We start from the raw sequence: 144,179 nt of genomic DNA on the forward strand, positions 1-144,179 counted from the left end.
AGGATGTGCCTGGTTGTTCATAATGGATAACATTTTGTTTGGTGACTTCCTCTCCACCACAAACTCAAAACAGTCTGGGTTGTAGCCAAGGGAAAAAATGTAGTGGTAAATGTGATGGCTATAGACGATGTCTTCTTGATGGTTGGCAGGAACAGGGCCCAAAGGACCTATTTCTGTGCCAAGTTCAAATTGAGCATATAAACTTAACAAAATAGTTCTTACTTAATACACATTTATGCTTCAGGCTGATAATTAGTTTGAATGAAATGTCAGGGTGTTAGTCGTAGTCTACAGAAAGATATTGGCCCTCTGGTAAACCGGGCTGAGCAATGGCAGATGGAACTTAAATCTGATAATTGTCAGGTGATGCATTTTTGGAAGTGAGATAAAGGTAGGACATGCAGAATGAATGGTAAGGTCTTATTGAGGAGCAGGGTCCTTGGAGTACATCCAAAAATTCCTGAAGCTAGCACAGGTAGGTAATAGTTATAGAAAGCAAATATGATGCTGGGTTTGTTTTCCACGGAGTGGAGAAGGCTAAGGGGGTTAAGAAGTGTACAAAATTATAAAAGGCAATAGATAGCGTAGGTAGCAGTAAACATTTCCCCCCGAACAGAGGTACCCTTAACCAACAGATATAGGTAAGGTTGGTAAGTTTTGAAGGGATTTAGGGAATAATTTGTTCATCCACAAGAGAGGTTGAAGCAAACACCCTCACAACATTTAGGTAGTATATGGATCAGCTTGTCAATTGACAAGAAAAAAAGTAGTGGTAAATGTGATGACTTTTTGGAACCTTGTCAAAGGCCTTATTGAAATCCATACAGACAACATCCACTTCCCAACCTTCACCTATCCCCTTAGATAAACACCAAAAGGTTCGTCAGACATGTCCTCCCACACACAAACCATGCTGACTATTTCTGATCTGGCCTTAACTATCCAAGTGAAGGTTGATCATGCTCCTCAGAACTCCCTCCAGTAAATTCACAGTCTTAATTCTGTAGATTCAGTTCATCATTTAAGTCTTTATCAATCTCATTTATATATTAACATTCTCAGATATGTCTGAACACCCAATTATGTACTCTTCTGTGAATGTGCCAGAATTAATTTACTTACTTCCAAATTTGGAGTATCTGCAAAAATAAGTTATCTGTACTATCAGATACCAACTTTATTTGTATTTGTTTTATGGTTCTAATAGGTGATAGTGGAGAAAGTGTCTGGCTCACAGATAGTGGATATCGACAAAAGGAAGTACCTGGTGCCCTCTGATATTACAGTGGCGCAGTTCATGTGGATCATTAGGAAGCGGATCCAGCTGCCGTCTGAGAAAGCCATCTTCCTTTTTGTAGATAAGACAGTGCCTCAGTCCAGGTGAGTGGTTTAATTACTTTCACTAATAGCCAACTGTGAGAAATCTGAACCATCTTTTTCATTGCATGTAAAAAAAAACCTAAGAATTCAATTTATCAAAATGGGAAGTTGAATATTTTAAATGGGACATGTTTACGCTGAATCAGGAATCAGATGTCTTAATTTTTTTAACATTATTTATGCAGCAGTGAAAATAGGTTTATACCTAAAGCTCCAGTTATAGATAATGAGAATTACGTCTATTTTTAATGGGATAAAAAACATGTCATGCACAATAGTTAAAAATGCAGCTAATAAGGGTAATCATAATTCATTTGTAGTATTACTCAAGCCCTGTCTAAATTCTCCTTTTACCATTGTATCTCCATGTAGTAATATTCAGTTCAATTCTCCTTTGTATGCTAGCTGTTTATACAGAATCTCTGAAAGCACAGAGTGTATTTTATGTGTTGGGTTGTGAATACTTGCAATATGAGGCTAATACACAGAAGTCTTACACACAGCTCATGGTTCTGAATTCTAACACAGCATTTTCTGAAATTGAATTCAGCTCTTCACTTGTGGGCCAGCATAAGAGAGAAAGAAAAAAACTGCTCAATTCGGTTTGTTCACTCATGTTCTTGAGAAAACACGTTTGTGCTTGGTGTCAGTCCCTTGCTATGTGTTGCTCTCATCCGCTGTAATCATGCAGTTGAATCTACCACCATTGTATGATTTGGATTTAGGAGTTAATAGTCATTTTTCACAGTAAAGCTCAATTGATTATATTATTTTAAAAGTATAAGAATGAACCTAAATGAACACAAATTAATCCAGTCCCTTCCTTGGCAGTAAAATTCTCCTGATGGCTCTGTTTAAAAACATTGAGCAACCAGAAAATGAATATGCCATTCTGATGAATATTCATTCCTTGCATTGGGATCCATGTCATATTTGGGAATCCTCTGATCTTTCACAGGTGTTTCGCAGAGTTTACGTTGGGCTGTAAAAAAGCAGGTTATGATGTCTCTTCATAAATTGTAATTCAACTCATTAACTTTTGTTTTTAATTTCACAAAATACAAATGGTGGTTATCACAATTTTAATCAAAATGGACTTCTGATAAGTTAATGTTGGTGTGATCATAATTTGTATTGAATTGTGCATGAACAAGTTATACAGGGTAAAACTGAATCCCACTGTCTGTAGCTATTGTGATTACTAGTTGCTGTGGAACAAATATTTATTGACTTATCATGTACTTGGCTATTGGTGTCTTTAGCTTGTGCATTCTGAAGAAGCACAGATGCTAAAGATGCCAAACTCAGTGCCGGTCAGAAGAAGATGCTAATGTTTCAGAATATTTCAGCTACTTAACTGGCACTTTAATACTGCAAGCTTCCTGCTTCATTAGTTTCTGTTCTTGGATACAACTTCAGAGAAAGTTATCACTTCCTTTAAGGCATAATTTGATGGCCAATTAATTATTCTGTATCAGTCTTCCAGCTTTAGAATTTTGTTCCTAAGATACATCAAGGAGAGATTTTAAAATACCAAAATGGGTTTTATTAATTTTTTAAAATGGCATTAGGTATGTAGTTCACTGCAATATTCAGTGAGAGGTGAAGACGCATTCTGATTATTACTGGCGTGAAAACCTGGCATCAGTGGATCGGTTATAGATTGTGCCTAGTTATCTTTTACTTTGAAGTCAATTCACAGTAAAAATTCCAAGTTTTTATTTTACAAATAGAACTACTGAACACTAAGTAGTTTGCTTTCTAGCTATGAAAGATAACCAAATGAGATTCTAAAGGTAAATTACAGATGTAAACAAACATCTAGTTTGATTCTAAATTGAGTCTGTCTAAAATGTAAATCTGCTTATATCCAGCTCAATAAAATTATCAATCTTTTTCCTGCCTCAGACCCATTGCTTCTCAAACCATGACATTTGTCTTCGTATTTCTCACTACTGATTTCTCTGGATTTCTGGTCTCTATCTTCTGCAAATTACAGTTGTACATTTCTTAACCTGTTCTAAAGTCTTTTTTTCTCACCTTTTAATTGCAACTGTCCCCATAAACCCTCTCCCTTGTTTAAAAAATTTTTAATTTCAAAATCACAACAAAGCCCTGTGACTAGCCTACAACAGGTAATCTTACTCCAAAAATTACTTCTCTTTTGCCTCTTGAACTTCCGTGATGTTTCCTTAAATATAAAGACATTAAATGAGCACATTTTTTCATTAACCTCACTGATTATTCAGCCTTACAAAGTGAGTATACTAGTAAAGCAATGTTTAATGTTTATTTCTCTCAATAGTTTGACCATGGGCCAGCTGTACGAGAAGGAGAAAGATGAAGATGGATTTTTGTACGTGGCTTATAGTGGAGAGAACACGTTTGGCTACTAAATATCTGTGCTTCAGCTCACCCACCAATTATGCTCACCCATTGGCAAGCGTACTACTGTAGATACATTATCTTTTTGGAATTTTTTGTGAGTGAAACCTTAACTATTACATTAATACATTTAATACTTGCATTCATTTTATTGTTTAAATTATTAGTTTTATTTGCAGTTAAATATTGTGATGTGCCTGCTGTTTGAAATTTTTAATTAGTTAAGAACTGTATTTTAAGTTGTGTAAATATGGAATAAGGTGGCTGGAACAACCTAACCAATAATAAAACACATCAGAATTTACAAATGCCTTTTTTCAGTTTTATTTTTAATGTAGATATTCGGAATGTAAGACTATTTTATTAACACGAGGAATTCTGCAGATGCTGGAAATTCTCAAATCTCTTACTAGCTCTTCCTTCAGTTAGTCCTGACGAAGGGTCTCGGCCCGAAACGTCAACTGTACCTCTTCCTAGAGCTGCTGCGTTCACCAGCAACTTTGATGTGTGTTGACTATTTTATTAATTTTCCTATAAAGTGCTCAAAATATTAAGTATCTACAGATAGGCAAAACAGAACTACTTTTTCATGTAAGAGACTCCACATCAAATACCCAACATGTACCTATCCAGACTTCCCTTAAACATTGAAATTGAGCTTGCATGCAATACTTGCGCTGGCAGCTCTTTCTCACGACCCTCTGGGTGAGGTTTCCCCTCACATTCCTCTTAAACTTTTCACCTTTCATCCTTAACCCATGAACTCTAGTTGTAGACTCACCCAACTTCAGTGGGAAAAGCTTGTTTACAGTACTCTTACTCTACCACTCAAAATTTTGTATCCCACTACCAAATCTCCCCAAGGAATAAAGTCCTAACCTATTCGATCATTCCTTATAACTCGGTTCCAGTAATATTCTGTAAATTTTCTCAGTACTCTTTCAACCTTATTTACATTTTTCCTGGAGGAAAATGCAAACAATACTCCAAATTAGGCCTCACCAAAGTCTTATACAACTTCAACATAATGTCCCATCTCCTGTACTCAATACTTTGATTTATGAAGATCAATGTGCGAAAAGCTTTCTGTACGACCATATTTACCTGCGATGTCACTTTCAATAAATTATGAAGCTGTGTTCCCAGATCCCTTTGTTCTTTTGCACTCCTCATTGCCCTACTGTTCACTGTGTAAGACCTACCTTGCTTGATCCAACCAAAGTGCACCACCTCACATTTGGCTGACCTCCCATTTTTCCAGCTGGTTCAGATCCTGCTGCAAGCTGATAGTCTTCTTTGCTGTCCACTACACTGCCAATCTTGGTGTCATTTGCAAATTTGCTGATCCAATTAACTACCTTATCATCCAGATCACTGATGTAAATGACAAACAATGGACCCAGCACCAACCCCTGTGGCACTCCACTCGTCACAGGCCTCCAGTCAGAGGAGCAACCATCTACTACCACTCTTCAGCTTCTCCCAGAAAGCCAATGTCTAATCCAATCTATTACTTCATCTTGAATGCCAAGCAACTGAACCTTCTTGACCAACTTCCCTTGTGGGACCTTGTAAATGGTCTTGTAGACAACATCCACTGCCTTGCCTCATCAACTTTCTCGAAAAATTCTTTAATATTGCTTAGACACAACCTACCTAACACAAAGCAATGCTGACTATCCCTGATCAATCAATGTCCATCCAAATACTCATATATCCTCTCCCTTAGAATACCAGCCTATAATTTCCTGGTTTATTTTAAAATCCTTTCTCTGAATAATGAAACAACAATAGCTATCTTCCAGTCTTCTGGTACCTCACCTGGCACTAAGGTTAATTTAAATATCTCTACTAGGGCCCCTGTTTTTTTCTGCAGTTACCTCCCATGGGGTTCGAGGGACACCTTGTGAGGCTCTGGGGATTTATCCACCCGAATTTGCCTCAAGTCATCAAACACCTCCTCCCCTGTAATCTGTATGGGGAGGCCGGCTGGTGGCGCAATGGCATCAGCGCCGGACTCTGGAGCGAAGGCTCCCGAGTTCGAATCCAAGTCAGGCCACCCCCCGAGCACACTTTCCATCCGTGCTGGGTTGAGTGTCGAGCTAGCCACTCGGCCTCATAAAAAAAACAAGGGTCGCATCAGGAACGTTCATATCGTGACCCGGTTAATCCGAAAGGAAACCAGTTCTGACACCACGCGCCAGACAGGAGTGGCTGACTGGTGCGACACGCTAAAAAAAAATTTGTATGGGGTCCGTGAAGTCGATGTTATAGACTCTGTGTCTATCTCCTGAGTAAATACAGAAGCAAAAAAAATCTTTTATCATCTTCCCCCGTCTCTTTTGGCTCTACACATGGATGTACCATCTGATTTCCAGAGGATCAATTTTGTCCATTGCGATCCTATTGCTCTTAACATATTTGTAGAATTCTAGGATTCTCCTTCACCTTGTCTGCTAGGGCAACCTCGTGCCTTATTTTAGCCCTCCTGATTTCTTTCTTAAGTGTTCTCTTGCATTTCTTGTACTCCATAAGTACCTCATTTGTTCCTAACTTCCAATACCTGCTGTTCAGCTCCTTTTTTTTTTCTTAACCAGGGCCTCTATCTCTTGAAAAACAAGGTTCCCTAAAACTGTTCTCTTTATCTTTTATTCTTACAAGCTTTCTACACTCAAAATTTCACTTTTGAAGGCTAGTTACCAAGTACACCATTGCCAGAAAATAGCCTGCCCCAATCCACACTGATACCATCCAAATTGGACTTTCTCCAATTCAGAATCTCAGCCTGTGGCTCAGACCTATCTTTTTCCACATTTACTTTGAAACTAATGACATTATGATCACTAGATGCAAAGTGTTCCCCTACGCAAACTTCTGTCACCTGCCGGGTCTCATTCCCTATTAGCAGATCAAGTACTGCACACTCTCTCGTTGGGACTTCTACATACTGATTAAGGAAACTTTCCTGAACACGTGACAAACTATTCCATCAAGTCCTTTTACAGCATAGGATTTCTAGTCAATACGTGGAAAGTTACAATCACCTACTATAACAACTTTGTTTCTTGCAGCAGTCTACGATCTTTCTTCAAATTTGTTCTTCTAAATCCCATGGAGCCCCATTAACGTGATCATACCTTTCTTATTCCTCGGTTCTACCCATGAAGCCACACTAGACGAGTTCCCCAGTCTGTCCTGACTGAGCACTGCTGTGATATTTTCCCTAACTAGTAATGCCACCCCTCTCCCTTTAACCTGTCCTGCTCTATCATGTCCAAAATACCAGTACCCCAGAATACTGAGCTACCAGTCCTGCAACCAAGTCTCGCTAATATCATAATTCCATGCTAAATTAAATACCAACAGCATAACAGTAAAGATGTGAACCAGGGCATTACACATTGTTTTACAATATTAAATCACAGTGGATTTAATTTGGCTTTCTTTGACACGGATCAACAGAAAAAGACCTTCGTGTCAAAGTGAAATCAGATCTCTACAAACTGATCTAAATTAATTACAAGTATAAACAAGATACTTGATTGCATAAGCATTCAGCCTTTTTAATATGACATACCAAATCATCACTGGTGCAGCCAGTTGGCTTTAGAAGTCACACAATTAGTTAAATGGTGATTACTTGTGTGAAGTCAAAGGGTTTCAGTTGATTGTGGTAAAAACACACTTGTATCTGGAAGGTCCAACAGCTGATGAGATGGTATCCTGGCAAAAACTACACCATGAAGACAAAAGGACATTCCAAGCAACTCCATGAAAAGGTTTTTGAAAAGCACAAGTCAGAAGATGGATAAAGAAAATTTCCAAGTCACTTAATATCCCTTGGGTGTACAATTATGTCAATCATCAAGAAATGGAAAGAATATGGCTTCCTAGAGCAGGCCATCCTCAAAAACTGAGTGACCGTGTGAGAAGGGGACTAGTGAGGGAAGCCACCAAGAGACCTATGACAACGTTGGAGGAGTTACAAGCTTCAGTGGCTGAGATGGGAGAGGCTGCGCATACAACTACTATTGCCTGGATACTTCACCAATTGCAGCTTTATGGAAAAGTGGCAAAGAGAAAACCGCTGTTGAAAAAAAATCATGTGAAATCTCGGCTAGAGTTTGCCAGAAGGCACATAGGAGACTCTGAAGTCAGCTGGAAGATGGTTCTATGGTCTGATGAAACCAAAATCGAGTTTTTTGTCCATCAGACTAGATACTATGTTTGGCATAAGCCAAACATGGCATGTCATGAAAAACACACCATCCCTACCGTGAAGCATGGTAGTGGCTGCATCATGCTGTGGGGATGTTTCACTGCAGCAGGTCTTGGAAGGGTTGTGAAGGTAGAGGGTAAAATGATTGCAGCAATATGCAGGGAAATCCTGGAGAAAAACCTGATGTAGTCTGCATGAGAACTGTGTCTTGGGAGAAGATTTGTTTTCCAGCAAGACAATGACCCCAAGCATAAAGCCAAAGCTACACAGGAATGGCTTAAAACCAACAAAGTTAATGTCCTGGAGTGGCCAAGTCAGAATCCAGACCTCAATCCAATTGAGAATTTGTGGTTGGACTTGAAAAGGGCTGTTCACCCACAATCCCCTTGCAGTTTTGTAAAGAAGAAGGGGGAAAAATTGTAGTGTTCAGATGTGCAAAGCTGATAGAGACCTATCAACATGTAATAAATTTAAATCAATTTGTAGAAATTTGTTTTCACTTTGTTGTGAAAGAGTCTTTTCTGTTGATCAGTGTCAAAAAGGCCAAATTAAATACTCTGTGATTCAATGTTGTAAAACAATAAAACATGAAAATTTCCAAGGGAGGCAAATATTTTTTATAAGGACTGTATAGTGAATAGACACAGATTCTTGGTAAGATGCCATTGATCACATCCAGTCAGTTAAAACAGGGGTCCCCAACCTTTTTTTTTTACAGTTAGGGTTGCCAACTTTCTCACTCCCAAATAAGGGACAAAAGTAGCAGTCAAATACGGGACAGCGTTCACCCAGAGAGAGATTACCATGACCATGAAGCCTTGCGCAGGCACCTGTGTACGCATGTGTGATGTGCGTACATGTGATGTGCGCATGCGCGTATGTGCCGATTTTTTTTTCCCCACTGATCGGTTTTGACCTAATCTTCCCGACTACGCTGTACATACATTATTTCTACTTTATATAGGCTAAATACTTATCATATCATTCCTGCTTTTACTATATGTTAGTGTTACTTATTTTTGTTTTTATGTGTTATTTGGTATGATTTGGTAGGTTATTTTTTTGGGTCTGGGAACGCTCAAAAATTTTTCCCATATAAATTAATGGTAATTGCTTCTGCGCTTTACACATTTTCGGCACAAAAGGTTTCATAGGAACGCTGTATCTTAGCGGGAAAAATACGGGACAAGGGCGGTCCCGTATGGGACAAACCAATTGAGCCCAATATATGGAATGTCCTGGCTAAAATGGGACTGCTGGCAACCCTATGTTCAAGTTCAACAGTGCGTGACGGAATGAGGAAAGGTGCAACTGACTCATATAGTTTCCTCACAGCCCGGTAGCACATGCTTTGTGGCCCAGTACCAGTCCGCGGCCCGGTGGTTGGGGACCGCTGAGTTAAAATACCCAAATTTTAACCCAGTTCTGATGCTCAGGCAATTCCCTTTCATGAATATTAGTTAACAATCTTAGGGACTTCATCCTTTTTGGATGATTACATAAATGACATTAGAAAGCAGTGCTGTCTGCTTTCACCATTGTCCCTGCATTTAAGAAAACCAAGGTAGTATGCCTGAATGATTGGCGCCCTGTCGCACTCACCTCAATTTTAAGTAAATGCTTTGAGATGCTGGTTAAAGACTACATCTGCAGCATGTTACACCCACACTGTACTCCCTACAATCTGCCAACCGATGGAACTGGTCTACTGATGACGCCATCACCACAGCACTACACACTGTCCTCACTCACCTGGAGAACAGGGTTGCAGACGTTAGAATTCTGTTCAGCATTCAACACCATAATTCCCTCCAGATTTTCAAGTCAAGTCAAGTCAAGTCGTCACTTTTTATTGTCATTTTGACCATAACAGCTGGTACAGTACACAGTAAAAATGAGACAACGTTTTTCAGGACCATGGTACTACATGAAACAACTCAAAAATTACACTAGACTACAGACCTACTGAGGGCTGCATAAAGTACACAGAACAGTGCAGGCATTACAATAAATAATAAACAAGATAATAGGCACAGTGGAGGGCAGTAAGCATTTTGACAGGAAGCTCAGGGACCTCGGCCTGTACCCCATCTTATGCAGCTGGATCCTGGACTTCCTATCAGATGGTTGATAGGTGGTAAGGATGGGCTCCCTCACCTCTGTCCCTGTGACCCTCAACACAGGTAACCCCCAAGGTTGTGTTCTGAGTCCCCTCCTCTACTCCCTTTACACCCACGACTGTGCTGCCATACACAGCTCCAATCTGCTGATCAAATTCGCAGATGACATGACTTTGATCGGCCTTATTTCTAGCGGTGACAAGACAGTCTACCAAGGAAAGATCAACACCCTGACACAATGGTGCCAAGAAAACAACCTCTCCCTCAATGTCCAAAAAACAAACGAGCTGATCGTGAATTACAGAAAGAACAGAGACAGGCTCGCCCTGATCAACATCAATGGGACTGTAGTTGAGAGGGTGAATAGTTTCAAGTTCATCTGTATACACATCACTGAAAATCTCACCTGGACTGCACACACCGCTTTGTGGCAAAAAAAAAACACAAAGCACACCAGTGCCTCTTCTACCTCAAGCCACTGAAGAAGTTCAGCATGAATCTTCAAGACCTTCTATAGGGGCACCATTGAGAGCATCCTGAATGGCTGTACTACCGCCTGGTATGGGAACTGCACCAACCTTGATTGCTGGGCACAGCAGAGAGTGGTACAGACAGCCTAACGCATCTGTAGATATGAACTTTCCTTCATTGACATTTATAGCAGCAGGTGCGTAAAGAAGGTCTGGAAGATCATTGGGAAAACCAGTCACCCCGACCATAAACTGTTTCATCTGCTTCTGTCTGGCAAATGGTACTGCAGCATTAAAGCCAGGACCAACAGGCTACAGGACAGCTTCTTTCTACAAGCCATTAGACTTTTAAATTCACATGTCTGTACATTGTGATGGAGTCATAACGCAAAGATTTTTACTCCCTCACATTGTGGGATGGATGTAAGATTTAAATAAATTCAATTCAAATCACCCCAAGGATCATGAAGTTTTTTTAAAATCCTCAGTGTAATAATGAAATTTTTGTCAAGAGAAATACCAATGATAACTGCAGCCTTTCAAAATGGCATCTTTTTTTAAAAAGTAAAATCACATCCAAGACCAAAATAGAAAATTCTCCTCAGTTATTGAAGCTCTGAATTTCTTTACTGCCTGTGGAAAAAGTCCATGCAAAACTGAGAACATGGTCAAGATAGAAAGGAATGGGGTGTGTCTGGAAGCTCCAATTTTAAGCCCCAACAAATTTTCTTTATGACCCTATGAAAAATAGTATCATTGTTTTAATTGTTTGTATTAGAGACAGAGGTCACAAAGAACAGTACATTTACTGTCCTGAAACTTTTCTTCCCTACCAGAACTGATGATTAGTTCAGTCACAACCGGATTTCACATTATACCTATCAACAAGATGCATTTCCAAAACACTATAGATATTATGGTGTCAGTTACATATGAACTTTGCAAACATTTTGTCAGCTGCAGAATAATAATATTAGTTTCCTGAAGTTACCTTTGTTAGCTTAGGAAACATTAACTCCAATTTAATTCATTTCTAATTATTTGAAATCAATCTGCAGCAGAAGTATTCCAATTAAAACTTTATGTTAGCACATGTTAAGATTCAAAGAATATATTCCTATATTACATCATTCACTATTTTACCTCAATGTAATCTATATCCTTTCCCATAGCTTTTGAAAGCCTAGCAATGCTACAAATGCTATTTCTTAAATATTCTTTTACTGCTACATTCTCCAGTTAGTCCACCTTGCTACTGAGAAGTAAGTGCCAAAAATCCTTATTGGTTTGCGAATGTACTGGTAAAGAAGCTCCTCAGAAGCAGATATCAAAAGTTTTTCTTAATCGCTCCTTATAGTATTATTACTCTCCTAGTCTAAACTCTCTGGTTTTTGCACATTTCTACTCCCAAAAGATAATTGTTTCTGAATTGGTAGATTCTGCTCTTGAAAATTCTCTAATTACTACTGACATCCCTAAAAAGGCTAATTATCCTCTGCCTGACTCCATCCAAAATCTTAGCAATTTTGTTATACTGCTATTCCTCACTTTTATACATATTTTTCCATCTTTTCAATAACACATCACACACCTATCCAAACTTAAATCCAGGGTGGGTCCTAGCTCTTGTGAGGTGCAACCTATATACCATGCACAGATCCATTCTTGTCCAGTATCGGTCCCAGTGGCTCAGGAATCTAAAGCCTTCACCTCTTTCATCTGCACTATTTGCTTAATAGTATAAATCACTGAGTAATCCCCTTTGATGGTATGCACCTCTTACCTAACCCACTAAAAATCTGCTTTCATTTTGGTAGCTCCAATGCACATGATCACAAACAGCTGCAGAGGGTTGTGAACTCAACCAGCTCCATCATGGGCAGAACTCTCCCCATCGCCAAGACATCTTCAAGAGATAGTGCCTGAAGAATGTGGCATCCATCACCAAGGACACTCGCCATTTGGGAATGCCCTCTTATCATTACTGCCATCAGGGAGGAGGCACAAAAACGTGAAGATCCACACTCAATGATTCAGAAATAGCTTCTTCCCAAGAGCCATCAGATTTGTGAATGGTCAATAAACACTAATTTGTTATTCTGTTTTTTTTGCACACTTTTTATACATTGTAATAAAATCACTATAACAAAAATTTTACATCTTTGCACTGTACTGCTGCTGCAAAAGAACAAAAGAATCATACAGGTCAGTGATGATAAACCAGGTTCTCATTCTTTGATGTTGACATGTATCAGTACTTCTGGCTGATTCTCTTTACCAGCACCACTCTGTCCTCCAGATATCCTCACCCTATCCTTTGCCTTGACATCAAGGGGGCAAAACCAAACAACTTCCCCTTGCTTCACTGAGTTCCCTTGCTCAACGTTCAGTAGAAATGACAATGATAGTGCAATCTCACATGACTGGAATTAAATCAGCCTTTTACAAATACCCTTGCTCTCTCAGTTCACATTCTTCACACAAGGTAGAAACTCCACCATTGCGATGCATGTTTCCAGCTATTTAATTGCAACATTGACAAGTAGCTTGTTCACTAACACCGTAAATAAAATCATGAAGTCCAAGAACATTTAACAGTGGTACTGAACTAAATTTACAAATTAGTATCCTCACAAAGTTCTTGTTTTTTAGACTAAGTAGAAATTCAACTCCGAAGAAACAGCCTTTAGCGATCAGAGGTAACCAACCATACAGATGAATAGAGGAGAAAGGAAGACACAAGAGTCAAGGCTTTTCATCTTGGGTCCTTCACTCCTTCTTTCCCCAAATCCAAAATAAATTCAAAGGCAAGCTGCAATAGACAATCATTATCAACTAATAAAAATGCACCATAATTTCCTTTTTCTTTATAATCTCCAGCTCAGAAATGGCTAAAACCACAAATTATAATATTATAAGTGAGGTAGTAATTACTTATAAAGATTAAGATACTTTTAATTCCAAAAGTGAATTGTTAATATCAAACTTACTTGTCCAAGGTCTTAAAATGTTACAGTATTTATAAATCCTAAGCTTCTTATGGGATAGCAGGGAGGGAATAAGTGCACATTGTATCAAATTGCAGTGTGATACAAATACTTCCATGCAAGTGTTAAAATGATATCTTCCTTTTGTACTTCTGTGATCCAGACTGGACTATTTAATCAAAGGCAAGTTTTAAATTTAATGGCTTTCAGACAGATTATTCCGTTAAGTTTTGTGAATGAGTGCAAATTTGTAAAATATATCCTCCACCTCATAATATTGCTGAAATAATGGTGGATGTACTCAAGAGATCAAGCAATCTCAATGACGGAGTTAAGATTTATGTTCCTGACCTTTGAAGCATTTACTCTTGTTTCACCCTGCATTGATATTGCCTAACCTATGCCAGCCCTTGTTTCCATTTCCCATTTCGAACTTCTGAGATACTCCCTATCTGATGAACAAGAGCAGAAATTTAGCAGGGAACACAAGTTCATAGAATGAAAGGAAGTGAGACAGACTGAACATTGCTCATTGTTTCCAAAATGGAACTGTCCCTATTTTTTTTGAATATTGTAACAGGATACTCATGATTTTTTTTTTGTTTTGACAGTTTCCACAATTCAGATGCTTAAATCTGAAATTTTATTTCAGCAATCTCCATGAGCACGCTTCCAGGGCTTGTAATGATCAGTCCTTGAAAAGTCAAGTTGAAGAAAATTTCCAGTACTGTATATCTGACAAACACGTCTAGCTTTCGATCCTCCTGTGTGCAGCATGATTTTGTGCAAGAAAACTTTACTCCAAGCAAATTTTGTTTTTATATATACAGGTCTTCACCAGGTTACAACAGGGTTCCATTCATGAGAACTGTTTGTAACCTAAACAGTATGCAAGTTGGAAATGAGACCAGCCAGTAATACACTTAAATAAAAACGGAACCCGGCAAAGGCAACAAGTCGCTAAATCAGGGTTCTTATCACTCACTTTCTGATATTGCCACAAACCATTCCCAATCAGAAGAAAATGTATGTAACCTTGCAGCAGTTGGTAAATCTATTCTGTCAGTACCTGAAATGTTCATTCAAATACACAAGCCATACACAAGTTAGGCAGCCATAATTTGGTGAGGACCTGTACTGTACATGGCATATCAGATTTTAAGTAATGATTCTGAACCAAATTTGCAGATGTAGATATTTTGCACCATCTTATATTAAGAGAGTATTTGATATTCATCCAGCAGTTAATGTAGTGAGTACAAGTCTCTATGAGAAACCTTAACTTTGTTTTCTAAAGTAAAGACTTTTGTGTTTTTAGGGCAACCCAGTATAATTGTTACAAATTGATGCCAACAATGTTCATTTCTGGAAATATTATGCATTAAATATGTATTGTTGGATCCTGGGTACTGTGGATGAGATTAATCTCTCCATAAACATGAGCATTAAAGTACCACTGAGTAGTGTTTGAAGAGGAACAGAAAAATTCTCAAGTTCTGCCAAACATTTATCATTTCAGGTAACAAAAGAAAATTAAAGTTATGACAACCTATGATAACCAAGCAGTTTACCAAAAGTGGAAAGTGCATTTCTAAAGTATATTACACTACTTCTCTACAGAGACCATATCTCCTCACACAGTACTGATTGATTATACTTAGTCTCTCAAATCTGAACACTCATGGTATAAGTGCCCCCAGACTGTGCTGGGAACCTGGTTCAAATCTTGAACTCCACTAGTGTTCTTGCTGCAAATGATTGCTTGGCAATGGAGCGTCTGCCTGTGAGGGCTGGTGTTGTGCCCAATCGGGTGAGCAATGTGGCTACCCACTGCGAAATACAAAATTCAGAGTTGCTGGGTACTTGCAACACCTGCTCTTTCTGTTGTGATACTGTCAAATTCTCCAACTCCTGAGCCTAGAAATTACTCTCTGCTACAAAGCTCAATAGTGGAGAGCTTCAAACACATCTAACACACACAATAAACATCTATGTAACGCGTCAATAAATGGACTGGCTGCTGCCAGTATTCAGTAGTGACCTGCATTCACAGAGTCAGCTAGGTGCAGCATGAACCCCATGTTGTAACACCTGAACAGCTGCACCACTAACCCCAGCTCAATATCGATACCGATAGGTAGCTTTCCACATCAGACTGAAGATGATGCATTACTGCGAGGGTAGCAACCAAGGACGGGGATATGCATCAAATTCTCAGTACATCAGCAGCTACAGGAATGGCAGGGTTTGCACCAGCACAATCAGTGATAAGTCTCTCCACATATAATGCTATATCACTCCTCTTTGGTACCAATTCCACTGGAGCTCTCATGCTTCAGAAATACTTCCTAACCACTAAGTGAGGTACCAGTGTATTAACTGGAAAGTGCACTGGAATATCCTGAGGAGAGAACAGTCACTACACAAATGCAAAATTCTTTCATTTATGGGTAGCAAGTCAAAATTACCATGTGAGAGACTACTTCTGTTAATTATCCCAATACACTATTTCACGTATCTTTGCAATACATTCCAATGTGCTTGAAAATGAAAAAAAAATGAAGCTCAAAATACTTACATGCAAAGATGTTTATTTATGAAGTATGGGAAAGTGCTTTTGAAGTAAGTTATTAACCGTAGGCATATAGTTTCTTTACTATGCCTTTTCTTAAAAAGTGTTCCATACTTTGCAAAACGAACACACTAGAAAGTCATACTTGGGAGAGTTGTTTATAATACAATATGGCCAAAGAAAGAGGTTAACAAGTATGGATTATTAGCAGAGAAAGAAATAAATCTAAAATTATACACACAAAGAATTAGGTTCCTAATGCTACAAACCAAATAAAAATATAAAAAGGTATCTAACTTGCACTACTATTCCAAGCTATTAAATACCAATAACACAATTCTGGTAAATTACTAGAATTGGAGGCCAACAAATTTCCCTTTTAGTTTCAATCTAGGAATAGTCAACAATCAGTTTAATTAAAAGCTAACAGTTAAAAAAAAATTGCTCATACATGTTTTATCCCTGAAAGATTTCAAAGGCAAAGATAAAAAAAATCTGCTGTGACCATCCACGTGGCAGAAAAGGCAATTATCTTTGTCATGTTACTGTATTGTTTGCTACCTAATAAAATTGCAGCAAGTCCCTTGGGGTTCTGATCCACGTTACAAATGCTTGCTTCAGTACTTCATTCCATGCTTGTTGGTAATTTGCTGCAGCTTCCTTGAATTCCCAGTAAGTTTTTAGTTTAACGTTTCTGTAAGAGCAATGTAATAATGAGTAAGAGAATAATCATGGTTATGAATAATGAAATACTAAAAACAGGAACCTAATATGATAAAAGCTTCACAAAATAAAATTTAAAATAACAATTCTTCTCTTTATTCCCTGGTTATATTTTCATACAGTTGTTCTTAGTCAACAGTTGTTTTTAATGCCACAAGTCACAGACACCTTTTCTACATCAGCAACCTGCAATTTGTGGTAACTATAGTACCAAGTAGATATTGCACATGCCATGCTATCAATATCATTTGTTTTCTTTTTGGTGAACAACTTCAGAGTACTGCTTCATTGTACATGGCATACTTCTACAGCATCATAATTAAAGATTTGTCATTTGTTTGAATTCTAAAGCAATGCAAATGGAGAAAATCCAATTTGTACATTGCTCAAATTTGAAAACAATGAATACAATTTCACCAAACACTGCATAATTACTGAAGATACTGGGAGATTTTCTCTATGTTAGGGATAGAGTGGGCAGTATAGTGATGCAGAATTAGTGCCACTATCACTTGCCACCATCTCCTAACCCCATTCCCCCCCCCACCTGGTGCTACCTGCCTGTCCACTTACACCATTCCTCAGTTCACCAATCAGCTAAGTTCCTATCCTACCACTCTTTAGCCAGAGAGTGGCAGACCTGTGGAATTCTTTGCCACAGGCAGCTGTGGAGGTCAAGTCCTTATGTATATTTAAGGCAGAAGTTGATAGAGTCTTGATTGGTCAGGGTGCGAAGGGATATGGGGAGAAGGCAGGAGATTGGGATGAGAGGAAAATTGGATCAGCCATGATGAAATGGGGGAGCAGACTCGATGGGCCAAATAGTCTAACTCTGCTCCTATATCTTATGGTCACTCCCCCTCTCCTCTTCTTACTAGTCATTTGCCCTCTCCACACTCAGTCTGGATGCAGGGTTCGACCCAAAATGTTGACACTGATTCCTCAGATACTAGCCAACCACCGAGATCCTTCAGCAGATTGTTTGTTGCTCCAGATATCAGAATCAGCAGACTTTTGTATTCCAGTCTGGGGTTACCTGTACACTCTGCAGAGTACCCCTGTGGCCTTAAGAACATGTTTGGATACCGTTGTGGGCAGGAGAACAACCTAGCAGGGTAAAGCCAGAGCGAGAAGGTCATCAGGGAAGGGCAAGAAGGTGAGTGCAGTGGCTATAAGTGAGTCAGTAGTTAGTGGAACAGACAGGAAATTCTGTGGACGTGAAAGAGACTCCCGGATAGTATGTTGACTCCGAGGTGCCAAGGTCAGGGACATCTCAGATTGGGTCCACAGCATTCATCAGAGGGAGGAACAGTGAGCAGAAGTCATGGTACATATTAGGAACATAGAAAACCCACAGCACAATACAGGCCCTTCAGCCCACAATGCTGTGCCAAATATGTACTTACTTTAGAAATTAATTAGGGTTACCCATAGCCCTCTATTTTTCTAAACCATGTACCTATCCAGGAGCCTCTTAAAAGACCCCATCGTACCCACCTCCACCACCGTCGCTGGCAGCCTATTCCACACACTCACCACTCTCTTCGTAAAAAACTTATCCCTGACATCCCCTCTGTACCTACTTCCAAGCACCTTAAAACTGTGCTCTCTCATGTTAGCCATTTCAGCTGTGGGAAAAAGCCTCTGACTATTCACAAGATCAATGTCTTTCATCATCTCATACACCTCTCATCCTCTGTCACTCCAAGGAGAAAAGGCCAAATTCTATTGGTACCAACAAAAAAAGGGATGAGATCCTGAAGAGGGAATATAGGGAGTTATGAAGCTAAAAAGCAGGACCTCAAGGGTGGAAATCTCTGGATTGCTGCCTGTGCCACGTGCTAGTGAGGTTAAGGATATAGTATGCCTGGAATGTGTGGTTGAAAAATAGGTCCAGGTGAGTGGGGTTTCAGTCTTGTAGATCACTGGGACCTTTTCTGGGGAAGTATGACCTGTAGAAAAGTGATGGGTTATACCTGATCTTAAGAATGACGAAAGTCCTTGTGGGCAGATTTGCTAGAGCTGTTGGGAGGGTTTAAACTAGGTTGGCAGGAGGATGGGAACCAGAGTGATAGGTCAGATGATGAAACAGTTGGTGTAAAGGTAGATGCAATATATAGGGAGACTGTGAGAAAGAATAGGCAGTGGATAGGGCATAAGCTGTCAGTTGGATGGATTGAAGTGTGTTTAATGTGAGAAGTATGAGGAAAATGGATAATGAAATTAGGGCTCTGTGGTGGAATGAATCAGATTTGATCAGGGAGCTTAAGGGAGAGTAACTCTTGGGAGACAGTGATCATAATATGAGAGAAGATAAGAGCAAAGATGTGATGTTGAGGCTTTATAAACATTGTTCAGACTGCCCTTGGAGTATTGTCAGCAGTTTTGGGCCCCCTATCTGAGAAAAGATGCACTGGCATTGGAGAGGGTCCAGAGAAGTTAATGAGAATTATCCCAAGAATTAAAGGGTTAATGTATAGGAATGCTTGATGGCTCTGGGCCTGTACTCGCTGGAGTTTAGAAGAATGAGAGAGGATCTCATTGAAATCTATCAAATATTGAAAGGCCTAGATAGAGAGGATGTGAAGAGGAAGTTTCCAGTAGTGGGCAAGTCTAGAACCGGAGGGCACAGCCTCAGAATAGAGATGAGAAGGAATTTCTTTTAGTCAGAGGGTGGTGAATCTGTGAAATTCATTGCCATGGATGGCTGTGGAGGCCAAGTTATTTAGCATATTTAAAGCAGAGGCTGATAGATTCTTGGTTAGTTAAGGCGTCAAAGGTTACAAGGAGAAAGCAGAATGAGGTGACAGGGATGATAAATCAGCAATGATGGAATGGTGGAAGAGACTCGATGGGCCAAATGGCCTAATTCTGCTGCTATGGTCAGTGACTAATGGTGCTCCACAGGGATCCATCTGTTCTGAGATCGCTACTCTTTGTGATTTTTATAAATGACCTGATGAAGAAATTAAAAAGGTGGGTTAAGAAGTTTGCAGATGATATTAAGGTTGTTGGTGGTGTGGATAATGTAAAAAGTTAACATAGGTTACAATGGGACATTCCCAGGATACAGAGCAGGGATGAGAAGTAGCAAGTGGAGAAAAGTGTGAAGTGATACACTTTGGAAGGTCAAAACTTGTTGGCAGAGTAAATGGTCAAAGGCAAGATTCTTTGCAGTGTGGAGAAACAGAAGGACCTTGGGGTACAAATCCACACATACCTCAGAGTTGCCTTCAAGTTGAGAGAGTGATCAAAAAGGTACATGCTATGCTGACCTTCGTTAGTTGGGGGATTAAGTTCAAGAGCCATGAGGTAATTTTGCAGCTCTAGTGAACTCTGGTTAGAGCACACTTGGAGTAATGTGTTCAGTTCTGATCACTTCATTATAGGTAGGATGTGGAAGCTTTTGATAGAGTGCAGAGATTTACCAGCTTGCTGCCTGGGTTACAGAATATATCTGATGAGAAAAGATTGAGTGAGGTAGGGCTTTTCTCTTTGTAGTGAAAGAGAATGACAGCAGACTTAATAGATATATTGGACAGCCAGGGTGACATTTACTAACACAAGAGGACATACTTTTGAGGTGAATGGGAGAAAGTATAGAGGGGATGTCATTGTTGGATTTTTTAAAAATATATACAAGAGTGGTAAGTGCATGGAATACATTCCCTAGATGGTGATAGTGGCACACAGAGTGGAGACATTTGTGAGACTTTTAGATAGGCACATGGATGAAAGAAAAATGGAGGGCTATGAGGGACAGAACAGTTAGATGGATCTTGGAGAAGGTTAAAACACTGGCACAACATAATGGGTTGAAGGGCCTGTACTGTGCTGTATTGCTTTAAGTTTTATGTCTCCGTACAACAATCACAATGCAGTTGAAAGGTTATGCTGTGGATAAAAGCTTTTCCAGGACCCTAAATCCATAAGACATAGGAGCAGAATTAGGCCATTCAGCACATCAAATCTGTTCTGCCATTTGATCATGGCAGATTTATTTTCCCTTTCAATCCCATTCTTCTCCCTTCTCCCTATAATCTTTGACATCCTTACTAAGCAAGAGCCTATCACACTCCGCTTTAAATCTACCCAATGACTTAACCTCCCCAGTCGTTTGTGGCAATGAATTCCACAGATCCACCACCCTCTGGCTACAGAATCTAACTAAGTACATCTGTTTGGTATAAAAATCTACTACAAGCTGCACTCAACATACTTTATTTTCACTCTTAATTGAATTCAGCACTGAGTGAAAAATAAGCCAAATACACTCCACATGTTGGCCAATTTGAATTATTAGGCTCAGTATCAGGACACCAAACTTACTTGAGTCTGGGAATAAACAGCTTGTCTTTTCAAACTGAAACAGCTGCAAAACATTTACCTTTTGTATCGGCTCCAGTGTGACAACATTAAAAATAGATTTGTTTCTGTGCTTAAACATACGACCATGCAGTGACCAATAAAATTCTGTGAGGCAACATCATATGATACACATTACCTCAAACTTTCAAAATTCTGTGTAATTAGAAACATACAGTGAAGCCTTCTTATTTAAAGGCATGCAATAAGTAAAGGCAGCAGTGTTCCAGCCCCCAACTGCTGTAAATCCTGCATATTCAGAAATCAAGAATATGTTTACTTAATAATTATTTACAGAACATGGGCACTATGGGCAATGCCAATACCATTACGCATCCAAAACTACCCTTAAAAAGGCGGTAGGGAAGTCACTTTCTCGAACCACTGCAATCTTTCTGGTGATAGTGCCCATGACATATTATCGGTTAGAGAGTTCCAAATTTGGATATAGTGACAATGAAAGATTGGCAGTGTGTTTCCATTTCAGAATATCATGTGAGTTGGAGGGAAATTTGATAACGTTCTTAATTATCTCAGGGTTAGGTGGTTCTATCAGAGGAGCAAAGGCACTAACTGTGGGCATTTAGTAGTTGGCATACAGTTAATGCATCGATAGTGAGGGAGTGAATGTTTGGGGGCGGGGGGTGGAAGGGCTCAATCAAGCAGACCTAATTCTATATGATTCTGAGCTTCTTTGAGTGTTATCAGATGCAGTCATCCAGATAATATTCCATCGTACTCCTGATATCTAGCTTGTTGAGGATGAAAAGGCTTTGGGAAATTAGACAGTGCTTCACATAGTAGGACACCCAGCCTCAGACGAACTCTTTAAGCTATGGTATTTATGTATCCGATCCAAATGAGTTCCTGGTCAATGGTGATCCTAGGAAGTTGGAGGAGAACTCTGACATAGTTGTACCTTTGAATAAGGTGTGGAAGAGCTTAGGTCCTATTAGTTGGTTGGCATATGTTGCAAATCTCATGTCCAAATGTCATTTAGGTTGTCAGGGAGAAGCAGGTTCGTGAGTTCCATAAGTGAGACAGAAGACACTAATTACAAGTAAGCACATTAACCATTTATTTTACAGACAAACAGTGAAACACTTGAGATCAAACATCAGTGTCAAACAAGTACTCATCGAAGCCACTCTTAAGTTACAAAAACTATGTCACTAAACATTCAGTAATACTTCAAACTCAACAGGTACTTTGTTAAGTCTCCCCAAATTACACAACTACTGAACTAAACATTCAACAAACAGGTACATAGCTATGTGTGCGTGCAGATCCTCATATATCTATAGCACGCTTTTCCAGTGGTCCTTCAGCACTGATCGCAACCTCAGTGTGAAGATGAGCCCCTGGAGACAGAGAGTGAGTCTCTTGCACGTGCTGCTCTTATACCCCCGAGGCGCCCGGAACGGGAAAACAATAGGGAAAGAGCTGCTGCATTAGGCCAATCAACGACTGGGATAGCGGAAGGACTTTCTATTGGCAAGTAAATTAACACTTCACATTACATGGCCTGAACATTTTCCATTTCGTGTTGACTGTGAAAGGAATTGTACAATCGGCAGCAAACATCCCTACTTCTGATCTTATGAGGTGGAAGGAAAATCATGGTTTAAGTAGCTGAAGAAACCTCACTAACCTGAGGAATCCTTGCAGCAATATCCTGCAGCTAAGATGATGAACTCCAATAAACACCTTCTTCTGTGCGGATAACCCTAACTAATAGACTATTTCATGACTGATTCCAACTAGCTTCAGCTTTATCAGATGCAGCAATATTATCCTCATGCAAGGACAATTACATTATTGAACTCTGGAAGTTAGGTTTGGACACATTTGGACAAACACTGCAAAGAGGTCTGTACCTGAATAGTCTTGGCAAAACAATTCTGTTGATGGCCATAATACAATTTCAACTAGCTTAATAAAAAGAATGAGTGATTGATGGGATCTTTCTTGTAGTATGGCTGATAATTGAAATAATGAGTGCATGGAAAATATTGCTCATATAGAAACATGGACAAAACTGACATGCAATCAATTTAGTAGAAAATGTACTTATCTACTTGGTTATACTTTTTAGGCAAATTTTTCTGAAAACTGCAAGGAATAGAGTATTTGTTCAGTAACATGACTGTATATGATAGATGATCTGAGTAAACTGCAAGACATAAAGAACGCTTGCTATCTGGAACCAAAATGGGCATGTTCATTTTGTAGAGAAATATTGACACATTCAAGTGATTGATGCAAGAAAATACTTCTAAAAATTGCACATACAAGCTAACAATTTTGTTGCAATACTCCAGAACTTCAACTAAAAGAGTTTATTGAAATGTTGAAGGGCAACTCAAATACCAGCCTCAAATTACATTCTCACACTACATTGGATCAATTTCAACCACTCACTTAAATGAGCAGCCTCCAATTTAAATTACAGGTGTTTCTAATTCATTCCTAAAAGAATTCATTATCTTGCTTTATTTAGCACCATTCACTGAGAAATATCCTTTCTCACAGAGGCACAGTGAATGCTGAACATCACTGAAATAGTCAGAGATGAGCAACGGAGGATTAAAATAACTTTTAAAGGCAAAGTAGGAGGAAGATGAAGGGATTTAGCAGAATTGAAAAGTGGAAGAAGAAACAGATTAAGATGGCAAAAGAAAAAGTCATGAGATCAGAACTAGAAAATCAAGTGGTTGGTTTACAATATAATGAATGTATTGTACATTAGGTTTAAAACTAGTTGATGAACAGTATCCTCAAAAAGACTGAAATATATGAATAATGAACTAAAAATATATTAGATGATTAGGATATTATGGTCAGGAAGAAACTGTACAAAAGAAAATCCGATGTTGAAATGTTTAACAAAAGATTTTGGCAGAACTCTAAAAGCAGCAAGCTGTAACTCTGCCTATGAGTAAGGGCATACAACTTCCTCAGGACAAGATGAACACACTTTGCTAGCTGGAAGACAAATAAGGGAAAGGGAAATTCTGGAACAAATTTCTTTGTAGATACACAGCACTTGAAAATGTACTTGCCTGAAGGAATTGCATAAAAATTCTAAGGCCACAGTGTCAAAAATGAAAAAAGTCATGATCACATTTGCAAACCATAGAATCATTGACCGTGACCTCTGTTAGTTCAGTAACAAGGTGAGGCAAATTAGACACAAATGGGTCATTGGGATGCTAATGGGCTCCTCAAAATAGGAAATATAAGCTCTCAGGTAGGCAGCTAACCAGGCAATGGAGACATTACGCTAACCTTGGCATAACATCTTGATCAACTCGAGCAGACCTGCAAAACATTCACTACAGCCACTGCATTATAATTTAGCCCTTTGTTTTTGTGATCTGCTAAAAAAGTTAAAAATTTACAAAAACTGCTTTGGCAAGAATTAACGTGTGTCAAATGTGAGTCATCCCACAGTTGATGGACTGGATTGTAAAGCATTGACAATGATCTTGGAAGTTACAAAACTGTATTGACAATTTTGGATAGGATCACAGCCTGGATTCAATTATGGACCAAGTATATCAGGGATGAACCAAGGGTAACTACCCTGAACACCACAACTAATTTAGTAGCAAGAGGTATCAATGGGAAAACACTCCCATAGTTAGATTGCTGCCTCACACAAAACAAATGGTGGTGCTTGCCAGAGGCCCTAAGGAGATCACTACAGAGATTACGTAGTGCACAAGTAGAACTATTTTAAGCAGCTTCATCAAGATCTTCCTTCCATTATGAGGTTGGAAGTGAGATAGAACATGACAATACAGGCCCTTTGGCCCACAATGTTGTGCCAATCTTTAAACCTACTCCAAGACCAATCTAATACTTCCTTCCTGTATAGCCCTCCATTTTTCATTCATCCACGTGCCTAAGAGTTTCATGTATTTGCATCTACACATCCTCAGCACCCACCCTCACTCTGTGCAAAAGTCTGCCGCTGACATCTCTATACTTTACTTCAATCAGCTTAAAATTATGCCCCCTCATATTAGCCATTTACACCCTGGAAAAATGGAACAGGCTATCCACCCTATCAATGCCCCTTATCATTTTGTACACTTTTGTCAAGTCGCCTTTCATCCTCCTCACCAAAGAGAAAAACCCTAGCTTGCTATGTTTTACGAGTCTGTGGTCTGTGGTGGCCAGTGCTATCATGTTTGCTGTTGTGTGCTGGAGCAGCAGGCTGAGGGTAGCAGACACCAACAGAATCAACAAACTCATTCGTAAGGCCAGTGATGTTGTGGGGATGGAACTGGACTCTCTGACGGTGGTGTCTGAAAAGAGGATGCTGTCTAAGTTGCATGCCATCTTGGTCAATGTCTCCCATCCACTACATAATGTACTGGGAGGGCACAGGAGTACATTCAGCCAGAGACTCATTCCTCCGAGATGCAGCACTGAGCGTCATAGGAAGTCATTCCTACCTGTGGCCATCAAACTTTACAACTCCTCTCTTGGAGGGTCAGACACCCTGAGCCGACAGGCTGGTCCTGGACTTATTTCATAATTTACTGGCATAATTTACATATTGCTATTTAACTATTTATGGTTCTATTACTATTTATTATTTATGGTGCAACTGTAACGAAAACCAATTTCGCCCTGGGATCAATAAAGTATGACTACTACTACTACTACAACAACAACAACAACAGAGAACACAGAAACAGGCCGTTTGGCCCGCAATGTTGAACTGAACTAATGATATTAGTAACCAAACTAATCCCTTCTGCCTACACAGTGACAATATCCTTCCATTTCCTGCAAGTTCATGTGCCATCTAAGAGGATCTTGAAGTGGTTGTAGGCTTCCAGTAAGATGATGGTGCACTTGGGTGCAGCGGACTCTCTGAATCCAACCAATGGTGTGATTGCTTGCACTTTATGTCAACATCACGGTTGCTGTGAGGTCTAGGCTCTCACATTCATGCCTTGGGGTCACCTCTTGCAGCCATAAAGAAAGGTGCCAGAGCTGGCTGTGTGCTACCGGATCCCAGGCTGAGTTGGAGGCTGGCACCTCCCGTTGGTCCTGCCCTCCAGTGTTCGCTTAGTGGGAGACAAGCTGGATTGCCTCCAGTTCATTTGCGGCTGAACTGTGCACAATGTAAGGAACTGCTGTTATCCTACAGCCACATTTCTTGCAGACACTCAGGGACTTGGGCTATATTATTATTTGTAATTTTTCTTGTATCTATGTTTTCTGCTATCATAATTATATATGTTCTATGTGCTGTGTGCAATTGTTGGTTCTGTGTTTTGCACCTTGGCCCCAGAGGAACACAATTTCATTTGGCTGTATTAATGTATATGGTTGAAAGACAATTAAAGTTGAATTTGAAAGCCTCTATCATATTTGCCTCCACCATCACCCTAGGCAGTGCATTTCAGGCACCCACTACTCTCCTTTAAATTTACCCCTGCATAGCTTCTTTGTACTTACCCCTCTCACTTTAAATACATGCCCTCTAATATTAGACATTTCAACTCTGGGAAAAAGATACTGGCTCTATGCATGCCTCTCAATCTTATAGACCTCTACCAGAACCCCTCTTAGCCTCTGCTGCTCCAGAAAAAAAAATCCAATTTTATCCAACCTCTCCTTATAACATGTGACCTCTAATTCAGCCAGCACCCTGGTAAACCTCTTCTGCACCCTCTCCAAACTATCCTTCCCAACAAGAAATGAATGCAATACTTCATATGTGGCCTAACTACAGCTTTATAAAGCTGCAGTGTAACTTCCCAACTCTTGAACTCAGTTCCTTAATTAATAACAACAAGCATGTCATATGCTTTCTTTACTACTTTATCAGTAATATTCTCTTCTCATTGCTGCAATCAGGAAGGTACAGGAGCCTCAGGACTCACACCACCAGGTTCAGGAACAATTATTACCCCTCAACCATCAGGATCTTAAACCAAAGGAGATAACTTCATTTGCCTCATCACTGAAATGTTCCCTAAACCTATGGACTCACTTTCAAGGACTCTTCATCTCATGTTCTCGATAATTATTGCTTCTTAATTTATTATTTCTTTTTGTATTTGGACAGTTAGTCGTCTTTTGCACACTGGTTATACAACAAGTTGTTGTGATCCTTCATTGATTCTATATATACTTTGATAATAAATTTATTTTGAATTTTGAACCTGTTAGCCACTTTCAGGGAGCTATTTAGATGACCCCAAGATCCCTCTGCTCATCAACATTGTTACAGGTCTTGCCATTAAAAGTCTCTTACATTTGATTTCCAAGGTGCAACACTTCACATTTGGCCAGGTTAAACTCCACCTGCCATTTCTCCGTCCAAATCTGGTTCTGATATGTATCCCATTGTATTCTTTGCCAGTCTTCTACACTACCCTCTTATCTTCATATGATCTGCAAACTTCCTAACCCATTCATCTACATTTTCATCCAGGTCCTTTATACATCTCAAAAACAGCAGATGACCTAGAATGGATCCCTGCAGAACATCACTAGTTGCAAACCTCCAGTTAGAATATGTCCCATCGACCACTACCCTCCATCTTTTATAGGCAAGCCAATTCTGAATATAAATGGCCGATTCACTGCGATCCCATGCAGCTTAATCTTCTGGTTGAGCCTCCCACGAAGGACCTTGTCAAACACCTTAAAAAAATCTATGTAGACAACATCCACAGCTCTATCTTCAACAACTGCTTTCAATACCTCTTCAAAAAACTCCAAAGTAGTATGACCTGACTTGTCCTACACAAAGAAATGCTGACAGTCTCCAATTGCTCATAAATTTTATCCTTGAGAATCATCTCCAATAACACCATTAACACGATATTCACTGGACAATCGTTTTCAGGATTACCCCTATTTCCCTTCTTATATAATAGAACAGTATAATAGGACTTTGCCTGTGGTGAGAGAGGGCATGAAGAAGTTGAACAAGGCCCTAGCAATCTAAACTTGCCTTTCCTAATAACCTGGGGTATATGCTATCAGGCTAATGAAGATGAAGACTTATAACTCTTAATGTTGTTTCACAAACTCAACACAACCTCCTTCTTTATCTTGAAATCCCTAACAAATTAGCATGCTCCACACTGATCTTCCTATCCTTCACATCCTTTTCCTTGTTAAGTACTAGTTCTCCTTGGTTCTTTCACTTTAGACCACAATATTAAAACTGCACAAGATTAACAATATTCTATCAGCTATCTTTTCTTTGAGAGTTAGTTTCTAATAAAAGTAAAAGTTATGTCATTTAATTATTCCTGGCCATATCACAAGAGTCTGTTGAAACAAAGAATTTTGTTAATGTTCCATAAAATTTTTTTTTTAAATTGTCATAGTGCCGACACCACCACATACTTAACAGTTCAGATCCAGTCAGAATAAACTTGGATTGCAAACCAATTTGGCATAAAGAATCTAGTGTTTTCCCAGCGTACATGACGAATAAACTCTTCTTGGGCCTCCAGCCGGGTACAAGTATCAATTATAACTGACGTTTCGATGACAAACTCTGCCACCTTCATCAGGGATGATGCCTGGGCATGTCTAATCTGGTGGTATTTATACCCCTGTTGTCCATCCCTCCTGATTGGATAGTCCACAGCCATTTAGGTTTTCACTCTCCTGCCTTGCTTACAATTGAATTCCAGTTCTCTCAGCATTTATTAAAATTCTTTTCCTCCAGTTTTATTTAAATGGCTTCCTTTACCAGGCGTTGAAATTGTGTGCCATCAAAGTCAATCCTATGGCAATTGCAAATGCAGTCATCGATTTCCCTGTCTGGCCGATATACGCTGCTCCGCATTCACAGGGAATCCTGGAAAGACTGGCCAACCTGAGTCCCAGGTCATCTTTGACCCACATAAACTGTGATTTGAGCCTCCTTATGGATTTGTGGATGGTATTAATCTGGTATTTCTTCAGGATCCTGGCAATCCTCCAGAAACTGTAGGAATATAGGGAAGACAGGCAGTAGTGACGGGTTCCTCCTCGTTCTTTGGTTTCTTGGCTTTCCTGTCAGCCGTTTTAAGCGCCTGATTGATTTTCTTCACCTTGTATCCATTCTGTAGGAACATTGTGCATAATCATATTATTTCCTCAGGGAGACCCTCCAGGTCTGAAATAGTTTTCGCATGGTAAATCAAAGTAGAAAGAACCACTCTACTTTGGGCCAATGAATCCTGAAGTATTACCAGGCATCATCCTGATGAAGATGGCAGAGTTTGCCATCAAAACACCAGTTATAATTGATGCCCAAGAAGAGCTTATTTATGATTTGGCATAATTTATGTTTGGGTTTGGAAAAATAGGGGATTATGTTTTGTTCCATTGTTCCACAGGCAAAACTAGATGAACAATTGTGTGTTAACTAGTGAGGTATGGTGGCAAATGCAAACATGGTCAAATTATTCCCTGTGGCTAAAACTAACTGTATGAAGCATTCTGCCTAACTGAACAAACATCAAAATCATGAACACTGATTTCTCTAACTTCCGTTAATGCCTCTCCTCCCCTTCTTACCCAATCCCTTATTTATTTATTATTCCCCCTCCCCTCTCTTTTTTCTCTCTGTACCTCTCATAATCACTCCTTGCCTACTCTCCATCTTCCTCTGGGCTCCCTTCCCCCTTTCTTTCTCCCTAGGCCTCTCATCCCATGATCCTCCCCCTTCGCCAGCTCTATATCCCTTTTGCCAATCAACTTCCCAGCTCCTGGCTTCATTCCTCCCCCTCCTGTCTTCTCCTATCATTTCAGATCTCCCCCTCCCACTTTCAAATCCCTATCTCTTCTTTCAGTTAGTCCTGACGAAGGGTCTCGGCCCGAAACATCTACTGTACTTCTTCCTATAGATGCTGCCTGGCCTGCTGCGTTCCACCAGCATGTTGTGTGTGTTGCTTTAATCAACAAAAAAGGCATCTCTCACCCTGAAGTCTAACAATTAGGAACTAAAGCAGTTCATTCATCTAATTTTTGTTCACCATGCCAGCTCTGATTAATTTAATCATTCACCTTTTCCTCCATATTCTTCAATACTCTTGTTTTCCAAGTATCTATCCTATTTCAAGATGTATTCTAGATGTTCATTCTGTGCAATGTTTTCCCTGAGATTACTTTTAACCCCAGATTCAGAACAAATTCCAAGACCATCTTTATTTGTTTTTATATTCCCCAGAGATAAAAATAATTTTCCCATTACTAATTCATTATTTTCAACACCTCAATCACATTATCTCACCTCAGAGGACTATATCAAAACATTTGTTATGGTGGTTTAATTCCTATTTTTATTAAATTATATTAATTTTAGTGACTTGTGTAAATAACCCCAAATCTTCACTCTTGGGACCTAGTAGTGTGATCTTCTGCAATACAGAAAAGTAAACATGTGCCCATTTGTACACACATTTGTAATGAACTGTACTTGCCAAGGCAAAGACAAATTACCCATGCACTGACATTTAAACTATTACTTTCAGAAAGAAATTGAGAAGTGTTAATTATGTATTTCATTCTTAATAATACGCTAATAAACATCTACATCACGCTACATTTATATACTATTAGTTAACACTTAAGAAGTAAGATCACTAGGAAGCACTCTACTTTTTAAAAAAAAAGTAACTCATTGCAATACTATAACTGACGTGATATTCTCGTATAGTAATCTTCAATGTATTCAAGCCGTCGTTCTGTAATCTATACTTGAATAAAAGTAATGGCTTTCATTGTTAAACAGTCCTCTAATAAATGCACTCAAATTATAACTACCTTGTAAACCAACAATATTTGATTAGATTTTTATAAATATTTCTGTATTTTGCTAAATATACTGTGACCTACCGAAGGGATTCTGGATAGTTCTGTTCAGAAAGAAAAGAGAGGAGCTCTTGGAATAACACAAAAAGCTCAGCCTTGCAAATTCTACACCTATAAATAAAAAAAACCGCTTTAGCACATTGTAACACCAAATTTATTTGTATTAATGATGCCACTTCATCTGCAAACATTGCTATTCAGTTTCTTAATGGATTCACACACCACATCTTACATTAATTGGGAGGATTGCATTTCTACTGGTATTTTAAAGGAATGCTGCACTTGTATGTTACTGTGAGTGTTTGATGTACAAAGATCCCAAATTCCTCTGTACACTTAGCTATCACTATTTAAATAATCATCTGACTCCTGTAGTGGATAATTTCACATTTATTTATATTATCCTGTCTTTGCCCTGTATGTGTTTCACTCAATGACATTCCTTAAATGACCTTGAAATTTCTTGCATCTTCTTCACATTCGCCATTCCCATCCTGTTTCACATCATCAGCAAACTTATATAGAATTTTGATCCCTTATCCAAATCATCGAGAGACATGTATAGCCCAAACAATGATCTCTGTGGTGCCTCAGTAGTCACCATCTGCTTCTGAAAGGGGGTATCCTGAGAGGATGAGGAACACAAGCAAGGTTGCACAGTGAAATGAACCACCTGCTGCACGTCATCCGTTCTCTCAGAGCCTCCTTTAAGTACGGGAGTGAAAACAGCAGGAATAGAAGAGAGAAAATTGAGAACAAATTGAAATGTGGCGCTTCTATCAATTCTTTCCATTCTGTAATTGACGTAGCCTGACCATATATTGATTTACAATGAACCTCAACTGTTTCAGGTGGCATTTCCCAGTGATGAATGTGGGTTCACCTCTTATTACACCACAGTGCGACCAACCACTTATCTACTCTATGCTTGGTCAAACCAGTGTAGAGGAGACCACATAACGAGCACTAAATGCAATACAAAGCAGTGACTAGGTAACACACTAAAATGCTGGATGAACTCAGCAGACTAAGCAACAGAGTAAAGAGTAAACAGTCAATGTTTTGGGCCGAGACCCTTCATCAGGATTGTTGCTTAGGATTTCCAGCATCTGCAGTTTCTCATGTTAGTGCTCCCCCTTTACCCCCCCCCAAACTCTTCCCCTGCTCTGACCCATTGGTTTCAATCTGCCCATCATCCCTTCCACATCACCTCCTCCTAGCCTCCATCTTCTATACCCCAGCTCCATCCGCCCATCATGCTTCTCCACACCAGGTTTCACCCATCGCCGCCAGCTGCTGCTACACCCCTCCAGCTCATCTCATCTCCCTTCTACTCCAGTCCCAATGCAGGGACACCAAGTATCCCCATCTATACAAATGTTGTTTGACCTGCAGTGTTCCAACAGCAATTTTAGTTCAGTTCCAACATCTGCTGTATCTTATGCCTCTCCCAAAAAAAGTCTTCTTAAAAACCTCTTTCTGTTCAAGCTCTCAGTTTACCTCACTGTCTTTGTCCTTCGCTTGCCATGTAAATCTATCCAAATTCCTTATCAAAACGTTTCTTGGGATGTTTTCAATCAGCTACAAGCAATATTTTGTTATCCTTCTCAAAATTCAGCATCTCACATATTTCTATATCAAATTTCAACTGACATCTGCTCTATTAACCAACTCCTCTTATTGACTGCTGTGTATAGAAAGGAATCAAGAATACCCTGACTAATGTTAGACCATAAGATATAGGAGCAGAAGTAGGCCATTTGGCCCATCGAGTCTGCTCCACCATTCAGTCAGGGGCTCATCCAATTCTTCCAGTCATCCCCACTCCCTTGCCTTCTCCTCAAACCCTTTGATGTCCTGGCTAATCAAGAACCTATCTATCTCTGCCTTAAATGTACCCAATGACTTGGCCTCCATAGTCGCTCGTGGCAACGAATTCCACAGATTTACCATCCTCTGAATAAAGTAATTTCTCCGCATCTCTGTTCTAAATGGACGTCCTTCAATCCTGAAGTCATGCCCTCTTGTCCTACACTCCCCTACCATGGGAAATAACTTTGCCATATCTAATCTGTTCAGGCCTTTTAACATTTGGAATGTTTCTATGAGGTCCCCCCTCCCCACCTCCATTCTCCTGAACTCCAAGGAATACAGCCCAAGAGCTTCCAGACGTTCCTCATAAAGTAACCCTTTCATTCCTGGAATCATTCTTGTGAATCTTCTCTGACCCCTCTCCAACGTCAGTATATCCCTTCTAAAATAAGGAGCCCAAAACTGCACGCAATACTCCAAATATGGTCTCACAAGTTTATAGAGCCTCAATATCACATCTCTGCTCTTATATTCTAAATATTAAATTAATGTTAAATTAATTTTAAATGTTTTATGGTGAATGTACAAAACTTATTTATAAATCAACAATATCTTAACTAATTAAAATGAATAATCTTTACCTCGCTTGTGGGGTTCCAAGTATCTTTTTTGTGGCTCCTTGTTTATAGCCATTTACAGAGACATCTAGTGGCTGGTCTGGTATAGCACTCCAACTTATTGCTGCAAGGGATTTTTAAAAAGGAATTTATAAGGTAATGACTGTCATAGAATGATTTTTGAAATTTTTTTTTAGAGACACAGCAAGATAAATCAAGCAATTAGTACATACAAAAATAGTATTACATCAGAATAGTGAACCCTAAGTTGGCTTGATTTTAAAAAAAGCTGCATTTGGAAAAGGAAATATGGTAATTTGTGATCAAAGTTGATTAAGGGCAATTAAGATGAGAAACGTGTTCCCTGTCTGCTCAGAGTTAAATGACTGTGGCTCCTGTACAAAAGTCCAGCTCTGAAGCAGTGAATGACATCTCTCTGTCCTGTGAATTTCCATTCGGAGCTGGGAGCTGTACATGTGGCTGGTTTTGGAAGCTGTACAATGGAGGGTGGGAGGAAGAAAAAGCAGAAATGTTTCGGGTGGCAGCCGCGTATGCCCACCAATATATGAGCATAATACCCGTTCAATGGAGTCTATTCTCTCATGATCTTTATCCCATTATCAATAGGTTTAAGAGTAGCTACTCTTGTTGAATAATATACATACTGTACAAAGTTTATTCAATTACTACAGTATCACAACAAAAACCTACACACAATATTCAGACTACATAAAACACACTATTCATGGTTTCAAATTAGAATATCATTATCACTCTTAACAACACACTTATTCCCAGAAATCCCCCCACTGTACTCATGGATACCACCAGCTTCTTCTCCAGGGTCACCTGGGCACGAACATAACCCCAAGAGGAGTAGGCAATCGGCTTGGACAGAACCTTCAATTGTGCACTACAGATAGCCACTTCCCTTCAACTATCTGGTCTTTAACCAACCTACACAACCTAAATGACCTACCTTGCTATGACCGCTTTGCACTGCAATGGACTTTGTTTTATTGTTCTAATTGTGTACTTGCAAAATCTGCATATAGTTTGTTTTATTTATATTGTTCATGTAAATGCTGCTTATCTTATGCAAAGTGTCTGTGATGGTGTACATGATAATAAACTCAACTTTGCCTTTGACTAGATCAAGATATTGCTCATGAAGTCCACATGGCAGACAACAAGTGAACCATTGTAAAAGGAACCATGCACAGGCAACTTCCACTAAACAACATAAATTTTTAATTCCTTCTGCAACTCTTCATAAAATTAAGTTGTCCTTGCCTGGATGAATCAAGACTTAACATTCTAGACATGGCTGATGAGTGGTAAATAGAAGTTTCAGCATGTGAGTTCCAAGTAACAGCCAGCTCTAATACGAGAATATCTAACCACCTACCCTTGATATTCAGGTGCACTACAGTGGCTAGTTTTCCAACATCAACATCATAGGGGTCACTATTGACCAGAAACACAACTGGATCAACTACTTAAATACCGTGCCTTCAAGAGCAGATCAGAGGCAGGGTATACTGCAGATAGTGCCTCACCTCCTCAGATTCTGAAATCTCCACTATTTACAAGATACAAATCAGCAGTGGTCTTGCCTCAATAAATACAACTCCAACAACTCTCAGGAAGTTCAACACCATTGAGGACCAAAGCAGCCTGGTTGATGGCACCACATCTCTGCCACAGGTACACAGCTGACATAATGCACTGCAGTTACTTGCCTAGGCTACTCCAACAGTGTCCCCCACCATCACGACCAAAACAAGGGCAGTAGGTGGAGAGTAACAGAACCCACTTGCAGTTCCTCTCCCAGTGCAATCTGACTTAGAAATATATTGCTGGTCCTTTAACCCTTGAACTTCATAACCAGTATCACTGTGGGAATTTCTTCAGGGGATGACAACTGCTCATTGCTTTCTTCTCAAGAGCAATTAGACAGACAACAAATGTTGATTTTAATAGCAACCCTCAGATCATGAAAAATGAATAATAAAAAAATAATGTTCATACTTTAAATAGACTACACACTATGGAACAGAAGCATTCCATTTATATATACAGTTCATTTATAATAATCAAATATTCTGCATAAAACACTTTTATTCATCTAATGAAAGTTATACAAAATATACAACCCAGAAACAGGAACATCCCAACACACCACTGTTTACCCTCCACAAGCCTTCTTCCATTTTTCCTAATCAACAGTGTAATCCTACATTTCTTTCTCCTTTACACACTATCTTAAATACTCTTAAACACATCTATACTATTTACCTCAAGTTTTTCCTCTGGTACCATATTTCATATTCTCACTGCTCTCTGGGCTAAGCTTTCTTCTCAATGACCTATATTGCTGTTTTATGACCATCTTATAATAATGACCTCAAAAATTCAAAACTCAATCTGCTCAATACGTTTTCAGAAAAGCACTTTAAGTTGGCCAGAGTTTTCAAAATTTGGCACAAGATCATAAAAGAGGGCACTACAGCAGATAACCTAAAGCTGTCATTGATCGATAACCTAAAGCTGTCATTGATCAAAGAATGTCCAAAAGGTGCATTTATCCCAAGCTAACATGTTCAGCAGTAGTGGGATATGCAATGGCATGTGCAAGTTTTCAACTATGAAAAGAATTACCAAAATTTATTTTAACTTTATTTCAGCAGTTACGTGAAATTGACAGCATGAGAATTGACTGCTGTCAGACAACTTAAGTGGTATTGAAAATTTAATATTACAACTCTGAAACTTCATTTCTTCAGAAGGTCATATACTTTTTTCACTTCCACTTTCACATCTCTTTTAATAACATCTCTCATTAGCAACCTGTACATGATTTAAACTTAATTTACGTATTCTGGCTAAAATGCAGGATCATAAATTGTTTCATACCATTTCTGGAAAGCATTAAAATAGCATTTTGGGTTACCCTAATGCTATTTGCAAAAGTTACATGAACATTGATTTCTTCAAATACAAGAGGCTCAGTTAAAACAATTTCAGTCATAATGGAGAAGGTGGATAAACAGACGAAGTAATTGACTTATGAAATAACAAAAACATCAAGAGTTAGACCTGTTCCACTAACAGCATTGTAGCAACAATACAGCTTTGTTTTAATGAGGTTAATGTGTTAAAGATTAACAATAAATTTTCAAGCAGCAAGTAGAGAAGGCTGAACACAGACTAAAAGACAAAGAGAGTAAGATGGTACTGCCTTGTGGTCAGCTAATTTTATACTTCATAGATAAGAAAAAATTCCATTCAATTCATAGGTAAGAGTCAACCAATGAGAAAGCTCTACTCAAATAATGCAGCACCAAGAAAAGCTTCTAGAACTTTCCAGAATTATACCAATGTAACCACTAGGGAATACGCTGAATAATTGCATATACATACTGTGGTCTATTGGAAACATACCAAACTGTTACATGGAAATAAGAACTAATTAAAATACAAGCAAATAATTAATCATTAATCCTCAAAGAAAACAACAATTTAATAGTCTAATCTAAGAACAGTCAGATCCAATAATGGGAAGAATTGGTTTTGTGCTGATGTTCAGTGATTTGGCTGTCAGAGTGATTTGTATACAACACAAGTTAGTGCAAGACAACATGCAGGTAAAGTACACAAAACAAGGTATGGTCTTTATTGCAAGAAAAGTTGAGAACAAGAGTAAAAGTGACTTGAAGATTAGCTCTCCCTAACAAGAAAAATATGGGGGAGTACAATGAAGATTAACTGGACTGATTCCTTTTACGGGAATTGTCTTATGAGGAAAGGTTAATCAGACAGGGTCTCTGCTCTCTCGAGATAGAATGAGAGTAACATTAAATGATACAAAATTCAGTGTTTTTATGGTAGTTGTAGTGATAATGTTTTTCTTGGCTGCTGTGTCTAGCACGAGGGGTCTATCTCAAAATAAGGGGGGAGTTGTTCAAGACTGAGATAAGAAGAAATTTCTTCATCAACAACATGGAGAATCCTTGCAAGCCTTTACACAAGAATGCTGTGAAGATTTAATATATTCAAGGACAGGGATCAGTAGAGTATAGGATATTATGGAAACCAAAGGTTGTATACATAGGGAATTGGCATTGAGATAAAAGATCAGCCACAACAACACTGAATGGCTGAACAGGCATAAGGAGCTAAGTGACTAAGTTTCTTGTCTGTTCTCCTGAAATTCTGAAAAGAATTTGTAAAAGTAATTGTTAAAATCAAATTCAATACCTGCTGCACAAGGTACAAGCCTCCCTTTGCTGGAATCATAGTTACTTTGCGCTGAATGGCGACTGTGTGCAAACTCCAGCTGTGACTGCTGCATCTTCACATCTTGAACTCTGAATTCCTTTGGCAGTGAAGTTATGTTACGGCACCTTTGGAAGGCAAAAGCAAATAAACAGTTAAGAAACATTCTCTCCAGATATAGATGAAATCTTTTCTGTATTACTCAGTTGAGATAATTACATCTTTAAAACAGTTTTTACTTAAGTATCTAAGCAACTGGGTAGACACATGCTTTCACACTTAAGGTTAAAGTGTTTTAAACCAAAACATTTCTAGAATATATCAAAGTACGTAGTGTTATCTCTGCAAAAGCATGAGTTCTATAATACAGGGCCTTGTAAAAGTATTTAGCCCTAACAACTAGCTTCACATTTTACTGTCTCATTTTCTAAATTTGTAGTAGGATTTTTGAGCTAATCTACAAAACATTGTGCATCATGTCAAATCAAAAGAAAAAATTCCAAAACCTGTCAACAATTTACTAAGAATTAAAAACCAAAATTGTGAGGCTGAAAAAAACATTCATCCCCTTTGTAATTACTACACTAGCTTTCCTCAGGTACAGTACTCTACATTACTTTACCAACTCACCTCATCCAATTTGTTGATGTAGAAAATTGGACGATCAGCTGCTTTCAATAAATTCTTAAAAATAAATACCCCTTTTCTCTGTAAGGTCCAACAGTATGGTAGATTTTCAACAGACCAAACCAAAAAGATGACAAAAGAACTTTCAAGACAAGTCAGAGAAATTATAATAGAGAAGTACAAGACTACGAGACTATCATAAAGACACTGAACATACCTTTTGAGTTCAGTGCAGTCCATCGTGAAAAAGTGGGAAAAATATTAAACGGCAGCCATTCTACCTAGGTCAGGCTGCTACTCGAAACTTAGTTGCCAGAGAAGATTAGTACTTATAAGAGAGGCTACTGTGACACCAACAGTCACTCTGAGTGAGCTGTAGAGGTCAGTAGCTGCATCTGGAAATGGAGTTCATGACTCCACAATCTCCAAGGCCTTGTACAAAAAGGGTATTTATGGAAGAGTGGCAAAGGGAACACCATCCTTACTGTAAAGTACGGTGGATGTAACAGCATGTTTCAGCAGCTGGTCCTGGAAATCAGGTCAGGATTGATGGGAAGATGAATGCTGCGAAATACAAACAGATCCTGGATAAAAATCTACTAGCCTCTGCCAGAAAGCTTAAACTGGGGAGGAAGTTCATCTTTCAGAATAACAATGGCCCAAAACACACTGCCAGATCAACCACTGAGTGGCTTTAAATGAAGAAAACTAATGCCCTTGAGTTACCCTGTCAGAGTCCCCACCTTAACCCAATCGAACATCTCTGGCAAGACCTCAAGATTGCTATCCACCACCACTCCCCAACTAACCTGGCACAACTTCAGCAATTTTGCAAAGCGGAATGGGCAAATCTTGCTCCATCACACTGTGCAAAGCTAACAGTTTCAGCCAAAAAGATGACTGGCTGTAATAGTTGCAAGGGCTTGTTCAACTAAGCACTGAAAGGGGGATGAATACTTTTGAACTACTGACATTTCAGATTCTGAATTTTTAATTTTTCATGCTTTACAATTTTCACTGTTTTTGGGGCTCCACTTGGGTGGGGGGGGGGAGGAGCATGTGATACACAAATAAAAATTCTCAGTTAAATTTATCAAAACCCCTGGCTATAATCCTCATTTATGTGAACAAAGAGTTGGGGCTGAATAATTTTCCAAGGCACTGTATAAAAGAAGCAGTTTACAGGGCAGTGCTAATTTTGCAGATTTAAAGGCAACCAGAGCTCAAAAACATTACAATGCAAGTTCAATGAGCACACAAATTCCTAGTTTTCATCTAGGATTAAAAAACATAAGCACCAATTATACCATTTAATGGTGGTTTGTTGAAATGTAAGCAGCCATGTCGCATCTTTCAAATTAAAAGATTTGGATATGTTCAGGTTTAAAGTTGCTGTTGACCAGGAGAACATTCAATGATACCAAGAACACAATAGCAAAATGTCATTCACACAGACTATGAACATGTAAGGATATGAAAAAGGACATCCATTATTGTTTCCAATGATTAGGGAAATGTTTATGAAGTATTGTGAAGACTTGACAAAGATCTCTGCCTCTTTTAACATGACAAATTCCTTTGCTGTACTGTGTAATTTTGGATCTCATAAATGTTACATAATTCACAAAGATCAAAAAAGCATGTTGGAAAATTAATTTCAGCTAACTTGAATGATATTAACTTACAGTGAAGGCGAGGAGGCTGTGCTCCTCCTCCTAAACACTGCTTCCTAATAAGGCAGTCCCAGCTTGCCCCCAGTCTCTTGCTATTTTATGTACAGTATGCATACTGCCCACTTTACCCAATTAGAGAAAGATTTCCATCAAATATTTTGATGCAAAGTTAATCAATATCTTCTGCAATATGAGGGCTATAAATGGGTGCTCTATGAAGAGGTAGCCATTTTAATATCAAAGACATGAATCAATCTTTTAAAAAAAAGGCAGAGTATGACCATAAAAATTTGCTAATTTCTCATTGCTGCTAATCAATTTCAGGCTGCCAAATTAAACTTAAATGCACCAAAACAAGGGAGTCAGGTGACATTTGAGTACTGGTTGGTTCTTATCCACTGGGATAGAATTGAGAGGGCTAATCCAATTCAGTTCTGGATCTTTATCAAATTTAGAGAAAGGAGACATTCATTACATCTATTTGGCTGATTTGAAATAAGATGTCTTCCAGACCTATAATTTATTCAGCCTCAACAGTAACCTTTATTCTCTAGTTTTATTGATTAATTGAGTTTCCTGTTTCAGCAATGATGCAATTATACTTGACTAGGAGGACAGCTGAATTCAATCTGTCATCGGGCTTCAATTATACCAGTGCCTAGGAAGAATGTGGAAACCTGCCTCGATGACTGTTGTACAGTGTGAGGAAGAACACCGAGGAGTTGAGAATAAAACATATCAACTCCTGCCTGAGAAGCGACTTGGACATATTCCAATTTGCCTATCAGTAAGGAAGGTCCATGGCAGATGCCATTTCCCTTGGCAGTCAATAACATCATCCCTCAAAATTAATCAATAAGCCCCAAGACCTTGGCCTCTATTCCTCCTTGTGTAATTGGATTCTCAATTTCCTTACTTGCAGAACCCAGTCAATTTGGATTGGTAACAATATCTTCTCCACAATCTCCATCAGCACAGGTGCACCACAAGGCTGTGTGCTTAGCCCCCTGCTCTACTCACTTTATACTTATGACTGTGTGGCTAAGCACAGCTCCATTGCCACCTTCAAGTTTGCTGGTGGCACCACCGTTGTGGGCCAAATCAAAGGTGGTGATGAATCACCACAGAGGAGGGAGATTGAAAATCTGCCTGAGTGTTGCCACAACAACGACTACTCACTCAATGTCAGCAAGACCAAGAGCTAATTATAGAATTCAGGAGGAGGAAACCATAGGTCCTCATCAGAGGATCAGAGTGGAAAGGTCAGCCACTTTCAATTCCTGTGTTATCATTTCAGAGGATCTGTCCAGTATCCAGCATGTAAGTGACATTATGAAGTAAGCAGGGCAGCACCTCTATTTCATTAGATGTTTGCAAAAATTCAGAACGACATCCAAAACTATTCTAGATGTGTGGTGGAGAGAATATTGACTGGTTGCATCACAGCCTGGTATGGAAACACCAATGCCCTTGAATGGAAAATCTTACAAAAACTAGGGGATCCAGCTCAGTCCGTCATGGGTCAAACCCTCTCCAACACTGAGCACATCTGCACTGAAGAAGGCAGCATCTACCATCAAGAACCCCTACCACTGAATCTATGATCTCTTCCCACTGCTGCCATCAGGAAAAGTGGTACGGAGCCTCAGGACCCACACCACGAGGTTCAGGAACAGTTATTACCCCTCAGCTATCAGGCTCTTAAATCAGAGGGGATAACTTCATTCAGCTTCACTTACCCCTTCACTGAACTGTTCCCACAACCAATGGACTAATTTTCAAGGATCCTTCATCTCATGTTCGCAATATCTATTGCTTGCTTGCTTATTTATTTATTTATTTATTACTAATTTCCTTTGTGTCCAGTTTGTTATCTTTTGAATATTGGTTATACTTGTCGGTCATGTTGGATGCAGTCCTTCATTGATTCTATTTTATTTCTTCGATTTACAGTGTATGCTCACAAAAAAATGAATCTCAGGGCTGTATACAGTGGCATATATGTACTTTGATAATAGATTTACTTTGAACTTTGATTTTATACGATGAGAAGTACACTGAAATTAGCAAACAGGACAGATGAAGGATCTTTCAACACTAACTCTGACAAATGTATCAAGTGAATACATCTAAAGTTGTAACTAACTGGTTTAATTGTTTAATTTTGTTTACTCAAGATAAATCAAGTTTAGTGTTTAAAATTTTTGAATGACTAATAAATGCTGCATATTGAACTATTAGATCTCTTTAAGCAAACAAATTCAAATTACTCAGAGTAGATTTCTTCCTGCATGGCCTGTGCATGTTCTTCAAAATAAATCATTATTACCTATCTATTATAGCTCTCTTCATGACATCATAGTTATACGGACAGTGTCCTACTACAATAGAAGAGAAATACACTGGCTCCTTGAGGAAGTGCATGAGAAGTGCTCCTTGACAACCAAGAATATTCCAACGTGCAAGTTTATCACTACACGACATTGATAATGTTCTGCTGCCTCTTCCTGGTTTCACTCTCAATGATTCCACACAGTGATAGTCAACTCCAGGCTTCAGAGAATCCTGAAGGCCACCTGGCACACATTTAGCGCCAGTTCGGTGTATATCCAAAACTTTATTTTGTATCTGTTTGGTTTTCTCCACAGCCAATGAAAACGTATTTTGAGATGGAGTGGTATAATGGTTGCTCTTGGACATTATTTCTGCTTCATAAAGTTGATTATTGTTGATCTGGATAGTATTACTTTCTTTCTCAGACAGATGACTGGGTTTGTTTTCACAAACACTGCTACTTTCAGGTAAATCTCCATTTTCATCAGCTCTTTTTATCCTTTTTTTAGGAACCACTGTAGAATTTGCATCGCCTTTTTGTCTTTTGCCCTGCAGGTGCTCTTCATAATGGAATAATTGTGCATCTTCAGTATTTTTATTAACTTGAACAGCAATAATATTTTGCTCTTCACTCCCCATGACTCTCATGTTCATAGAAGGTTCACTGTAATGTTCTACCTTTGGAATAATAGAAGCATCACCACCTACGAGGAACAGATAAGATTTCTATCAAATCACTCAAAAACTTCATCGTCGTTAGTCTTCATACTTCACTGGAAGAAATATACAGAACTGAGGCACCTCAGAACAAAATATGAATTATAACTATTTCTAAATTGCTAATTACAGATCATGCATTTGCTGTTGATATCCATTTTCCAACAGCTTCCCATTTTAAATTATGGTATTAAAAATGATGATTCTGAAGATAAATGTGATAGCAGCTTGGTAGTGTAGAGGTTAGCATAATGCTTTGCAGCAGCAGTGATCACAAGATTGTGGTTCAATTCCCACTGCTGTCAGTAAGGAGTTTGCACATTCGCCTTGTGCTGCGTTGGGTTTCCTCCCACATTCCCTTCCCAAAATCATACAAGTCAGGGCTTGTAAGTTGTGGGCATGCTATAGTGGAAGCATGGCGACACTTGTGGGCTACTCCCAACACATCCTTGGACATGTTTGTCGTTAATGCAAAACAACGTATTTCACTGTATGTTTTAATGTAGATGTGACAAATAAAGCTATCATCTTTACACTCTTTATTGTAGGGTGAAAATCTCAAATATCAGAGGGCATAAAGTAATGAAAGAAGGAACTAGGATCTTTGGCCAAACTGCTCTGTGCCAACCAACATGTTCATCAAAGCTTCTCCCATTTGACCCAAATCTCTTTTAAACTTTTCCCATCTGTGTACCTACACAAGTGCCTTTCAAACGTTGTTATTGTACCTGCCTAAACTATTTTGTCTGGTGGCTCACTCCATATACAAATTACTCTTTATTCACCCAATGATTTTATACCCCTCCATAAGGTTTCCCCCTCAGTCCTCTATGCTCCAAAGGATAAAGTCCTAGCTGCCCAGCCTTTCCCGCAGGCTCTTGAGAACAGGGAATGTTCTTGTAGGTTTCCTGTGCAAACTTTTCAGCTGTGAAGGTGAGCGGAGTAAAGCTTAAAGGATTTGTAACACAAGATCTGGTACTCAGTTCCCACTCTGCAAGCATGGACAGGTAGGTACATGGAATGTGCTGCCAAGTGGATACAATGGAAACAATTAACAATTTAGAGGGAATCACATGAGCAGGCAGATGGGATTAGATTAAATTGGCATCATAGTTAGCACAGACATTATGGATGAAAGGACCTGTTCCTGTGCTGAGGTGTTCTATGTAGGAGTAACCTGAAAGGCCACAGATTTGATGTTTGAAACAACAGTTGATCTATTAAAAAAAAACTGGTGCACACCAGGTGACCAGTCACAGCTGATTTACCCGATTATGAATCTGGAACAGCTTTTACATTCTCAGTTGATGAGATTACCAGTGACACTACCTTTTGATAACAGAATGGTGGTTCCAGGAAGATTTAATCAAGACATAGGATCAGAACTAGGCCATTCAGTCCATCAAGTCTGCTGAACCACTTGATCATGGCTGATTTATTGTCCCTCTCAAACACATTCTCCTGCCTTCTCCTCATACCCTTTGACTCCCTTACTAATTAAATACCTATTAACGTCCTCTTTAAATGTGCCCAATGATTGCTGTTTGTGATGATAAATTCCACAGAATCACCAAACTCTGGCTTAAGAAATTCACCCTCCTCTCTGTCCTACAGGGACACAATTCTATTCTGAGGCTGTGCTGTCTGGTCCTAGACTCCCCCACTTTAGGAAATATGCACTGCATGTCCACTCTTACTTTTTCTACCAAAAACCCTTCCTTCATTAATTTCCTCTTAAAAAAAAATTTCGTTCCTGGGATCATTCTTGTAAACCTCCTCTGGATCCTCTCCAGCAATTAGCTGATAGATTGCAGAATAAAATGATTATCCACAGGTCTTAGACTCCCCCCTCTATTGGAAATATGCACCGGCACGCTGTATCTCGGCCTTTCAGTATTCGGTAGGTTTTAATGAGATCTCCTCATTCTTCTAAATTCCAATGAGTACAGTCTAGAATCAGCAAACGCTCTGCATTCGTTAACCTTTTCATTCCTGAAATCATTCTTGTAAACTTCCTCTGGATCCTCTCTAGTACAGCCTCTCCAGTAACTAGCTGATGGATTACAGAATAAAATGATTATCCATGGGCGAATACACTCTTCTTGGGCTTCTAGCTGGGTACAGGTATTGACTATAACCTACATTTCCATGACATTAGGGGTGAAGATGGTGGAGTTTGGCATTGAAACATCAGTTATAATCCATACCTGTACCCAGCTGGAAGCCCGAATATTCGTCATATACACCTGGAAAGCACTAGATCCTTTTTTTATATTCCACATATCTAACAGTAAATCGAATTTTCTACCAAAACAACAGGTGCACACTATAATATTATTACTCAAGTTCCTGAAACTTGATGACATCGCTTCTATGCTCCATGTTGCTACTTCAGGGCTTTGTCTGCAGTTTCCACTAGAACAATCCATAAAGAAGTTTTCTTCCATCTTTCAATTTCAAAACTTGAAAATAAACTCAATTTGACTTCAAGATGAAAAAGGAAATATTTCTGGAATTATTTAAGTAGTTGAATGCTGTGATAACAGAAAATGAAAAATATGTTTATTCTGGTTCACGGTATTTATAGGTTCTAAATCAATCTGCCTAATAAAAGCATTAAACAGTCTAGACACATTGAGAGAAAAGAGAAATGGAAGAAAAAGGAGCAATTTGGACATTAATAGTTCATTACCAATTTGATAGAGTAAGATTGTTTACCCTTGATTTAAACTAGGAGTTTTCCACTCTTCCTAAATTCTATATAATTTACACAGAAAGCTCAGGATTTATTTAATCTCAACAGCAATAAGTGACAATTGAATCATTAGTGGGACTCTAGTTCAGAGCAGTACTATTTGATGTTCTATTTTCTTAAATTATGAATAATGAGATAAACATTATCTTCAACAAACATGGATAGAATGCATTTATCACCCTGCATGCATCAGAAATGAAAACCATAGATGAAAAGCTGACCACGCAGAGGAAATATGGATATCATAAATGAGTTATTTTATAACCTTTGTGAATTATGTTTTGGAGCAATGCTAAAGTGGCTAAGAAATCATATTTCAGAAATCAATCTAAACTAATTACAAGAAAAAAAATGACTAACATAGTTCTTTCAGTGATACAACTTCTGCAATATGCTATGTTTTACCTGTCTCTGCTCCTGTTCGGAGTTACATAAAATCATTGAGATTATCAAAGTGGCCAACAGGAACACCATCACAAATGACACAGCTTGATTCACATCAATTAAGTATTCCAAAAAGTGTACAAACAAATAATAGATGAATATCTTCTTTTGTGGGACATGACATATACCCATTATAAGGAAAAAATACTTAAAAGTAGAACTCACTACTCAAACTATTCCATATCTTTCCCTCATTCTTTTACTGATGCCTGCATCTAGTCATTACATTTCCAACAAAATCTTCAAATTTCCATTTCTCTCCTTTCCTTGGACCGTTTAAAATATTTCACTGTTCGAAATTCAAACAATCAGAAGTTATTCTACTAGTTAACTTACATGGAGTGTGGCTAATAAAGAACACAAAGGTAATGCCTGGCTTCAGTTTCCATTTTCCCCTTTCGCTGCTTGTGATGAAGATGCTATTTTTATTTTTGAATGCCTCTTTAAGTTGATGATACAAGTACCTACAATACAGAGGTTGAAATAAATGAAAATTTATAATGGTAAATAAAAGCATCTTTGACATTTCCGTTTAGGATTATTAACATCTAGAATCAAGGTGTGATGAAAACTTAAGTTTTCGACTTAGATCAAAACCAGTACTCTTCGTAACTTTGAGTATATTTTTCATCTTCCCAATGGTTTAACTTTCAGTAAACATTGATTATATTATGGTCTAGAGGACTGAAGAGATGTAGGAATGGTTTTTTCCATGATATCAAAATTTAGATTTTGAAGTTAATGAAATAATTTATTTAGCCACACACTCAGACAGGCACAACAATGTTTCACATAGATGAATAAATCATTTACTATATTTAGAAGCAGTTCAAGAATCTCATCATGGAAATGTGCCCCTCTCTTTAAACAATAATAGGATAATTAGTGTGCATTTGATGCTGAACACATAGTATATAGTACATTGTTCTTTAGGCCCAAAACTAATCAATGCCTAATACATTCAATCAATTCATTCCCAATGAAGGGGCTCCACAGGTCATGGATGAACTGAATTACAAAAATCCAGCCATGCGTGTTCTGCCATATATTACAAAAGATGTTTCAAGCTAATAATATTTCCTGATATTCACTAATGTACTGTATATATTCTATTAGTTTAATTATAGGTTGCATTGGGATGATTATTAAATGACATGAAATTGCCGTAAAATTACATCAATATAGAAAATCAATCATTCTAACATACAGAGAAAATCTCTAATGGAGAATTCCAATGAACAGAATTGTTACATAAACTAGGAACCGCCTTTTTTTCCTGACAGAATGAATGAGCAGTATTAACGCCACATAATTTGGTCATTATTTACTCAGGTAAACACTTAGCATCTTTAAAAACAAGTTATGGAACAATGTACTTTAGTACAAGAGCAAAAAGAATTCCTTCAAGAGGACCACTACCTTGTTGTGATTTGGAGGTTTGCGTGCCTCAATGACGCAGAGAGCTATGCTGGCTGAAGTTGGGGCTTTAAGCTTTGGCTCTTGGTAGGGTCACCCATGCCAAATAGGTCAAGGGTAGAGGCTAGTCAAAGAGTGGTTCACTAGTCCTCCAGGTTCAGGGGTTCAGCTCAGGGCTAACAACCCTGACTGGTAAAACAAAACTGTTATGAAAACAGCAATGAAAAATCCTTCTACATCTGAGTAGTCAAGGACAGACAGAGATGGAGGACCTTCATTCCTAAATGCCAGCAGTGTAACAGGCAGTAAGTAAAGAAGAAAAAAGAATTCATCGAGTTTTTATCTTTGCAAGTCTAACAACAATTTAAATTTTGACTTTTTTAAATGATAATTTAGAAAAGAAAGGCTGTGTTTAATAAAGAATAAAGTGCTCACCTCAGGAACCCACGCCGTGCAGTCACCTCTGCATGGCTGTCATTAACAACATCACCTAGAAATATTGGATAAATATGAAACATGCAAACAGAACAAATCAAAATATCTTTATAATGAGAAATGTGAATCTGCTAACAGTCGCAAATGCTACAATAGTAGAGTTGGTGGTGAGGAAGGTAAAATCAATGCCAACATTCATTTCAAGAGGTTTAGAATACAAGAGCAAGAATATAATGCTGAGGTTTTATAAGGCACTGGCGAGGCCTCACCTTGAATATTGTGAACAGTTTTGGGCTCCTCGTGTGGGCACACGGCCAAGTGGTTAAGGCATCGGACTAGCGACCTGAAGGTCGTGAGTTCGAGCCCCAGCCGAGGGAACGTGTTGTGTCCTTGAGCAAGGCACTTAATCACACATTGCTCTGCAACAACACTGGTGCCAAGCTGTATGGGTCCTAATGTCCTTCCCTTGGACAACATTGGTGTCGTGGAGAGGGGAGACTTGCAGCTTGGCAGACTTTCCAGGCGCAGATCCACTGTCTCGCAAGACTAACGGATGCCTTAATTTGGGCTTCTCATCTAAGGAAAGGTGCTGGCATTGGAGAGGGTTCAGAGGAGGTTCACAACGATGATTCCGGGAATTAAAGGGTTATCATATGAGGAACGTTTGATAGCTCTGGGTCTGTACTTGCTGAAATTTAGGAAAATGAGGCGGGATCTCATTGAAATCTTTCGAATGTTGAAAGGCCTGGACAGAGTAGATGTAGAAAGGATGTTTCCCATGGTGGGGGAGTCGAGGACAAGAGGGCACAGCCTCAGTATAGAGAAGCATCCATTTAAAACAAAGTTGCAGAGAAACTTCTTTAGCCAGAGGGTGGTGAATTTATGGAATTTGTTACCACAGGCAGCTGTGGAGGCCAGGTCATTGGTTGTATTTAAGGCAGAGCTTGATAGGTTCTTGGTTGGACACAGCATCAAAGGTTACAGGGAGTAGGACTGAGGGTGGGGAAATCAGCCGTGATTGAATGGCAGAGTAGACTCAATGGGCCAAATGGCCTAATTCTGCCCCTGAAAATCTTATGGCCTTAATAAACTTTGCAGATTGCATTTTCACTACAGCTAAGTCAGCTCTGATTTGTTGGAAAAATTTATATGTTTGGCAGAGATAAAAAACATCAGATGTGTATGGCAGTCAAGACTGACAATTACATAGCTACTCCTCTTTTTGAAATAATTTCAGAGTACAAGCTGTTTCTGAACAACTCACGTAGAACATAGATGCAGAGGAGATATTGGGGTAAGTTGTTTTTTTTTATGCAGAGAGTGGTGAGTGCATGGAATGGGCTGCCGGCGGCGGAAATGGTAGGGTCTTTTAAGAGACTCCTGGACGGATACATGGAAATTAGAAAAAATACAGGGCTATGGGTAAGCCTAGGTAGTTCTAAGGAAAGGACATGTTTGGGCACAGCTTTGTGAGCCGAAGGGCCTGTATTGTGCTGAAGGGTTTCTATGTTTCTAGCTATAACATGTTTGAGAGATTAAGCTATTGATGTCAGTGGCGATACACAAACAGAATGTTCAGGTTTTGGGTGTGAATGCATACTCACCTTTAATGGCTAATGATTTATAATCAAATATACATTTTGCTTCTTGTAAATGAGGCAACATTTAAAATTATTACTTTATTTGGACATGAACTTTAAAATATTTCTTATTAGAAATTGATTTGTATTTTAACTGTAGAATATATCAATCTTAATTACAGCAGTACAAGGGAGCTTTGAATGCAACTCAAATATTTCTTTGGAAGTGTGATAAAATCTCTGAGGCAGTTTTTTTAAATCCAACTTCCTTTCTATTACAAAAGAGCACTATAACCAGAAGGGAAAATGACACTGTCTAATTATTTGGCTAATTAATACTGGGAAAATAGCAGACACCTCACAAAACAATTTTTAAGTAGAAAAAAGTAAAGACATGTTACAGTTGCACCTGTCAAACTTGCCATTTCTCTTCTGCTTTGTCATTCAAACAAAATGGAAACCACTGAAAGTTATTTGTGAGGTGTCAAGAAAAGGCAACTTTGTTTCATCAAGGGAGGAAGGGAAATAAAACAAAGACAAAGCTCAATTATTTTAGAACACTAATTTCTTTTCAAAGTAATTTTACATCGACAAATTAAATATAACACAAATTTGGTGACAGACCCATACGAAGAGTTCAATTATCTTGAAGTTAACGGAGAAAAAGGTTTTGAGCCAATACATTGGGGGAGAAGGCTGTTTCTGTTCTGTTCAATCAAAAGGAACTGATCCATCTTAATTGGTTTTCAATTTACGCATGGAATATGAACATTTCTGTCTATAATTGTTCTTAAAACAGTAATGATGACCCACATTGTTGTACTAAGGGAGGAGAGGGGTATTCCAACAGTGTGGTTAGGTAGGGAATTCCCATTTTTTGACAAAGTAATAGCTAAGGGGGATGATGGGAAGAGGACTCAGGTATAAATTGAGTTTACTGACCGTGAAGTTCTAAACAAAGATCTTAAGACCTTTAAAGGGATGATGATGGACTTTAGGTAGACTAAGCCTGCACTGCTCCCTGTTACTATTGATGGTGAGGACGCGGATGTGGTGAGGACCTACAGGTACCTGGGGGTGCACCTGGATGACAGACTTGAGTGGAGCACCAACACAGAGGGTGTATACAAAAGGAACCACAGTCGCCTTTGCTTCCTGAGGAAACTAAGGATCTTTGGAGTATGCAGGCCTCTCCTTCACATATTCTACCAGTCTGTTATCACCAGTACAATCTTCTATGCGGTGATGTGCTGGGGCAATGGCATCAACACGGGTGATGCCACAGGCTCAATAAGCTAATTAGAAAGGTTGGCTCTGTTATATGTGTCAAACTGAACAGACTGGAGGCTGTGGTAGAACAAAGGACCCTACAGAAAATCCTGGCAATTCTGGACAACGTTTCTCACCTGTGCATACCACCTTGGCTGATCAGAGGAGCACTTTTAGTAACAGACTAAGACAACTGCGCTGCTCCAAAGAGTGCCATACGGGGTCATTCTTACCCTCGGCCACTAGGCTCTATACTGAGTCAATTACAGCCGGGGAGTGATGTCGCCCTCCTGTTAGACTGTTTGATGTAATTTTGTTTTATTCTTTCTCACTTCTCTTCTAATATTTGTACATTTGTATATCTGTGCACTTGCAATGCTACTGTACACTGTAATTTCCTTTGGAATTAATGAAATATCTATCTATCATAAGACTATAAAACATAGGAGCAGAATTAGGCCATTTGATCCGTTGAGTCTGCTCTGCCATTACATCATGGTTGATATATTTTCCCTCTCAACCCCTATCTCCTGCCTTCTCCCCATATCCCTTCATGCCCTGACTAATCAAGAATCTACCAACCCCTGCCTTAAATATGCTCAATGACTTGCCCTCCACAGCTACCTTAAGCCCCATCTGATACAGTAACTACAGGTACCCTCACTAAATGATGTTATTCAAAAGCTAGTTCACTTCTCTGTCTATCCTCCACAGCAAGTTTAGCTACCAATACCCACTATTTCAGCAATGAGTCCTTCTTCCCCATCAAGAAGGAGATACTTCCAACTAACAAAGTAGTTAAACACAGTTCATTTGTTTTCAATGATACACATTTAAATTCAGATAACATTCTTAAAACATATTTAAAACTCAGAGGATTTCTAATTTATAAAATAATTTCAAATTTCAAACTACTTCTAAAGCACAAAGGATTTCCAAAACAGATACAATTCTTATAAGCTAAAAAGACATACCAACAAGTTGTAGATGATTAAATAATCCGTTGTAGAAATCGAAGTCAGGGGAAAGGACTCTAGTTCACCATATCTTCCTGTCATGCTTCTTGATGTTTCTTAACCATTCTTAACAAGCCTGGCTGCTCTCTTACATTCATACTGTTTTTCTGCCACTTGGGTGACCTCACACACTTGCTATTTTCTCAGTTACCTTTTTATACAAATAGTCTAAAAGTTCCTGGAGTCAGAGATCCCAGTACCCACAATTGATGCTATGAAGCTGACTCTGAGTACTCAAACCTTCCAACATTAATAGATCAGCTATTTGATGTGCTAAATGATAGTATCAATCTGGTCTGAAAGCTTCCTTAAATTGAATAACTTATCTAGCATTTCTGGTTTGATACAAGCCTAATTAATATCAGCTTATCATCTTACACTGCATGTCTTGAGCAGTTAGCTCCTTTCGGTGGGCGTGCATGTCTGTCTGCTACAGACAGTGCTGTTTGTTTGCATAGTTTTCAGTGGTTAGCACAACGCTTTACAGTACAGGTGACCTGGGTTCAATTCCTGCCACTGCCTATAAGGAGCTTGCACGTTCTCCCCATGACCGCGTGGGTTTCCAAAGACCTACCAATTGGTAGGTTAACTGATCACTGTAAATTGTCCCGTGATTACGATAGGGTTAAATCAGTAGGTTGCTGTGCAGCGTGGCTCGAAGGGCCTACTCCACACTGTATCTCTATAAAATAAAAAGATAAAATATTGGTTGAAAGCTTAACACAACTCTTTGATCTTTAGAAGTTCACAGCTACTGTTTTCAGAAAGCTGAGCATGCCAAAAGAGAAGGGCTCCCGGCCTGACACTGAATATCCATTGCAAGAGTCAATCATGATCAAGTGGCCAAAGGAGCAAGTCTGATTGGATATCACTTCAGACCATCTTTTATGTTCTTAATTACTTCAATGAAAATTGGACCGGGTAAATGAACCTAATTACTAAGCATATGTAGATTTAATTTCTGAAAGTTATCACTGACTTCACTTTAAAAGATCCTATTACATAAATAAAATAGCACTGATAAATATTATAAGAGAGTTTGACAAATGAATTATGCTATTTCTAATCTGACAAACAATCTAATACTAAAACTCTCATGCTCTGTCTGTCTGTTTGTCACCTCCAGTTAGTGCAAACAGCGGTACTTTTTTTTTGGCTAAATTGAATTAAAATGCGCTAATTTACAGAATGCAGGCAAAGTTCAGGGTTAAATATTCCTATAAAATTGCACATTCCCCAAAAATCAGCAGGCTGGCTTTCACCCAAGACCCAATCCACCATCATGGAAATCAAGACGCGACAGCCCAACGCATGCGCACGGCCAGCCTCAGCAGCGACACCTACTGGAGCAAAAGGGCAGGGCAGCTCTATTTCGAGGGGTCACATTCTGATAATCACCATTAGCACGTGCAGGATTGGGACAGATATACCTGCCACCCTTCAATAAGAGATAATTAAATATTGTAATGATGTACTTCGAGACACCCATATAAACCCTTTGCTGCAGTCAAAGGACAGCGGTGACTATATCATGCAACACACATCAAAGTTGCTGGTGAACGCAGCAGGCCAGGCAGCATCTCTAGGAAGAGGTACAGTCGACGTTTCAGGCCGAGACCCTTCGTCAGGACTAACCTTCGTTCGGCCTGAAACGTCGACTGTACCTCTTCCTAGAGATGCTGCCTGGCCTGCTGCGTTCACCAGCAACTTTGATGTGTGTTGCCTGAATTTCCAGCATCTGCAGTATTCCTGTTGTTTGCGTGACTATATCATGTCCATTTAGGAGACTGCCAACCACATCATCAAGAATAATCAGCATCCTTTGGTGTTAGTGCTTCATATCGTCTATCCAGCATTAAGGTAAAAAAAAATGGTCAGCCTAATTATGCCACATGGAAAGGGAAGGGGGACATTATGGTCAAGAGATGACGTCAAACGTCATCGGGAAGCGGCAATGAGAAGGAAAGAACAAGAATCAGATGAGGCCAGGGCCACAGGACTCCAGGACCAAAGAGTCAGGACAAAAAAAGATGAGAGAAGAAGAGACAGAGGAGGACAGGCATGCACGTGTCCAGGATCAGAGACAAACAACAAACAGCAGAAGAGCTGAAGAGACGGGAGATGCACGTCTTCAGAATGACAATGAGAGGCACAAGGGTGGCAGATAAACCAGAAATGATGCCATCAAAAGTGTCTTTCGTTAAATGAGAGCAGCTATATTTGCTTTGCTACACGTCGTTCTTCTTTAATAAACTGAGGTTTTCTACTTCAGTTTCCAAAGCAAAGCGATACGCCAATAGCATTCAGGAAAATGTTATGTTCATTCGGGTTACATCAGACTGCACTACCCTTCTCTCAAAGGGTGCCCTAACGGGTCACCCCGTTGTCTTGTAAAATACAAACATGACATTGAGGAAGTATCATTACCTAACTGATTTATCATAAATACATACCATTTTTACTCATTTTTGTCTGTCCAATGCATTTTGATCCAGTTCCCATGGCAACAACTTCCAGAAATTCTGCAAAAAATACAGAGTCTCCTTAGAAACTTCCAGATTCCTTTATTTCAAACATTACCATGTGAATGCCAGCAAGATTATTGGACCAGCAGTCAGACTTCAGTACCATGATCCATGGAAACAAGTTCAAAGCTTACCATGACAGCTGAAAGATCTACTGTGTATTCAGTAAAATAAATCTGGAGTTTATTTTTTATAGGAAGCTCATAACCACGATGAAGATATTATTAAAAACATTCGTCTCCCTCAAGGAAGGAAATCACTGTGCTTCTCTGGTCTGGAATACAGAGGACTTGAGCCCCACCAACGATTCTTAACTACTTCCTCACTTTGGGGAAAAAGTAGATTTTCCCAACAGTATTCATGACCTGTGAGTGAATAAAAAAAGTAATCCCAGTCCAATGTGATCTTCTGAGATGCTAACTTGGTGAAAGATGGAAAAATAAAATTCTGAAAGATAACTCTGCCTATTACATGCCCTCTTTCTTCAAACTCCCACAAATATTTTTCTTCATTCAAAATTCTTTCCCATGCACCACTCTAAGACAGCATGAATCATAATGCTTGGGGTCCTCAATGTCCTCACTTGATTTCAACATCTGTTCACTGTGGGCATCGTTTAATCAGATTCATTTACTTATCATGAGTACATCAAAACATGTATCACAAACAAGAGAAAATCTGCAGCTGCTGGAAATCAAAGTAATACACTCAAAATGCTGCAGGAACTCGGCAGGCCAGGCAGCGTCTATGGAAAAGAGTAAACAAGTCGACGTTTCCGGCCGAGACCATTCACCAAGACTGATGAAGTCCTAATGAAGCATCTCAGCCAGAAATGTCGACTGTTTACTCTTATCCAAAGATGCTGCCTTGCCTGCCGAGTTCCTCCAGCATTTTGAGTGAACTGTTTCATTTCTGATAACAACCAAAACCACCTAAGGATGTGCAGGGAGGTAGTACACAAGTGTCATCACATGTTCTGGTGCCAACATAGCACACAGAACAAGAGCAACAAAACAACAGCAAACCAAATCAACATAGCATCACATGTTCTGGTGCCAACATAGCACACAGAACAAGAGCAACAAAACAACAGCAAACCAAATCAACATACACAAAATATTGGAGCAGGTCAGGCAGCATCTGTGGAAACCAAGCCCCTTTCCTACACACACACACACACACACACACACACACACACACACAGTCCTCCAATCCCAGGCCAGGCCATCTGTGAGCCTCCAGCAGACTCTGAACTCCAGGTTTCAAACTCTGGACTTGCTGACGAGGGGACCCCAAACTCCAGGCCTCAAGTTCCACAGTTACCAACTCATGCACATAGTGGGGTCATCACCCCTCATTCCTCCAGTCAGCACAGACCTCCAATTCCACCGATCCCACTGGGGACTCACTAACCGGGGGAGGAGGGTTGGTGGTGGTACACCAACACTCGTTCTCACTGTTCTTCTTCCGCATTGCTTGCCGTCAACCTGCCATCCATCCACAGATGGCCTTCAAATGCAGAGCAGAGGCCTAGACTCCAGCCTGACCTCCAACTCCCCACATCCCTATCCCTAAACCCTAAGCTGACCCCGAGCACCCCTCTCTATCTCCAAAGCCATCCTTACAAACCTAAAAAAAAAAGCTGTCTGAGCCATGACCTCGATGGAGACCATAGCTTGGTGCCATCTTCACTGGAATCTTATTGCAGCAGCATGGGGCAAAATCTACAGATAATATTCCAAGCCAATAACATTGATTTAGATCATTTCAACTTAACTCCAATTCCAAGCAAAAAAGGTAATAAACTGACAGTGTCACTCATTGCACATGATGGTACACAAAACCAACTTCTGGAACATTATGTAGTCTCACGAAACATAGTTCAGCTGAACAGTTAAGGAATCTATTTCTGCCCAGAATCAACAAAGTATAATGTAAGCACTGAGCTGAAGTCCCTGCCATCATTAACTCCATCAAAGAAACATGTCCATTGGTAGGAAACTCCTTTTGCTCTCTCTAAGTATGTTCAGTTGTTCAACATGCAAATCACTCATATCCTCCTTGTTGTTCAGCATAAACATTTACTGATGGAAATTACAAAAACATATTACTTTCAATCTTCAGCCAAGCAGAATAGTTATGGAAACTGGATACATCATCAAGATTTCAAATAGAGAAATTTTATTCTAGTGCTGGAATTAAATGCATTGACTTTCTGTTGTAAACTCACCATCACCTCTGAGATATTCTAAGCCAAGCTATTGAAAAGTCTGAACCATCAGAATTTCTATTCATTATTTGTACTCCACATCAATGTAAGATTTGGTGTAGTCAAGTCAGAAAATAAAATACACAAAAAGCTGGAGGAACTCAGCAAGCTTCCAAATAATTTGATAGTTAAGCATGCCAAATATGCACAGTTCCACTGCTAGAATTTAATTAATTAAAATTAAGCTTTTTACCCCAGCACAGCACTTGTAAACTTGTAATTCTAAAGGCACAGTTGGATATCAACGTGAAAATTGTCAAAGTAACTTTTCAGAGAAATAATCCACATATCTCCCCAAGACTTTCTTTAATAAACCCAGTGAATACAATGTTTCTGTAGATACTCCAGGACTCAATGGGAGGACCCTTCCTGCCTATGATAACTTCCCATTGATACCCGATGGTAATTCTCAAAAATAGCATCAAGACCATACCAAAGAACAAAATCAGATAGGGCCACCTCAGGCAACTTGTGAATCCAAAATAATTACTAAATTTGGGAAAATTGAAAACAGAAAAAAATGACTGTTGTAAAACTAATCTTAATTTACCTTCCTCATGTTTGTAATTTTCCTGACTGGGTATGTCTATTGAAAAGGCTATTGATGGTCTTTTCACTCCACCAACCCTACTCAGGAAATGGCTATTACACATTTGGTGACTAGCCCTTCAACTTTTCAATATTTGCTGGAGCAATTCACCAGATTTGTTAAGCACCAGCCTTATATTAATTGCTATTAATATAAGGCTGACAATCTCAGATGATTATTTGAAAATGCTATCAGCAAAGCGTTCACTGAGAGATTCAAATTTAACGTTCTGGAATGATAATGTGACAACTGAAAAGAGTCTGCTGGCAAGTTTAGCTAATGGCATCATATGTTGAGTCTAACAAGATTATCAAATTTACTTTAGACATTTTTGTTTTATTTACAGAGCATGAAACGTTATAAGTCTGTCATCCATGTAGGAAAAAAACTGCACCGATCAGAACAGGACCAAAACCAGTATAACAGGCTCTGGAGATGGGTCAGAAAGCAAGGTTAGCCATGGCCTGTAGACTGCATGCTGTACACAATTGAAAATTATGGAAATAAACAGTGAGGAATAATCAAAAGTAATAATTTCTCATTAGTATTAAAACAATCACCATATTCACACGTATTCGACATCAAAATTCCACAATGTTTAAAATGTGCATCTATAAAACATTCCCCATGACAGATAGCAGAAATGTGCTGCTGTCTCACCATCATTGCTCTTAATGCTTGGTTTCTCCTCAACTTTTAACACAGCAGCGAGTAGAGTCCATTCTCGTCCTGGATCCGGCAGACCTTTCTTTGGTAGCTTGGTAGAATAATGTGTATAGCACATACTGGCAATTTCATCTGTTGTCCACATTGCTGAAAATCTCATGAAGAACAAGAAAATAAATTGCGGTTACAAATGAAAACAGGAACAACATAGAAAATACTTTGAGTTGAAGAAAAAGTCATCATCAACACACACAATATGCTGGATGAACTCAGCAGGCTAGGCAGCACCCATTGAAGAGTAAACAGTTGATGTTTCAGGTCCTGAAGAAAGGTCTTGGCCTGATAAGACGACTGTTTATTCTTTTCCACAGATGCTGCCTGTCCTGCTGAGTTCCTCCAGCATTTTGTGTGTGTTGTTTGGATTTCCAGCATCTGTGGATTTTCTCAGGAAGGTTATCACCAAAATGTTTTTTTCTTTTTCAAGCTCTGAATTTTGCACAATTGCCCCAAGCAATGTTGTCCTCACTACCTCACAGTTAAAGAGATTAGCTTTATTTGTTGTTTGTATATCAAAACATATAGAGAAATACACTGTTTGTGTTAATAATCAACACAGTCCAAGAATGTGCTGAGAGAAGTTCACAAGTATCACCATGCTTCTGGCAACAAAATTGCATGCCCACAATTCCTTACAGAGAGTGGCGAGTCTTCCGTTCACTGGTGCTGTAAAGCACTATGCTAGTTGTTATGCTACTGTACAGTCCCATACATTTCTTCAACACTCTACCTCAATCACATCTCTGATCACTTCCCACTTTCTATTCTGAACTTGTCTTCATTCTGTGCCTATTCAATGGAATAAATCAATACACCATAGACAGCAACTTATCTTGTTTATGATAGTTTGATATGGCAACTGCTCTGTACGTGACTGCAGGAAACTGCAGTGTTGTGGAGACAGCTCAATACTCCATGGGAACCAGCCTCCCTTAATGGACTTTGTCTATACTTCTCACTGCCTCAGTAAAGCAGCCAGCATAATCGAAGACTCCATCCACCTTGGACATTCTTTCTACTCCTCTCTTACACTGAGCAGAAGATACAAAAGCCTGAATTCAGCACCAGCAAACTCAAGGACAACTTTTGTCAGGCTCTTGAATGCACCTCTTGTAAAACATGAGTTTTTGACCTCACAATCTACCTCATTTACCTGCACAGCACTTTTTCAATAGTGCTTAGATTCGATTCTGCATTCTTACTGTTTTACTTTGTTCTACCTCAGTGCACTGTGTAATGATTTGATGTGTATAAACAGGGCACATAACAGGCTTTTTCCTGTATCCTGCTAGTCGTAACAATTATAAACCACAGATTCCAATCTCCATTTCCTCTCCAAAAATGAATGAATATGCACCTACTGCTCAAATGATTGAATTACTCCAAACAAGTTTGTCCTATGATGGCAATTAAACTCTTTTCAAAGCCATTAATATCATGTTGCAATCCAGCCTTCCTTATTCTTCCTGGAACATAGATCAGTACAGCACAGTCATAGTATTACAGAGCACAGAAAAAGGCCCTTTGGCTCACAATATTGTGCTGACCTTTTAACCTACTATAAGATCAATCTAACCCTTCCCTCCCACATAGCGCTCTATTTGTCTTTCATCCATGTGCCTATGTAAGAGTCTCCTTAATGTATCTCCCTCTACCACCACATCTAACAATATGTACCATATACTTACTGCTTTGCTTAAAAAAACCTACCCAACATCCCCCTTATACCTTACGCCAATCACCTTAAAAAATGTCCTGTCGCCTTAGTCACTGCCACCTAGGAAGGTGCTGCTGGGTGTCCACTCTATCAATGCCTCTTATCCTCTTACACTCCTCTATCAAGTCATTTCTCATTCTTCCTCACTCCAAAGAAAAAGCTCTAGGTTGTTCAGTTTCATCCTAAGACACATCATCTAACACAAACAACAGGAATTCTGCAGATGCTGGAAATTCAAACAACACATGTAAAAGTTGCTGGTGAACGCAGCAGGCCAGGCAGCATCTCTAGGAAGAGGTACAGTCGACGTTTCAGGCCGAGACCCTTCGTCAGGACTAACTGAAGGAAGAGTGAGTAAGGGATTTTAAAGTTGGAGGGGGAGGGGGAGATCCAAAATGATAGGAGAAGACAGGAGGGGGAGGGATGGAGCCAAGAGCTGGACAGGTAATTGGCAAAGGGGATATGAGAGGATCATGGGACAGGAGTTCCGGGGAGAAAGATAAGGGGGGGGAACCCAGAGGATGGGCAAGGGGTATAGTCTGAGGGACAGAGGGAGAAAAAGGAGAGTGAGAAAGAGTGTGTGTATAAAAATAAATAACGGATGGGGTACGAGGGGGAGGTGGGGCATTAGCGGAAGTTAGAGAAGTCGATGTTCATGCTATCAGGTTGGAGGCTACCTCCCACTTCCTCCAAACTAAAAGTGTAGCTATGGGCACCCATATGGGTCCTAGCTATGTCTGCCTTTTTGTTGGCTTTGTGGAACAATCTATATTCCGTGCCTACTCTGGTATCTGTCCCCCACTTTTCCTTCGCTACATCGACGACTCCATTGGCACTGCTTCCTGTACGCATGCTGAGCTGGTTGACTTTATTAACTTTGCCTCTAACTTTCACCCTGCCCTCAAGTTTACCTGGTCCATTTCCGACACCTTCCTCCCCTTTCTAGATCTTTCTGTCTCTGTCTCTGGAGACAGCTTATCCACTGATGTCTACTATAAGCCTACTGACTCTCACAGCTATCTGGATTATTCCTCTTCTCACCCTCTTGCAAAACTGCCATCCCCTTCTCGCAATTCCTCCGTCTCCGCCACATCTGCTCTCAGGATGAGGCTTTTCATTCCAGGACAAGGGAGATATCCTCCTTTTTTAAAGAAAGGGGCTTCCCTTCCTCCACTATCAACTCTGCTCTCAAACGCATCTCCCCCATTTCACGTACATCTACTCTCACTCCATCCTCCCGCCACCCCACTAGGAATAGGGTTCCCCTGGTCCTCACCTACCACCCCACCAGCCTCCGGGTCCAACATATTATTCTCCGTAACTTCCGCCACCTCCAATGGGATCCCACCACTAAGCACATCTTTCCCTCCCCCCCCCGCTTTCCGCAGGGATCGCTCCCTACGCGACTCCCTTGTCCATTCGTCCTCCCCATCCCTCCCCACTGATCTCCCTCCTGGCACTTATCCTTGTAAGCGGAACAAGTGCTACACACGCCCTTACACTTCCTCCCTTACCACCATTCAGGGCCCCAAACAGTTCTTCCAGGTGAGGCGACACTTCACCTGTGAGTCGGCTGGGGTGATATACTGCGTCCGGTACTCCCGATGTGGCCTTCTATATATTGGCGAGACCCGACGCAGACTGGGAGACCACTTTGCTGAACACCTACGCTCTGTCCGCCAGAGAAAGCAGGATCTCCCAGTGGCCACACATTTTAATTCCACATCCCATTCCCATTCTGACATGTCTATCCACGGCCTCCTCTACTGTAAAGATGAAGCCACACTCAGGTTGGAGGAACAACATCTTATATTCCATCTGGGTAGCCTCCAACCTGATGGCATGAACATCGACTTCTCTAACTTTCGCTAATGCTCCACCTCCCCCTCGTACCCCAACCGTTATTTATTTTTATACACACACTCTTTCTCACTCTCCTTTTTCTCCCTCTGTCCCTCTGACTATACCCCTTGCCCATCCTCTGGGTTTCCCCCCCCCCGCCTTGTCTTTCTCCCCGGACCTCCTGTCCCATGATCCTCTCATATCCCTTTTGCCAATCAACTGTCCAGCTCTTGGCTCCATCCCTCCCCCTCCTGTCTTTTCCTATCATTTTGGATCTCCCCCTCCCCCTCCCATTTTCAAATCTCTTACTAACTCTTCCTTCAGTTAGTCCTGACGAAGGGTCTCGGCTTGAAACGTCGACTGTACCTCTTCCTAGAGATGCTGCCTGGCCTGCTGCGTTCACCAGCAACTTTGATGTGTGTTGCACACATTATCTAATCTAGTTTCCTCAAAAAACATATTACCTAGTCTCTCCACCCTGTTTACATCTTTCCTATAATGAGGAAACCAGAAGTGAACATAATACTCCAAGTGTGGTCTAACAAGAGTTTTATAGAGCTGCACCAGTACCTCGCAGCTCTTGAACTCAATCCTCTGACTAATGAAGGCCAAAACAGCATACATCTTCATCACCTTACCAACTTGCATAGCAACTTAGGGGAATCTATGGACTTGAATTCCAAGATTCCTCTGTTCCTCCCCACTGCTAAGAATCCTGTCACTGTTTTTGGAAGGTCAAGCTTGAAGGCAGAATATATCTCTTCACACTTCTCCAGAATGAACTCCATCTGCCTCTTCTAAGCCCAGCTCTGCATCCTATCAATATGCTGTTATTAACTATGACCACCTTCTACATTATCCGCACCGCCACTAACCTTTGTGTCATCTGCAAATTTCACTAACACACCCTATAATTCCTCATCCAAGTCATTTATAGATATCACAAAAAGCTCCATTCTCCACCACCCTCTGCCCTCTGTAAGCAAGCCAGTTCCAAGTCTATGCAGCCAAGTTTCCACGAATCCTATACCTCCTAATTTTCTGAATGAGCTAACCATGAGGATCATTGTCCAACACCTTACTAAAATCCATATACGCACCCACTGCTTTACCTTCAATTTGTTTTGTCACTTCCCTGAAAAAGTCAATCAGACTCGTGTGGCCTCTCACAAAGCCATGCTGACTATCCCCAATCAGACTATGCTTCTCCAAATGCTCATAAATCCTGTCTTTTAGAATCCTCTCCAATAGTTTGCCCACTATTAAAGAAAGACTCACTGGTGTATAATGCTCAGGATTATTCAGCTCTGCTGTCACAAGGATCGTTACAGAAAATCTTTCCTATCAAATGCAATAAGCATATACAACAGGTCATCTGTGTGACAGGAGAACTCACATCATAATACAATAGTCTCTGTTTTATTATTTTGTACATTATTATTGCACACTGGTAAGTTATTATTCTGTACTTTATTATTAGTTAATATTATTGTTATTTATTATTATTGCTAAATATGTTTTTAAATGGAAGAGGCCATCATGAACAACATTTCCACCATGATAAAGCAACACCAACCCCGACGGTTGGGTCATGTCATTTGGATGCCTAATTTGCATCTTTCCAACCAGATCTTTTATTCCTGTGAAGGTCAGCAAGCCCTTGGTGAGCAAAGGAAATGCTTCAAAAATAACAAAGTTCAGAGTATATTTATTATCGAAGTACATACAAATCACCATTCATTTTCCAGGGTTGTCAGCCTGAAGAAATTCAACAATACATCTAGAAACTGGGGAGACTGCACTCCAGAGAGGCACCTGAAAGAAGCCTGTTCAAGAGGGAGCTGCACTACATGACAGCAGTCTCTGCTGGGCTGCAGAAAACAAGCAGCAGCTGAGAAAGGAGAGAATGAACAAAAAAAAACCCAGTCGCCACTTATTCGTGTCCACACTGCACTGAAATAAGTGGATCCCTGACCAGCCTCTTCAGCCACCTGAGGACCCACCAACAGACAGCTCCTCAGGGAACATCATTCTCGACTCAAGTGATCTCACTATTACTACAGAGCCCTCCATTTTTCTGTCATGCATGTGCCTACCTAAGAGTTTCTTAAATGTTCCCAATGTATCTGCCTCTAACACCACCCCTGGCAGGATGTTCCACATGTTCACACGGTCTGGTATCCCTCCTACACTTTCCTTCAATCACCTTATAATTATGCCCCCTTGGTATCACCACTTCTGTCCTGGGAAAAAAAGTCTGTAGATACTCACTCAATCTATGCCTCGTATTACTTTATACACCTCTATCAAGTCACCTCTCATCCTGCTTCACCAGAGGAAAAGTTCTAGCTTGCTCAAACTATCTTCATACAACATGCTCTCTAATTCAGGCAACATCCTAGTAAATCTCCTGTGCACCCTCTTCCTATGAGACAACCAGAATTGAACACAAATTTCCAAGTGTCGTCTAACCAGAGTTTTACAGAGCTGCAACAACACAATGTTTTTCATTAGTTCCAACACTGCCTCTTTCTTAATGTTGAGGACCTTAGTGCCAGTGTGGCATTCAATATTATCATCCCCTCAAAACTAATCAATGAGCTTCAAGACCTTGTCCTGAGTACTCCTTCTGCAATTGGATCCTGGTTTCCTCATTTTCAGACCCCAATCAGTTCACATTGGCAAAATTTTCTCCACAATCTCCATGAGCACAAGTGCACAAGGCTGTGGGCTTACCCCACTCCCTACTCTACTTGCTTTACACCTTAGACTGTGAGGCGAACCAGTGCTCCAATGCCATATTTAAGTTTGCTGATGACACCACTGTCACTGGCCGAGTCAGTGGTGACGAGGGAGATTGAAAATATGGCTGAATGGTGCCATAACAAGAGCCTCTCACCCAATGTCAGCAAGACCAAGGAGCTGATTATTGACTTCAGGAGGAGGCTGTGGGGAGTCCTCAATGGGGAGGATCAGAAATGGAGAGGGTCAGCAACTTTAAATTCCTCGGTGTTATCACTTCTGAAGATCTGTCCTGGGCCCAGCATGCAAGTGGCATCACAAAACAAGCACGTTAGCATCTCTACTTCCTTAGAAAGTTACGAAGATTCAGGATGACATCTTAAACTTTGACAATCTTCTATAGGTATGTGCTAGAGAGTATATTAACTGGTTGCATCACGGCCTAGTATGGAAACACCAATACCCTTGAATAGAAAATCCTACAAAAAGTAGTGGATACTGTCCAGTCCATCACAGGTAAAGCCCTTCTAATCACTGAGCACATCTACACGAAGCACGGTTGCAGGAAAGGATCATCACTCCAAGGACCCCCACCATCCAGGCCATGTTCTCCTTTCACTGCTGCCATCAGGAAAAAGGTACAGGATCCTCAGGATCCATGCCACCAAGCTTAGGAACAGTTATAACCCCTCATCCACCAGACTCTTGAACCAGAGGGGATAACTTCACTCAACTGCACTTGCCTCATCATTGAAATGCTCCCAAAACCTATGGACTCACTTTCACAAACTATTCCATCTCATGTTCTGAATACTTACTGCTTATTTATTTTTTTAATTTTTTATTTGCACATTTTGCTGTCTTTTGCACATGGTTGCTTGTCCAAGCTCAAGTTTAATTGTCATTCAACCATCCATGAATAGCTATGAATAGCCAAACAAAACAGAGTTATTCTGAGGCCAAGGTTCAAAACAGTACCAACAGACTCATAAAGCACATATAAGATGTCAGCAAAATACAGTCGCACAAAAATACACAGTCCAAGACCCTCAGTCCATGAAGGTTGCAGAAATTTGCAGCCGACCACAGTGCTGCTTGTCTTCTGCCATGCAAACACTGGGAGGCAGCAGCGAATCCAACTTGCACACTGTACCACACCACCACCATTGGAACGCATTGACTCTGGTGCCTCTTTCCTGGGCGGCTGTAAACAGGCAACACCACAGTTTGAGGCCTAGCCCTCGCTACAACCAAAACCTCGCAGCTTCCCCATCATCCAGCAATAAATCAGTGAATCAGGCTTGCAGCATTTCACATTTAACAATCTCCAACAGGGTCTTGCAATCACAAGAAAAGCAACTAAGACAATCAGTCACTGTTAATCTGCACAGCTCCTTCACTCACTGACTCCCCTGCCTCTGATGCAGGCAGTGCACGATCCACACCAAGTCCAACTCCTTCGGTTTCTCTGTCACTGATGGGGTCGACCTGCAATACTTTAAGTTCTTAACGCTCAACAGGGTCTTGTGATCGTAAAAGAATACTTTTAGAAAGGACAATAACAGCTTTGGTTAACCCCGAAGAAACCACTGTGATCACACTGGAAGTCTGAATCTGAATTGGAAGTCCATCCTGTGGAGTGCTGTCTTTCATTGATTCTATTATGTTTCTATGTCCGCGAGAAAATGAATCTTGGGATTGTACATGATGACATATGCACTTTGACAATAAATTTACTTTGAACATTGACATGTTCCTGCACATTAATCTGACCTCATTTTGTCAAGGTCAGTCTTTCTTCCTCACTACCTTATAACTCTCACGAGCTGTCTGATTCTTGCTTCCTAGCCCCTAAGTATGCTTCCTTCTGCTACTTCTATTTCTATCTTCACCAAGCAGAGTATTTGTTCTCTTCTCACCTTACTCATTGTTTCTTTTGTTTCCTCTCTCCATTCTCTGCATATCACAATGTGTATCTCTAATTGTCCTTAATTTGGAAAAGTCTTGGACCTCAAACACTTAATGACAAACACGAATTGACAATAAACTGGACTGGTCAAAGAACACTGAGGCTGTCTACAAGAAGGGTCAGAGCCGTCTCTATTTCCTGAGGAGACTGAAGTCCTTTAACATCTGTCGGACGATGCTGAGGATGTTCTACGAGTCTGTGGTGGCCAGTGCTATCATGTTGCTGTTGTGTGCTGGGGCAGCAGGCTGAGGGTAGCAGACACCAACAGAGTCAACAAACTCATCCGTAAGGCCAGTGATGTTGTGGGGATGGAACTGGACTCTCTCACGGTGGTATCTGAAAAGAGGATGCTGTCTAAGTTGCATGCCATCTTGGTCAATGTCTCCCATCCACTACATCATGTACTGGGAGGGCACAGGAGTACATTCAGCCAGAGACTCATTCCTCCGAGATGCAGCACTGAGTGTCATAGGAAGTCATTCCTACCTGTGGCCATCAAACTTTACAACTCTTCCCTTGGAGGGTCAGATATCCTGAGCCTATAGGCTGGTCCTGGACTTATTTCATAATCTACTGGCATAATTTACTAATTACTATTTAACTATTTATGGTTCTATTACTATTTATCATTTATGGAACAACTATAACGAAAACCAATTTCCGCCGGGATTAATAAAGTATGACTATGACTAATGTTTCATTGAATAAAGATGTTACTCAACAAACTAGGTCTTTTAGCATCTTGGGTTTTAATTTGAACCTCCAAGCAGTATTTTGTTTTAAGTTTATACACTGATTCATTCCACCTCATTGTTGCCCGATACAAGGAAGTAGCAAGAAGAAAAGGCTAGCAAACAGAATGATTCCTCTGTATTACAATCCTTCTCCAAATCAGATTTTTTTTTTGTAGCTATTTGTGCAGAGATCAACATGCAGGTTTACTTTAGATCAAATCAAAATAGAAGGCACATTCTTATCCACAAAGTGGTTCACTTAAAAGAAAACATTTGGCAAAGCCTCACAAGATATACTGTAGGTTTACTAGCGAAGCTCCGTCCCCATTTCAAGAGCTCATCATTTGTGCAAACAATGCTGGTATGGTATGAAACCAACAGATGATCTGCACTGCCTTTCCCCAGGTAACACATGTTAATATAAAGAAATCAGTGTCACTCGACTACTAAAGTTCCTAGCTACAAATGTGGAACACAAGTTTTTGCTAAGACAAAAACATCTGATATATTAAAGTCAAACAACAGGAATTCTGCAGATGCTGGAAATTCAAGCAACACACATCAAAGTTGCTAGTGAACGCAGGATCTCCCAGTGGCCACACATTTTAATTCCACATCCCATTCCCATTCTGACATGTCTATCCACGGCCTCCTCTACTGTAAAGATGAAGCCACACTCAGGTTGGAGGAACAACACCTTATATTCCGTCTGGGTAGCCTCCAACCTGATGGCATGAACATCGACTTCTCTAACTTCCGCTAAGGCCCCACCTCCCCCTCGTACCCCATCTGTTACTCATTTTTATGCACACATTCTTTATCTCACTCTCCTTTTTCTCCCTCTGTCCCTCTGAATATACCTCTTGCCCATCCTCTGGGTCCCCCCCCCTTGTCTTTCTTCCCGGACCTCCTGTCCCATGATCCTCTCGTATCCTCTTTTGCCTATCACCTGTCCAGCTCTTGGCTCCATCCCTCCCCCTCCTGTCTTCTCCTATCATTTTGGATCTCCCCCTCCCCCTCCAACTTTCAAATCCCTTACTCACTCTTCCTTCAGTTAGTCCTGACGAAGGGTCTCGGCCTGAAAAGTCGACTGCACCTCTTCCTACAGATGCTGCTTGGCCTGCTGCGTTCACCAGCTACTTTGATGTGTGTTGCTTGATATATTAAAGTATTAATTTTCATAGTTCTAAGTAAATTTATTATCAATGTACAGACAGTCTTAGGCACATGTAAAAAAAATTATGTAAAGTGAAGATGCTTCCGGGGAGGAGGAGCTTAGGAGGACGATGGCACCTAACAGCAACTGCTTTGCTTGCATCTTTGGAAACAGCTCTCTCTCTCTCTTTAAAATCTCTATTTTCCCCTTTCAGGGTTCTTTTGAAGACCCTGATCTGGAGTTACACTGACTTCAGTTCTTTGCAGGAATGGGACCCGCTCTCGGGGTTTCATGACTGGCCGTTATTTGGCACGCCAAGGGCTCGGCCTAAGAGCTTCACTCACCTTTGGTTGTCTGCGATTTCGTGGCTCTGGAGTCGGGGTGGGTGGGGTGGGAATCAGAGGTTGGTGTCCAGGCAGGTGATCAGTATGTCAGAGGAGTCAGAAGATCTAAAGCAGTGTGCCCAGAGACCTGAGATCTTTGGGCTCAGAGCTCAAAAAAAACAACGCAACGGACTTTTAACATTGTAAACCAGCGAGTTGTTTGTTATGTCTCCTCCCTTCACTGTGAAACGGAGACACCTCTTTCTCCCTTGTTAGGGAGAAAGCCTGTGGTATGTCAAATACTGGGTGCACGAATAGTCTTTGGAGTACTGCAAGTCTGTGTCTTTGCTGTTGATTTGCTGCACGCTTAAATACTCCTGTGGTGGGTGCTGATGCTTTTTTTGCTGGTGGGGGAAGGGAGGATCATTGCTTGCCGCCGCTCACGTGCAGGATGGAGGGGAGCTGGGTGGGACTTCAGGGTTCTAACATTTAACTGTCATTCATTCTTTGGAGGCACTCCTCTGTTTTTCGTGGATGGTTGCGAAGAAAAAGCATTTTAGGATGTGTACTGTATACATTTCTCTGACGTTAAGTGTACCTTTGAAACCTTTGAAATAATGAAATGAAAAATTTCTAAATATCAAAAAAATTACTATAAAGAGCAGTAAACAGTAAAAATTAAATCAAAGCAATATTTGGTGTGACCACCCTTTCCCTTTAAAACTGCATCAGTTCTCTGAGGTAACTGTTGTGCGGTTTTATAAGAAGATCGACTGGTAGATTGTTCTAAGCATCTTGGGGAACTTGCCACAGCTCTTCTGCAGACTTGCTTCTGTCTCTTCAGTTAATCCCAGAGAGCCTTGATGATGTTGAGATAAGGCTCTCTGGAGGCCACATCATGAACTCCCTGATCTTTTTGCTGAAAATAGTTCTTTATGACCTTTGCCATGTGTTTGGGGTCACTGAAGTTGTGACCAATTAGACGCCTCCCTGATGGATGAGAATCTGCTTGTACTTCTCAGCATTAATTCTGACCAGATCACCAACTCCATTTGCAGAAATCCAGCCCCAATCCTGCAGGGAATCTCCACAATGCTTCACTGCTGGCTGCAGGCACTCATCTATGTAGTGGGCTCCAGGTCTTCTACAGATAAACTGCCTCCTGCTTGAGCCAAAAAGTTCAGACTTTGACTCGTCAGTCCAGAGCGCTTGCTGTCATTGTTCAGGACCCCATTCCTTGCATTTTTGTGCTTAGCTGAGTCTCTTGCCTTGTAAGTTCCACTTCAGAGGAATGGCTTTATGGCAGCAACTCTTCCACGAAGCCCATTTCTGACAAGACTTCTCCAGACTGTAGAGGGGTGTACTTATGTTCAAATTTCAACGAAAATGTTATTATCAAAGTGCATGTACATTACCATATACAACCCTGAGATTCATTTTCTTGAGGGCATACTCAGCAAATCTGTAGAATAGTAACTGTAGCAGGAGCAACGCAAGATGAACCAGAGTGCAGAAGATAACAAACTGTGCAAATGCAAATATAAATAAATAGCAATAAATAACAAGAACATGAGATAAAGAGTCCTTAAAGTGAGATCATTGATTGGAGGAATATTTCAATGACAGGGCAAGTCAGTGTGAGCCTGATGGTTGAGGGGTAGTAACTGTTCTTGAACCTGGTGGTGAGAGTCCTGAGATTGTTATGCCTTCTACCTAATGATAGCAGCCAGAAGAGAGCATGACCTCAGTGGAGAGAACCTCTGATGATGGACGCTGCTTTCTTATTCTTTATTCATCTTTTTATTGATTTTTTAAAAAGCATAAATACAATCAAGAGAATTACTTCAAATATATATATCAGTAATAATATAAACGAGGATTAAGATAGACATTGTCAAAATCATAAATATTGTTAAACTAGTATAAAATATATAATAAAAAAATGAGAATAACAATTCTCCTCTTACCAGTTTATGAAGAGAAAGGAAAAAACATCGGGTTTTAAATGAAAAGAAAAAAAACCATTAAGCTATTAAGAAAACAAACAAAAAAAGGGACCGGGTAGTCCATTTTGAGGATACGACCAAAAAAGAAAGACTTTCTGATCAAATCTAAAACTTCGAAAAAGACTGAAAGAGTAATAAGTCAAATTAAATGAAGATATTGGATAAAAGGTCGCCATATTTGCTCAAATTTAAAGGATGTATCAAATGTCCGATTCCTTATTTTCTCTAAACTTAAGCAGGACATAATGGAGGAGAGCCAATAAAAGACGGTAGGTGGATTAATATCCTTCCACTTCAATAAAATGGCTCTCCTAGCCAGTAAGGTCAAAAAGGCTATCATACATTGAGCGGAAACAGGAATATTTCCTGCTTCCGATGGGATAATCCCAAAAATTGCCGTAAGCAAAGTAGGTTGTAGATCCAGATCCAAACCTTTTGAAAGCATTTTAAAAACATCTCTCCAAAGGTTATCTAGCTTTATACAAGACCAATACATATGAGTTAAAGTGGCCAGGGATGCTGATTTCTTATGACAGCATTTCATGTAATGTGTTCAATGGATGGGAGGGTTTTTACCCACAATATACTGAACTGAATCCACTACCTTTTGTATGATTTTTTGTTCAAAGGCATTGGTATTTCCCTACTAGTCCATGATGCAGCCAGTCAATATAATCTCCACTACACATCTATAGAAGTTTGTCAAAAGTTTTAAATGGCTTGCCAAATCTCCGCAAACTGCTAAGGAAGTAGAGGTGCTGCCATGCTTTCTTTACAATTGCACTTACATGCTGGGTCTACGCCAGGTCCTTTGAAATAGTAACACCCAGGAATTTAAAGTTGCCAACCTTCTCCACATCTGATCCTCCAATGAGGACCTCTGGTTTCCCTCTCATGAAGTCTATAATCAGTTCCTTGGTCTTGCAGGCATTGAGTGAGAGGCTGTTATGACACCACTCAGCCAAATTTTTAATTATCCTTCTGTATGCTGATTCATCACCACCTTTTTCTCGGCCCACAACAGTCGTGTCATCAACAAACTTGAAAATGGCATTGGAGCTGTGTTTAGCCACACAGACATGGGTGTAAAGCCAGTAGAGCAGGGGGCTAAGCACACAGCCCTGTGATGCATCTGTGCTGAAGGAGATTGTGGAAGAGATGTTGTTGCCAATCCAAACCGACAAGCAAGGAAATCCAGGATCCAGTTGCATAAGGAGGCATTGAGGCCAAGGCCTTGGACCTTATTGGTTAGTTTTGAGGGGATGAAGGTATCGAATGCTGAGTTGTAATCGATAAAGAGCATCCTGATGTATGCATCTTTGCTGTCCAGATGTTTCAGGATTGAGTGAAGAGCCAAAGAGAGGCCCTCTGCTGTGGACTTGTTGCTCCGGTGGGCAAAATGGAATGGATCCAAGTCACCTCTCAGGCAGCAGCTTATAAGGTTCCTCACCAACCTACCTCTCAAAATACTTCATAATTGTGGATGTAAGTGCAACTGGGTGATATTCATTGAGGTCAGTCACCATGCTCAACTTGGGCACCAGTATAATTGAACCTGGTTTGAAGCAGGTAGGTACCACATACCACCAAAGCAAGAGGTTAAAGATCTCAGTGAACACAGCAGCCAGTTGGTCAGCACAGGTCTTTAGTATGTGGCCAGGTAGCCTTCCTGGTACTACTGATGGATTCACTCTCCGGAAAGCAGCCTGCACATCAGCTTCAAATACTGAGGTCAGTGGATCATCAGGGGATGTGTCGGGTTCACGATGGCTTCTCCATGTTCTGTCAAAGTGAGCATAGAAGGCATTGAGCTGATCTGGAAGTAAAGCCCTGCTGTCTCCCATGTTGCTTGATTTAACCTTGTAGGAGGTGATAGCATTCGAACCCTGCCACAGCTGTTGAGCATCACTCGTTGATTTGGTCCAGAATTTCCACTTTGCCCATGAGATGGTTTTCCAGAGATCATACCTCTTGTAGCTTTCTTGGTCTCCAGACTTGAATGCCTCTGTATAACAATTGTGGTTTGTATCCAAACAATCATTTTTAAAGAGCTTAATTTGATGGCTACCAGGTTTGGGTGTCTCAGAGACTGCTGGTCTCCTGGGATTTTAACACGCAACAGTCTCTGGAATTTGCAGAGAATGCTGCAAAAAGACAGGGAAGGATGAGTGGTAGTTCTGTGGGCAAGGACGCTTTGTTGATGGAAGAGGTCATGGGATGGTGGCCAGATGGACTGGTTCAAGCTGGTGGGAGGGCAAAAGTGGCACCGAGTGGCCACGCACTGCAGTGGTGGTGCAGGAAGGGGCATCTCCGGGCAGACAGTGCCTCAAGCCTTGGTGTGGATGGGCTGCACCATGAGCGTGCAGTTATTAATCACTTTGTTGGGTGTAGCAGGTGCCTCGTGAAGTGGCCTTTGAGGATATAAGATACTGAGAAGACATGACAAGGTAGATATTGAGACATTTCCAATCGAAGATGAGGAATTCCAGTTGCAAGATTAGGCAGTAGTCATTTAAAACAAGCTGTAGACTCAGCCACCTCTATCACAGGCACAACCCCTGATGAGGTAGTGGCTCAAGAAGGTGACATACATCATTACAGACCTTTACCATCCCAGACATGCTTTCTTTTCATTACACCACCTTATTATTCCTCCTCTGCACTATTCACTCTTGCACTAAGTAGTAATTTTTATGTCTTACATTGTACTGCTGGTGCAAAACAACAAATTTCATGACCTATATCAGTGATTTAGGCAGCATATTAGCTTAGCAGTTTGTGTAACACTGCTACAGTGCCAGTGAACCAGGTTCAACTCTGCTGCCGTCTATAATGAGTTTGTACATTCTCCCCATGACCCTGTGGTTTCCTCCCACATTCCAAGGATGACAGGTAAGTAGGTTGATTGAGGATTTGGGTGTAATTGGGTAGCGGGGTCTCATTGGGTTAGAACAGCCTGCTACCGTGCTACATCTCTCAGATTTTTTTTTTTAAATCAATCTTCCTGCAAAGTACAGGTACTGTTTAACCTTTCTCTGAAGAAAAATTACATTAAGATCTCCTGTATGATACTATCCAATGAACCAACAATGATGATCGAAAGTAAGATGTGGGCACAAAATTTTATTATTGCAGTGTAGGGAAATGAAAATCTTCAGTCTGGAGCTTAATAACACTCCCAAACAGCAAATACATAGATCGAACGTACTATTAAGAGCATGGGTAGGCCACTCAGCCCCTTGAGCCTGTTCCACTATTCAACAGAATCATCTTGAGCTGCTGTAGTTTCAACTCCTCTACTTTCCTATCTAGCTGAAGCCTGAAGTCCCACATCACCAGGTCCCAAAACAACAACTTCTCTTTCAGCCATTTGTTTCTTGAACCAACCAGCAAACTACTGACCACCAGCAACACCATGAACACTTTGCACTAAAATTGACTGTTTTTATCTCACTCTAGTTATTGTAAATATTCTGTATAATTTATGTTTCATTTTTTTTCTTGTGAATGCTGCTTATATGCTACGTGACTGTAGGGCTGCTGCAAGTTTTCATTGCACATGTGCATACACGTACTTGTGCATATGACAATGAATTTAACTTTAGCTTTTTGACAATGACGTATGTTAGTATTATCAACAAAATGAATAATTCATTTAGTATTGCAGAAAACAATTATTTATCATTGGATTCATCATTAAACTTCCGTCCTGAATGAAATATTGGGATTCCCAGGAAACTGTTAGCATCTGGATGAAGAACATATGCTTTATAACTGATGATTAATGTATATATTTCTTTGAAAACCCTAAAACGCATAAATTTGGACGGATTATCTCAGCTTGGTATCCGCATACCTCTAGTAGCTGCCTGCTTTGGCCGAGTGATAAAAAATTAACTTATGAACGTGTCAAACTTTCAACTCCACAAAAGCAAACACTTTAACCACACACACACACACAAAATGCGGGAGGAACTCAGCGGGTCTGCAGCATCAATGGAAGGAAATGAGCCGAGACCCTTCATCAGTCCTGACGACAACAGCGTTTCTCCAACATTTTGTGCATCTGCCGCTTACAGAGCGTTACCTTCAGGACGGCGCTCGTCCGCCACGGGGTCAGGCCGATGTCACTGCACATGCGCATTCTCCCCTCCTACGTAAGGCCCAACCGTTTGATATGATCACGTGCTACGCAGTCTGATAATGTGATTGGGCGATAAGTTGAGGGCGGCGCTGAGTTGAGTTGGAGTTTGAAAGCTGGTGCAGAATGATTCTGGAAGGGAGGTGGGTCGGCTCTTTGAAGTTGCTCCATTAAAAAAAAGTCACATGAACCAGCAAACGCCGTACAGGAAGGCTTTGGGTTAGGAACATTCAACATCATATATGGAGAGAAAAGGTTCCCGGAGATTACTGCTGGTCAGAGCTGGAGATGTGATCAAAAGGATCCACTCGGAATGTGCACTCTTTCTCCTACAACGGACCTACTGAGTGTTCCTGGCTTGTTTCAGATTCCGGTATATACGCCAGATCATGCTAATAGTATTATTTAAAGATCACGTTTACTGTCCTAATTTTCATACAAATACCATGAAACTTAACTTTTGCGGCAGCAGTTCATATACGACGAACATATTAAGTAAACTTAAATTAACAAATGCTATATAATTTACGGACGAAATAAATTTAACGACATTAGACCAAGTCTTAACGAACTAGCCATTTCACCATCAAAGTGGGAAAAAATGAATCTCAGGGTTTATTCTTGGACAAAATATTATATTGAGTCGTGTCGCCTTCAATGAACTTACAAGATATCGCGGCACTATTTAAGAGTAGATAAGTTAGCCCCAGTGTCTTGGCCTATAATAATGTATTTGAAAGCAAATAATACATCTTGAATAAATTTACTTTGAATTATGAAATACTAAAAATGCATTGTATTTAAGACAAATCCAAAATTTGAGGTAGGTTTGCTTCAAGCAATAAACATTTTGAAGAAAACCTGGGCGAAGTAGAAAAGAATCCAAAAATTGTGTGCATTATTGTTTGCAGCAAATATTTTCAAAAATTATTGTGGTGTAACAAAGAAAATGATGCCAACACTTTTCAAAATTATTGCTGATGATGCTGAAACTTATGTTGTAGCACCTCAAGAGGCAGTTGAAATATCTACATAAGACCATAAGACATAGGAGCAGAATTAGGCCATCTGGCCCATCAAGTCTGCTCTGCTGTTCAATCATGGCTGATCCTTTATTTTCTCCTCCACAACCCCATTTCTCAGCCTTTTCCCCATAACCTTTGATGCCGTGTCCAATCATGAACCTATCAATCTCTGCCTTAAATACACTCTACAACCTGGCCTCCACAGCTGCATGTGGCAACAAATTCCACAAATTCACCACCCTTTGGCTAAAGAAATTTCTCTGCATCTCTGTTCTGAAAGGGCACCCCTCCCCCTATCCTGAGGCTGTGCCTTCTTGTCCTAGACTATCCCACCATGGGAAACACCCTTTCCACATCTACTCTGTCCAGGCCTTTCAACATTTGAAAAGTTTCAATGAAATCCCCCCTCATCCTTCTGAATTCCGGTGAGTACAGACCCAGAACCATCAAACGTTCCTCGTATGATAACCCCTTCATTCCTGGAATCATCCTTGTGAACTTCCTCTGGACCCCCTCCAATGCCAGCACATCTTTTGTTAGATAAGGGGCCCAAAGCTGTTCACAATACTCAAAGTGAGGCCTCACCAGTACCTTATAAAGCCTCAGCATCACAACCTTGTTCTTGTATCCTAGACCTCTTGAAATGAATGCTAACATGGCATTTGCCTTCCTCACTACCGACTCAACCTGCAAGTTAATCTTCAGGGTTTTCTGCACAAGGACTCCCAAGTCCCTTTGCATCTCAGATTCCTGGATTTTCTCCCTGTTTAGAAAATAGTCCGCACATTTATTTCTACTACCAAAGTACATGACCATGCATATTCCAACATTGTATTTCATTTGCCACTTTCTTGCCCATTCTAATCTGTCTAAGTCCTTCTGCATCCTACCTGTTTCCTCAACGTGACCTGCCCCTCCACTAGTCTTTCTATCATCTGCAAACTTAACAACAAAGCCATCTATTCCACCATTTAAATCATTGATATACAGCATAAAAAAAGCAGTCCCAACACCAGCCCCTGTGGAACACCACTGGTCACTGGCAGCCAACCAGAAAAGGATCCTTTTATTCCCACTTGCTGCCTCCTACCAATCAGCCAATGCTCTAACCATGTTAGTAACTTTCCTGCAATACCATGAGCTCTAAACTTCATAAGCAGCCTCATGTGTGGCACCTTCTCAAAGGCCTTCTGAAAATCCAAATATGCAACATCCACTACACCCCCTTTATCCATCCTACTTGTAATCTCCTCAAAGAATTCCAACAGGTTTATTAGGCAGAATTTTCCGTGAAGGAAACCGTGGTGACTTTGTATAGTGTCCTGTGTCACCAAGTACTCCATCACCTCATCCTTAACAATTGACTCTAACATCTTCCCAATCACTGAGGTCAGGTTAACTGGTCTATAATTTCCTTTCTGCTGCGTTCCTCCTTTCTCAAACATTTGCAATTTTCCAGTCCTCTGGCACCATGCCAGAGTCCAATGATATTTCTATTGCCAGCACAATCTCCAACGCTACCTCTTTCAGAACCCTAGGAAGCAGTTCATCTGGTCCAGGTGATTTATGTACCTTTAGGTTTTTCAGCTTTTGAGCACCTTCCCTCTTGTAATAGTAACTGCACCCACTTCTCTTCCTTCACACACTACAACACCAGGCACACTGCTAATGTCTTCCACGGTGAAGACTGATGCAAAATACTCATTTAGTTCATCAGCCATCTCCTTGTCCCCCGTTATTATTTCACCTGCCTCATTTTCTAGCGGTCCTATATCCACTCTCATTTCTCTCTTATTTTTAACATACTTGAAAAACTTTTACGATCCACTTTGATATTATTTGCTAGCTTACTTTCATATTTCACCTTTTTCCTTCTAATGATTTTTTTAGTTGTTCTTTTTAAAAACTTCCCAATCTTCTATCTCCCCACTAATTTTTGCTTTGTTGTATGCCCTTTCTTTAGCTTTTACAATTGCTTTGACTTCCCTTGTCAGCCATGGTTGTACTATTTTACCATTTGAGTATTTCTTTATTTTTGGAATGCACCTTCCTCATTTTTCCCAGAAGCACACATCATTGCTGCTCTGCTGACATCCCTGCCAGCAGCTCCTTCCAATTTACTTTGGCCAACTCCCCTCTCATCCCACTGTAATTTCCCTTATTCCACTGAAATACTGCTACATCAGATTTTACTTTCTCCCTATCAAATTTCAAGTTGAACTCAATCTTATTGTGATCACTGGTTCCTAAGGGTTCTTTTACCTTAAGCTCCCTAATCACCACCAGTTCATTACATAACACCCAATCCAGTATAGCTGATCCCCTAGTAGGCTCAATGACAAACTGCTCTAAAAAGCCATCTCTTAGGCATTCAACAAACTCACTCCCTTGAGATCCATTACCATCCTCATGTTCCCAATCAACCTGCATGCTAAAATCTCCCACGACTACCTTGCCCTTTTGACTTGCCTTTTCTATTTCCTGTTGTAACTTGTGGTCCACCTTTCAGCCACTGTATATAACTGCCATCAACATCCTTTTACCCTCGCAGTTTCTTAATTCAAGCCACAAGGATTCAACTTCTTCCAATCCTATGTCAAATTTTATTACTAATTTGATGCCACACCAACCCCTCTGCCTACCTTCCTATCCCTTCAATATAACGTATAACCTTGGACATTCAGCTCTCAACTACAACCATACTTCAGCCATGATTCAGTGATGGCCATAACATCATACCTGGCAATCTGTAATATTGCAACAAGATCATCCACCTTATTTGTTATACTATGCGCATTTAGATACAACACCTTGAGTACTGTATTTGCTGTCCTTTCTGACTCTGCATCCTTTATGATTTGACGTTCAGCCTGTTGGCTGCAACTAAGTTCCATTACCTGCTTGCCCCTCCTGACAGTCTGACTGCACGCTATCTTTACTTTTTTACCATCTTTCCTATCCTGAGTCCCTTCACTCCAGTTCCCACCCTCTGCCAAGTTAGTTTAAACCCTCCCCAACAGCTCTAACAAACCTGCCTGCAAGAATATTGCTCCCCCTCAGGTTCAGGTGCAACCTGTCACTTTTGAACAGGTCACACCTTCCCCGGAAGAGATCCCAATTATCCAAGAACCTGAAGCCCTGCCCCCTGCACCAGCTTCTTAGCCACACATTTATCTGCCAATCATCCTGTTTCTACCCTCACTGGCACTTCTTGCCAGCACTGAGAGATCAATAATTTAACCTTATTGTGTCTATTTTCAACGGGCTGCCAAAACAAATGGAAGTGTATTGGAATTATTAGTCCAGTTTTTCAAGTTTGAAAAGAAGGAACAATTGTCAAGGATAAAGTAACTGTAAATGGAAATATTTTTACAAGTTAACTTTTATTACTCATGATTAACAGTGTCTTAGGTTTTGTAATATTTGGTCTTAAACTTTTGTGCTCACATGATTGAGGAGGGTGTGAACTGCTGAAGTTGAGATAATTGGTTGTGCACTATTCTACAAATCGAATGGTTTCTAAGGTTGTCATAGACGGGGGGGGGCGGGGTAGTGGGGATAAACTCCCACTATCTATAAAGTGCTCCAAATGGTGGTGTGACTCGAACAGCCTCTGACAACCAAGTCCAACTCTTGGCCTTCACGTGTGGTTTAGCTACTAGGCCCGGTGGAACTGTTTCTACCGACGACAGAAGGGGCAAAGGCAGACCACTGGTGCCTCAAAACCAGTTACTTTGGGCAGGTGGGGCTCATCATCCTTGGATGGCAGCCCGCCGAGAAGGAAAACTCTAATTTTAAACCTCCGCTGCCTTACGGCCATACCCCACCATGGGAAAGGCTTCAGTAGTAAACCCTGAGGAAGAAATTTTAAATTTAGTAATCCATGTTCACACATCATCTTTGAGGGGAAATCTATGATACAGTATGTCTCTTCTCAGCACTGTATATGCCATATGTTCTTCCATCATCTTGGTTAGGTTGACACTGTTGATGTGGACTAAGGAACACTGACATAAACAAGCAGCTCTGTGTTCAATGTCAAGTGTGTTTTTTATGTCTGGTTACACAAGTGTTAATTCTATGAAGGTTTCCATGAAGGCATGAATCACAGACTTTATAATGGTATTTAAATACTTAACTATATCCTAAATGCAGCAAGGCTTGGGTTTTCTACTTTGACTGCTCTTTGAGGCACAAATGGGTGTTCTCCGTTTAATTCTGCAGCAACTTTGGAAATACTGAACCGTGATGCAGAATCAGCTGAGCATTATTTGTCACATGTACATCAAAACAGTGCAATGTGTCATTTGTGTCAAACGAAATTGGCAAGGATTGTGCTGGGCAGCCCGCAAATGTTGCCATGCTTCTGATACCAACATAGCATACTCACAACTCACTAACCCCAACGGTACATCCTGGCAATGTGGGAGGAAAATGGAACATCTGGCGGAAACCCATGTAGTCACGGAGAGAACTTCGACCTCCTTACAGGCAGCAAATCTCAAAGTTGCTGCACTAGCTGTTGCGCTACTGTAAGGCTCAGAATTGGTCAGAAATTTAGTTTCTAATGAAGAGTCAGTAATTTTTCCACATCTTGTACAGCCAGCTGAGTATTTCCAGGCAGACTGTTGAGAGACAATGGCAGTCTAATGAACTGATTTGTTTTTTTTAAACTTGAAGGCTCCTATGGCAGAGAAACAGACCATTTGAGCCACCATATCCATACTGACTGCTGCTCATCTACAGTGGGACCATTTGCCCTCATTAGAACGATATCCCTGAATGTCCTGCCTATTTAAGTATCCACCTAAATACCTCCTAAACTTAGTAATTGTATCTGATTTCATCATTTCCAGCATGTTCTGGATATCAACTGTGCAATCAAAAAGAAACTCACCCCTCAGATCCCACTTAAACTCGGTGCTCCCGTTTGCATCAACTGCACTGAGGTCAAGAGGGTTGAGAGCTTCAAGTGACCAGGAGTGAACACCAGCAATAAACTATCCTGGTCCAACCACATTGACATGTGGCCAAGAAAGCACACCAGCTCATGCCTGCTTCCTCAGGAAGCTACAGAAAATTCAAATTCAAGAAATTCAAGATTGTTTAATGTCATTCCCAATACACAAGTGTAAAGGAAAATGAAATAATTGTTATCCCAGGTTCGATGCAGCACAAAAAAACCCACAAAAGATGAAGAATACAATTTTTAAAAAACGCAAGAAATGTCTATAAAGTAACACTAGGCACAGGAGTATCTGTGCATGAAGTGGTTGATAAAGTGGAGGTGATAGGGGGTATGGAGGGGTAGGTTAGTGGCTGGAAGTGTTGATCAGTCTTGCTGCTTGGAGAAAGTAACTGTTTTTGAGTCTGCTGGTCCTGGCATAGATGCTGTGTAGCCTCCTCCCTAATGGGAGTGGGGCAAACTGTCAATGAACGGGATTGGTGACATCCTCCATGTTACTGGCCCTTTTCCGGGAACATTCTGTATATACGTCCTTGATTTTGGGCCAGCTGGTGCTGGTAATGCATTGGGCAGTTCTAGTCACCCGTTGTCAAGACTTCATGTCCACCTCAGTGCAGTTTCTGTACCGTGCGATGATGCAGCTTGTCAGGATGCTCTCTACTACACATCTGTAGAATGATGTGTGTATGGATGTGCAAAGTCCAGCTCTCTTCAGCCTCCTCAGAAAGTAGAGATGTTGGTGAGCTTTCCTGATTGTGTGGAATGTGTTCTGAAACCATGAGGCTGTGTGAGATATGCACTCCCCAGAGACTGAAACTACTTGAAGTTTCCACTCCTGTGTCACAGATGTAAAGAGGGATACGTGGGGCAAGTTCTCCTGAAGTCGATAACCATCTTTGTCTTGTTGACATTGAGGAAGAGGTTATTTGCCTGGCACCAGGCCTCGAGCTCTTCCATTCCTTCTCTGTAGGCTGTCTCATCTTTGTTGGTGATGAGCCCCACCACAGCTGCATTGACGAACTTGACAATGTGATTACTTTGACACATCCCCAAAGAGTCTCGGCCCCAAACATTGACTATACTCTCTTCCATAGATGCTGCCTGGCCTGCTGAGTTCCTCCAGCATTTTGTGTGTTGCTTGGATTTCCAGCATCTGTAGATTTTCTGTTTGCCCCTTTGACCCTTATCGGTTTCCAATTGTTGCACCACAGCTTTGTATGACAACTGCTCAGCCTGTGATCACAAGAAACTGCAGAGTTGTGAAGTCAGCCTAGCACGTCACAGAAATCAATCCCCCCTCCCCCCATGGACTTTGTCTACCTCTGTTTACACTTCCTTCATTGTCTCAGTAAAGCAGCCAACATAATCAAAGACCCCACCCACCCTGAACACTGTCTCTCATTGCCCCATGGGAAGGGATAAAAGTCTGAAAGCATGTACCACCAAGTTCAAGGACAGCTTCTAAATTAATGTTAAAAGTCTATTGAGTGGTTCCCTAATACTGTAGGATAGGTTCTTGACCTCACAATGTGCCTCGATATGACCCTGCATCTTACTGTCTACCTGCACTGCACTTTCTCCACACTGCAACACTTTATTCTGCACACATTGTTTTACCTTGGACTATCCCCAATGCACCGTTTTAGTGAATTAACTTGTATAAAGGATTGTTAGGATGGGAAACAATAGTCTGGAGGAAAATTGTTTCGTTTGGCTTTGTACATGTATACTATTGAATGACAATAAACTTGAACTTGAAACTTGTATAATGGCACCAAGACAAGATTTTCTACTGTGCCTTGGTACATGTGACAATAATAAACCAATTTATCTATTTCAACTCTCCTGTTTGATATCCGCAACACAGGAAACGTTTTGACAATTTACCCTATCTATGCCTATCATATGATGTACCTCGAGCAGGTCATTCCTCAGTCTCCCTTGCACTAGGGAAAACAAGCTCAGCCTATCCACTCTCAACCAACAACAGGTCTTCCAATCGAGGCCACATTTTAATGAATCTCATTGCAGTTTTTTTCAGCACACATTCTTCTTATAGTGTAGTGAAAGAACTACATACATACAAGCATGGCCCATCCAGTGTAAAATACCAATCTGACCTCAAGAGATCCAGTCTGCTTGGAAGAAGAATTAAATGTCTTATTTTTTATGATGTTATTACGCATTAATTTTTTAGAAAGAATCTGAATGTATAATTTTTAAAAAAGCAATACTTATTAAGAGCAATTCACTGTTCCTTCCAATTTTTTAATGATTCATCAATACAGTATCCCTTTCTGTAATGCAAAAAAAAATGCTGCATTCTAGGAACATATTTAGGAAATGTACAGAAACATCAATATAAAAGGTGTTAAATCTGACAAATAATTTTGTTACATTTTCTTAATGTGAAATTAATTATAGGAATTGGAAATTATCGCAACACAAAAATAACTTGAAAATGTCAGCCTACTTGAAATGCAAGGAAGTTTAACTTTCTTTTGGAGTCACAAGGCATAATATTTTTAAGAAAATTAAGTATGTGATAGCGCAATCATGTTTCAGTGATCCATTGAATGGCAGTGTTTCTAATCTGCTGAAGGTGCATTTTCAGTAGCATCAGGTCGTTCCTTTTTATTGTCCTCTGGTTTCATTGCTGGGAAGAACAAAACCTCCTAAAGTAAAAGACAAAATAAATTTACCTTTTTAATATTAATCTTGTAAGAAATCATTTTACATATAATGTCAAATGTACATATTTCTGGCCTGCATATAATAACATTTCACATGTTGCTGCTTATGGGTAAATTCAATTAACAGATGCCATTTGAAGTGTAATCATTTTAAAGACCCAAGGCTATTGATTGATGCTATCAAAGTATGCTTTAACAGTGAACTCAATAGGCCTAACCAGAAGCCCTGCATGAACCAAGAGATTCATAAGTTGCTGAGAGCTAGATCTGTACCATTTTAGAGTAGGCAACCCAGAGTCATACAAGTCTAGGTACAATCTTCAGAAGGCTGTTCCAAACAGAAAAAGGCTATTTCAGAGCAAACTGGAATCACAGATGGACATTCAACACCTGTGGTGTGGCAGAGTTTTTAACAATATAAATTCCTATAAAGTAAGACAGGGTAGCCTAAGTTGCAATCACCCATCACTCCCATCGAGTTCAATATCATTTCTGCAGGCTTTGATACTGAGAACTACCACCAGCCCCTGGCCAACCCTGTAATTTTTAGTGCCTGAGGCCGACGTCCAGGCATCCTTCAAGAGAGACTCTCTAGCTCTGCAGATGTTCATAATCATCCCACCCAAACTCATCGTCAAGCTTCAAGACCTCGGCTTCTGTATCTCCCTCTGCAACTCGATACTCAGCTTCTTCGTGGGCAGATCTCATCAATCAGTGATCATTGGTAACATCTCCTCTTTGTTGACCATCAACACAGACACCTCAAGGCCGAGTGTGTAGCCCCCGCTCTACCCTCTGTACACACCTGATTGTGTGGCAAAGCACAGCTGCAATGTTGCTTCCCAATTCTCCAACAACACCGCAATTGTTGGACAAATTGTAGGTGGCGACAAGTCGGCTTACCTGAGCGAAATACTATAGGTCCTTTGGTTGTGCCGTGGCATAAGAGCTTCTTGCTCAACATCAACAAAACTAACGAGCTGTTTGTTGACTTCAGGAAGGGGGGTGGTTTAAGCATACACCATCGGTAGTGGACAGAATTAACTTTTAATTCCTGAGCAGTAACATATCAGATGACCTGTCCTGGGCCCAGTGTACTGATGTAATCATAAAGAAAGTGTCCCAGCGCCTTTACTTTCTTGGGAATTACAGGGGTTCAGCTTGTCATTAAATATTATAACAAACTTCCACAAAAATATTTGTCATACATACATCGAAACATACATTGGAATGAGTTTTTTTTTGAGTCAATGACCAACACAGTCCCAAGGTATGCTGCTGAAAGACCACAAGACACAGGAGCAGAATAAGGCTATTAGGCCTACTGAGTCTGGTCTGCCATTACATCATGACTGATTTATTATCCTTCTCAACCCCAATCTCCTGCCTTCTCCTCTGTAACCTTTGATTCCCTTATTAATCAAAAACCTATCAACCTCCATTTTAAATATACCCAGTGACTTGGCATCCAGTGGCAATGAATTTCGTAGATTCACCACTTACTGGCTAAAGAAATTCCTCCACAGCTCTGTTTCAAATGATGTTCTTTTATTCTGAATTTGTGCCCTCTGGTCCTGGAATCTCCCACAATTGGAAACATCCTCTCCACGTGTACTGGGCCTTTTAATATTCCACAGGTTTCAATGAGATTCCTCCTCAATCTTCTAAACTCCAGTGTGTACAGGCTCAAAGCCATTAAACACGGTTCATACATTGACCCTTTCACTCTCAGGATAATTCTCATAAACCTCCTCTGGATCCTCTCTAATGCCAGCACATCCTATCTTAAATTACAGCTCCCTCAAGAATCAACATGAATCAATGATCACCACCATCCAGCCATGCCATCTTTTTTTATATATATATATATATATATATATATATATATAGCTAAATCGGGAAGGATGTACCGAAGTCTGAAGTTGCACACCGCTAGGTTCAACAACAGTTACTTCCTTTAAACCAACTGGCAAAGTCCCGATCACCATAGACAAGCAACAATATGACTACTCTGCACTAAAATTGACATTATTTGCTCTAATTGTGTTCTTTCTTTCTTGTAAAAATTGGGTATAATGTTTGTTTTCTGGTGAATAGTGCTTCAATGATGCTATGTTGTTGCGATCCTGTTCTCTATCTACCTGTGTGCACATTTAGTTGTGTACAACTATGCTCTCAACATTCAGCAGGCAAGTTTTTTTTTTAGCCATAGCACGGTGAATCTGTGGAATGCTCTGCCACAGACTGTGGTGGAGGCCAAGTCCATGGGTCTATTTAAAGCAGAAATTGATATAGATTCCTGATTGGTCGGGGTATCAAGGAATATGATGAGAGGGCAGGTGTATGGGGTTGAATGGGATCTGGGATCGGCCATAATGAAATGGCCTAGCTCTGCTCCTATGTCTTATGGTCTTAATACAGGCAGCTGCCAGAAAACACCACTGAAACAGGTCAAATGTGGAAAATACACCAGTGTTCAAGGGCAGGACTTCTCTCTCTCCCCCCACCCCCTCAAACGCACACAATTTGGACTACACCAGATAACAGTTAAAGTCAGTGGCCTTGGGGAGACCTAATAGGATTCTAAAACATTTAAAAATTTTATAGTACATAAAATAGTCAACACAGTACAGGCCCTTCGGCCCACAATATTGTGCCAACCCTCAAACCCTGCCTCCCATATAACCCCCCCACCTTAAATTCCTCCATATACCTGTCTAGTAGTCTCTTAAACTTCACTAGTGTATCTGCCTCCACCACTGACTCAGGCAGAGCATTCCACGCACCAACCACTCTCTGAGTAAAAAACCTTCCTCCAATGTCCCCCTTGAACTTCCCACCCCTTACCTTAAAGCCATGTCCTCTTGTATTGAGCAGTGGTGCCCTGGGGAAGAGGCGCTGGCTGTCCAGTCTATCTATTCCTCTTATTATCTTGTACACCTCCATCATGTCTCCTCTCATCCTCCTTCTCTCCAAAGAGTAAAGCCCTAGCTCCCTTAATCTCTGATCATAATGCATACGCTCTAAACCAGGCAGCATCCTGATAAATCTCCTCTGTACCCTTTCCAATGCTTCCACATCCTTCCTATAGTGAGGCGACCAGAACTGGACACAGTACTCCAAGTGTGGCCTAACCAGAGTTTTATAGAACTGCATCATTACATCATGACTCTTAAACTCTATCCCTCGACTTATGAAAGCTAACACGCCATAAGCTTTCTTAACTACCCTATCCACCTGTGAGGCAACTTTCAGGGATCTGTGGACATGTACCCCCAGATCCCTCTGCTCCTCCACACTACCAAGTATCCTGCCATTTACTTTGTACTCTGCCTTGGAGTTTGTCCTTCCAAAGTGTACCACCTCATACTTTTCCGGGTAAAAATTTTATCAATAGCGTACTTAGTAATTTATTAGTCACATAAAATAGACTGCCACTCAAGTAATAAAAAATATACTGTACACTGTAATGTCATGTTGTTAAAGGTATTACTGTATTTATAGGTTGTTCCTGTGAGGAAAGGGGTGGCCCAGCTTGCTGTCATTCTAATACAAACTAACAATATCCTGTTTAGATACTTAGTTATCTAGAAAAGTTTGAAGTTCTTTGATTCACAAAAATTAGCCCATACTTTCAAAGCGATGGGCATCTCAAGTGTTCTTTTTACAAAGAGGATGTTTTCCTTCTCAGCTCAACAGGATTCAGGCAGGCTCCAGAGGAGGAAAAGCAGTGTATTTTTATAGCCCACCTAACTGAACAAATTAAATTGCCAAGAAGTCAATCAGAAAATGGCAGTTTAGTAAGTATCTGGAAAATTGATAACAAGCTAAGCTTTCAAGTGACCTTTGATCAGTTCAGTCCACCCATTTATTTCAACTACACGAAAGTCAAGATATCACCTTTGTCAACCACATAATAAATTCCTTCATTTGCCTTTGCACCTTTTTTATGCTGAGGCTGACTTAAGAGAGATTATCCTGATAATTCAAAAGACCATCTTTGTTACTGCTCGCCCCTAAGCCCTTTGTTTGGAATAACCTCAGCATTTCTTGGGCTTTTAATTTGTTAGCTTGAGAAGTACGTTTTGGTTATGGTTGTTGCAGCAAGCATAACAAGTTAGACAGAAAATGTGAAACACGATTAGATGTGTATAACACATTCAATGGAATATACTAATATTTCTATCAATTTTCATGACTAATTTGCTTTGGAATTGGCCTTTAAAGTGCAAATAATAATCATGACTATGGGAAAAACAAACTATTTTCAAGAACTAGAAATCAGGTATCGAAGGCACTTGTAAGAACATTCCCAGCAATACAAGTTCATTTCAAATATACTCTGGTTGAGTAAAGAATAATGAAAAATATACGAGAGGGGAAAATTAAATACTAACAACAATATTGTGTCTAAGCGATTTGATAAGGTGCTTGAGTAAAGCAAGAGTTAAAGCTGATCCAAACACACTTAACAAAGAAAGATATACGTGAGAAAACTAAAAGCTTTACAAAGAAAACAAATATTGATGAATTTAGTAGCTGATTTTCAGCATAAATTGTGAATTAATCTCTTCCAACAAAGTAGTCTGCTGGAGAAGATTTATAGGTAGGCATATTGAATCTGGATGACAGGCCTATGCGGAATTTCTTCAAGAAGTTAATTCCAATGACACCTTTAATGCAGATGAAACTGACATATTCTGAAAGCACATTGAATAAAATTTAACATACCAAGGGCCATGTGGTAGTTGGTGATAAGCAATAAAAAAGGTTGTATGTCACAGTCAAGTCCAGCACAAAGAAATATGGAAAATAATACAACCCATTATCACTCAGTTGATAACAGCACCACACCCAATATCAGCTTGGATCAGTTACATCAACCCAGTTTATGTGGGTGCAGAGGAGGCATCACCAATAAATGGGTAGCACTGTATTCCTGTTCATTCTCAATGAAGACAGATGAGGAAGTTGATTCATCAAGGAAAATTATGCCAAAAAACATCATGTATAATCTTAACTAGTTACTGTAAGAAATCAAACACAGCTCTAGAAGGAACAATCAAACTGAAGCAACCACACATTTGAAAACTTCAGGTTGGGTAGAAAAAAGTTGTTAAGAGAAAATGACTACTTTTTTTTAAAAAAGGGAAATAATAATGTGTGTCAAGAAAACATTATCAGTTCATAGATTTTTGTGCATTTCATTTAGACATTTTAACCACCCACATGAAAGCAGGGAATGTGTTCATAACTTAAATAATATAAGTTATTTAACTTATCAGGTTATTTAATGTTTATTGGATTCACCCTGGTGCTAGGTTACATTTCTATTGATACATTTAGCAGTACTCTACCGTAAGATCTAGAGAAACCAAAGCCAGCTTTGTCCTTACTCAGCCTATACAGATTTTACTTTACCAGCGCGGTAGCTTAACACCAGCGACCCAGGTTCATTTCCCGCCCCTACTTTTAAGGAGTTTGTATGTTCTTTCTGTGACCACGTAGGTTTCCTCCGGGTGCTGCGGTTTTCTCCAAAGACATACCAGTTGACAGGTTAATTGGTCATGGTAAATTATCCTGTGATTAGGCTCAGGTTAAATCAACGGGTTGCTGAGCAGAGACGCTCAAAGGGCTGGAAGGGCCTATTCTGCACTCTATCTCATTAAAAAAATAAATAAAAATTTCTATCCAGCAGCCTTACCAGTCTTATCTTGTTCCATATCTCAGGCCCACTAAACTGATACAAATTAAGATTTGAATTTAATATCTGCCTCTTGCTTGTCATCCAGCAAAATATGAAAGAGGAGCAATGTTAAAACAAAATGTCAATGGTGAACTAATGGATGTGTACAGAACACTACATAGAACTTGCTTTTTAAAACTCCAATATAATATGCAGCTTGGGCTTTGGGATGCTTGAATAATGTTGGACAAACCGCTCTGAAATTTTGAAAATGGCAGTAGAAGTGACTTGGTGCAGATCTACTTACTTTGGAAATAAGTGACAAAAAATACAAGAGCTTTATTTTATTGATTTAAAAAAATTAATTTACCTTGATATTACTGGAATTTGTCAAGAACATGGTGAGTCTATCTATGCCCATGCCCCATCCAGCTGTGGGAGGAAGTCCATACTCCAAAGCCGTACAGAAGTTGTCATCAATAAACATGGCTTCATCATCACCAGCAGCTTTAGCCTGCAGTAACATTAAAACACAATGTATTCCACTCAAAAGATTCAAATTTTAAATGTTTCAGTATTTCTACTGAATTAAACAGGATTATCTTGCAACTCAAAAGAAATTGAATCCTTCAATAATGTTTATTGTCAACCAAATTGCCAATAAAGCAAAATAATTTTGATTTTCATTCCATTGTAGTTAGAACAATATGGTTCACATATTTTAAATTTAGATCAGGACTTGATATTCATCTAATCCGTATGCATAACTTAGTCACAATTATGTGCTGAAGAGGGCAACTGATAACTGGACCAAATTAAGCAGAGGCGTTATGTTTCAAGTAGGGTCAGGCATGACAAGTGTTATTTAGATAGTCCAATTGCAATGTTTATGTTTGCAGGCACAGTAGAGATGTTAAATACAAGGAAAGTTCACCTCACAGGATGTTGAGATTAGACACAAAACATCTTCCCTATTCTCCACACTGAGTATCACAGTAATCTCTTTTTCTCTGTGTGCTCCACATTCACACACTCCTTAAATTATTGCAACACACATAAAATGCTGGACGAAGTCAGCAGGCCAGACAGCATCTAGGCAAAGAATAAGGCCAGAAACGTCAACTGGACTCTTTTCCTAGATGCTGCCTGGCCTATTGAGTTCCTCCAGCATTCTGCGTATGTTGCTTGGATTTCCAGCACTTGCAGATTTTCCCTTGCTTCTCCCTAAATTATTGGTGGATGTCAAATTTTGCAATCAACCACCAGGGGGCAAATTACATTTATTAAGACTGCTCCTGGACTCTTGGAAACTTCCAATACAAGCAACAGAGCCAGAGGGAGTAATCTCAAGTTGCAGCAATCACCATGGCACGGCAGCAGAGCAGAACCACGAGCATAGCCAAGCCTGCAAAACAGGAAGCCAAAGAAGGTGAAGGGACTGTATTGCCCTTTCATATGCAGAAATATTAGGCAAAAGGATGTTGTATCTGGAAGATTGGAAATGCTGTAAGAGGAATGTCATTTTACAAAACAACCTTGTACCTATTAAACATTTGTTTATACCAACAGCCCTCCTGACCGAGACAAGAATATTCAGTTGAACAGTGGGTTTCACAATGAATTTATCACTTTAAAAATATAATATTCCCAATACTAAAGTAAATCAAACCTATGCCACTAGAAAAGATCACATTCAACACTAAATACGCTCACTGTGCAGTTTAATAATGGAGTTTACTGATACTCTTATAAAGCATTCTCCCCACTAAGCTAAGAAATAATTAACTCAGTGGATTTCAGTTAATCAGGCCAGCCTCTTACTTGGGACACGATGATGCTTAATTGGGGCAGGAGACTGGTGCCAAACAGTTTCTTACTAGCGTCAGATACATGGACTTGCATGGCAGCCAGACACGCTGTGCTTAGAGCAAACAGTTTTTAAATAGTGCCTGTTGTGTGTGCTTATGTTAAGAAAGCAAAAATTTTTGTCACTGACAGCTGGCAAGAACTAAATAGTACGACAATTCATAGCTGTTTTGCTCACTGTGGTTTCAAGCATTCAGGCTTGGAGATGCCAGAAATGGCCGGGAGTGAAAACGAAACAATTTCCCTACCTCAAGGAGGTACTACGAAGGAACTAAGAGGAAATAGAAGGAATTGAAAATCATCTTGAATATTATAATAAAGATGAAGATAAGGAGGATGCATTGTCAAAAATTGTATGAAGACAGTCCATTATCTTCGCTAGGTTTTTGTGCTGATTTTGTTCACTTACAGTCAATCAAAAGAACATGGCAGCATAGCTGTGAACATACATCTATTGATGCTTCTGGACACATCTTCAGTGATGTTCCTGGAATCATCGGGTGTTTCGGGCCTTTCAACATCATACAACCTCCTCCAGGTGACCCAGCCGGGGCTGATCAGACCCCAGCTTGTGTCCAGATGGCTAGCTACTTATGACTCCATGGCTCCCCTCTTTTGAGCCACAGCCATCTTGAGGTCCTCTCTGCCGCATCAGTGGTACTGCGGATGGCTCTCCTCTTCCTCTCTCCCTCGCTGCCCAAAATGCTGAAGGCTCTAACTAAAGAATGGGCTACGAATCCCTTACAACCAACCCCCACTGGGAGACACCTCGCTCTCCATCCAGCCTGCTGACAGTTGCTGACCAGTCCTGCGTACTTGGAGAGCTTCCTTTCAAAGGCCTCTTCCAAGCGATCTTCCCATGGGACTGTCAGCTCCAGCAGCACCACTTGCTTAATACCTCTGTCAATAACTAATGGGAAATCAGACACAGTTTTCTAGTACTGTAGTGGTATTGATAGTGTTCCAAATTGTTTTGCATTTCATTTAAATACATAATTTGTTACTCAGTTAAACGGGGGTAGTTGTCTTTATAACATCTTTTTAACTATTTCCATGAAACGGGCTCATTGAGACAACCACTTAATTAGGCCAAAATGTTCTGGTCCTGATGTGTCTCAATGAAGTGGAAGCCACTTTATTTGTAACGCAATTTAAGATGAAACAAAAGACTGCAACTTTTACTGTTATAAATATAATGCAAACATAGTTAGACATTATAGATAAGTACTTCAATGGATATTTCTATCAGTAAATCAAACCAGAATGACAAATTGAATAATTTTAATAAAATCAAATGAAAACTGATGTGTTGCTTGAAGTTAATAAATGTTAAATTAATTGGTATTCTTTTCTGTGGAGGGAAATAAACAGTTGACATTTGACATCCGGACTGGCAACCCAGATGAGGGGCCTTAACCCAAAAAAAATCGACAATCCCTTTCCCTCCACAGATACTGCCTGACCTGCTGAATTTCTCCAGAACCTTGCGTGTTGTTGCAGATTCCAGTATCTACAGTCTCCGAACTTGGATTTCAGTTTTACAATCATCCATCGTAGATCCATGCAACTTAATAAATATCAAAGATTGGATCTATTTGCAGAATCATGATTAGATCTAAACAGTAAGAGTTACCTTAGCCTGTTCTTCAAAGAGTTCTCTCTGTTTAACAGGATCATTCAATTCTGTGTATGCATTACAAATCTCCTTTTTCATGACAAAGAGTTCAAATCGTTCTGTCAAACCCTTGAAGGATCGATGCCTGCAATAGATCAAAAAGCAATAATTTTATTGTCTTAATACAACAAAGAGTTCCAGTCTTTTTATAGTGATGTGTTTTATACCCTCAATTTACAAGTTTTTGCCTTCCTTTCAAAACTAGAGCAGGCCAAACTGAATGACTGTGCAAGAAAGGAACTAGTAGGGGAGGCCACCAAGAGACCTATGACAACTCTGGAGGAGTTACAAGCTTCAGTGGCTGAGATGGGAGAGATTGCGCATACAACTGTTGTCTGGGTGCTTCAGCAGTCGCAGCTTTATGGGAGAGTGGCAAAGAGAAAGTCACGGTTGAAGAAAACTCACATGAAATCTCCGCCAGAGTTTGCCAGAAGGCATGTGGGAGACTCTGAAGTTGGCTGGAAGAAGGTTCTATAATCTATGATTGAGCTTTTTGGCCATCAGACTAAACGCTATGTTTGGCATAAGCCAAACACTGCACATCATCAAAAACACACCGTGTCTACTGTGAAGCATGGTGGTGGCTGCATCATGCTGTGGGGATGCTTCACTGCAGCAGGTCCTGGAAGGTTTGTGACGGTAGAGGGTAAAATGAATGCAGCAAAATACAGGGAGTTTCCTGGAGGAAAACTTGATGCAGTCCACAAGAGAACTGTGACTTGGGAGAAGACGTGTTTTCCCAGCAAGACAATGACCCCAAGCATAAAGCCAAAGCTACAAAGGAATGGCTTAAAATCAACAAAGTTAATGTCCTGGAGTGGCCAAGTCAGAGTCCAGACCTCAATCCAATTGAGAATTTGTGGCTGGACTTAAAAAAGGCTGTTCACCCACAATCCCCATGCAATCTGAAAGAATTTGAGTAGTTTTGTAAAGAAGAATAGGGGAAAAAATTGCAGCGTCCACATGTGCAAAGTTGATAGAGACTTAAGACTGTAATTACTGCCAAAGGTGCATCTACTAAAACTGACTTGAAGGGGATGAATACTAATGCAATCAATTATTTTGTGGTTTATATTTATAATTAATTTAGATCACTTTGTAGATATCTGTTTTCAGTTTGGCACGAAAGAGCTTTTTTTTGTTGATCAGTGTGAAAAAAGCCAAATTAAATCCACTGTGATTCAGTGTTGTAAAACAATAAAAAAACACAAAAACTTCCAAGGGGGGTGAATACTTGTTATTGGGACTATATCTCATGTTTATTCTCAGAACATTGTTGAGTACAGCAATGAACTAACAACTGCAGTAACCATCCAACATTGTGCTTCAACATATCATCTCTGGCACGTCCCACATTTGGAAGAACTTTTTTTTTTAAATACTCACTATCAAAATATCTTAAGAACTTGTGCTCATGTTCAAAGTAGGATTTTAGTTTCCTTCACGTAACATCAACTGTTTACTCCCCAAAATTAATATCCAAACATTTTCTTTTCCCACTTTCTGATTACATGAGCACTGCCAAAACAGAAGTGTATATTATTCCTAGTTTTATTAGTATTTTGACCTTACCATTTAGCCAATGGACTCATGATTTGCGGATGGTCACAGATGAACGTTGGGTTAATGCAAGTGACCTCCATGAAATCACCAACCAACTGGAAGAAAATGATAAGAAGTTAAAATCTATTTTATTTTAAATATGTTGTTTACTCCATTATCAGATATAGTTAGTAAGTCAAGTGGCCACCAGTGTGGTGGGCAAGTTAGCTTGTAAAAACCTCTCCTTTTCAGGGTTGTGAAAGTTATTGGATAAATGCTTTGCAAAATCCATCCTGCTTTCGAGTTTAATGTGTTGAATTTATAGCCACAAAAATACAAGAGGAATACATTATGTGAGAGAGCAAAAATTTATATCAGAAATATGGAGTATCATATGTTGTTGAAAAAAACACCAATGATTTTTAAGCCAAATTGCTTCTTCATTTTTAAAATTAGGAGGCAAAATCTCTCAAAAATATTACAATAGAAGTTGCTTGTTATTGACAAGAAAACAAATTCTGATATAATTTCTGATTTAAAAAGGTGCAACAAACTTCTCATTTGTCACATTAACTGTGAGGCTCACAGTGGGAGGAATACATAACACATAGTAAAAGGAAAATATAAAATGATCTACAGATACGAAGCACAGGACTAGGCATTTTAAATAGTTTGTCATGGACTAGATGGGCTGAAGTACCTGTTTCTGTGCTGGACTTCTCTATCACTCTATGACATGTCAAAGTAGTAATGTAATTGCAAACTATTTTGCCCCAACCATTTTGTTATAACCCCATTATCAGGTTCTTGACTGTGCATATTGACTTAAGAGTTTCATAATGCACTTTTGCAATACCTTATCTAAAAGCCTGGCTGTAGATCTTGGAGGTGGACACTCAACATCTTTTCGAACACACAAGTCGTCAAAGAATTTACGAGTCTCTGTTCACACAAAATGAAATGAGTCCATTTAAATGCAAATGAAAATCCTATGCAGGAATTCTATTTTATTAAAGGAAGTTATATAGTCACAAATGAAAGCTTTTGCTAATTACATTGAAACAAATTAGATTCTGAGGTGATTTGATAACACAGATGTTGTGAGGATCTTTCTCCTTAAACGGAATCTCAAACTCGTGGATTCATGGTTTCAGATTTCTGAATGATCCATGAATCCACGTATTTTGCTCTCTTTTTGTACAATTTATTTTTAATACATTTCTTATTGTAACTGAGTAACTTTTTTATGTATTGCACTGTGCTGCTGCCAGAAAACAAGTTATCATGATTAACATGTCTGTGATTAACAAAACCTGATTCTGATTCTGTGATATTAGGAAGAAATGTTTTCTCTCAAGGGTTCAAGATTCTTTGGAATACTTTAAAACTCTGGAGGTTGGGTCATTGAATGTGCTCAAGACAGATTCTTGGACTACTGTGGAGTCAATGCTTACAGACAACAGGTAGAAAAGTAGGTATGAGGCCAAGATCACAGCCATGACTTTATTGAAGAGAAACGGAGATCAAAGGGTCTTTACGTCCTGTTCCTGCTTCTTATGTTTTTAAGTGTGCATTCGTTTGACATGATATGCAACAAATTAATCGTTAATGAAACTGTCCAATCAAAGTTCCAATCGCCACAGAGCTAGGGTTAAGTTCTTACTGGCAATGTCCAAGGTTCTATTGTTCATGTGGGCATTTGACTTACAAACGACTACTTTAGTATAAACTATAGACAATAGTTTACAGAGGAATACAGAAATAATGGGCCAGGCTACTCTCAAATCTCCAACACTATTCAAATATACCACAGAAAACCCCTTATACTTCTGTTTCCTGGTCCATCCCTTTTCCCTTTAATTCCATTAGCACAAGAATCTTTTGATTCTAGTCCTGAATTTACGCATTGTAGACCACAAGACCATAAGGCATAGGAGCAAAATTAGGCCATTCAGCCCATTGAGTCTGTTTGTCATTCCACAATAACTGATTATTATCCCTCTCAACCCCATTCTCCTGCTTTCGCCCCGTAACCTTTGAAGCCTTTACTAATCAAGAACCTGCTAAGCTCCACTTTAAATATACCCAATGACTGGGCCTCCATGGCACCTTCCTGTAGGCCCCACCATCTTGAATGGAAGTTCTGAACTTAATCAGTGATCCCTTCTCAGAATCAGGCCGACCTGGTTTCACACATACTTTGATAGCATTTGGTTCCACTGACATTCGGTCTTGGGATGAGAGTAAACTTCCCCCCCCCCCCATCCAGATAACTCAGTTGTCAGGCAGTATGCAATAAATCGGGGGGGAGGGGGAGCAATAACCTAGTGCAAAAACACAGTAGTGAACATGATGCCTTTGTGCCAATCATGACATTCAGCTTCCAGTGACTCTGAATGAGATCACTGAGGATCAGTTCAAAGGAGGAGGCATAAAAGGGCAGATTCCTGGGAAACTCCAGCAGGAACTTTGCATGGACAGGCCAAGATCCTCCGAATAAAGCTGGGTTCATAACTGGGCATTCTCAAGTAGCTGAAGAATTGAGAAATGTTAGTAGGGGACTGTGTGATCAATCACAAAGATTGGACCTTAATGAGCAGAATATAAAAGTACTTTTCACAACCTCCAGTCCATTTAGATCTTTGATTAAAACCAGTAATAAGAATGCCTCACTCTTACCTTCAGTATCATATTGATCAGGAGATGGAAATTTTTCTCCCAGAATTTTCTCCAAATCTGCTGTCAAGCTCAGGCGCTTGAACGGTGGTGTAAAATCAATTTCATAACTTTGGCCTTCCGGTCCTTCAGGGTGGTACGTAATCTTGTAGCTACCCGTTATGCTCTTAACCATACCTGTAAAAGAAAAACTTCACAATTTGTATTCCAAAAAGATAGTAGACTACAAACTGTTCAGTACCAGGTTAGCCTCGTTGGCAAGACCATAGATTTCCAATTGAAGAAAGGAAGATGAAATAAAAACGTATGCCAGAGTTGCCAATAATTTTTGCAACATTTCCTGCTGGAAGAGTACAGTTATGGCCAACAACTGATGACCAGGTGTTCTAAAACTTCATGAACCTTCTTCAGAATCAAAAGATCTAAGATACACGAATATCATCACTCTGATAAAATGGCCGCACAAGCTAGGGCCAGTGAAATTATTTGAGAGCATCCCCTTCAAGACAATAAGAGAGGGGAAACAAACTAAAATAATATCACAAAGAAAATAACAGAATGCTGGAGAAAGTCAGCAGGTCCAGCAGCATCCACAGAAATGAACGAACAGTTCACATTTCAGGCCGAGAGCCTTCTTCAGGACTGGAAAGAAAGGGAGAAGACACTGTGGGGAGGGGAAGGAGGATAGCTGGAAGGTGATAGCAGATGCTAGGTGGGTGGAGAGGAAAGAATCTGGAATCATTGTTCTTAAGATTTTTAAAATCTACAATGAATCTATGACATAAACTGGAATCCATTTGTTCAAGACTAAGAATCATATTACTAACCTGAAAGAAGCTTCTCAGTGATTTCCATCAGGTCATTATAATCCGCATATGCCATGTAAAACTCGCAAGTGGTAAATTCTGGATTGTGAGTGAGATCAATACCTTCATTTCTAAACTGGCGGCCAATTTCATACACTCTGTCAATACCTCCCACCACCAGCATCTGTAAAGTAAAAATACTATTTTTTATCCTTGGATCATAGAACAGGTGAGTGAAATTATTGTGTTCCACAAGTAAGGTAATAGCTCCTATTTTACAAATTCTAGTCACAGATTCTGTATACTTATATGAAAAGCAACATATTTTACAACACTGCATTCTTACACAATCCAGTTGTCTTCCTACAAGAAAGTTTGAACAGAACACAATTTGAGTATTTCAAATTTACTTATAAATTTTCAGAAGATGAACCTTTCTTTCCAAATGTATTTCTTCATTTTCAATTCAAACCTATCTAAATATTACATTTTTGTCAAACAGCAAAATGAATTACAAGCCATTCTTAATTTAAGAAAATAAAATTCTATAATTAATTTTTTTTCCATTTCATACAACTTAGGGAATAATTTGCTTTTACATCTGAATAATATTCCATTATTGATAATAATAAAATAATAACATTCTCAAACTAAATACAGACTTACAAATTGTGTATAATATTAATTTTCCTATGTCTAAAGGCTTTACAAATTATTAATATATATATTCATATTGTTGTTCCTTTTCATGTCTTGAGGTACATCAGGCAGCATATTTTGCCATTTTCCTAGCATTCGTCTGCATTTTTTTTAAAAAATCGGGCCCCGAGTTGCCAGTTTAACACTCAACCCAGCACGGATGGAAAGCATACAAGGAGCTGGCCGGATTTGAACCCGGGACCATTTGCCTCAAAGTCCCATGCTGATGCCGCTACACCACTGGCTGGCTATGCATACATATTCAAAGTTGTAAACAACTTCTTGTACTAGCTAATTTGCTGCAACATTTTAATAGCAATAAGCTGGAAAACCCGTGCAAAACCTCATGCAGTGAAAGATATAAAAAATAAAAATTTTATATTCCAATTATGTGTTCGCATAAAGGTAGAAATAAAAGTCAAGTAACATGTAAGTTAGATTCATAAATTTAGACAATGATCAGCAACTATGAACATAATTTTCATCATAAACTATTTCTCACTTTTGCACAAATCATAATTTGCAAAGGAATAGCAGCCTTTGTTCAAGTAGAACTAATTTCTCAGTCAGAGCATTCACCCTCACCTTGTGCGTGTAATCTAGGAAGGGGAAACAAGATCCCTTTTATGTAGGTTTCACGGTTGACAATCCAAAAAAACTCCAAGAGCCACCTAGACAGCTCATCTTTAACTCAACCACTCACTCGTACCAGAACCTTTGAACATCCTGGATAATTCATCCTGGTTGAATTTTTACTTGAAATCATTTTTCTGCTTCAATGAACAATATATTATTCTCACAACCTCAGAACATGGTGCCAAGACAGGACCAGGTTTATATATCACCCCAACAGGTCAAAAGGGGAGTCATTTTGCTGCAGTTACGTACAGAACAAAAGGTCACAGCTTGTATTTAACCCGGCCAGCCAAGTTGTTCCTTTCCTTTAATCTGAACACATGGATCACTGTGGACAAATTCAGTAAGTAGAGCAAGATGACAAACTTAATGAAATACACCCCCCCCCCACCCCAGGAGTCACAAAGTTTTCTTTTTTTTCCAATGTTATTTCTGCTACACAAATATAAAGGAGAACAAAATAATTGATATTCCGGATCCAAAAAATCATAAGCATCATAAACCCTTTAAGCCAAATCATCCTTCTTATACGTAGTCATCAATTTTGTTTAAATATGTTTGAGAGAGACTGAGTCCACTTGACTGTATAAAATTGACCCCGCAAACAATAAAATTAATCATTCGTGCAAAACCAAGTTCTTAGCTACAAAGATTTTTGCTGCTGCATAATTGTCACACTAGCTGAACTATTCCCCTTGACATCTCAGTCACTGTTCAATATGCACTTGGTTTCAATGCTGCCCTGCTACATGTCCTGTATTTTACAGCACAAAATCCTCTCCTGGAATGGACTATTCAAATTACAATCCCTTCTCATCAATAATTCAGAATTACTAGAACTATACAGGCCTGTCTAAAGGCAGTGTTATACATATCCTGCTTTTGACTGTACATTGTGAACTACAGATATAGAGTCATGATTTTCATGATAAAGTCACGATACATTTATCCTTCATGTGTGATCCAGCAAAATCATTCTTTGAAGGGTGTATGTTATCCCACAGCAACAATCAGAGAAGTGTAGGGCCGTCCAATCTCCTGTTCAACATTCTTCTAACAAACAGCATCAACTATCCTGATTATTTATCCAATTACTTTTAGTATGACCGTGTATGGCTGCCATATATACCACATTGCAACTACAGCCACCAGCTAATAATACAAATAAAATCACATTTCTGCTTTCAACTTAAACAAAAAGATTTGTACCTTATGGTAAAGCTCTGGTGCGATTCGCATGTATAAATCCATGTCTAATTCGTTATGATGTGTAATGAAAGGCTTGGCAACAGCTCCACCTGGAATGACGTTCATCATGGGTGTCTCCACCTGCACAGAGGGTTAAATGTACATAAACTGGAGCAACATTGCACTTACAAACAAAATACATAGTACTACTAAAGAAAGATAATCGTGCTTACATTGTTAAAAATCACACAATAAATTCCATTATTGAAAAATCTGGACAGATATCCAATAGAGGCAGTAGGATATGTTATATTTTCATCCAAACTTCTGGTACGACGGCAGCACGTTCAGATGCAGCGGGCTCTTGGGGCCAGCCAGAGGTGTTTTTATCTTTTTTAAAATGTCTTTTTTATGATTGCAAGAAAATGCTGGACATTAAGATTTTCATGCACTACAGGTCTACCCCATCAGCCAGCTGCTCATTGGTAGAGGAGCTGGACTTGGTGCAGACCATGTTAATGCCTACAGCATCACAGTCAACATGCGGTGTGCAATCTCACAGCGAGTGATTGTCCCCGATGTTTCTCTAGTGACTGCAAGGCCCTGTTGGACATTGGCAATGTTTCCCTTGTTTATTGGCGATACAGATGGTGGGGGAGCTGCATGGATGCAGTTGTAGCAAGGACCAGGCCTCAAGCCACAGGTTTGCCTGCCGCAGCAGTCCAGGAGAGGAGGTGGTGTAGAGCTGCTCTGGGGACCAGCCCTACCCATCATTGCTGCCCTCCAGTGTACACTTGGCGGAAGGCAAGCTGGATTCTGTGAATGCATGCGTTCGTTCGTCTGCACTCTGCTGAGAACTGCTTGTTCTTGTCAATAACACCTATGTACCATCGATTTACAGGACATATTACCTGGGGGCTCGTATGACTATACATTTACCTGTTATTTTTACGTGCCTTGTGTTGTGTATGACTATTGGCACGATGTTTTGCACCTTGGCAAATGTTGTTTCGTTTGGCTGTATTTATGAGTATTCATGTATGGTTGAATGACAATTGAACTTGAAATCCTAAGCTCTTAATGCACTCATTTAATTCTAGCAAGACCAGATTCCAAAAGGGAAATCAGGGACCTTCAAAAATAATTCATCACAGAGTAACAGAATGGCTACAGCACAGAAGGTCAGGCCCATTGAGTCTGAAAAGGCTCAATGTTAAAGACAATCTATCTACTCCCATGTCCCCTCTTTTCTCCCCATTGCCCTGCAGATACATATTCAAACCGTTTTGAATGTTACAAACAAGTCTGCCTATAGCCTTACCTCAAACAGTGCAATCCAGACTGTAACTGCTCACTGTGCAGAATAATATTTCCTCACGCTACTGTTGGCCTTTTACCGGTCACCTTCACTTCATTTCCCCCAGCACTCTGCTAATCAAGAGAGTGACGGTCTACCTACACCCTCAACAAATTAAACATCAACATCAGATTCCCTCGTAACTTCCTGTTCCAAGGAGAGCCTTGAATCATTTTAGTAAATATCTTCAGCATCCTCTGAAGGTTTTGCATCTTTTCTGTGAGGATGCTGCCCGGAACTAACAATACAACTGTATAAGAAACAGTGCCTTATCAAACCTTAAGGTTGTCATACCCGGAAGGGGTTAGCAGAGATAAGATCCCACTACCTATTAAATGCTCCCAATGGCACGTGTCTCAAATAGTCTCTGACAACCATGTTCAGGTCCTGGCCTTCACACATGGTTAAGCTACTAAGCCTAGCGAAACAATTTCTACTGACAGGAGAAGGAACAAGCGTGGGTTAGTGGGTCACTGACAGGAGGAGGAGCAAACGTGGGTTAGTGGGTCACTGACAGGAGGAGGAGGAGCAGCAAACGTGGGTTAGTGCCATCTTAAAACCAGCCGTTCTGAGCAGATGCGGTTCATCAGCATGGTTGGAATCTCATCAAAAAGAAAGATTCTGATTTCAAACCTCTGCTGCCTTGCAGCTATACCCACTCATAGGGAAGCTTCGGAAGTAAACCCCGAGGAAAAACCAGAGCTGGCGTCCCTAAGGCAGAACTAGGTTGAGTTGAACACTAACTGGGAACTCCTGTGATGTCTCCGGTACCAAACTGTATCGGCCACTGCGCTCTTTTGGGTTCATCAGCTGCGTGGAGAGGGGGAGCCTGCTGCACGGGCAACAGCTTGCTCTCCATATTGTACTGCTCCGGCTTGCATACTGGCTCCTGTATTGGCTTTGATGGCTAGAACACAATAACCATGGTCGATCCCGACAATGATTTCCTTCTGCAAACCCTTATTATTAAAACTCTGCGAGCCATTTTTAATGGAAGACTTTCAATGAACAACTTAGTCACATCATCAAATCATAATCACAAGATTTTGCAGATGCAAGGAATCCAGAGCAACACACACACGAACTGCTGGAGGAACTCAGCACGCTGGACAGCATCAATGGAGAGAAATAAACAGCTGACATTCGGGCTGAGACCCTTCATCAGGACTGGAAAGGAAGGTGGGGGGTGGGTGATTTGATTCCATTTTACAATTGTTCCCTCTGGTTTTACAACCCCTTCTCACTCATCTCACCAAAATACAACATTTCACATTTCTCAGCATTAGAATTTCATCTGCCCCACCCCCTGCCCCCAGCAGCATGCTCCTCGCAGTTTATTACCATAAGGGAACATAGGAAACAAAACTGGGTTCAAAATTTAGTCACTAACTTACTGAATGGAAAAGAAGACAGAAAGTACCTGATGCTTCTATTTCTTACATCCCTCTCAGTTCACTGTCCCTCCAAATCTTGTGTCATCTGCAAATTTGGAAAATTGCTCTGTACATTGAAGTCCAAGTTACTGATGTATATTAACAGTAGTATAGATCCCTCAGAAGCTCCTTCAAGCCCAACAACAATTTTACTATTACTATTTCCTGTTACTCACTACCGTCCCTTTCAATCTAGATGGTGATGTGATATGCGACACCTTATCCAAATACCTTTTGTTGGAAGTCCAGATCTACCACATAGATCATATATCTACTATCAAACTACTTTATTATGTTAAACATAATTTTCATTCAACTGATCCATGCAAGCTTTTCTAATTTGTACACACTTGTCCAAGTGGCTGTTGTTCACTATTATTTGAGAAATTGCTTTAGTTACTCGCACTACTCTTTTGAAGGAACAGCTGCAGTTTTCCAGTCCTCAGGCACCACCTCCAGTTGTTTGGAAGATTGTACCCAAAACATCTGCAACTTTCTCCTATACTTCCTTCACAAATTAGGGTCCACTTCATCCCATTTGGACTAGATGACCTATCCACTTTAAGAGCAACAGACATTTCCAGTACCAAGTTTTGATTAAGTTTTAGCCTATCCATCATCTCTAAGTAAGTATTCTTACAAAGTCACTGGCAATGAGTTTTGATGACACTACACGCATTCATCATCTATCATAGTGTATCGAAATCACAGTAAGTACGAAATAACTTGATACTTTTGTGAAAAGTACAAGAGGCTTACCTCAAGAAATCCAAGATTATCTAAAAATGTCCGTACATAGGTGATGATTTTGGCCCTGGTGATGAATTTCAGCCTCACATAATCGTTTAATATCAAGTCCAGGTACCTCTGACGATATCTGGTTTCCTGTCATAACAAAGAATAAATGCTCATTCCAAGAAAAATCTTCCCCAGAAATACACAGAAATATACACTCAGTGGCAACTGTATTAGGTACACCTGCTTGTAAATGCAATTATCTAACCAGCCAATCATGTGACAGCAACTCAATGCATAAAAGCATGCAGACATGGTCAAGAGGTTCAGTTGTTGTTCAGACCAAACATCAGAATGGGGAAGAAATGTGATCTAAGTGACTTTGACCGTGGAGCGATTCTTGGTGTCAGACAGGGTGGTTTGAGTATCTCAGAAACTGCTGATCTCTTGGGATTTTCATGCACAACAGTCTCTAGAGTTTACAGAGAATGGTGCAAGAAACAATAAAAGCATCCAGTGAGCAGCAGTTCTGGGGGCGAAAATGCCTTGTCAATCAGAGGGGTCAGAGAATGGTCAGACTGGTTCAAGCTGACAGGAAGGTTACAGTAACTCAAATAATCATGCATTACAACAGTGGTGTGCAGAAAAACATTTCTGAACGCACAACATGTCGACCCTTGAAGTGGATGGGCTACAGCAGCAGAAGACGATACTGGGTTCCACTCCTGTATTGAATAAAGTGGCCAGTGAGTGTATATCCAAATACATACACACACACACAAATTTCAATTTGCTAATATCTAGGAAACAAGACAACTAGCTCATGAAAATAGTATTCCTTTAGTGATTTCAAGAATTTACCAATACAAAAACGCAACTTGCCAAAGAAGTTTGAGCCCATCAAAGGGAACAGTATTCCTAAAAAGATTCAAACATATGTGGCCATAACTTGGTATCAACTGCATGCAATTTTTAAGCAACTCGGGATTGGTCCTTGTCTTTGCAATGCCTAGAGCAGGCACTCTTACAAGCAAGATCATAGTTAACCTGATATTTCATTTTGTCTTAAAAAGAAGATGAATCAGGTTTTAATCTCATTGCGATGAGATAGGATGTCCGCATTTCATCCTTAGATCATAATCTAAGCAACACACAAACATGGAAAACAGGGGAAGGCCACTTGGCCCTTTGAACCAGTACCAACATTAACAATCATGTGTGGTACTCTCTCTCAAAAGCATATGCCAGCTCTCTCTACACACATTTTTTTTTAAATCTAGAACTCCATCTACCTTCTTCCTAAACATATTCAGCAGTTTAGCCTCTACATCATTCTATGGCTGAATTGCACAGGTTCATCAGCCTCCAAGTGAGGAAATTTCTCATCTTAGTATTGAACATCTTTTTTATTTAGAGATACAGCACAGTAAGAGGCCCTTCTAGCCCAACGAGCACGCACTGCTCAAACACACCCAAGAGGCCAATTAACCTTCTAAGCAAAACGTCTTTGCAAGGTGGGAAGAAACCCAGAGTCATTCGGAGAATGCTCAAACTCCTGGCAGACAGCCGCAGGTCGCTGGCACTGTAGAGCGTTACGCTAACCTGTCCCTTATCTTGAGGCAGTGCCCCTCATTCTCATCAACATGCGGGGAACCATTCTCCCTTCATCCTAATCTGTCAAAGTTATAGGTAAAGCATCATTCACGACCGAGACTCACTGGAATTTCTTCTTGCAGAGAGCAGAGGATCTCTACCCCAAAGGATTGTAAGGCTAAAATTCTGGAGATGTTTAAAGAGAAGGTAGATAGTTTTTTTTAAAAAATAATTTAGGCAATAGCACATTCTGTGGAACTGGCACAGAAGAGCAAATGAGGCCAATTATATCTAATGGCATGGCAGGCTCAAGGCCAGGTGGCCTACGTGTTCCAAATCTGCGTCCGGATATTGCAGATTTCAATTAAACCCTCTCCAATAATCCTAAACCCGGGTGAATATAGGGCTGGTTGATGCAATCTCTCCTCATACAAACACCCAGATATATCTGGTGAGCACAGCTCCAGTTATGACCACATCAAGATCTTGCAAAATCCTGGTACAATGTCCTTGCTTCTGTACTCAACTATCTCTTGCACTGAAGTCCCAACACACTATTTACCTTCCTAAATGCTTGCAGCACTTCTATGTTTGCATTGAGTGACTGGTGTACAAGGACCTTCTGATATCAGCTGCTAACATCTCACAATATTAACTACGACAATCTTTCCATTATCCCCACCTACAGGACAGTATAGTTATACCAACACTCTAGTATGTACCCATTAACTCAACCCTACTGAATAACCAATTCAGATGGCTCTCATGTGCCCTCTGAAATGACTCACAAAGCCACTCAGTTGCACTATAACGCTTGTGTATTTTAAAAAAAAGGAATATAACTAAATGCATCAACTTCAGCACCATTTGGTAGAGCAGACTCAGTGGGCCAAATGGCCTAATTCTGCTCCTGTATCTTATTGTCAAATCTGGACATGGTAGTGTTGCTCCCAGCCCCATCAAGCTTGCAAGAAGCATCCAAGGACTGCTGGCTAAACCGGGGAAGCTGCTGAAGCAGCCTAAGATTGTCCTCACAGACTCATTCCTTCCAAACAATGTGCCAAACTCCTCCATCACTATCCCTCCTGTCTCACGTGGTCAGACTCAGCAGACGATGAGCAGCAGGGTGAGCAACTTCAGGTGTCAGCTAATTCTAACTTGATGAAAATATGCAAAAGCAAGTAGCACAAATTTTGGGCAACACACATCAAAGTTGCTGGTGAACGCAGCAGGCCAGGCAGCATCTCTAGGAGGAGGTACAGTCGATGTTTTGGGCCGAGACCCTTCGTCAGGACTAACTGAAAGAAGAGATAGTAAGAGATTTGAAAGTGGGAGGGGGAGGGGGAGATCCAAAATGATAGGAGAAGACAGGAGGGGGAGGGATGGAGCCAAGAGCTGGACAGGTGATTGGCAAAAGGGATTTGAGAGAATCATGGGACAGGAGGCCTAGGTAGAAAGAAAAGGGGAGGGGGGGAAACCCAGAGGATGGGCAAGGGGTATAGTGAGAGGGACAGAGGGAGAAAAAGGAGAGAGAGAAAAATATATATATAATAATATAAGAATGGGGTACAGATGGGGTACGAAGGGGCAGTGGGGCATTAACGGAAGTTAGAGAAGTCAATGTTCATGCCATCAGGTTGGAGGCTACCCAGACAGAATATAAGGTGTTGTTCCTCCCACCTGAGTGAGGCTTCATCTTTACGGTAGAGGAGGCCGTGGATAGACATATCAGAATGGGAATGGTATGTGGAATTAAAATGTGTGGCCACTGGGAGATCCTGCTTTCTCTGGCAGACAGAGCGTAGGTGTTCAGCGAAATAGTCTCCCAGCCTGTGTCAGGTCTCGCCAATATATAGAAGGCCGCATCGGGAGCACCGGACGCAGTATATCACCCCAGCTGACTCACAGGTAAAGTGTCGCCTCACCTGGAAGGACTGTCTGGGGCCCTAAGTGGTGGTGAGGGAGGAAGTGTAAGGACATATGTAGCACTTGTTCCGCTTACAAGGATAAGTGCCGGGAGGCAGATCGGTGGGAAGGGATGGGGGGGGGGACGAATGGACAAGGGAGTCGTGTAGGGAGCAATCCCTGCGGAAAGCGGGGGTTGGGGGGGAATGAGAAAGATGTGCTTAGTGGTGAGATCCCGTTGGAGGTGGCGGAAGTTACAGAGAAATATATGTTGGACCCAGAGGCTGGTGGGGTGGTAGGTGAGGACAAGGGGAACCCTATTCCTAGTGGGGTGGTGGGAGGATGGGGTGAGAGCAGATGTGCATGAAATGGGAGAGATGCGTTTGAGAACAGAGTTGATGGTGGAGGAAGGGAAGCCCCTTTCTTTAAAAAAGGACATCTCCTTCGTCCTGGAATGAAAAGCCTCATCCTGAGAGCAGATGTGGCAGAGATGGAGGAATTGCAAGAAGGGGATGGCATTTTTGCAAGAGACAGGGTGAGAAGAGGAACAGTCCAGGTAGCTGTGAGAGTCCATAGGCTTATAGTAGGCATCAGTAGATAAGCTGTCTCCAGAGATCGAGACAGAAAGATCAAGAAAGGGGAGGGAGGTTTCGGAAATGGACCAGGTAAACTTGAGGGCAGGGTGAAAGTTGGAGGCAAAGTTAATGAAGTCAACGAGCTCAGCATGTGTGCAGGAAGCAGCGCCAATGCAGTCGTCAATGTAGCGAAGGAAAAGTGGGGGACAGATACCAGTGTAGGCTTGGAACATGGATTGTTCCACAAAGCCATCAAAAAGGCAGGCATAGCTAGAACCCATATGGGTGCCCATGGCGGCACCTTTAGTTTGGAGGAAGTGGGAGCAGCCAAAGGAGAAATTATTAAGAGTAAGGACTAATTTCACTAGGTGGAGCAGAGTGGTGGTAGAGGGGAACTGGTTAGGTCTAGAATCCAAAAAGCGGAGAGCTTTGAGACCTTCCTGATGGGGGATGGAAGTATATAGGGACTGAACATCCATGGTGAAAATAAAGCGGTGGGGACCAGGGAACTTAAAATTATTGAAAAGATTCAGAGCGTGAGAAGTGTCATGAACATAGGTCGGAAGGGATTGAACTGGGGGGGATAAAACCGCATCGAGGTATGCAGAAATGAGTTCAGTGGGGCAGGAGCAAGCTGAGACAATGGGTCTACCTGGACAGGCAGGTTTGTGGATCTTGGGTAGGAGGTAGAAACGGGAAGTGCGGGGTGTGGGAACTATAAAGTTGGTAGCAGTGGATGGGAGATCCCCTGAGCGGATAAAGTTGGTGATGGTGTGGGAGACAATGGCCTGGTGCTCCTTGGTGGGGTCATGATCAAGGGGTAAATAAGAGGAGGTATCCGCGAGTTGTCGCTGTGCCTCGGCAAGGTAGAGGTCAGTACGCCAGACTCCAACGGCACCCCCCTTATCAGCGGGTTTTATAGTAAGGCTAGAATTAGTGCAGAGGGAGTGCACAGCAAAGCATTCAGAAGGAGTGAAGTTGGAATGGATCCAAATTTTGGATTTGGATCATTTATTGTTTTTTGAATTAGGTTTTATTAACTGTCAATAAACAAATTCATACGGGCCACCTACCTTGTCTCGGAGACCAAAATGCAGGTGAGGCAACATGTGTAGGCAGGGAGACAGCAGTTTTATTTCTGTTGGGATTATGCTCAGTTCCCCCTTTTTGGTCTTTCCTGGGTTTCCCTCCACTCCAATAATATCACCACGCCGTAGTTTATTGTTTATCTTAATGAAATCCTCTTCAGATTTGTAATTTCTATAACAATTAAAAACTGTTTAACTTGAAAATCACATAAAAAGGAACTAAAAAGTATTTACACATTTTATTCAATTTTTTTTAGTTCCTAAAGTTCATATGAAGTAGCATGTTCCTTAAACTATTATAATAAACTACAGTCACACTCAACTTTAAGCACACTCTGAGTATAACTATTTTTGATGATGGCATTCCACATGACAAATTCGAAAGGTGTTTTTTTTAAGATGAAAAGCATTCTGGCAATTTAAGTTCCATAAGTAAATAAACAAATTGAGCAACTGAAACAAGTTTATAGATGCAGTATTTAGCCTGTTCTGAATGATTATGAACAAAAATGCTAACCACTAATATTTTGCCAATTATCAAGGGGTAACATTTATTTAAAATGAATGGGTATTGTAATTGGTACAACTGAATCTTGTGCAGAAGTGTACTTTCTGATGTTGAAGTGCAATCATGCAAAATGACTACATTTTTTGGTGAACAGCAACCGTATTGTGTAATTCAACATAAAATATCGGCTTTAATGCTTGATGATTTTAGTTTAATTGCACAAAAATGTGCCATATCAATTCATTTTCAAGTATCTACAAAAGGAAAATTTAATTTTAAACAATACTGATAAGCAACTACACTTGATACTTTTTCAGATGCAACAGGCTCTGAATGCAAAAAGCTTTGATGACTCATAGGCTTCAATTTTTAAACATTATATTCTTGCACAAAGATGGCACTAGACTAACATATTTCCGTCTATCTTCTGGAATTAATTATTATCAAGAACATTTTAAAGTTAAGTAATATTTGCTATAAAATGTATAATGTTGTACATAGAACGGGAGGAGAAGATGGCAGTGTGCCTGCGTGTGCGCAGCACTCTGGCGAAAAATGATAGCATATCTGTTAAATAGGGGCCGTGGACAATTCTGATTTGATGGAGAATGGACGTGAAAGCACAGAGGAACATCTGGAGAAATTTCTGAAACCTGTTCGCTGCTGTTGTTACTATGTGGTTGGGAATCTTTCGGAGGATAGGCCTCAAAATCCTCAGCCTTGCCTGCTTTTGGTGACCGAGAAGGAGGTCAAATCACTCGGACAGAGATGGCACTCATCACTCGGTGTCGGAGAGCTGATCAGAACTCCAAGTTTTCAGATGACTCAGAGTCGGATTGTGGTCGGCATGGCAGGGAGAGTTTTTCTTCCTTCCTTCTCCCGTCTGCATGAGATGTGGGACATTTGAGAAACTTTGAACTTTACTGTGCTCATGGACTTCTTCATCAAGTTATGGTATTGTGCACTGTTGTAACTATATGTTATAATTATGTGGTTCTGTCAGTTTTTCCAGTCTTGGTCTGTCCTGTGTTTTGTGATATCACACCGGAAGAAATAATGTATCATTTCTTAATGCATGCATTACTAAATGACAATAAAAGAGGACTACATGTCTTCATAATCAAAACATTTTTACTTTATTAGGAGTTTGAAGAGATACAGCATATCAACAAATACACTCAAAAACTTCTATAGTTGTACCATGGACAGCATTCTGACAGGCTGCATCACTGTCTGGTATGGAGGGGCTACTGCAGAGGACTGAAAGAATCTGCAGAAGGTTGTAAATCTAGTCAGCTCCATCTTGGGTACTAGCCTACAAAGTACCCAGGACATCTTTAGGGAGCGGTGTCTCAGAAAGGCAGTGTCCATTATTAAGGACCTCCAGCACCCAGGACATGCCCTTTCCTCACTGTTACCATCAGGCAGGAAGGACAGAAGCCTGAAGGCACAAACTCAGTGATTCAGGAACAGATTCTTCCCCTTTGCCATCCGATTCCTAAATGGACATTGAAGCTTTGGACACTACCTCACTTTTTTTTAAATATACAGTATTTCTGTTTTTGCACATTTTAAAAAATCTATTCAGTATATGTAATTAATTTACTTGCTTATTTATTATTGTTTTATTTTATTTATTATTTTCTCTCTCTCTCTCTCTGCTAGATTATGTATTGCATTGAACTGCTGCACACGCCTGTGATTATAAAGCTGATCCGGATGTCATTCTAACACATAATTGAGAGTATAAGAAATTGAAGCAGGTGTACGCTACTTAGCTGTCGTGCCTGCCCTGCCATTCAATAAGATCACGGCTGATCTTTTACTCAGCACAATCTCTCAACTCCCAAGAAAGGGCAAATACACCTCATCGATATGCATATTAAAACTATTCCCAGTAAAGAAAAACAGCTTATTCCAATCTTGCACATTGAAGTGACTAAGTCTATAGAAAATAAACTTTAATGGATAACTTTATTCCTGTGTTAGGTATATAAAAAAACTACATAAATTAGGTAGTTCAGTTGTCCCTACATAATCTAACTTACTTGGAATTTGCCATAACCTGTAGCTTGACGCCTTCACCACGAAGATCGTAGAAAATTAATTTTGCACCAGAGGCTCTTTTGGCATGGATACGACCTAGGAAAGTTAAGGCACCAAATGTTTTTCAATATAAACTCATTTTGTGAAGCACACATATGAATAAGACTCACATAAATATGTAAATTAGCCATTACGGGGAATCTATTGAACAAAAGGAGAAATGATGCAATTTTTGCAACAGATACAAGATGATAAAAGCTATAGATCAAGTGGATAGCCAAAGAGTTTTGTCCCTCTGGGCAGAGATGGTTAATACAAAGGGGTATAATTTTAAAGCAGGGGTCGCCAACCTGGGGCCCACAAACTGCTCGGACAATGGCAGGGATCCACGGTATAAAAAAAATGGTTGGGAAATCCTGTTTTAAAGTGAGGAACGAATGGGGGAGGGGGGGGACTAGGGATGTGAGAGCAAAGTTAGTTGTTGTTGTTGTTGTTTTTACACAGAGAATGGTGGGTACGTGGAACATGATACCGGGGTGGTGGTAGAGGCAAATACATTAGGGTCATTTAAGAAACACTGAGATAGGCACACAGGAGGAGGAAAACTCTGGGGCTATGTAGGAGGGAAGGGTCTGTGGACCGAAGGCCCTGTAATGTGGTGTAACGTTCTATGTTCTAGAACATTCCAGTCCAGCAAATAATGAATATTTACTAACTTAAATCTAAAAGCAAAAAAATAACCAGTATCTGATGGAAACCTAAATTTTTTACATAAAATACTATAAACACGCAGCAGGTCAGATTATATCTATGCAGGCAGAAAAAAAGATAAGAATTCAGATTGAAAAGCCTGAGGAAATGTTAATAACCGTTAAGTGCTTTAGGTTGCACTGAAGGGAGGAGAAAACAAAGGCAATGACCGCGATAAGTGTCTTCTGTGCCACTTATTCTCTTGGTCTCCACCCAAGACATTCCCTAACACAAGAGATTCTTCAGATACTGGAAATCCAGAGTAACACACACAAAATGCTGGAGGAACTCAGCAGGTCAGGCAGCATCTATAGAAAGGAATAGAGTCAACATTTTGGGCCCAGTCCTTTTATCAGGACAGACATTCCCAATGTTCTCACATCCATTCCCACCTCTCTGTAGCTACAGAATTCAGAATTTCAAGTTATAACTCTTCCTAGTTCTGACAAAAACTCATCGATCTGCTTCCAGCGTTCGCTATTTTTATCAATTTGATTTTGCTGGCATTTTAAAACCATAACAGCTGAAAAGGCAAGATGGTACTTTTCATATAAAGTTTTGAATTTCAGTTAGTACACAGTAGTCAAAAATGAAGCAAAATGTTTTGTGATTGATTTTGTGGCTTAGATAAGAATACCATGTGGTGCTCACCTTAATAAAATGGTATTAATGAATTAGTTGTGCTTTTAGGACAGTTCAGTCTTTTCTCATCAGCACTACAATGACCAGATTTTCAATTCCAGGTTATTTATTTAACTGAACTAAATTCGCCCACTATCACGGTAGGACTTAAAACTAGCACGTTAGCCTTAAGCGCAAAGGAAATGGTTGGAGTTCAATAATAGGAAAAGTTTTGTTAAAGTTGTACAGGGTACTGGTGAGAACACACCTGGACTACCGTGTGCAGATTTGTTTCCCTTACCTAACAAGGGGATATAGTAGCACTGGAAGGCAATCCAAAATGCCAATGGGTTTGCTATTCCTGTAACTTAACTATGGCTGCATTCCTACGAGTCTGTGGTGGCCAGTGCGATCATGTTTGCTGTTGTGTGCTGAGGCAGCAGGCTGAGGGTAGCAGACACCAACAGAATCAACAAACTCATTCGTAAGGCCAGTGATGTTGTGGGGATGGAACTGGACTCTCTGATGGTGGTGTCTGAAAAGAGGATGCTGTCTAAGTTGCATGCCATCTTGGACAATGTCTCCCATCCACTACATAATGTACTGGGTGGGCACAGGAGTACATTCAGCCAGAGACTCATTCCACCGAGATGCAGCACAGAGTGTCATTGGAGGTCATTCCTACCTGTGGCCATCAAACTTTACAACTCCTCCCTTGGAGGGTCAGACACACTGAGCCAATAGGCTGGTCCTGGACTTATTTCCTGGCATAATTTACATATTATTATTTAACTATTTATGGTTTTATTACTATTTAATTATTTATGTTGCAACTGTAACGAAAACCAATTTCCCCCGGGATCAATAAAGTATGACTAATACTATGACTATGACTTTGGAAGTAGCAATTATGTTGTAACAACTTAAAACTATTTCCAATATTAGCTTTAACAGGAGTTTATATTGAGTAAAGCAAGGTTGCTCCTTTGAAAACCTCACCTGCCACAGTCAAACGAACATCAGAGAGATGGTCTCCAGGCTGCAGATGATTATATTTTTCAATGTACTCTGTTAAGGATATGTCTACATGGAATTTATGAGGATATGGATCCTCTTCAGTGCCCTTCAGTTGCTGGATGGCCTGTGTCCGTATCTTGTAATATTGCTGTAAAGAAAATAGGATAAAAACAGAGTAAATGTAAGCTACAGAACACAAGCTCAGAATTTTTTAAAATGTGCAGCATTAGAAAACGAAAGTTCAGAAGAATAATCAGACAGTTGTGGGCTCTGAGCCAAATCAGGAGGCCCCAGCACAATGACCAAAGGCTTAGCATAAAAAGGGTAAATTTAGATGAGGATGATGATATGGGAGAATAGGCAGCTGGACGGCCAGAGAGTGCTACTCCGGGATTTTCAGAACGTAGGTTCAATCGTGTACAAAACATTTGAGTAAATAGGGAAAGACAAAGTATTGTAAGGACACAACCTACTGACGCAAATGGGGGTGGGGGCGGAGTGATTGTTGCTTTTACTGCTGCTTGTGTGGGGGTGGGGGAGGGGGGTTTTCAGGGTTTTGATATTTCTATCATTTATCCTATGGGGTCTTGTTTCATGGATGTCTGTGAAGAGCACAACTTTCTGGTCGTATACTGTATACGTTCTCTGAAACTGAAAACCTTAAAACCAAAAATCTAGAAGCAGGAGATTTTTAGGTGAGAAGATTAATGGTCTCAAGTATATTAATACAAGAACACGAGCCTGAACAACAGAGCTTAGGATGATGGCACCTAACGGCGATTCCTTTGCTTGCATCTTCGAAAACAGCTCTATTTCTATCTTTGGTATCTTTTTCTCCCGCCCCAGGTTCTTTTGAAGACCCTGACCTGAAGTTACACGCTGACTTCGGTTCTTTGCGAAAATGGGACCTGCTCTCAGGGCCTCACAACCAGCCATTTTCAATATCCCAAGGACGCAGCCTGGGAGACTAGCTTGCCTTCAGGGTGCTGGATTTTCGTGGCTCTGGAGACGGGCTGATCCGAGGCTGGTGTTGCCGTCTGATGCACCTGTTGCCACCAGCTACGTGTCCAGAGACCCGAGTTCTTTGGGCACAGGGCTCGGAAAAAGCGATGCAACAGGCTTTTAACACCACAAATCAGTGAGTTGTTTGTGATGTCTCCCCACTCACTGCAGAACAGGGACACCTTTTTCCCTTATTAGGGAGAGAAAGAGAGCTTGTGGTATGTTGAATTACCGGGCGAATGAGTAGTCTTTGGGGTACTGCAAGTCTGCGGCTTTATTGATGGTTTGCCGCATGCTTGAGTGCTCAGTGGGAGGCGCCAATGCTTTTTTGCTGGTGGGGGGGGTGGAGGAGTTGCCTTGCTGCTGCTTGTGTGTGGGAGGGGGGAAACTGGGGGTGGGCACTCTGGGGTTCCAACATTTAACTGTCATTCATTCTTTGAGGCACTCCTCTGTTTTTGTGCATGCTTGTGAAGAAAAAGAATTTCAGGATGTATATTATATATATTTCTCTGACATTAAATGTACCACTTTGCACTGCAACGGACTTTGTTTTATTGTTCTAATTCTGTATTTGCAAATAGTTGATGTTTTATTTATATTTGTCCTCATCCTATTTTAGTTATATCCTTTCAACATCACAAAACAATGTTTAGACCTTGCCCCTCTCTGAAAAAAAACCCTCGTACTGACATTAGGGTCCAGTGTCTCTTCATCTCCACCCAGACTGACTTCATGGACTTCAGTGTCTTTCACAGCAACTCTTTCAGCCAGTTCTTTAGCTCTCATCTCCTTCTCAGCAGCTTTCTTCTCTGCTTTCATTCGCCTCTTCAGCTCACTGCAGAAATTAGACCAGGGGTCAATTACAAAAGATGTGGTCACAAGTGTAATCATTCCAATACTGCAATGTTAATTAAAACTTAAGGTAATTTGGATTGATACAATCAGTACAAAAATTGCAATTTTCTTTTGTACTTTACTAACAAACATCAATAGAAAGTAGAAATGCTCATGAAAATATCCCCAAAGTTATTAATATATTTTTCCAAGACAAAAACCATTCAATTAAAACTTACTTTTGTGTTTGTTTAAACAAAAAAGTACTTAAAAAAAGGCAAATTAAGTTTTAATACAAAATAATTCAGGAGTGGTAGAGCTCATAGCAAAGAATGGCAAAACCTGTAAAATGGAAGAATATTTGATACCAACTCCAAAGAAGCATTAGGAAAACAAACCAAGTCAGAAATAAATAAAAATTGCTCAAATTTCAGAATGTAAATCACCAAGCGTTCAGACCATACAGCAATGAAAAGTCAAAGTTGGAGATTCAAGTTTCCTCTTTCAACGCCTAATTTCTTGTCCATTTACAGGAAAATACATTATACTGCCACTTGTGTACAATCATCCCCACCCAGCTTTGCTGTATGTGTGCCACTCATTATATGCATTATAGCCAAAAAAAATGACAAAAATATTAACAGTAATAAGCCTATTGTTGAAAATAACTGACATTATATAATAGTGAAGATAATTTAATCAAAAACAAGCATGAACAGCTTTTTAAACAGCTGTTTGTAAATTGTAATGCTGTTTCTCCAACTACCACTGGCCCGACTAATCTCTCCTCCCTTCAAATTAGCAATGGGGTCCCTGGTGATAATATACAGTATGTGTCAGTGCTCAGGGGGCTTTCTTCAAAAAGGCTTCAGGCAAAGAAGTGCAATTGTAGTTCATACACTATTGTCAATTCCACTGTATCAAAACAGTTTCTTATTCTACATCATGCCAAAGAGGTTTCTATTCTGCTCAAGGCAATTTAAAATCTCATTTATGATGAAAAAAGGTTGGCTACTTGAACAACCGGAGAAAGTCTAAATATGAAACAAAGCACTACCAACCTTTTTTCATCATGTAGACTCTTCTGGAAAAGAGCAGTAAAGGAAGTAAGTCTGTGCATTGGCACCTTTCCCCAGTGACCCCTGACTTTGCAGACTTCGGCTATCTGTAGCCCAAGAAGCCTATGTATGGTTCTGGCCATCATAATGAATTGTCACAGTCTTGTCTCATTTACAAAGCACTTAATACCTAATAAAAGAAAGATAGATGGTATCAGACTATTAAAGCTCCAATGAGTGATTGCTTTAATCTAATTACTGTGAGGTGACTAATTCAAGCATCATTTTATGGCTATTCTAAAGAAGCAGAAAATGCTGGAAATACTCAAAAAAAAACAGGCAACATCTCTGCAAAGAAAATCTGAAACACTAACTCTGTTTCATCTCTACAGAACTGCTCCTTCCTCCCACTACCATCAAACAGTGCCAGACTGCTTGTTAGACAGCCAATGCAGTCTGCAGACCAGGCGTACAACCAGAACCTCCAGGCCCAAAACTGCTCACAATCCTCCACAGAGGCCACCTTCAGTATTCTCTGTGGTAGCTCACCACCTTTTCGTCATTAATGGTGTAATTTATAGGAACTCCAAAAGAGATTAAGGCACACGGATGTCAGGTTGACCATTAAAAGCAGACTGTTGTGCCAGTCAGCAACAGAAATGCAATAAACTCGGCATTGTTAGTGAGTGGCGTGGTGGTTTTTAATTTATTGTTGCCACTCAATATAAAATGTAGACAGAAAAAAAAGCTGCATAGGTATTTCCTCCCAGTCTCAGAGCAGTGTAGACTCAATGTGCCAAATGGCCTGAATCTGCTCCTGTGTCTTATGGTCTCTTCATCCCCCTTTCAGCAGCTTGCCGTGAACAGGCTGACCTGGAGGTTCAATTTCCTGGAAGAAACTCTTATCACAATACCACGTTTGTCGCAGGATCTTTCAATGCAATAGTCAAAATAATAGGAATTTTAGACTACCCACCCCAGCATAGAATTATAAAATATTAGTTTTGCCATAGCTGGAATACCGTGCTTAGCTCTAGCTCCCACACCACGCGTGATATGGTGAGCAGAAGAGATTCACCCAAATGTTACTTGGGATTGCATATTTCTGTTATGAAGGCAGAATGGATAGACTACATTTGTTTTCCTTGGAGCAGAGGTAGCTGAGAGAGGTATCCAAAATTATGAAATGATAGATAAGGTTGTTAACAAGAAAAAAATCCCCCCTGGCAGAGCTATTTAAGACAAAAGAGCACAGGTTTAGGGTGTGGAGAAAGAGGTTTAGATACAATCTCAGAAACAACTTATTTACTCAGATGGTAATTACATCTGGAATGCACTGCCTGAAAAGGTGGTGGAAGTAGACAATCTTGTTACACATAAAAACACCTAGGTGTGCACTTTAATTACCATGGCATTGTAGATTTAAAGTAATATTTGAGTTCCCAGAATTTCAGATTGATTACAATTTCTAGGTTACTATCAGCTTAAGCGTGTCGCACCAGGCAATCAGCCATTCTTGTCTGGTGCGTGGTGATACGAACGTGCCTGATGAGGCCGAGTGGCTAGCTCGACGCTCAACCCAGCACGGATGGAAAGTGTGCTCGGGGGGTGGCCCGACCTGGATTTGAACTCGGGAGACTTTGCTCCGGAGTCCGGTGCTGATGCCACTGCACCACCAGCCGGCCCCCAGAGCTTAATGTAACACCAATACAGCGACTTCCATTCACCCATCTTCTCCCTATAGCTTTACAAGTTTTTTAATTTCAGATTCTCATTCACTATCTATCTGAGCCCGATATCAGAAACTGTTTCCACCAACACCCTCTTGCATTGCACTTCAGACTTCAGTTATTCACTGGCTGAAACACCAACGCCCTTCAACAAAAAGTAGTGGATACACCCTGAGCCGATAGGCTGGTCCTGGATTTATTTCATAATTTACTGGCATAATTTACATATTACTATGTAACTATTTATGGTTCTATTACTATTTATTATTTATGGTGCAACTGTAATGAAAACCAATTTCCCCCGGGATCAATAAAGTATGACTATGACTATTGTGACGAGACTACACATAAATTAAGATGTTTGCTGGCCTGGGCTAGCACCAGTGGCATCAGCAGTTGGTCTGCCACCTGTCCTCAGGGGAGGGAGAGATAAGGAACAATGAAGCAGCATTTGGAGGTGTTAATGCAGGAGCCATCAGTCTGGGTATTGTCAAGATCAGCTCCCCCTTTGAACCCTGAACTGTTTGAAGTGATGGACAGGCGATACTCCAGCAGGGGGATAAAAAGGGACAGGTTCGCTAAGGCAGGACACACACGACACTCGAGGTAACAAGACCCTGGAAGCGGTGCGCCTCTCACGAGTCGGTGGGAAGTACCGGACCAGAAACGCACAGGGTGGAAAGGTACATAGAAACATAGAAACATAGAAAATAGGTGCAGGAGTAGGCCATTCGGCCCTTCGAGCCTGCACCGCCATTTATTATGATCATGGCTGATCATCCAACTCAGAACCCCGCCCCAGCCTTCCCTCCATACCCCCTGACCCCTGTAGCCACAAGGGCCATATCTAACTCCCTCTTAAACATAGCCAATGAACTGGCCTCAACAGTTTACTGTGGCAGAGAATTCCACAGATTCACCACTCTCTGTGTGAAGAAGTTTTTCCTAATCTCGGTCCTAAAAGGCTTCCCCTCTATCCTCAAACTGTGACCCCTCGTTCTGGACTTCCCCAACATCGGGAACAATCTTCCTGCATCTAGCCTGTCCAATCCCTTTAGGATCTTTTACGTTTCAATCAGATCCCCCCTCAATCTTCTAAATTCCGACGAGTACAAGCCCAGTTCATCCAGTCTTTCTTCATATGAAAGTCCTGCCATCCCAGGAATCAATCTAGTGAACCTTCTTTGTACTCCCTCTATGGCAAAGATGTCTTTCCTCAGATTAGGGGACCAAAACTGCACACAATACTCCAGCTGTGGTCTCACCAAGGCCTTGTACAACTGCAGTAGTACCTCCCTGCTCCTGTACTCGAATCTTCTCGCTATAAATGCCAGCATACCATTCGCCTTTTTCACCGCCTGCTGTACCTGCATGCCCACTTTCAATGACTGGTGTATAATGACACCCAGGTCTCGTTGCACCTCCCCTTTTCCTAATCGGCCACCATTCAGATAATAATCTGTTTTCCTATTTTTGCCACCAAAGTGGATAACTTCACATTTATCCACATTAAATTGCATCTGCCATGAGTTTGCCCACTCACCCAACCTATCCAAGTCACCCTGCATCCTCTTAGCATCCTCCTCACTGCTAACACTGCCGCCAAGCTTCGTGTCATCCGCAAACTTGGAGATGCTGCATTTAATTCCCTCATCCAAGTCATTAATATATATTGTAAACAACTGGGGTCCCAGCACTGAGCCTTGCGGTACCCCACTAGTCACCACCTGCCATTCTGAAAAGGTCCCGTTTATTCCCACTCTTTGCTTCCTGTCTGCTAACCAATTCTCCACCCACACCAATACCTTACCCCCAATACCGTGTGCTTTAAGTTTGCACACTAATCTCCTGTGTGGGACCTTGTCAAAAGCCTTTTGAAAATCCAAATATACCACATCCACTGGTTCTCCCCTATCCACTCTACTAGTTACATCCTCAAAAAATTCTATGAGATTCGTCAGACATGATTTTCCTTTCACAAATCCATGCTGACTTTGTCCGATCATTTCTCCGCTTTCCAAATGTGCTGTTATCACATCCTTGATAACTGACTCCAGCAGTTTCCCCACCACCGACGTTAGGCTAACCGGTCTATAATTCCCCGGTTTCTCTCTCCCTCCTTTCTTAAAAATTGGGGTTACATTAGCCACCCTCCAATCCTCAGGAACTAGTCCAGAATCTAACGAGTTTTGAAAAATTATCACTAATGCATCCACTATTTCTTGGGCTACTTCCTTAAGCACTCTAGGATGCAGACCATCTGGCCCTGGGGATTTATCTGCCTTCAATCCCTTCAATATACCTAACACCACTTCCCTACTAACATGTATTTCGCTCAGTTCCTCCATCTCACTGGACCCTCTGTCCCTTACTATTTCTGGAAGATTATTTATGTCCTCCTTAGTGAAGACAGAACCAAAGTAATTATTCAATTGGTCTGCCATGTCCTTGCTCCCCATAATCAATTCACCTGTTTCTGTCTGCAGGGGACCTACATTTGTCTTTACCAGTCTTTTCCTTTTTACATATCTATAAAAGCTTTTACAGTCCGTTTTTATGTTCTCTGCCAGTTTTCTCTCATAATCTTTTTTCCCCTTCCTAATTAAGCCCTTTGTCCTCCTCTGCTGAACTCTGAATTCCTCCCAGTCCTCAGGTGAGCCACTTTCTCTGGCTAATTTGTATGCTACTTCTTTGGAATTGATACTATCCCTAATTTCTCTTGTCAGCCACGGGTGCACTACCTTCTTTGATTTATTCTTTTGCCAAACTGGGATGAACAATTGTTCTAGTTCATCCATGCAACCTATAAATGCTTGCCATTGCATATCCACTGTCAATCCTTTAAGTGTCATTTGCCAGTCTATCTTAGCTAATTCACGTCTCATACCTTCAAAGTTCCCCTTCTTTAAGTTCAGAACCTTTGTTTCTGAATTAACTATGTCACTCTCCATATTAATGAAGAATTCCACCATATTATGGTCACTCTTACCCAAGGGGCCTCTCACGACAAGATCGCTAATTAACCCTTCCTCATTGCTCAAAACCCAGTCCAGAATAGCCTGCTCTCTAGTTGGTTCTTCGACATGTTGGTTCAAAAAACCATCCCGCATACATTCCAAGAAATCCTCTTCCTCAGCACCTTTACCAATTTGGTTCACCCAGTCTACATGTAGATTGAAGTCACCCATTATAACTGCTGTTCCTTTATTGCACACATTTCTAATTTCCTGTTTAATACCATCTCCGACCTCACTACTACTGTTAGGTGGCCTGTACACAACTCCCACCAGCGTCTTCTGCCCCTTAGTGTTACGCAGCTCTACCCATATCGATTCCACATCTTCCCGGCTTATGTCCTTCTTTTCTATTGCGTTAATCTCTTCTTTAACCAGCAACGCCACCCCACCTCCCCTTCCTTCATGTCTATCCCTCCTGAATATTGAATATCCCTGAACGTTGAGCTCCCATCCCTGGTCACCCTGGAGCCATGTCTCTGTGATCCCAACTATATCATAATCATTAATAACAATCTGCACTTTCAATTCATCCACCTTATTACGAATGCTCCTTGCATTGACACATAAAGCCTTCAGGCGCTCTTTTACAACTCTCTTAGCCCTTGTACAATTATGTTGAAAAGTGGCCCTTTTTAATGCTTGCCCTGGATTTGTCGGCCTGCCACTTCTACTTTTCTCCTTTGTACTTTTTGCTTCTATGCTCACTTTACACCCCTCTGTCTCTCTGCACTGGTTCCCATCCCTCTGTTGTGAACTAACCTCCTCACGGCTAGCCTCTTTAATTTGATTCCCACCCCCCAACCATTCTAGTTTAAAGTCACCTCAGTAGCCCCCGCTAATCTCCCCGCCAGGATATTGGTCCCCCTAGGATTCAAGTGTAACCCGTCCTTTTTGTACAGGTCACGCCTGCGCCAAAAGAGGTCCCAATGATCCAAAAACTTGAATCCCTGCCCCCTGCTCCAATCCCTCAGCCACGCATTTATCCTCCACCTCATCGCATTCCTACTCTCACTGTCGTGTGGCACAGGCAGTAATCCCGAGATTACTACCTTTGCGGTCCTTTTTCTCAACTCCCTTCCTAGCTCCCTATATTCTCCTTTCAGGACCTCATCCCTTTTCCTACCTATGTCATTGGTACCTATATGTACCACGACCTCTGGCTCCTCACCCTCCCACTTCAGGATATCTTGGACACGATCAGAAATATCCCGGACCCTGGCACCAAGGAGGCAAACTACCATCCGGGTCTCTGGACTGCGTCCACAGAATCGCCTATCTGACCCCCTTACTATCGAGTCCCCTATCACAACTGCCCTCCTCTTCCTTGCCCTACCCTTCTGAGCTACAGGGCCAGACTCTGTGCCGGAGGCACGGCCACTGTCGCTTCCCCCGGGTAAGCTGTCCCCCCCAACAGTACTCAAACAGGAGTACCTGTTGTTAAGGGGCACAGCCACCGGGGTACTCCCCATCACCTGACTTTTCCCCTTCCCCCTCCTAACCGTGACCCACTTGTCTGCCTCCCGTGGCCCTGGCGTGACCACCTGCCTTCCACTCCTCTCTATCACCTCCTCGCTCTCCCTGACCAAACGAAGGTCATCGAGCTGCAGCTCCAGTTCCGTAACACGGTCCCTTAGGAGCTGCATCTCGATCAGCAGGAACCCGGTGTGTGTCCGCCCTTGCTTGGGTGCCGGGTTCACTGCAGAGGATCGACCGCATCTGGAGGAGGGGTCACAGTCGGTGACCCCAGGTGACATCACAAAGGACCCGCCCGAAAGCTGCTTGTGAGCAATATCGCAGGTCTGTGAGTGGAAGCCGTTCTGAATGATCAGTCATTCTCGTTCTCTCTCTCCCTCCCCCCACGTTGTCCATTGCCATGGCAACAATTACTGCAAACTGAACTAAATTGAACTGGACTTTGTGTCACTTTGAAATTGGTCATTTACCCCTAGACAACGATAGAGCTTGATTGATGCTGTTATCTTAATTCTGTGCACATGTGTGTTTATCATTGCTGAACTGTTGCATTTATTATCCTTTCGATTACTGTGTTGCTTGTTTCTTTAATAAAACTTTCTTAGTTCTAGTAATCCAGACTCCAACTGAGTGATCCATTTCTGCTGGTTTGGCAACCCAGTTACGGGGTACGTAACATAAGTGGGGGCTCGTCCGGGATTTTGAACGCTAAATTTGGGACGGAATAAATTGATTGGGTCAAAATTCTCGAAAGAAAGAAAAGACAAACAGCAGAAATGGAGGCTGAGGAATTTATAAAGGCGCCGACCTTGGAGGCATTAGAGGATGCCAGGAAATCAGAATTGGTAGCTGTGGCCAAACGGTTGAATCTTGCTAAGGGGAAGTCGACAATGAGGAGAGAGGAGATACACAGAGCTATCGTAGAGCACTATGTATCTAAAGGTGTGTTTCCCCAAGGCGAGCTGGAGGTGGTGTCTATTGAAAAACCTGCCGGAGACGTGGTACAGGTGCAGCTTGAAAAACTGAGACACGAGCACGAGTTCCGGGTACGGCAGTTGGAGCGAGAAGAGAAAGAGAGGGACAGACAGTTACAGTGAGAAGAGCAGGAGAGAGAGTTAGAAAGGCAAGAGAGAGAGAGAGAGACAGTTGGAGAGAGAAGAGAAAGAGAGAGACAGTTGCAGCGAGAGGAGAAACAGAGGGAAAGGGAATTCGAGTTGGAGAAGTTAAAGATAAGGGCCGAGCAGGGGCTCGTGCCGAACCAAGGTGGAGGGTTCCAGGCAACCCAGGAGGTTAGGCTGGTTCCCCCATTTGACGATATCGACGTGGATTGGTACTTCCTCCATTTCGAAAAAGTGGCTATACGTCAGGACTGACCGAGGGATAAGTGGGCTGTTTTACTTCAGAGTGTACTGAAAGGGAAAGCCCAAGAAGCTTACTCAGCTTTGTCCGCGGAAGATGCCCAGAGGTATGAGGTGGTGAAAGAGGCCATCCTCAGGATTTATGAGTTGGTCCCGGAAGCATACCGGCAGAGGTTCCGGAATGCGAGGAAGCAGTGGGACCGCACGTATTTGGAGTTTGCCCGTGAGATGCAGACATATTGTGAGCGTTGGTGCGCCTCGAAGGGGGTAGAGGGGGATTATGACAGACTGCTGCAGCTGATCCTGATTGAGCAGTTTAAAGGTTGTGTCCCTGAGGGTATGAGACCCTACCTCGATGAGAAAGAGGCAGCCACGTTAGCCGCAACTGCTAAGTTAGCGGATGAGAATGCGTTGACGCATAAAATGAAGTTTGCCCCGAGTAAAGGCTACCAGAAGGGTAGTCAGGATGGTGGGGAGAGTCTGCTGGAAAAGTCAGAAAGTAAGCCGGGGACTAGTGAGAAGCATAAGGTAGACCGGGAGCAGTCTGGCAGGAAGTCTCCTGGGGTTGTCTGTTATAATTGCGGGAAAGTCGGACACTTTGCCCCGAAGGAGGAGACGGGAAAAGGGAAAACAGCGATTTTGACTGGCTGCATCGAGCTGTTAAGCGAACCGCTAGGGAAGGACAGGTCTGCCAAAGTTCAGGAAGGGCGCGAGAAGTTTATCTCAGCCGGATTGGTGTCAGTGAAGGAGGAGTTAAAACCAGTTCCAGTGCGGATCTGGAGAGACACAGGAGCGTGTCAATCACTAATACTGAAGAGTGTATTAGAGTTTGCTCAGAGACCTGGACTGGGGAGGTCAAGGTCAAAGGTGTTGGGGAAGGGACAGAGTCAGTCCCTTTGCACCAGATACACTTACAAAGCAACCTGGTCTCTGGACTAGTCACGATCGGGGTGAGGTCTGAATTACCGATGAAAGGCGTGGAAGTCTTGCTCGGTAATGACCTCGCCGGGGGAATCATGTTCCCAGTCGTGAGATTGACAGGTCAGCCTGCCAGCATTGAGGCCCCGCCCATGGACTCACAGGTTCATCATAGGGCTGCGGTGGTAAATTTAGCTGAAACGTTTCTGCCAGTCTTATACGAGACAGGGGTAGAAAATGAAAAGGAGGAGTGTAGTGAGACAAGAGGTAGTGAGGGAGCTGGGACAGACATAGCAGTAGCCAGGAAAGAATTTGTGCAGATGCAGGAGTGAGACCAGGGGCTGATGGTTTTGGCAGAGACAGCTCTCTCTGACACAGACTTGACAAGGGAACTAGTAGGCTATTGTGCAGAGGAGGAAGTGCTAAGGAAGAAAGGGAGACCAAGTACCGTGCCCGCAGATGAGGAATGGGGGGGTGGTGCAAAAGAGTTATGGGGATGAGGTTTTTAACATGGCCCACGAGGTACCCCCCCCGGTAGACATTTTGCGGTGCTGGAGGAAACAGTTGGTGGAATCATGAAAGAGGTTTATCGGCTGCCCAGGGGGAAGAACGTTATTGATCATGACCGACGCGAACTGAGACGGTCACTGGCTTTTGATATGCTAACAAACCTAGTCGGTGGAAATCAATGAAGCTAGGGGCCCCCTGATAAGAGAAAAAAACCATTTTGAAAAGATTAGTATGGGATCGATCAGATGGGAGAAGGCTATTGTTTTGGCCAGGTCTACTGATAAGGTCTCTCCCTTAATCCCCGAACAAAGTGGCTCTTTAGGAGAAGTAATTAAATGACTCGCACCCGTGTGTTTGATTGTCCCGAGGCGATGCAAAGAACTGGGACGTTGGGTAGTGTCTGTTACAATAGGTCAGCCTAGTAAACAACATCCATATATAATGAGTAATTCAGTGACTAAAGGGCTGACGAACACAGAGGTGTGTATTGGCAATTTAATACGGCTGTCTGAAGCCAGCTTGATAGTGAACCTTGAAAAAAATGAGTTCGGCCACATGAAGGTCACTTACCTGGGAATTGTGGTGACACACGGGCAGCTGGCAGCGATGCGAGCTACAGTGCAGGCTATCGCTGACCTCCCAACCCCGACAGACAAGAGGGCCCTCAGAAGGCTCTTGGAGATGGTGGGGTACTATAGGAAGTTTTGCAATAACTCTGCGGTCACTACCCCCCCCCCCTACTAAGACCTTGCGAGAGAAAACTGAGTCGGAATGGGACGACCCTTGTTATTGTGGTCCGGGACAAAACCAAATGAGAGGTTACATTGATCGCAATTCATCAGTGTTTTTGGCCACTATGAAGTTTGCTAAGTTGGAGCCTGGTCTAAAGAATTATTAATAACACATATAAAAGAAACAGAAAGTGTGATGGCTGACTGTCTGTAAGGTGTTGACAACTTCAAATTCTCTGTATTAGCCAAATAGCTGATAAAGATGTATATTTGTCTGTATCAAATAATGTACTCATGTTTGTAATTTTTACCCCGGTAAAAATCCTTAAAGGGGGGAAGTGTGACGAGAATACACATAAATTAAGATGTTTGCTGGCCTGGGATAGCACCAGTGGCATCAGCAGTTGGTCTGCCACCTGTCCTCAGGGGAGGGAGAGATAAGGCACACAATGAAGCAGCATTTGGAGGTGTTAATGAAGGACCCATCAGTCTGGGTATTGTCAAGATCGGCTCCCCCTTTGAACCCTGAACTGTTTGAAGTGATGGACAGGCGATACCCCAGCAGGGGGATAAAAAGGGACAGGTTCGCTAAGGCAGGACACACACGACACTCGAGGTAACGAGACCCTGGAAGCGGTGCGCCTCTCACGAGTTGGTGGGAAGTACCGGGCCACAAACGCACAGGGTGGAAAGGTACGATCAGCGGGAACCCGGTGTGTGTCCACCCTTGCTTGGGTGCCGGGTTCACTGCAGAGGATCGACCGCATCTGGAGGAGGGGTCACAGTCGGTGACCCCAGGTGACATCACAAAGGACTCGCCCGAAAGCTGCTTGTGAGCAATATTGCAGGTCTGTGAGTGGAAGCCGTTCTGACTGATCAGTCGTTCTCGTTCTCTCTCTCCCTCCCCCCCCACGTTGTCCATCGCCATGGCAACGATTACTGCAAACTGAACTAAATTGAACTGGACTTTGTGTCACTTTGAAATTGATCACTTACCCCTAGACAACGATAGAGCTTGATTGATGCTGTTATCTTAATTCTGTGCACATGTGTGTTTATCATTGCTGAACTGTTGCATTTATTATCCTTTCGATTACTGTGTTGCTTGTTTCTTTAATAAAACTTTCTTAGTTCTAGTAATCCAGACTCCAACTGATGATCCATTTCTGCTGGTTTGGCAACCCAGTTACGGGGTACATAACACTATATAGTCCAGTCCAAAGGTAAAGCTCCTCCCGCCAAACTACTGAGCACATCTACATGAAGCACAGTCATAGGAGGGCAGCATCCATCATCGGGGTACCCCACTACCCATGATATGTTCTCTTCTTGCTGCTGCCATTGGGAAGACGGTGCAGAAGCCTTAGGATTTTCACCTCCATGTTTAGAAACAGTTACTACCCCTCAGCCATCAGGCTCTTGAACAAAGGGGATAACTTCACTTGCCCCATCATTGAAATGTTCCCAAAACCAGTGGACTCACTTTCAAGGACTTTTCATCTCATCTTCTCGATATTTATTGCTTTTTCAGTATTATTATTCTTTATGTTTGCATTTTTAAAGTTTGTTGTCTCCTGCCTCCTGGTTGAACTCCAAAGTTGGGCGGTCGTTATACTTCTGTTATAGTTACTATGAATCTTAGTATATGGTGACGCCTATGTATGTGGATAATAACATTTACTTTGAACTTTGAAGAGTGTTGGACATGGCACCAACATTTTATACCACTTTTGAATTCGGCGCCGGATGGCCGCTTGACTCATAACCCAACTCCCCAAAATCTTACCACTACCTACAGAGCACAGATCTGGCGTGCTTGGCCTGACCAGTGAAGCTCCAAAAACACTTATGAAACTAAAAAGAATGCTGAATAAAGCATTGGCAACTATTTTTTTAATTGCAAATGCTGTAAATCGAAAAATTAGGAGTAAAAACAATGAAAACAACACTTCTCCATCCTGCTACCACCCACCACCACCACCACCGCGAAAATCAAGGGTAGCAGGCGTGTGTGAACCCTACCAAATATTTCCAAGCGGATGTTGAAAATCAAAAGTGAAACAGAAAATGGTGATTACAGGGAGCAGTTGTTCTCCCCAAGATTTTTGACCTGACAGATTAGCTCTGTTTCCCTATCCCTAAAGTGCTTCCCAACAGAGTTTTTCCACCGCATTTTTTTATTCCACCACATTCTATCCTGTCAGACACATTCTTTTTCAAGGTGAAATTAATGTACTGGAACTCATTAGCACAGTAACAGCACCTCCACAACCAACATTCAGAAAGGTTTCTTAAGGACAATTTGAAATGAGTGAAAGCAGGGATTTTAAAAAGAACGCGAGGATTTTAGCTGCCAGAGAAGCCGGCATAGTGGAGAGGATTGCGGGATATGTAGTTCCAAATACCTCGACCTCTTCCTCTGGCCGTTAAGAGTGAACTACAATTCCCAGCATGCACTATGTCACACAGCCTGACGCAATCCCTCAAAGCGAAAATGTGCCCATGAGGAGACATTCGAAAGACTGGAATTTTAACTGTTGGGAGCAGCTAGTGAGAATCTAGTGCGGTGAGGTTATTGCTATGTTGTTAGTCTATCGAGGACAGCCATAACAAGTAGAGAAGTTACTTACTTTTTGCTCAGTTTGCCGTCTCCGTCCGCTGCCATCGCTGTTGCTGCCGTTTCCGCCATGTTAGTATTGGACGCCGAAGGCGCGAGCTGCGCCTCTCCGCAGTGTCACCGCGGCAGGGGAGGATCCACTTCTTTCCCTCCCCCGAACCCTTCATTGGCAGCAAAACTGGCTTTTAAAATGTTACGTGTTCCTTCGAAAATCCTGCATGAATAAAAACCTCTTGCTTCCCTGAGACTTTGCTGAAGTAATCCACAACTGTTCTTTTTTTGTTCATTGGTTACACATCAACCGTAATAGAATCTCACTGATGCTAAATTGTGCTGATGAAACGTTCAGTATGTTTTTGCGGATGATTATCTCCAAGATTTTCAAATTTTAGTTCACATTTCCAGCATCCACAATTTTTCTCTGATTTTAAAATTGCATCTTGGTCTGAAAGTTAAAAGAGTAAGGGAAACAAACTTAAGTGGCTTTTCTGTAAATTGTCTAGAGTCTGGACAAATACACTGAGCTGAGCATAATTTATAAATGCCACTAAAACTCCAAAAATCTACAATCTGATCATTTCAAAGTGAAACCCAATAGCATGAATGGCAGCAATGCTTCTCTACCAGATGAACTCAATGCCTTCTGTAACCGCTTTGAAAGGCAGAATACAACTACAGCTGTGAAGATCCCTGCTGCACCTGATGACCGTGATCTCCGTCTCAGAGGATGATGTTAGGCTGTCTTTAAAGAGGGTGGACTCTCTCAAGGCGAGAGATCCCAATGGAGTACATGGTAAGGCTCTGAAAACCTGTGCCAACCAACTAGCAGGAGGATTCAGGCACATTTTCAATCTCTCACTGCTACGGGCAGAAGTTCCCATTTGCTTCAAAAAGGCAACAATTATACCAGTGCCTAAGAAGAATAATGTGGGCTGTCTTAATGACTATCACCTGGTAGCACTCACATCGACAGTGATGAAATGCTTTGAGAGGTTGGTCATGACTAGACTGAACTCCTGCCTCAGCAAGGACCTGGACCCTTTGCAATTTGCCTATTGCCACAATAGGTCAACGGCAGAGGCAATCTCAATGGCTCTCCACACGGCCTTTAGACTACCTGGACAACACAAACACCTACGTCAGGATGCTGTTCATCAACCATAGCTCAGCATTTAATACCATCATTCCCACAATCCTGACTGAGAAGTTGCAGAACCTAGGCCTCTGTACCTCCCTCTGCAACTGGATCCTTGACTTCCTAACCGGAAGACCACAATCTGTGTGGATTGGTGATCACATATCCTCCTCGTTGTCGATTAACACTAGTGCAACTCGGGTGTGTGCTTAGTTCACTGCTTTACTCTCTATATACACATGATTGTGTGGCTAGGCATAGCTCAAATACCATCTATAAATTTCCTGTTGATACAACCACTGTTGGTAGAATCTCAGGTGGTGATGAGAAGGCGTACAGGAGTGAGATATGCCAGCTAGTGGAGTGGTGCTGCAGCAGCAACCTCAATGTCAGTAAGACGAAAGAGCTGATTGTGACTTCAGGAAGGGTTAGACAAAGGAACACATACTGATCCTTATAGAGGGATCAGAAGTGGAGAGACTGAGCAGCTTCAAGTTCCTGGGTGTCAGGATCTCTGAGCATCTAACGTGGTCCCACCATATCAATGTAGTTATAAAGAAGTCAAGACAGCGGCTCTACTTTATTAGGTGTTTGAAGAGATTTGGCATGTCAACAAATACACTCAAAAACTTCTATAGTTGCACCATGGAAAGCATTCTGACAGGCTGCATCACTGTCTGCTATGGAGGAGCTACTGCACAGGACCGAAAGAAGCTGCAGAAGGTTGTAAATCTAGTCAGCTCCATCTTGGGTGCTAGCCTACAAAGTACCCAGGGATCTTTAGGGGAGTGGTATCTCAGAAAGGCAGCATCCATTATTAAGGACCTCCAGCAGCCAGGGCATGCCCTTTCTCACTGTTACCATCAGGTAGGAGGTACAGAAGCCTAAAGCACACACTCAGCAATGCAGGAACAGCTTCTTCCCCTCTGCCATCTGATTCCTAAATGGACATTGAATCTTTGGACACTACCTCACTTTTTTTTAAGTATACAGTATTTCTGTTTTTGCAGGTTTTTAAAAATATATTCAGTATACATAATTGATCTACTTGTTTATTATTATGTTTTATTTTATTTTTTTTCTCTCTCTGCTAGATTATGTATTGCATTGAACTGCTGCTGCTCAGTTAACAAATTTCACGTCACATACCGGTGATATTAAACCTGATCCTGATTCTGATTTTGATTTATTAAGTAATTTCTGCTGCACTGCCTTTTCTAACTTCTTAGAGCCCCTGTTCCCATGTTCCCATTTGACTCACTAGGAACTCTAACCACAATCTTAACTGACCAGAATCTAATTTCCCATGTCCTTTTACTATCGCCTTGTTTAAGGGGAATTGTATTGTAATTCTGTTAACTTTATTGAAAAGTAAATTTTAAATGGATTAGGGTATTTTTATAAAATAACATCCAAGCATCTGGAATATTTGGTAGTCCGATAATCTGTAGTATTAGGTGTGCTGAACTATCGGAGCTATACGAGTCCACAATCCCTTATCCGAAATCCTTGGGGCCAGTTGCATTTCCGAATTCAGAATTTTTTGGATTTCAGACCCCCCCCCCCATACCAAAAAATACATATGCTCAAGTCCCTTATTTAACCTGGTTCTGTGCGGTGGATTTTAGGACCCGGCGGCGCACCAAACCTATGCACATCCCGTATACTTTAAATCATCTCTAGATTCTTTTAATACCTAATACAATGTAAATGCTATGTAAGTAGTTGTTATAGTGAATTGTTTAGGGAATAATGATAAGAAAAGAATTTTATTTCCAACAAAACATTCAATAAAACATAAATATATACAGCTTCAAACGAACCGAATCAAACACATGGTAAATGACTTATTGGAATAAATATAGAACGTCACTGTCACTATAGAACTTCAGTAACTTGTCTTTCTGTTGATTTAAATCATATACAGTGGTAGTTCCGACACTATATTCTTCAGTAAGATGCAGCAGAGACACACCACGATCAAGCTTCTGCAATAACTCCACTTTCTGCGTTATTGATAATGATAGATGCTTCCTTCTCTTTTTCTCATTGTTACCCACAGGGGTATCTGCAGCTCTTTTTGACATTTTCACAGTGAAATTAAACACAAAGTCAACAGCAAACACAGAATATCAGCGAACCGCAAATGCACGTGTAACCAATACGAGCGCTGAGCCACAACTGACGCCTGGCGGCCTCTCCTAGTGCTGCCACGTCACACCTGAGTGACGTCAGCTGTTGGCGAATAAGCTTTGGTTTTCGGAAGTTTTGGGATTTCAGAATTTCGGATAAAGGAATGTGCATCTGTACTGTAATTACGTTTGTCAATCAATTACAATCACTGTCTACTCTAGAGCAATGTGGTTACCAAATTGGTTTGACAAAAATTATTCTATCACCTCCCTTCTAGCTGGTGACATCATTGTGGATGATATGCTGTCATTACCAATAAGCGACATATCGGGATTTATTTTGTCATGAAGGTTTCCAACAATTCCTGGAAGCTCCAGTAGTGACAATCAACTTGAGGAAAGTAAGAAGCAACCTGTAGCATCTGTCACTAGTCACTAGCCACTAGTTAGATTAATTTTATTTAATCAATTGATTTATTAAGTTGGATTTCTTTGAGAATCATTTTTGTATTCCTGAAAAGTGGAACACTGGATGATCAGCAAGAGTAAAGAGACAAGGACTGTGATGTGAATTGAGATGCAGAGTTGAGGTTACCAGTATTACTCATGAATGTCAAATACTGATAGAAAGAGTTGAGGTAGTGGGTAGTGGCTCCATATGTCATCACTACAGGGCATGACGACCCTGCCTTACGTGAGCCCCGGGCTCAGCTGGCTCCGGCTGACAGTACCCGGTATGTGCCCATATCCAGGGTTACGGATCCCACTGCCTTGTGGGTATCTTCGGGAGAAGAGAAGGCTAAGGAGTAAACCCTACACAAATCCGGAGTGGAGCCCCTAAGGCAGATGGATGACATATCACGTTACCTCCCGGCAGCTCCTGCAGCCAAGCTGATGCCAAATGTACTGCTTTGCATTCCTTTGGACCACATCTGCGAGGCCGAGAGGGAGATCTTGATGTCTGGGCAGCCCAGGATCTCCATATTCATCGCCCAGGTCTGCACCCCGAAATGGTGCATCCATTGTCTACTTAGACAGACGGAGTCATGATAGAAACAGCCTCCTCTACTATCGATATGCCTATCCACGGCCTCCTCTACTGTCCAGAGAAAGCAGGATCTCCCAATGGCCACACATTTTAATTCCACGTCCCATTCCCATTCTGCTATGTCTATCCACGGCCTCCTCCAGTGTCAAGATGAAGCCACACTCAGGTTGGAGGAACAACACCTTATATTTCGTCTGGGTAGCCTCCAACCTGATGGCATGAACATCGACTTCTCTAACTTCCGCTAATGCCCCACCTCCCCATTGTACCCCATCAGTCATTTATTTATTTATTTATTATTATTATTAATTTCTCTCTCTCTCTCTCTCTCTCTCTCTCTCTCTCTCTCTCTCCTTCCCCCCTTTTTCTCCCTCTGTCCCTCTCACTATACTCCCTGCCCATCCTCTGGACTTCCCCCTCCCCCTTTCTCCCTAGGCCTCCCGTCCCATGATCCTCTTATATCCCTTTTGCCAATCAACTTTCCAACTCTTAGCTCCATCCTCCCCCCTCCTGTCTTCTGCTATCATTTTGGATCTCCCCCTTCCTCTCACTTTCAAATCCCTTAGTATCTGTTCTTTCAGTTAGTCCTGACAAGGGGTTTCGGCCCGAAGCGACGACTGTACCTCTTCCAATAGATGCTGCCTGATGTGCTGCATTCACCAGCATTTTTTGTGTGTGTTGCTTGAAATTCCAGCATCTGCAGATTTCCTCGTGTTTGCAATAGAGTCTTTCAAGCTCAGCTTCCTGCATCTCCTCCACTGTCTCCTTTTCACTGGCGCATTGAACCCTAGGAGCCCAATTTCCTTGTAGGTAGGTTGCTAGAGCTGTTGGGGAGGGTTTAGAGTTTAAACTTTAAATTCATTTGGCAGGGGATGGCAACCAGAGTGATAGGGCTGAGGATAGTAGGGCTTCTGGTTTACAAGCAGAGACAGTGTGCAGTGAGACTGTCAGGAAGCAGATGATAGGACAAAATTGCCGTCAGTGGAATGACTTGCAGTGTAAATGGGGGACAAAATCAAAAAGGGTGACGGATATAGGGCTTGAAGATGTTATGTTTGAGTGCACACAGTACACGGAATTAGGTAGATGATCTTGCAGCACAGTTAGAGGTTGGCAGGTATGATGTAAGACCATAAGATATAGGAGCAAAGGTAGGCCATTCGGCCCATTGTGGGCATCACTGAGAAGTGGCTGATAGAAGATTATAGTTCAGAGCTTAACATACAAGGATACACATTGTATCAAAAGAACAGACTGGTAGGCAGGGGAATGATGTGGCTCTGTTCGTAAAAATAAATGATATCAAATCTGTAGAAGCAGGTGACATAGGATTGGAAGATGTAGAATCCTTGTGGGTAGAGTTAAGAAACTTCAAGGGAATTATGCACAGGCCTCCAAATAGTAGCTGGGATGTGGGCTACAAAATACAATGGGAAATAGAAAAGGCACGTCAAAGGGGAAGTGTTACGATAGTCATGAGGAATTTCAATATGCAGGTAGATTGGGAAAATCAGGTTGGTGCTGGATCCGAAGAGAGGGGATTTAACGAATGCCAACAAGATGGCTTTTTAGAGTGCCATGTGGTTGAACTCACTAGGGGATCGGTTATTCTGGACTGGGTGTTGTTTAATGAACCAGATTTGATTAGGGAGCTTAAGGTAAAGGAACGCTTAGGAGATAATGATCATAATATGATGGAATTCACCCTGCAATTTGAGAGGGAGAAGCAAAAGTCAGATGTATCACTACTACAGTGGAGTACATGGGCATGAAAGAACAGCTTGCCAAAGTTGAGTGGAAGGGGACACTAGCGCGGATGATGGCAGAGCAGCAATGGGTGGAGTCTTAGGGAGCAATTCAGGACAGATACATCCCAAAGAAGAAGTATTCTAATGACAGGATAACACAATTGTGGCTGACAAGGGAAGTCAAAGTCAAAGAGAGAGCACTTATTAGAGCAAAAATTAAAATCATAAGGGGGAAGGGGAGATGAAATATTAAGGTAACCTAGTGAACAAGGAAGATACCAAAAATCTTTTCAGATTTATAGAGAATAAAAGAGAGGCAAGAGTAGATATTGGACCATTGGAAAATGATGCTGGAGAGGTAGTACTGGAGTACAAGGAAATGGCAGATGAACTGAATAAGTATTTTGCATTAGCCTTCACTGTGGAAGATACTAGCATTATGACAGAAGTTAGAAATTGTCAGGGTGCAAAAGTGAGTGCAATTGCTGTAACTAGGGAGAATGTGCTTGGGAAACTGAAAGGTCTAAAATTAGATTTGTCACCTGGACCAGATGGGTTCTGAAAGAGGTAGCTGAATAGATTGTGGATTGTGGATAGTAATGATCATTCAAGAATCAATAGATTCAGGCATGGTTCCAGAGGACTGGAAAATTGCAAATATCACTCCACTCTTCAAGAATGAAAGGAGGCAGAAGAAAATATATTACGGGCCAGTTAGTCTGACATCAGTGGTCTGGAAGATTTTGGAGTCGATTGTTGTAGATGAAGTTTCAGAGTACTTGGAGGTACATGATAAAATAGGCCAAAGTCAGCAAGGTTTCCTTATGGGAGAATCTGACAAATTTGTTGGAATTCTTTGAGGGAATAACAAACAGTATAGACAAAGGAGATCAGTGGATGTTATGCACTTGGATTTTTAGAAGGTCTTTGACAAAGTGCTGCGCATGATGCTGCCTGACAACATAAGAGCCCGTGGTATTACAGGAAAGATACTGGCATGGATAGTGCATTGTCTGATTGGCAGGATCCAAAGCAAGGGAATAAAGGAAGCCTTTTCTAACTGATTGCTGGTGACTAGTGGTGTTCCACAGTTTTCAGTATTGGGTCCACTTCTAACGTTGTATGTCAATGATTTGGATGGAGGAATTGATGACTTTGTGACTACGTTTACAGATATGTGAAGATTAGTGGAGGGACAGGTAGTGTTGAGGAAGTAGAGAGGCTACAGAGGACTTAAACAGATTAGGAGAATGGGCAAAGAAGTGGCAAATAGAATGTTGGGAAATGTGTAGTCATGCACTTTGGTAGAAGGAATAAAGGGATAGACTATTTACTAAATGGGGAGAAAATTCAAAAATTCAAGGTTCAAAGGGACTTGGGAGTCCTTGAACAGGATTTCCTCAGGGTTATTTTACAGGTTAAGTCAGTGGTGAGGAAGACAAATGCAATGTTAACATTTATTTTGAGAGGACTAGAATATAAAAGCGAGGTTGTAATGCTGAGGCTTTATAAGGCGATGGTGAGGCCTCACATGGAGTATTATGAGCAGTTTTGGGCCCATTATTTAAGAAAGGATGTGCTGGCATAGGAGAGGGTTCGGAGGAGGATTATACTTTATACTTCATTGTCGCCAAACAATTGGTACTAGAACGTACAATCATCACAGTGATATTTGATTCTGTGCTTCACACTCCCTGGATTACAAATATTAAATATTAAATATGTTTTTAAAAGTTAAGATTAGTACATATTAAAAATTTAAATTATAAATCATAAATAGAAAATAGAAAAATGGGAAGTAAGGTAGTGGAAAACAACCGAGAGGCAGGTCTAGATATTTCGAGGGTACGGCCCAGATCCGGGTCAGGATCTGTTCAGCAGTCTTATCACAGTTGGAAAGAAGCTGTTCCCAAGTTTGGCCGTACAAGTCTTCAAGCTCCTGAACCTTCTCCCGGAGGGAAGAGGGACGAAAAGTGTGTTGGCTGGGTGGGTCGTGTCTTTGATTATCCTGGCAGCACTGCTCCAACAGCATGCGGTGTAAAGTGAGTCCAAGGACGGAAGATTGGTTTGTGTGATGTGCGGCGCCGTGTTCATGATCTTCTGCAGCTTCTTCCAATTTGGACAGGACAACATCCATACCAGGTTGTGATGCACACTAGAAGAATGTTTTCTACCGTCCATCTATAAAAATTAGTGAGGGTTTTAGGGGACAGGCCAAATTTCTTTAGTTTTCTCAGGAAGTAAGGGCGCTGGTGGGCCTTCTTCATTTCATTTTTAAATCTTTTTATTAATATAATCTTCTACAGCTATAAAATACAGAAATTCAGCAAATTAGTATATATATAATTAATAAAGCTGAAAAAAAACCATATTTATGCTAATGAAAAAAAATTTATAACAGAAAAAGAAGAAAAAAAGAGAACCCCAGCTAACTAAAAATAACCCTACTAACTATAAAACAAAAAAAAGAGAGGAAAAAAAACCATTTGGAACCAACTCCCGGAGCGATACATCTTACAATCCTTTATATATATATATATAAAGAAAAAAACAACAACCACCAGATCACATTTATATAATATAAAATTGGAAGGAAACTGTGTAAATTGATTCAAATTAAATGATAATATTTAGCAAAAGAGCCCCACCTTCTCTCAAAATCAAATCGGGGGTCAAAAGTTCTACTTCTAATTTTTTCCCGACTAAGACATAACATTACTTGGGAAAACCATTGAGTTAGTGTAGGAACAGAGGTATCTTTCCACTTCAATAAAATAGCTCTTCTTGCCAACAACGTAACGAATGCAATTACATGTTGGTTTGAGAATGAAATACCCTGAATATGATGCGGAACTATTCCAAATTGAACAGTCAATGTATTAGGTTGTAAATTAATTTTCAAAGCTTTACAAATTGTAGAAAATAAAGACTTCCAAAAAGATTTCAACGAAGGACATGGCCAGAACATATGTGACAAAGTAGCTACTTCATTTTTGCACCTATCACAGTAATTATCTATATTAGGGAATATTTTGGATAGCCTCTCCTTTGTTAAATAATAGCGGTGAACAATTTTAAACTGAATTAAACAATGATTGGCACATATTGAAGAAGAATTAACCATTTTCAAAACTCGCGACCAGTCTTCATTAACAAAAGTCATATTAAGTTCTCTCTCCCAACTTTGTTTAATCTTTAGTGAGAGGCGGCCTTCTTGGCAGTGAACTCTGCTTGGTTGGACCAAGTCAGGTCATTTGTGATATTGAAAAGTACTAAGGCAGATATAGAATGCATGCACAGAACATAAAAAGTGAGCTGAATAATATTGAGCTATAAGCACAAGAACACAAGCTAAAAGGAGCCTGCCCTGCCACTCAACATGATTATTGCTAATATATGCTAGCCTTAACACCTCCCTAGTTCTCTATAACTCTCAAATTCACTATCTTTCAACTATTTATATCCACCATAAATATATCGAATGATCTGGCCTCATGGCAGAAATGTCCAGAGATTCACTGCTCTTTGAGAGAAGCTACTATGCATTTCGATTTCAAATGTCCAGCTGGTTACTTTGCAGCTATGTCCCTTTTTTGTGACTCTCCTGCAAGTGCAAACTTCTCCACTCTGCCAAGCTCCCTTAGGATTCTTTATGTTTGAATAAGGACAGACCTTATTCTTGGAAACTAGCTTGGGGAATTTCCTTTGGACTGCTTTCAATACTGCTAAATCTCCATTTTGATTTCCTTACCAAAGTGCATGACCTCACTTCTCTTCACATAAATTCCATCTGTAAGATTCCCAATGAATGGGAAAGAGGAGTTTGAGAGGGGGCTATACTAATTAGGGAGGATATTGCAGTAAAAAAATTATATTACAGGGTCCTGTAGCAGTTGAACACAATCTGATTACTTACACGGGCACAATCAAGTGGCACAAGGAGGTATTAAGGCCAATGTCTTGAATCTTAATGATTAGTTTTGAGGGGATGATAGTATTGAATGCCAAGCTGTAAACTATGAAGAGCATTCTGATGTAGGCACCTTCATTATCCAGATGTTTTAGGGTTGAGTGAAGAGCTTATGAAATGGCATCTGCTGTGGACCTGTTGTGAAGGAGGCAAATTGGAACTTATCCAAATTGCCTATCAGGCAGAAGTTGATATGTTTCATCATCGAGTACCCTCTGAGCACTTCATCACACTGGATATAAGTGCTAGTGGATGATAGTCACTGAGGCAGGCTACCACTCTCTTCTTAGGCACCTGTATAATTGAAGCCTGCTTGAAGCAGATGGTAATTTAGACTGTCAAAGTGAGAAGTTAAAGATATCGGTGAACACTCCAGCCAGTTGATCAGCACAGGTCTTTGGTACTTGGCCAGGTACCGCAGCTGGGTTGGATATTTTCTGTAGGTTCACTCTCCTGAAGGATGCTCTCATCGGCCTCAGAGACTGAAATCACAGGGTCATCAGGGTCTGTGGGAGTACGTGGAGGCTTCTCCATGTTTTGATGTTCAAAGCAAGCATTGAGCTTATCTGGGAGTGAAGCCTTGTTACCTCTGTCACTTGATTTCACTTTGTAAGAGCTGATAACATTCACTATAAGCCCTGCCATGGCTGTCACACATCCTTCAGTGATTCAAGTTTGGTCCATCTATTGAAATGTTCCCACAACCAATAATCTCACTTTAAGGATTCTTTATCTCACTACCCCATGTTCTTATTATTTATTGCTATATATTTATATTTCCATTTGCACAGTTTGTTGTCTTTTGCACTCTGGTTGATCTTTCATTTATCCTGTTATAGTTGCTATTCTATAAGTTTGCTGAGTATGCCTGCAGAAAAATGAATTTCAGGGCTGTATGTGGAGATGTATACTGCGTGTACTATGATAATAAATTTACTTTGAACTTTGAATTGCCAGCTTGTACATGAGATGGCTTTCCAGAGATCACACCTGCACCATTTGTATCTTACATCAAAGTTGCTGGTGAACGCAGCAGGCCAAGCAGCATCTATAGGAAGAGGCGCAGTCGGTCCTGACGAAGAGTCTCGGCCTGAAACGCCGACTGCGCCTCTTCCTATAGATGCTGCTTGGCCTGCTGCGTTCACCAGCAACTTTGATGTATGTTGCTTGAATTTCCAGCATCTGCAGAATTCCTGTTGTTTCCTTTTGTATCTTACTTGGTCAAAGACCAGAATGTCACTGAACAGGGCCTCAGTAGATTGCAGATCTCATGGTTCATCTAGGCATTCTGGTTGAAGAAGACTCTGAATGATTTAGTGGGGACACCCTGGCTCTTTTCATAAAGTCCATGATAACCACGGTATATTCATTCAGATCCTCGATGAGTTCTTGAACGTGGCCCAGTCCACAGACTCAAAGCAATCCCATAGCCACTCCTTAGCCACATCTTGATTGGTCTTTAGCTCTGGTGCCTTGCTCTTTAGGGAGGAAGAGGATAATCAAATTCTCATGTTTCCCAAAACGCAGTCTAGGCGTGAAATAGTAGGCTTTCCTAATGGTGGTATAGCAGTGGTTGAGTATATTGGAACTGCTGGTGCTGCGGGTTATGTGTTCAAACAAACCTGACTGAAATTCCTGACAGTGATTTGAAAGGTGCCAGGGTAAACGTCAATCAGGATCACGGAGGAGAACTCTTTTGGTAGGTAGAACACTTGGTACTTAATTGTTATCTGTTCCAAGTCGGGAGAGCAAGAGTGCATCTGAGTACCACAAAGAGGTTATCCTGAAATTGTGATAGAGGAAATCATTATCAGCCAGATGAACATCATTCAGCAAGATAGGATTTGAATTCGGAAAAGGTTCAGAGTTAGCTTAACGCAGAGTGAAACATTGCTGATGAGCGCTAGAAGAGCAGTTTGCAGATTCTTGTCAAGTACCAGAATACCTATAGCCCAGTAGTAAATATGGAGTGAGATGTTACAGCAGTGGTGGACAGTAGTCAATAACCAAAATGAGGATAAGGTATATTAGAAGCTGAAGTTGTGTTCAGCATAGACTGCTCTTAACAATGGGCCTGACTATAGGCTGGTAATAGTCGATCTTTAAGTTCAAGCCCAGTCCAATATCCTAACTATGCAGGAAGTTCTTTAAAAAAAAATTATGAGTTGTTATTGTAGTAACCACAACCTGTACAAGCAAAAATTATTTCCCAACCTGCATTTCCAGACTTCTCATAATTATTTTTGACCCAACTTTTGTATACTAATGTTTTATAAGTGCTTTTTATCTAATATTAAAACTGGTTTGAGTCAAAATAGCTCTTTTGACTAAAGTATCAAATAATCAAGATGTAGAGGAAAATGAGTATACAACTTGTTCCTAAAGGCAACAGTTTGTGTCATTGTTTTGAGAAAATCATTCAAATGTAAATCTGCTTTTCAATGCAATTCTGTGACATTTGTTAGAGGATTCCCTATGTGAACACCTTGACCAATGTAGGTTATAGTTGTCAGACTTTTTTCCTAGCGAAACAGCTTGGCAGTTTTCCATTGTTAACATGGCTATACATCAACAATGGGTGAGACTCTGGAAACAAACAGCAGGAAAATGTCAAAGTCAATACAAAAGAAAAGAAGGCACTGGGGAGAGAAAGCAGCACAAAAAAATTGGCTGAATTGTGCGGGATCTGGAAGTACATAATAACACATTGAGAAGTGTACCATCGGAACAGTCCCTTCAGCTTACCATTCCTGCCAGTCAAAATTAATCCCACCTGCCTGCACGCGGCCTGTGTCCCTCTATTCCAATGCCTGCTCATATACATGTATCTTATTATGCTGGATAATGTACTGATTCATTACCTAAAGTGCTGAAGTTGATATGTTTCATGGAATACCAATGGATGCGTGAAACTAAACTGGCCCATTTAGATTCCAGACTCTGCCTTGGGTTTAAGGAAGCACAGTAAAATCATACAAGCATCCATAAGAAATCACCAATCATTCCCATTTCTGTGCATTTGAAAAACACAACACCATGAAATTTTACAGTTTTCGTGAAATGCCATTCCCGGAACTAAATTAGGCACTTCCTGGTGTTGGACTTGCTTTTGTGGATGATCCGCTTTCCGCATTGGACGCATATGTACAATGTGGGGAGAAATTAGGCACACTGATCCAAAGGCAATCTGCCATTGGTCACTCAAAACATTTATATAGTATTCTTTGCTCTGCAGATTTCCAGTTTGAATTGGACGCCCCCAAAGCAGGATCTAGCCATGCACTGGGAATCTGATTCTGTGGGTTGACCTTAAATAATTTATAAACTAGTTGACTTGAACCTATTCCACCCACTATAAACATTGATCATCTGATCTCAAACCCTTCTATTGCCAAACCATTAAAATACTCAAAAGTAAGAAACGGTTATCATCGTACTTCCTAACTATGTTGTTCGCATTCTGGTCGGACATTTAGATTGTATGCACGACACAAGGAATGGAAATCTTACCTGTCCTGGGCACTGACTTCAAACTGCGGGATTGTAGAGTAGATTCACAATGTTAAAGATTGGATGGGAGGAGGAAGCCAGTCAGCAATGAATACTGTGGCTTTATCATTGACATTGCTGGCGTGCGTGGAAACTGGTCTTATGACCCTCCTGTGCATCGATAAACAGCAAGTTGTGCAGAGGATGCAGGAGGGTCCCGTTGTTGAATTCATTCAGTGGCTCAGCAGTTCATCAATTATTGCTGAGTGCCATACACAGCATTTGCATTTGAATGATGAGTAGCAGAAAGATGGTGGGCCTAGCAATGTAACCTATCAAGTTTAGCCACACAGCGATTGCAAAAGCCCAGCTATTCAGTGAACATAAAATCTTCAATACTGTGACGACTGGCAGGTCATGGTCCCAGACCAATGCTGCCCGCCAGACTGGACCACGAAATGAGATGATCACAAATCATCTGATTTATTTCATTCTGATCGAATAGCAGGCCCCCAAGGCTAAACTAGCTAGTACTGTATGTCTATTAATTCATCAGGTAGCTGTTTCAAGAGCAAATGCCCATGTTCAGATAGCCATTATTTCATTTAGGATGAGATTGTGGAGGAGATACAAGAACTCAGATCGTATTTTATTTATCTAAAAGTAGAGTGTGGATCAGGCCCTTCCAGCTCAGTGAGTAACACTGCCCAGCAACCCACCGATTTACACTAACCACAGGCCAATTTACAAAGACCAATTAACCTACTAACCATTACATCTTTGGACTGTGGAAGGACACTCACGTGATCACAAGGAGAACATGCAAATTCATTCCAGATATCGCTGGAAGTGAACTCTAAACTCTGGAAATCTCAAGCTGTAATAGCATCGTGCTAACCTTGTTTTAGCTAATAGGTAGGTTACACTTAAAACTCAATAACATCATCCCTCAAAACTAACCGATAAGCTCCAAGACCTTGGTCTCAATACCCCCTTGTGCAATTGTATCCTGGATTTCCCTACATGTTGACCCCTGTCAGTCTGGATGGGCAACAACATCTCCTCAACGATCTCCATCAGCACAGGAGCACCACAAGGTTGTGTGCTTAGCCCCCTGCTCTACTCGCTTTACTCTATCACTGTGTGGCTAAGCACAGCTCCAATGCCATATTCAAGTCTGCTGATGATACCACTGTCATAGGCTGAAGCAAAGGTGGGGATGAATCAGCATATAGGAGACAGATTCAAAATCAGGCTGAGATGTGTCATAACAACGTTTTACTCAATGTTAGCACAACCAAGGAGCTGATCATTGAGTTCAGGAGAAGAAACTTGGAGGTCTATGAGCCAGTCCTCATTGGAGGATCAGAGAAGCAGAAGGGTAGCAACTTAAAATCCCTAGATATTATTATTTCAGGGGACCTGTCCTGGGCCCAGCACATACGTGCAATTACGAAGAAAGCATGGTGGTGCCTCTGCTTCCTTAGGAGATGGAAATATATGCATGCCTTGCCAACATCCTGTGAATTCTTTTTTTAAATATAGGC

The 144,179-nt window shown here is 40.8% G+C and overlaps 3 protein-coding genes across 8 annotated transcripts in view; 1 reads left to right on the forward strand and 2 right to left on the reverse strand.

Moving 5' to 3' along the window:
- Nucleotides 1–4,073, forward strand: part of gabarapl2 (GABA(A) receptor-associated protein like 2) — a 17,110-nt gene extending 13,037 nt beyond the window's left edge. The window contains exons 3-4 of the mRNA XM_063067088.1: nt 1,208–1,380; nt 3,686–4,073. Coding sequence (XP_062923158.1) covers nt 1,208–1,380; nt 3,686–3,776 — 264 coding nt within the window. The 3' untranslated portion in view covers nt 3,777–4,073. The remainder of the gene's footprint in view (nt 1–1,207; nt 1,381–3,685) is intronic.
- Nucleotides 4,074–16,029: 11,956 nt separating this feature from the next.
- adat1 (adenosine deaminase tRNA specific 1) lies at nt 16,030–74,757 on the reverse strand. Of its 5 annotated transcripts, none has more exons than XM_063067090.1 (10): nt 74,723–74,757; nt 58,084–58,244; nt 54,494–54,562; nt 48,176–48,230; nt 46,661–46,788; nt 42,404–43,112; nt 37,757–37,902; nt 33,521–33,620; nt 31,092–31,178; nt 16,031–16,827 (listed from the first exon to the last, which is right to left on the reverse strand). In XM_063067090.1, exons 2-10 carry the CDS (start codon nt 58,232–58,234, stop codon nt 16,695–16,697), a joined length of 1,578 nt encoding a protein of 525 aa, XP_062923160.1. In that variant the 5' UTR covers nt 58,235–58,244; nt 74,723–74,757; the 3' UTR covers nt 16,031–16,694. The 5 variants fall into 5 exon arrangements, with proteins under 5 accessions (XP_062923162.1, XP_062923160.1, XP_062923161.1 ...); XM_063067091.1 differs by having other exon boundaries at nt 58,084–58,236; nt 74,723–74,737; XM_063067089.1 differs by lacking the exon at nt 74,723–74,757 and having other exon boundaries at nt 58,084–58,249.
- An 8,231-nt stretch (nt 74,758–82,988) lies between these two features.
- Nucleotides 82,989–129,250, reverse strand: kars1 (lysyl-tRNA synthetase 1). 2 transcript variants are annotated; one of them, XM_063067094.1, is made up of 15 exons: nt 129,124–129,236; nt 116,760–116,946; nt 115,555–115,699; nt 113,845–114,010; nt 111,477–111,570; nt 108,906–109,092; nt 103,784–103,909; nt 100,256–100,375; nt 97,733–97,895; nt 96,909–97,082; nt 95,086–95,171; nt 94,260–94,345; nt 92,646–92,772; nt 89,517–89,660; nt 82,989–83,442 (listed from the first exon to the last, which is right to left on the reverse strand). In XM_063067094.1, the coding sequence occupies exons 2-15, from the start codon at nt 116,900–116,902 to the stop codon at nt 83,356–83,358; spliced, it is 1,848 nt and encodes a 615-aa protein (XP_062923164.1). In that variant the 5' UTR covers nt 116,903–116,946; nt 129,124–129,236; the 3' UTR covers nt 82,989–83,355. The 2 variants fall into 2 exon arrangements, with proteins under 2 accessions (XP_062923164.1, XP_062923166.1); XM_063067096.1 differs by lacking the exon at nt 116,760–116,946 and having other exon boundaries at nt 129,124–129,250.
- Nucleotides 129,251–144,179: the final 14,929 nt, after the last annotated feature.

The sequence above is a fragment of the Mobula hypostoma genome, chromosome 14 (assembly GCF_963921235.1).
Source record: "Mobula hypostoma chromosome 14, sMobHyp1.1, whole genome shotgun sequence".
NCBI lineage: Eukaryota > Metazoa > Chordata > Chondrichthyes > Myliobatiformes > Myliobatidae > Mobula > Mobula hypostoma.

What these genes read in the sequence shown, in the direction of transcription:
- adat1 (XM_063067089.1), bottom strand. Translation starts at nt 58,249, where the DNA reads ATGAGATTTTCAGCAATGTGGACAACAGATGAAATTGCCAGTATGTGC. An exon ending in AAGCATTAAGAGCAATGATG is followed by an intron (nt 54,563 to 58,083) that starts GTGAGACAGCAG and finishes TATTTTTTGCAG; the next exon opens with AATTTCTGGAAGTTGTTGCC. An exon ending in GCACGGCGTGGGTTCCTGAG is followed by an intron (nt 46,789 to 48,175) that starts GTGAGCACTTTA and finishes TCTGTATTGTAG; the next exon opens with GTACTTGTATCATCAACTTA.
- kars1 (XM_063067094.1), bottom strand. Translation starts at nt 116,902, where the DNA reads ATGATGGCCAGAACCATACATAGGCTTCTTGGGCTACAGATAGCCGAA. An exon ending in ATTTTGGTCTCCGAGACAAG is followed by an intron (nt 103,910 to 108,905) that starts GTAGGTGGCCCG and finishes TTGTTATGACAG; the next exon opens with GAAACCAGATATCGTCAGAG. An exon ending in ATGAGTCCATTGGCTAAATG is followed by an intron (nt 92,773 to 94,259) that starts GTAAGGTCAAAA and finishes GATCTATTGCAG; the next exon opens with GCATCGATCCTTCAAGGGTT.